The sequence below is a fragment of the Salvia splendens genome, chromosome 11 (genome assembly GCF_004379255.2).
Source record: "Salvia splendens isolate huo1 chromosome 11, SspV2, whole genome shotgun sequence".
Taxonomy (NCBI): Eukaryota; Viridiplantae; Streptophyta; class Magnoliopsida; order Lamiales; family Lamiaceae; genus Salvia; species Salvia splendens.
In genome coordinates this window covers 27,479,128-27,621,863 of record NC_056042.1, presented here as the reverse complement: position 1 = coordinate 27,621,863, position 142,736 = coordinate 27,479,128, and the positions used below count along the sequence as shown (strand labels likewise).

General features: G+C 38.5%; 11 protein-coding genes and 3 long non-coding RNA genes across 22 annotated transcripts in view; 7 read left to right on the top strand and 7 right to left on the bottom strand.

Annotated features, from left to right (window-relative positions):
• LOC121754176 overlaps positions 1-1,291 on the top strand; it is a 1,403-nt gene extending 112 nt beyond the window's left edge. Inside the window, exons 1-3 of one of the 2 annotated variants that reach the window (XM_042149527.1) lie at positions 1-323; positions 604-789; positions 882-1,291. The exon at positions 1-323 is cut by the window's left edge and continues 112 nt beyond it. In XM_042149527.1, coding sequence (XP_042005461.1) covers positions 1-323; positions 604-789; positions 882-1,175 — 803 coding nt within the window. In that variant the 3' untranslated portion in view covers positions 1,176-1,291. Of the gene's footprint in view, positions 324-603; positions 790-875 lie in introns of both variants that reach the window. The other variant, XM_042149525.1, reaches the window with a different exon arrangement.
• A 10,432-nt stretch (positions 1,292-11,723) lies between these two features.
• LOC121754285 (protein DETOXIFICATION 43-like) lies at positions 11,724-15,294 on the top strand. Of its 2 annotated transcripts, none has more exons than XM_042149659.1 (12): positions 11,724-11,991; positions 12,070-12,410; positions 12,503-12,636; positions 12,706-12,841; positions 12,932-13,028; positions 13,249-13,349; positions 13,431-13,594; positions 13,696-13,767; positions 13,851-13,967; positions 14,059-14,154; positions 14,237-14,358; positions 15,151-15,294. In XM_042149659.1, exons 1-12 carry the CDS (start codon positions 11,852-11,854, stop codon positions 15,203-15,205), a joined length of 1,575 nt encoding a protein of 524 aa, XP_042005593.1. In that variant the 5' UTR covers positions 11,724-11,851; the 3' UTR covers positions 15,206-15,294. The 2 variants fall into 2 exon arrangements, with proteins under 2 accessions (XP_042005593.1, XP_042005592.1); XM_042149658.1 differs by having other exon boundaries at positions 12,479-12,636.
• A 702-nt stretch (positions 15,295-15,996) lies between these two features.
• Positions 15,997-19,823, bottom strand: LOC121755633 (zinc finger CCCH domain-containing protein 30-like). Of its 2 annotated transcripts, XM_042150955.1 has the most exons (3): positions 19,698-19,823; positions 19,506-19,565; positions 15,997-18,585 (listed from the first exon to the last, which is right to left on the bottom strand). In XM_042150955.1, the coding sequence occupies exon 3, from the start codon at positions 18,499-18,501 to the stop codon at positions 16,387-16,389; it is 2,115 nt and encodes a 704-aa protein (XP_042006889.1). In that variant the 5' UTR covers positions 18,502-18,585; positions 19,506-19,565; positions 19,698-19,823; the 3' UTR covers positions 15,997-16,386. The 2 variants fall into 2 exon arrangements, with proteins under 2 accessions (XP_042006889.1, XP_042006888.1); XM_042150954.1 differs by having other exon boundaries at positions 19,506-19,815.
• Positions 19,824-24,490: 4,667 nt separating this feature from the next.
• On the top strand, positions 24,491-24,864 carry LOC121755213 (auxin-responsive protein SAUR32-like). Its single transcript, XM_042150495.1, has one exon. It carries the CDS (start codon positions 24,535-24,537, stop codon positions 24,862-24,864), a length of 330 nt encoding a protein of 109 aa, XP_042006429.1. The 5' UTR covers positions 24,491-24,534.
• Positions 24,865-25,711: 847 nt separating this feature from the next.
• On the bottom strand, positions 25,712-32,820 carry LOC121756238 (carotenoid 9,10(9',10')-cleavage dioxygenase 1-like). 2 transcript variants are annotated; one of them, XM_042151732.1, is made up of 14 exons: positions 32,544-32,820; positions 32,077-32,147; positions 31,913-31,927; positions 31,140-31,251; positions 29,710-29,809; positions 29,401-29,463; positions 29,139-29,249; positions 28,116-28,300; positions 27,479-27,617; positions 27,012-27,129; positions 26,840-26,941; positions 26,203-26,454; positions 25,981-26,092; positions 25,712-25,824 (listed from the first exon to the last, which is right to left on the bottom strand). In XM_042151732.1, exons 1-14 carry the CDS (start codon positions 32,769-32,771, stop codon positions 25,795-25,797), a joined length of 1,638 nt encoding a protein of 545 aa, XP_042007666.1. In that variant the 5' UTR covers positions 32,772-32,820; the 3' UTR covers positions 25,712-25,794. The 2 variants fall into 2 exon arrangements, with proteins under 2 accessions (XP_042007666.1, XP_042007667.1); XM_042151733.1 differs by lacking the exons at positions 32,077-32,147; positions 32,544-32,820 and having other exon boundaries at positions 31,852-31,927.
• Positions 32,821-34,775: 1,955 nt separating this feature from the next.
• LOC121753862 lies at positions 34,776-37,899 on the top strand. Its single transcript, XR_006040511.1, has 3 exons — positions 34,776-34,933; positions 37,007-37,067; positions 37,440-37,899. It is a non-coding gene; the product is annotated as an uncharacterized LOC121753862 (long non-coding RNA).
• Positions 37,900-39,132: 1,233 nt separating this feature from the next.
• On the top strand, positions 39,133-44,564 carry LOC121754300. 2 transcript variants are annotated; one of them, XR_006040572.1, is made up of 7 exons: positions 39,134-39,578; positions 39,672-39,831; positions 39,916-41,723; positions 42,549-42,638; positions 43,026-43,531; positions 43,620-43,751; positions 44,438-44,564. It is a non-coding gene; the product is annotated as an uncharacterized LOC121754300 (long non-coding RNA). The 2 variants fall into 2 exon arrangements; XR_006040571.1 differs by having other exon boundaries at positions 39,133-39,578; positions 43,026-43,751.
• Positions 44,565-44,707: 143 nt separating this feature from the next.
• Positions 44,708-48,368, bottom strand: LOC121754301. Of its 2 annotated transcripts, XR_006040574.1 has the most exons (4): positions 48,357-48,368; positions 45,878-46,541; positions 44,927-45,013; positions 44,708-44,848 (listed from the first exon to the last, which is right to left on the bottom strand). It is a non-coding gene; the product is annotated as an uncharacterized LOC121754301 (long non-coding RNA). The 2 variants fall into 2 exon arrangements; XR_006040573.1 differs by lacking the exon at positions 48,357-48,368 and having other exon boundaries at positions 45,878-46,869.
• An 8,677-nt stretch (positions 48,369-57,045) lies between these two features.
• Positions 57,046-59,058, bottom strand: LOC121754299. 2 transcript variants are annotated; one of them, XM_042149678.1, is made up of 3 exons: positions 58,897-59,058; positions 57,863-57,946; positions 57,046-57,583 (listed from the first exon to the last, which is right to left on the bottom strand). In XM_042149678.1, the coding sequence occupies exons 2-3, from the start codon at positions 57,917-57,919 to the stop codon at positions 57,179-57,181; spliced, it is 462 nt and encodes a 153-aa protein (XP_042005612.1). In that variant the 5' UTR covers positions 57,920-57,946; positions 58,897-59,058; the 3' UTR covers positions 57,046-57,178. The 2 variants fall into 2 exon arrangements, with proteins under 2 accessions (XP_042005612.1, XP_042005611.1); XM_042149677.1 differs by having other exon boundaries at positions 57,863-57,923; positions 58,897-59,056.
• A 4,859-nt stretch (positions 59,059-63,917) lies between these two features.
• Positions 63,918-68,809, bottom strand: LOC121753591 (tRNA-dihydrouridine(20/20a) synthase-like). 2 transcript variants are annotated; one of them, XM_042148805.1, is made up of 13 exons: positions 68,543-68,809; positions 67,648-67,886; positions 67,428-67,554; positions 66,265-66,392; positions 66,112-66,181; positions 65,915-66,017; positions 65,554-65,671; positions 65,379-65,460; positions 65,052-65,113; positions 64,850-64,922; positions 64,689-64,769; positions 64,496-64,576; positions 63,918-64,296 (listed from the first exon to the last, which is right to left on the bottom strand). In XM_042148805.1, exons 2-13 carry the CDS (start codon positions 67,848-67,850, stop codon positions 64,129-64,131), a joined length of 1,296 nt encoding a protein of 431 aa, XP_042004739.1. In that variant the 5' UTR covers positions 67,851-67,886; positions 68,543-68,809; the 3' UTR covers positions 63,918-64,128. The 2 variants fall into 2 exon arrangements, with proteins under 2 accessions (XP_042004739.1, XP_042004740.1); XM_042148806.1 differs by having other exon boundaries at positions 67,648-67,773; positions 68,543-68,790.
• Positions 68,810-74,496: 5,687 nt separating this feature from the next.
• On the bottom strand, positions 74,497-75,009 carry LOC121754719. The gene has a single exon (XM_042150034.1). The coding sequence runs from the start codon at positions 75,007-75,009 to the stop codon at positions 74,497-74,499; it is 513 nt and encodes a 170-aa protein (XP_042005968.1).
• An 18,612-nt stretch (positions 75,010-93,621) lies between these two features.
• On the top strand, positions 93,622-104,574 carry LOC121756245 (protein SEMI-ROLLED LEAF 2-like). Its single transcript, XM_042151739.1, has 19 exons — positions 93,622-94,083; positions 94,691-94,765; positions 95,002-95,117; positions 96,035-96,149; positions 96,226-96,354; positions 96,850-96,897; positions 98,824-98,981; positions 99,082-99,278; positions 99,390-99,682; positions 99,889-100,035; positions 100,133-100,513; positions 100,598-100,747; positions 101,386-101,458; positions 102,060-102,187; positions 102,309-102,515; positions 102,597-102,728; positions 102,815-102,943; positions 103,454-103,687; positions 104,086-104,574. The coding sequence occupies exons 1-19, from the start codon at positions 93,949-93,951 to the stop codon at positions 104,203-104,205; spliced, it is 2,967 nt and encodes a 988-aa protein (XP_042007673.1). The 5' UTR covers positions 93,622-93,948; the 3' UTR covers positions 104,206-104,574.
• A 6,460-nt stretch (positions 104,575-111,034) lies between these two features.
• LOC121755739 (peptidyl-prolyl cis-trans isomerase FKBP42-like) lies at positions 111,035-114,299 on the top strand. The gene is made up of 8 exons (XM_042151108.1): positions 111,035-111,191; positions 111,336-111,440; positions 111,527-111,709; positions 112,032-112,121; positions 112,274-112,458; positions 112,554-112,676; positions 112,760-112,912; positions 113,735-114,299. The coding sequence occupies exons 2-8, from the start codon at positions 111,404-111,406 to the stop codon at positions 114,059-114,061; spliced, it is 1,098 nt and encodes a 365-aa protein (XP_042007042.1). The 5' UTR covers positions 111,035-111,191; positions 111,336-111,403; the 3' UTR covers positions 114,062-114,299.
• Positions 114,036-135,391, bottom strand: LOC121755740 (sugar transporter ERD6-like 5). The gene is made up of 13 exons (XM_042151109.1): positions 135,275-135,391; positions 135,103-135,162; positions 134,834-134,899; positions 134,692-134,738; positions 127,925-127,988; positions 127,747-127,839; positions 127,583-127,663; positions 115,343-115,427; positions 115,209-115,252; positions 115,069-115,131; positions 114,934-114,993; positions 114,648-114,837; positions 114,036-114,569 (listed from the first exon to the last, which is right to left on the bottom strand). The coding sequence occupies exons 2-12, from the start codon at positions 135,157-135,159 to the stop codon at positions 114,727-114,729; spliced, it is 771 nt and encodes a 256-aa protein (XP_042007043.1). The 5' UTR covers positions 135,160-135,162; positions 135,275-135,391; the 3' UTR covers positions 114,036-114,569; positions 114,648-114,726.
• Between the last annotated feature and the right edge of the window lie 7,345 nt (positions 135,392-142,736).

Genomic DNA, 142,736 nt, shown 5'->3' with positions numbered 1-142,736 from the left:
ATGGCTATGACTATGGTATTGGTATTGGTAGCTCTCTCTACTTGGTTCACAGCCCTTCAACCATTTCCCATGCACCAAATACCAATCATCTAACCCACTCTTCTTCTCAATCTCAACCCTCCAACAAATATTCACAAAAAATTGATGTGGACATCCATGAAATTGAAAGCACCAACTGGACTAAGTATTTATCCTTGTCTTATTCCAATTCGGGGGCTTGGATTTTGATGCAGTTGGCCTGGAGATTTTTGGTCAGTTTCGTCGTTGCTCTGCTCGTTTTCTACGTTGCTGCTAAGCCGCCACACCCCCACCTTTCCCTTCAGGTACTAAATTCATTTCTCCTTCACATTCAGATTCTTCCTTTTTGTTATAAAAAATATATGAAATCACAAATTAATATGGTCTACTTAAATCAAAAGTTTTATAAATGGAATAGTAAATTAATTTTGTGACTATAACTCTACTTATAGTATTATGCAAATTGGGCCCTTCATAAATATCTGCAGCCCAAGAATACATAACTCTTAGCTTAATTTTAGCTCAGTTTTTACTGTGATTAGATGTAGTAGTAACTTATATAGTTGATGTAATTAATTGGTGCAGGTTGCAGGAATCCGACAATTCAGATTAGGAGAGGGAGTAGATGCCTCTGGTGTCACAACCAAGTTACTAAGCTGCAATTTTTCAATCAATCTAATAGTAGACAACCACTCCAATCTCTTTGCTCTTCACATCCACCCACCTATCATCAAATTAATCTTTGGCCGTCTCACTTTTGCAATCTCACAGGTAAATTATTTAATTACACATTTCAACTCCCAACAATTTAATCAATATTAGTTTATTTTAATAATACTTACTAATTGTGGGAGCAGATACAGGGGACAGAAATGAATGCTGGGAGTGATGATTTGACAGTGCTGAGGTTTAACATTGGGACCAAAAATAAGGCCATGTATGGTGCAGGGAGAAGCATGCAAGATTTCTTAGAATCTGAAAAGGGGCTTCCATTGGTAATTAGAGTGAGCTTGAGATCAAAATTCAATGTGATTTGGGGGATTTTGGAAACCAAATATCATCATGCAGCACAATGTTTGGTGGTCCTAGATGATAGTTATGATAAGAAACATAGGACCCAAGTCTACAATAGCACATGTCATGTAATTAGTTCCTAGTATTAATTATGCCTTCTTTCTCAATTTGTTTTGTTTGCTACAACAAAACTGGATCTAGATGCATTGTGTAACTGTAATAATTCAGTGTGTAAAATGTTGAGTTTTTTGCCCTCGAATTGTGCAACCAGAATATTCATAATCAGCTATAAATTGGAAAAGCTCTTTGTAGAGTGAAATTAATACAAAAAAAGTTCAAATCAATTTCGTCATGTATATCAGATCATAGAGTAATATCTATGAATATACATAAAAAAAGTTTCCCTCCTATTAAAATTCAAACATGTTCCATTCATTCATTAAAGAAATGTACAGCAATTATCGATCTTTGTGATCAAATACCAGATACCTGAATATGATTCTCATGATCTTTGTGAGAATCTCATGCTTTAATTCACCCTAGCTCCTTTTCATTTAATTCGGTTACACATACTTACATTAAATTATTCTCCAACATGTAACAATTAGTTACCTTCTATTTTATCACCATTGACTGCTGATATAATTGTCTGTTGCTGGTAGTTCTAAATTTATATTTCGGACTTTTCTATGTATACGGGAAATAAAATCATGCTGTCGTCCATTTCTTATCTTCGTCGGTCCCGTTTGATAAGAAAGGTGGGATATGAGAAGATATGTAAAATAAGATAAGAAATACGGGCTTCATGTCAAGATATGCAGAGATAAGATTTTTTTTCGTTTTGTTTGATAGAAAAGAAATTATCTAAATTTGTATAGTAATATTAAATAACAATGGCTTAACTTGACAAATTTGTCACGACCACAACTCCCTAGTACTAGTGAGTGTAGCTATTTCACAACTAAAATAATCTCATCAATCATGAACTCATCATAAAAGAAATAATTAACTCGAGGGAATAGTCTCGAAGGCGAATGAGTACAAAGTCAAGTCATAATCAGAGTATCGAAACCAAATTCATAGTTTTCCAATAACAACATTTAAATGCAGCGGAAGGTTCTAAGACAAAATAGTATGTATGAAGACATACTACTTTGGGCTACCTAACTACTTATTAACGGCCTCTTCCCAACACCTTCGTCGCCTCAATCACGTTCAACCTGCACGTTAGAAAAGAAACATGCAGGGCTGAGTATTTGATATACTCAGTGAGCACAGTGCCAAAAATAAGTTCCATTTAATTGTCAGCCATAGTTGAGTGAACACAGGGTTTTTAGTTAAAAAGGCCCGAGTAACTGAATTCATTTTCATTTCATAAAATTGATTGCGCAATCACATAAATACATAAATACCATATCTGAACGTATGTGAACCGGGAATGTGGCCACATTCCACGACGATCACTGGACCGGCCAACTCGAAAGCTAGCTCACGATCCCTATATGTGTACACTAGTCCAAGTAGGGTTTGCGGCCCTACTGGGACCCGAATTCAATTTAACATGATTGACATAGCCAAGCAGATAGGTAATCGTAAAAGCAAAACATGGCATGACAAACATGTTTAGAAAAGATTCACATTTTCTTACTAAAATCACGTTTTGAAAAAAATGCCCACCTCAGAGCTTAATTCCTCAATTGAAAGTTCCTCGACTTGGTCTTACTTGACGTGCGACGACGTCCCTTTAGAAAAAAAAAAAGGTATACTTAAATTAGGCTTAAGAAGCCAAATAAACTTGAAGTGAATGCATCCTAAGTGCGTGATCATTTTATTCTTTCTTCTTATTTCATGGGAAAGTCCTTAAGCATAAATTAAATCGAGGTATTTAATTTATTTGGAAGCTTATGAAAATTATTCGGTTTACACGAGAGCGTTACCTCCTATGCAAATTATTCAAGCACATCATTGTGGAATTAATTAACGTACCATTTCCTACATCAATTATTCGAGCACTAAGCTAAAGTCCGGTAATTAAATTCATCACCGCGGTTAATTAGCGGATCATCAATTAATTTGTCGGGTAAACATTGTATGAGGGCCCGCGAATTTAATTTCCGCAGCAGGCCCAAAATGAAGGAATTAACTCTTTCTATATTTAACATTTTCAGGTCCAAACTCCCACTTAATTTAAATCCTTATCAAGAGTTAGCCCATCATCAATTTAATTCGTTTGGCCCAAAATATACTATGGCCCAAATGAAAAGAGAAAAAAAAGAAGACTCCTCCCCAAAAACCGTCGGTCTCTCTCCCATTCCTCTCTCACAAAATTAATTCCCATATTGAAAATTGAACTGACTCTAGCCTCTTCTCCCTCTTTCTCCTCGGCGAAGACGCCGATCCACCGCCAGCCGCCAGACCCTTGACCGAGGTCGGCTGGTGCCGCCGTTGTCACAGAGACCTCGTCGTCTTCATCGCTGGACTCCAGCAGTCTCCTCCGTCAATCCCGCCATCGCCGTCTCCGAGTGCTTCTCGGTGTCAACGCTACTCACACTCCGGCACATAGCACCGTCGCCGTCAGCTCTCCTCCGGGTCTCGGCTGCGCGTGGTGCGAAACGGCCATAGTCGCCGCTGTCACAGAGACCTCGCCGTCTTCATCGCTGGACTCCAGCCACCGCCTCCGTCAATCCCCAGCGCCGCCGTCGCCCTCTCTCTTTCTCCATCCATCCGTCTCTCTTCTCTCTCTCTCTTCCCTCACTCCCTCTTTCTCTCTCGGATCTGCCGCCGTCGCCACTGTGCATGCACAGGCAGCGGCTTTGTGTTGCATGTGATCTTTTAAGCTTGCAGTGACGTGGCAGGGAGTTAGTTGAGTTAGTTAATAAAACTTGATCGACCAATGAGAGGGGAGGAACGTGTGATCAACCAATAGGAGCAGAGCTATGACGTGTACAACAATCCGACGTGGAAGAACCGAGGCGAGCTAAGATGAGCTAGGATGCGAAGTATAAATAGCCATAGTTACTCTTCCTTTTGTTCTGTTGTTGAAGTTGCTTAGTTGAGAGTTAATCAGCTCAGATCGTGGATCTGGAGCTCCTCTATGCTTGTTCATTGCGATTGTGGACATTTTATCAATTCGTTATCAATTCAATCATTTTTCATTGATCATTCAAGTGTTGTGATTGCGTATTATCGCGGAATCTCGGTGGATCTGAGCTAAGATAGGGAGGTTGCGAAGTAAAATCGTAACAATTGGTATTCAGAGCAATCGATCTCCGGACGTGGGGACGGTGACTCGAGGTGCGGAAATGGAGAAAAAAATGATGGAGATGATGGAGCAAAAGATGCAAGAGATGAGAGAAGAACACGCGAGCCAGATTAGGGAGCTGACACAATCAATTGCTGCGATTAATCTGCAGAATCAAAAAAATAAATCAATGGAGAATAGCGAAGGTAGTAGCAGAGGATATCAAGGTGATGGAGAATGGGGAAGATCGACGCGTTATGAATTCCCCAAGTTTGATGGCGATGGATTCGAAGGCTGGATGATGAGAGCTGAATACTTCTTTCAAGTAGCTAAAGTACCTGAAGAGGAGAAAATCAGAGTAGCTGCAATCCATCTGGAAGGGAAAGCATTGCAGTGGCATAGAGGTTTTGAGAGTCTGCATGGAGATATGGCTTATGCCGACTGGACGTGCTATAGTTCATCGTTGGCCGCACGTTTTGGTGCTCATGCTTATGAAGATCCGCTAGCTGATCTCAGAAATCTCAAACAAAAAGGTACGGTACGCTACAAGATTATATGGACACTTTTGATGAATTATATCCTAGAGCTGGAATTAGAGAAGATCAAGCTCTAAGTTTCTTTTTATCGGGATTGATTGATGAATTGCAAATGCCTATGCGTATGTTTCGACCTAAGACTTTAGCTGAAGCTTACTCCCTAGCTAAGCTGCAAGAACTTACTGTTAGAGCCTTAGGAGTTAAGGCCAAAGGAAATCAGAACACTATGCAAGCTAATAGTGGCTATTATTCGAGTAGCAGACCAATGTCAGTAACTGCTACTAATAAAGTGGGAACTATGAATAACTGGAATGGAGGAAACAAGGAGAATAACAGAATTGGAGGGGTTAGAGCTAGTACCAATTTAACTCCTAAAGAAATAGATGAAAAAAGAGCAAGGAAGGAATGTTTTTGGTGCACTGAAAAGTTCACTCCAAATCATCAGTGTAGCAAAAAGAAATCATATGTTGTGCAGCTATTAGATGTGGGTGAAGTAGAATGTAATGAAGAACAAGGGGAGACGGATGAAGAAATTGAGGAGGAGAAGTCTGAACTACAGCTTTCATTACATGCGGTTTGGGGTAAGGATGGGCCTCAAATAATGAGGATTAGAGGAAAATGTCAGAAGAGGATCTTAAGAATTCTGATAGATACTGGCAGTACTCATAATTTTCTGAGTGCTAAAGTGGCTAAAAGAATTAGCTGTAAGTTACTTCCTGTTAACTCAAAGGCTGTGGAAGTAGCCAATGGACAGATTTTGCAATGCACTCAAAAGTGTAGTAAATTAGAATGGGAGATGCAGGGGTCCAGATTTCATGCAGAAGTTTATCTTATTCCTCTGGAAACTTATGATCTTATCTTGGGTGGAGAATGGTTGTCTACTTTGGGTGAAATCAAATGGAACTTTAATAATCTCAGTAGAGGAAGTGAAATTACAAGGAGAGAGGTGGGTACCAAAGGCTGAGCAGTTGAATTTTCTACACATAATGAATCCAGAAGAAGAGGATGTAAATCAAAGAAAATTGAATCAGTGCATACCTGCTGTGGAATTTGAAACAGACTACTGCTATGAAATCAGTGTTGAGGAAATTTGGCCAAATCTCAAATTGATTCTGGAAGAATTTGCTGAAGTATTTGAGGAGCCAAAAACACTACCACCACAAAGAGAGCAAGATCACAAGATTATACTGAAGGATGGAGCTGAAGCAGTGAATATGAGGCCCTATAAATATGCAGCACATCAGAAAAATGTCATTGAGACAATGATTGAGGATATGCTTAAGGCTGGGGTTATTAGGCGTAGTGAGAGTTCTTTTGCAAGCTCAATTGTGTTGGTAAAGAAAAAAGACTCTACTTGGAGAATGTGTGTGGATTATAGAGCCTTGAATGCCATAACTGTCAAAGATAAATACCCCATACCTGTGATTGAAGAGCTGCTGGATGAGCTAGGAAAAGCAGCTTGGTTTTCTAAAATCGATTTGAGGTCTGGCTATTGGCAAGTGAGGATGAAGCCGGAGGATATCCACAAGACTGCTTTTAAGACTCATTCAGGGCATTATGATTTCCTAGTTATGCCATTTGGCTTAACAAATGCTCCTGCAACATTTCAGAATCTGATGAACACTATTTTCAGGAATTATTTGAGGAAATTTATATTGGTATTCTTTGATGACATTCTAGTATATAGCAGTAGCCAAGCAGCTCATGAACAACATTTGAGAGTTGTCATGGAATTGATGAGAGAACACTGCTTGTTAGCAAAAAGAAGTAAGTGTACTTTTGGGTGTAAAAAAGTAGAATATCTTGGCCATGTTATCTCTGAAGATGGAGTCTCAACTGATGAGGGAAAAATAGAGGCAGTGAGAAATTGGCCTCAGCCTAAATCTGTGAAACAAGTGAGAAGTTTCTTAGGTTTGACTGGTTATTACAGGAGGTTTATGCAAAATTATGGGGTGATAGCTAGGCCTCTGATAGAAGTGATTAAGGGCAATGTGTTCAAATGGACTGGAGAAGCACAAGAAGCTTTTGATAAACTTAAAGTAGCTATGACTACAGCTCCTGTGTTGGCTCTACCAGATTTTGGCAAAGAGTTTGTAGTAGAAACTGATGCTTCAGGGTTTGGGATTGGAGCTGTGCTAATGCAAGATAAGCACCCCATAGCCTTTATTAGTAAATCCCTATCTCCTAAATATCAGACTCTATCAGTATATGAAAAAGAACTGCTAGCTATTTTGATGGCTGTGAAGAAATGGTATCACTATTTGTAGAGTAAAAAGTTTATCATCTTGACTGATCACCAGAGTTTGAAGTACCTGATGGATCAGAAATTAACTACTCCTACTCAGCAAGCTTGGATGACTAAGCTAATGCACTTTGACTATGAAATCAGATATAAGAAGGGCTGTGATAATTCAGTGGCAGGTGCTCTCTCCAGAGTTCCAGAAGTGATGACTTATACCTTGACTTCTTTTGTGATTCCTCTTGAGTTGATTGCAAAAATCAAGGAGTCATGGAAGCAAGATCCTTTGATACAAAAGATTCTACAAGCAAAACAGCAAGACAAGGATTCTCACCCAAAGTTCAGTTGGAATAAAGATGAACTGAGAAGAAAAGGCAGGTTAGTGGTGGGAAATGATAAGATTTTAAAAGCTCAAATCTTGTCTACTTTTCATGGAACTGCTCTGGCTGGTCACTCAGGAGTCTTAGGCACTTACAAGAGGATATCTGCTCTCTTATATTGGCCAAAATTAAGAAAGGATGTCAGGGAATTTGTTCGATTATGTGTTACTTGCCAGAGATATAAGCCAAGTAATTCCTCTCCATCTGGATTATTACAACCTCTTCCAGTTCCCACTGCACTTTTTACAGATCTCTCTATGGATTTCATTGAAGCACTGCCAAGTTCACAAGGTTTTGACACTATATTTGTGGTAGTGGATAGATTGAGTAAATATGCACATTTTATGGCTCTCTCACACCCTTTTACAGCAAAGAAGGTGGCTGAGGTATTTCTTGTCTCTGTTTTTAAATTACATGGGATGCCAATTAAAATTGTAAGTGACAGGGGAGCCATCTTTGTGGGAAATTTCTGGAAGGAATTCATGAGTTTACTAGGAGTGGAGTTGTTATATTCCACTGCTTACCATCCAGAGACTGATGGACAGACTGAGATAGTTAATAGGAGTCTACAATGCTATTTGAGATGTGCTATGGGTGAGAAACCACACACTTGGGTCCATTGGTTAGGATTGGCCGAGTATTGGTACAATACTACATATCATTCTAGTATTCAAATGACTCCTTTTGAAGCTCTATATGGTTTTGAACCTCCTTTACATGTTCCTTATCTACCGGGTGATTCTAATGTTGAAGCAGTAGATCTGGCATTAAGGGACAGAGAAGAAATGCTGAGCATACTTAAAAGAAATGTACAAAAGGCTGCTGATAGAATGAAAAAACAAGCTGATCAGCACCGAATTGATAGAGAGTTTGATGTGGGGGAATGGGTTTGGTTGAAGTTGAGAGAGTATAGACAAAGATCAGTACGAGGGAAACATCATAAGTTCGAGCCTAAATACTTCGGTCCTTATCAAATTACAGACAAGATTGGAGCAGTAGCTTATAAGCTTAATCTGCCAGCTTCAGCTACGATCCACAATGTGTTTCATGTGTCCTTGTTGAAGCCCGCCTCTCCACCAGCGGGTCCTATTATTGATCTACCTACTGCTTCTCATATAAATGATGCTATTCCACAGGCTGTACTCGATAGGAAGATGGTAAAACGGCAGAACCAAGCGGCTACTAAGTGGCTTATTCATTGGGAAGGAAGATCACCAGCTGATGCTTCTTGGGAGTTCGCGGATGTCATTAAGGCAAGATTTCCTTGGTTCCTTGTGGACAAGGAACCTTAAGGGGGGAGTATTGTTGCATGTGATCTTTTAAGCTTGCAGTGACGTGGCAGGGAGTTAGTTGAGTTAGTTAATAAAACTTGATCGACCAATGAGAGGGGAGGAACGTGTGATCAACCAATAGGAGCAGAGCTATGACGTGTACAACAATCCGACGTGGAAGAACCGAGGCGAGCTAAGATGAGCTAGGATGCGAAGTATAAATAGCCATAGTTACTCTTCCTTTTGTTCTGTTGTTGAAGTTGCTTAGTTGAGAGTTAATCAGCTCAGATCGTGGATCTGGAGCTCCTCTATGCTTGTTCATTGCGATTGTGGACATTTTATCAATTCGTTATCAATTCAATCATTTTTCATTGATCATTCAAGTGTTGTGATTGCGTATTATCGCGGAATCTCGGTGGATCTGAGCTAAGATAGGGAGGTTGCGAAGTAAAATCGTAACACTTTGGCCTCCTCCGTGCTTCCCGGCCGCTGCCTCCTCACCAACTCCCGAGAGGTAAGTTGGGGAAATTCTATTCTACTTCCTTTTTGGTTTTATTTCTAAAGATTTAGTCTTTGATTTAAAAGTTTTGGTGTTTCAAACTTGTAGATTTGTGATGGTGGTGAAATCAGTGATGAATCGGGGTGTAGGGCTGCCACCGCCGGCAACGGCGTGCCAAATTCAGTCACCGGAATTCCGGCAGATTCCTATTTTGGAGATAAGTTTCTTGACTTGTGTTTACTATGGTTGTAAGACTTGGATTGACTATTATATGGATTTGGTGATTCTTGAATAATGTGTTGCTACTTGGAAGACTCATGTGTAACATGTTAATCTCACTGTGTTGTTAACATTGGGAAGATTCTATGTTTGCCTGTATGTGATGTGTCAATATGTGGGAAGAGTGAGGTGGAGGTTACCTTCTTGAAGAGTAGTTGCTGTTCTTGAGTTTCTTGTCTCTAGAATTTGAAATTCTCTTACTTCCTCCCTGATTCCTTGTTGAAAAAGATGAGCTTGAGTTTTAACATAGAGGGTTTGTGAAGAGGGGAAGAATGGTGTTACCTATGGGGAGTAGGAATTGCCTGCAGGGACTCTTCTCCCAAACACTCACTCTCAAACTTGCTACTTGGCTGAAGATTTCGAGCAAGAGGGAGGGGTTTTGGAGGTGGTGTGGGGGTTCTTATAGGAAAAGAGTGTGTACTTGTGAGGGAATTAAATGGGCTATTGTATTCCTTGTTCTCTTCCTGCAGCAAATCCCCTTTTTATATGATTCTGCAGCAAACTTTAACTAGAAATTGTTGTTTTTACTAGGAGGTAAGGACTCTTGTATTTATGTTATTTGTTGGTATTGACAAGCAGAGGCTGCAGGGATTTGTTGGGAGCTGCAGGCTGCCCCTTTTTGCTTCGGTTGTGGGAGGAGGAGTGCAGGAGTTGCTGCAATCTGACCTTGCCCCTTTTGGCAAGTCCTTTGATCTTCATTGAAAAGGTAGTGTTGTCTCCTTCCTCACTTCTCCCTTACTTGGCAGATTTCTGTTTGTTTGCACTCTAGGATTTAATAAGTTTTGATTTCTTCTTACAGGTTCTTGTATTCAAAGGAGGAAGAGAAGATTGGGCTACCTATGGGCTGCTGATAGCTCTCGGCCAGCAGGCTGTACTCACGGGCCTCGAAAAGAGGGTGGCTTGGGTTCGTAAAGAATAGACTCAAGGCATTCCCATTTTGACATTCATATGTATTGTTCTTGTAAGCTAAGACATAGCTTGGAATGTAACAACATAGTATTTTGTTTCCTAAAGGAATAAACGAACGCGTATTCATTCTTAATTCGAAACTTGCTCATTTCCTTCCTTTCTAGATCGATATTAGTCACTAATCGAGCAAGCCGAACATAAGGGTTGTGTATTCTCGAAATTAAAGTAACTAGAAAGTGGCATTCACTCCGTTGTTCGATAAATAACTTAAAAGTTAATATAATTAAATTGTGGCCATTACAAAATTGGTGGGTTACATAAACATGGTTAAAGTTATAATTATGGCAAGATTGAGGAGCCCTTGTCTTATGTTGGTCTTTGAGTTAAGCCTAAATGTGACAATTATAAATGTTCATATATAATTCTCTATTTTGATATTATTATCTTAGCACTATAAACGTTCTCACATTTTCGTAGACCAGTCCATTTCACAAAAAAGATTGGATAAGTTTTCGTAGACCAGTCCATTTCAGAAAAAAGATTGGATCATCAATCAATTTATAAAATACTCTTTTAATTACGTACGTATATGTGTGTGTTGTATATCAATAATCACCTTTACTCAATGTCTTAATAGATTCTAAATTTGCTTGAATTCTTCTTAATTTTAACCAGTGTTTTAAGATATTCGCTAAATTAGTGAATGAAAGCTATTTCAAACTCGAGCTTGTTTATTTTGATAACATTAATTTCATGAATGAATATATAAATCAGTTGTGGATGTGCAGTTGGAGAGTTACTGAATAGTCTGAATTGCTATATACATTAATTATGTATATTCTCATACATGCAGGACTAAATTCATTGATGATGATGATGATAATAATAATAATAATAATAATAATAATAATAATAATAATAATAATAATAATAATAATAATAATAATAATAATAATAATAATAATAATAATAATAATAATAATAATAATAATAATAATAATAATAATAATAATAATAATAATAATAATAATAATAATAATAATAATAATAATAATAATAATAATAATTAAAATATGGTGTTGATAACAAGTACTACTATTTAATTATACTGAAGTTAGAAAACCTCAGATAATACCTGGTTGAATAAGCTGGTTTGATTAAAGCCGAATGCATTTGACTAAACAAGAGTATAAAAGAATAATATCAGACACTCGTTTTACTCTTTCGTTTGTCGGCATCTTGTTGCTGATGAAATGTGGGAATTTATAATATTTAATATACTCTGATAATTAGTTTCATATAGGTTTTCATTATTCAGGGGAGTGATAACCCAGGAAGGCTCTTGCTACGCTTTCTCTACAATCGAAATATACAATTATGAAATTAATTCAAGAGAAACTTCGTAGTTATGCCTGCTTACTACATTCCAAGATAAGCAGTCACACACACACAAATTAATCCAGTGATGTCTCTATATAGTTACCATGTAGGATACTTGATGTCAATGATTCAACACAGCTGGAGATATCATCTCATGGCTGATCACAGTGCTCGTGACGCCGGAATATGGAAGTTTCCGGTCTTTGTCTTCTTCCAAGACGCTAGGTTTGTTTGTTTGTTAGGGGTTTCATGATACATATATAACTATAGTATAACATGATTAAATTTGTCATGTTTTTTTAGGAATGTGTTCAAGAGGGATGAGCTAGGGTTGGAGATAATGCGGATGGCGTTACCGGCTGCCCTTGCATTGGCCGCGGATCCAATAGCGTCTTTGATTGACACGGCCTTCATCGGGCATTTAGGACCGGTGGAGATGGCATCGGTGGGAGTTTCCATTGCCATTTTCAACCAAGCCTCCAAAGTCACCATATTCCCACTTGTGAGCATCACCACCTCATTCGTCGCTGAGGAGGACACCGTCAACACTGAGCACCACCACCTCGACTTGGAGAAGGCGTCCGACACCACCAGCATTAATGCCATCATTGATGACAATTCCAACAAGATCAAGGCTGATGAAGGTATGCATAATGCATGTGTATATATGCAATCTTCTTCATCTATACTAATTGATTAATTTGTTGAGAAGAAGCTAAAACATGTGTGTCGAAAGTGGAGAGCAAGGAGCGGCGCCACATCTCTTCTGCATCGACAGCTCTGGTTCTTGGATTAGTGTTGGGGATCATCCAGACCATATTCCTTGCATTCCTTGCAAAACCACTCTTGAGATTGATGGGCATCAAGCTGGTTAGTTAGTTAGTCAGTATTGTCCTATTTTATGAACATATTTTTACCTACAAAGTTGTAAATGTTTAGGGATCTCCAATGCTGGAACCTGCTGAGAGATACCTAACCATAAGGTCTATAGGTGCTCCAGCAGTTCTCCTCTCTCTAGCCATGCAAGGCATCTTTCGCGGATTTAAGGATACTAAAACTCCTCTTTATGCCATTGGTATTCTATCTATATGTGTGTTTTATATGTCCAATTTTGTTGGTGAATAGTATCATGTCTGTAATTCTTGGTCTTCTTTTGTATCAACAGTTATAGGTGATCTAACAAACATAATCTTGGACCCCATCCTCATATTTGTGTGTCGTTGGGGTGTCTCCGGTGCTGCTATTGCTCATGTCCTTTCACAGTAAGTTCTGTTTCACTCACTCTAGCTATATATAATACACACTATTCCCAAACATGGATTTTACTTAAACATGAAACTTGTTTTTAATTTGGTCAGGTATTGACATATGCAAAATTGTGATATGCGAAAAATAAGCCCATAAATAATGTAAAGACTTCATTACATTAGGACATGAAACTCTTCATTGATTCTTGCATTGATCTTGTCTTCATTGCAACAGGTACTTGATCACTCTAATTCTGTTTAGCAAGTTAGCAACACAGATTGTGATATTACCTCCAAGCCTCAAACATCTGCAGTTGAGAAAATTCCTCAAGAATGGCAAGAACTAGTATTAGTACATATTCTTCTATACTCTTTTTGTAGAAACGCGCGTCTTGACAGAAGCTCGTCCAACTGCAGGTTCCTTCCTACTAACAAGAGTGATAGCTGTGACAATCTGCGTGACTTTGGCTGCTTCGTTGGCTGCAAGGTTCGGCCCCACTCCCATGGCTGCATTCCAGATAAGCCTTCAGGTCTGGCTCACTTCTTCACTCCTTGCTGATGGCTTGGCAGTTGCTGGACAGGTCAGCTACAAGCCTACAACACTAACCATTTTAAAAAGAAAAAGAAAAAGAAAAACAGTTGAAATTAACAGAATATAATCAAACCACTAATTGATATCTAGGCAATCCTTGCTTGTGCATTTGCTGAGAAGGATTATAAGAAAGCAACAGCTGCTGCAACTCGAGTGCTGCAGGTAACTTTCACTATATAAATCTCAAACAAAGTAACAACACATTGTGATCCAAATCATACCAATAAAATGAGTTTTCTTTGCAGATGGGATTTGTGCTTGGGATTGGCCTTGCTGTGTTGGTTGGAGTCGGGCTGCAGTTCGGATCAGGAATATTTACCAAGGACAAAAGTGTTATTCATATGATCGCCATAGGCATCCCGGTAACTCAAACCTGAACCTTACCATAACCTAAATCAAAATTGTATTTTAGGTTTAGCGTTATGAGTGGTGTTTGGATGAATCCACCTGCAGTTTGTAGCAGCAACGCAGCCTATAAACTCGCTAGCATTCGTTTTCGATGGTGTCAATTTTGGAGCGTCTGACTTTGCATACTCAGCATACTCCATGGTAAGTGCATGTAAGTTACACCTAAGATGAAGATGAGCAACATTCTTTTTAATATCATATTTTTATTTTATTAACTTTTCAGGTGCTAGTATCCATAGTAAGCATTGGGTCATTGTTTCTACTCTCAAAAGCAAAGGGTTTCATTGGGATATGGTTGGCTTTAACTATCTACATGGGACTAAGAACATTTGCTGGCTTTTGGAGGTAAAAAGGATCTCTAAGTTGTTCACCATATATATATATAGGGATGTATTCATTTCCTTTTTGCATATTTCCTCCTTTTTCCTTCTTGATCTCAGCCCCACGATTTTGTCATCCGACGGTTAGATTGATGCCACGTGTCATTTAATAATGCAGATTTTCAGTTGAATAATGCACACCGACTAATAATGCACCATTATAGCGTAATAATGCAGATTTTCAGTTAAATAATGCACACCGACTAATAATGCACCATTATAGTATAATAATGCAGATCATCTGTACCGTTGATGAATGAGATCTAACGGCCCATATTAAGAAGAATAAAGGATATATATATATATATATATATATATAATCCTATATATATATATATTCTCCCCTTAGATTTAAGTTCCTTCATAATCTGGACCGTTAGATCTCATTCATCAACGGTCCAGATGATTTGCATTATTACACTATAATGGTGCATTATTAGTCGGTGTGCATTATTCAACTGAAAATCTGCATTATTACACTATAACGGTGCATTATTAGTCGGTGTGCATTATTTAACTGAAAATCTGCATTATTAAATGACACGTGGCATCAATCTAACCGTCGAATGACAAAATCGTGGGGCTGAGAAAATATGGAAATAGGAGAAAATATGGAAAAAGGATTTGAATACAATCCTATATATATATATATATATATATATACAATCCTATATATATATATATATATATATATATATATATATCATACCATTTTCTTTTTGTTGAATGATATCCCAAGTTTCCGATATGGATGCAGGATGGGAACGGGAACAGGACCTTGGGGCTTTCTCAAGGGTAGATCGTCGTCATAGAAAATAAATGTGATCCTAGTATGTACTAATAGTAATAAACTTCATCCACACATTTTGCTGTATTTTTTAGTTTATCATTGTTTTCTTCATTCAAGATCCTCCTCCACTTATGCGTATAGTTTCCTCTCCAATTTTGTCCACATAATTGTTGCACTTTAATTATGAAATAAATTATGTTGAGAATTAAAATTTTTGGCATATGATGCTAAAAAATTTAATTGCTTGCAAGTTGTAGATACGTGAAATATTTGTTAATTTTAATTTGAAACTAATTCTATCATTTTGGTCAAAAAATAATTTTTATATTTTTAATATTAGAAATTGACATAGTCCAAATTATATTGACTAACAAGTCGATTTTTCGTTGGGTAGAATGTTTGGCCCCTCAAGCATAAAATAAAATGTCTTACTCCATCACTATACATGGAACGTATGGGAAAGAACACTGGACCACTATCCTTGCAGATGCCAAGACAAACAACTTCCTTGTTTATTAGAGAAAAAAAAAAGAGATGGTATTTCAATTTCAATAATAATTCATTGTAGAACACATATGTTGATGGTGATTGGCTGCATAAGATTATTTTAGGATAGAAGTGGAGAGGGACGTATTGTGCACTGATTTTCTTGTGTTAGAAAAATGGGATAGTGGTGTGGTGGGGGATCAGTTGTTGATGCCAAGACAAACAACTTCCTTGTTTATTAAAATAATCTTATGCAGCCAATCACCATCAACATATGTGGCATTCATTCCTACTTGTCGCAATACAATTATGTATACACATTCTCTATTTATGTAACAATAATAATATTCATGAATTGATAATATTCGCTTAAAGAATCATGGATGCATGATACTCCACTTCAGCAAAATAGTACAAAGGAACAGTTGTCCAAACTAGGCTGGGTTTTCTTAATACAGCCCCCGATGACAAATGAAAACTCAGGTTGTTATAATCAATAAATGAGGTAAGGTTTTTAATACATCTTTTTCAATGAAAAAAAATTGAATTTCAGTTTACCAATTAGAACTCACGAAGCCCATCATTGCTGCTGCTGCTGCTGCCGCCGCCTTCGACATGCACTTCATTTCCGCGAGCCAAAAAAAGAGCACAAAAACTTTTATATACTCCCTACACTTTTTTCTTATCTAAGTAAGAACGAATTCATTCTCTGTTTCGCTAGACTACGAGCTTATCAAGACGCATTTGATCAAGCCAAGCCCCTAAAACAGTGTGATCGGTTGAGTCAGTTTGAAGATTTGGTTTCAAACACTCACCGGATGGTGCAGCGCTAGTGGCTGCGGCTTTGTCCATCATCTCAGGTGGTGATTCTTTGACAAGTGATTGCACCCACGATAAGTCTGGGTCTTCCCCATCAGCTCTGCGATCAAACGAGGACGGCCTCTTCACACCACAACCTTCATGTTCTGCGCTAACTGACCAGTCAACTTTCCCATTGACAGGTCCCCACTTAGACCATGCACTTGTAGGAGATCCTACAACAGGGGCATGGTTGGACCCAAGTTCCCGGGAGCTGAGGCTACGCATCTGCATCTGCCTCTCACGCTGAGCAAAAGCTGAGAGACGGGCACTCATGGGAGATCCTGGCTCTAAGCTTCTTGGTGACATCCTTGGAGATGACACACCAAAAGAAGCCTGCAACAGAGGATGTTCAACATTTCTTGGAGAAAAAACATTAGTATTTATGGGTGATAAAATGTTTTGCTGTGGTTGGAACTGATTAAGAACAGCTGACTTATGTGAGGGAGAAAAAACACCAAAAGTCGCTGCCTGATCAGAAAGTCTTGGACATGAAGTGATCTCAGCAGAAAAAAGATCTTCAAGATTAGGAGTCAATGTTGTCTGGGAGCGGCCAGAACCTAACATAGCAGAATTAGGGCGTGGCTGTGAAAAACAAGCCATGTCATTTAAAATGAGTTGCTGGGAATCATAATCCTGCAACATGTTCAGATCCTCAGGTGGAATATCACGAGCACTTAGGGAAGATCTCAGGCGACTGGACTGCAGATTGCTACCGGGTAGACTGAGAGTGGGGACATTTGGTTGAGTCCAAGCTCCAGAAGATGAATGAGACATTACATTGGCTGTAGGGGACATGTTTTGATTGAATGCAGAAGGAGACATCACTGACTGTGATGTTGGGGAGCCAGGCAAAAGGCTCAAGGCTGCAGCCATGTCCATGAAGCTTGCAGTAGAGGCCACAGATCTCGGAGAAGGCACACCAGATCCAGTAGAGACGTACAGAGGACGAAGCTCTTCCTGGGTGTGCGCAAAAAAGCACACCTGTCTAGCACAGCTTGTGCCATCTTTGCACAGCCTTGTCCGATACTGAGCAGGGTGCAACCAGCATTCAAACACACCATGAGCATACTCACACATATCTCCACGCCTGCATGCACCCTTTCGAAAATCAGGGCAAGGGACACAGCTGTAGTGGTACTTCCGCGGGTCTCTTCTGCGAGCATTTTCTCCAGGGTGAACAAAAGGGCATTCAGTCCAATCATGAGAATATGCCCGTGAACACGGCCTGACCTTGAATGAGAACATGCGAAATTCATCAGTTGCGTAGATACTATTTCTAATGTCCGGTAGAGATGGATCCACAGGATACTGTTTCTTCTCTGACACAGAATTAGCAGCAGGATCAACAAACTTCGGAGCTGTCGGAGAAGATACATAATCAGACAGCGAACACGCAGACCTGCTTTCTGGTGATGATGACAGTACAGGGGAAGATGCATTTGAACCAGTTATGGTGACCCTTAGATTGCACTCACCAACAGACGCATCAGAAATGTTGTTCACAAGCAAGTCTTCTAGAGCAGCTTTAGCTCCAGGGAGTTTGGGATGAGCTACAATTACGTCAACTGGACGCAAGCCACGGGCATCCTCAATATGGGGATCAGCACCAGCAGATAGCAGCAACTTTACAACATCAAGTGCATGGACAGAACCTCCAAAAGCCGCACAATGGAGAGCAGTCCACTTGTTGACACCACATGATTTATTCAAATCAACTTCAGGCAACGCAACTATTAGCTTTAGCACATCCACACTACCAAAAGTAGCGGCTACCATCAGTGGTGTTCTTTCTTCCAGGTTGATTTGCTTTGAACCTTTATTGCGAACATACCAAAGTCCAGCCGCATCAACCACAGAAAAATTCACCTCTATCAATCTTCTGAAAGATTCTAAGTCATTGTTGGCCACAAATTCAAGCAAACTGGAGAGAGAATCATCAGTTTCAACAGATACGTTGTTCGAATCCTTCATGCTAGATTGGTTAATAGCTGCCCCCTTGGGTTGTACAAGAATTGTGATTTGATTGCTCAGGCCCACTGCACATACTACGATCAACTGCAAGTCCACCAATATCATTAACCATATGAAAAGTATAACATATAAACTATACCAAAAACCTAACAGAAAACCAGTCAAAATGAAATAAGGGTCGAACAAAATTAATATGTGCAACTACCAGATAGCACTGAAGTTCAACAAAAATTATTCAAAAGAATGCTTGTAGTCATACTACAAAAGCGAAAAAAATAAATACACTACCGAAGCAAAGTAGACCATGTAAAATTATCTTTTCAAAATTGACGGGCAACCAATTTCATATCTATGTGCGTTCAGTTACAAGTCTGTAATACTTCAATTAGTTAGAGAGATGGAGCAATTAATTTAAACGCAAGTTGTGACATAAGATCCAGAGAGTTCTATATATAACAAAAGGTGAAAAAACAGGATCCTCGGGGGCAATTCCTAAAGAAAGAAGTGTACGTATTAAGCTAAACATCCAAATAATATCCCCGAAGTAAATACTTATTAAAGTAGTACTAGTCCGGAATAGAATCCACTTTTGCACTCAAAAAAACAAATTATTCCTGTGTGTTCACAAATTATACCTATACCTCGTGAAAAACGAATCTTTATCCCAAAATGACATATATATTCAACAGATACATAAACCTACATCCACAATTACTATCCACGTATACAAGAAGCATTTGAAATTGTAAGCACAGAAAGATCGCAGAAAATTACTAAAACCACGCAGGAGTATACGCATAATGACCTAAAATACACAAATTTGGTGTGATAACAAAGCAATCGCGAATCAATTACATAATCTCATAAATTTCACTTCGAAAACAAACACATAACCTAATCAAAACAACAAATTATCACTTAACAGAAACGCAGATCAGTTGGGAGAATGAAGTCAACGACTACTGAGTCCAGTCGCACAACATTTTAAGAAAGAATCAACTCACCTACGATCGAGAAAAAAATCAGATCTGCAAATAGATCATCTCACTCGCTCAGTAATCAATCTAACGATCGGAAAGAAACAACAAACAGAAACAAGTGAAAATGTGAAGCAGAAAAGGCGATCTTCATCGCGTAGATCAACTAGTGAAACAAAATCGAAGAATAGAGAGGAGATTTTGTGAATGTATACATACAGATGAGTGTGTATATGTATGAGTTGAGACGGAGAGAAGAAAAATCGAGAGAAAGCGAAATGAAAGGAAAGCTTGTATTGTTGTGCGCGGTTTAGAGAGAGTGTGTGTTTTAGGTGTGTGTCCCTGTCTACTGACAAAAGCGGTTTTGAAATTGAAATGAAGATGAAATTCAAATTCAAATGCCGATCAAATGTTCATGAAATTACTTTGAAATACACGCGAAATTATGTGGATTTGGAATTTCGGTGCAAGTCATGAGAAGGAGGGATTTTTTGTGAGAGAGTTTGTTCCGCTATTAATTTTTTGTACGAACAATTCTGTTCTCCATAATACTACTACTGTTTTAGTTATTTTTAATTATTTTAAATCCTTAACCGACATTTCTACATTTACTAGTATGGGCCTGTCAAATTGGGTATCCGCGGATACTCGATTCGAAATTTTCTGGTACCCGATACTCGACCCGAATTCAATTTCGGGTACCCGGATACCCGACTCGGGTATCCAGTCCCGAAAAATCGGGTACCCAGACCCAATTGTGATTTTAATTTTTTTTATTTTTTTTATTTTTAGAAATTAACTACAAACTTTTATAATTTATTTAATATTATTTAATTTAAATTTAATAAAATGTTGAAGTAGTATTCAAGATAAAAATAACTATAAACTTTTAGAAATATAAAATTCTTGTAGTAGTTCGAATTTAAGAGAATAACTAGAAACTTTTAGGAATACAAAAATTTTGTAGTAGTTCGAAATTAAAAGAAAATAGCTACAAACTTGTAAATATACAATATTTATAAGTTATACATATTAATATCATTCAACCATTCACAATAAATCAATAACCATCAAAATTCATAAGTTCAAACATTCATCTCTTATAAACATCACAATTCAATAATTCATAAAAATCAAGATCTAACAATAACATCATCAAAGATTCAAAATTCAAAATATCACAAGTCAATGAAATCAAAATGCAATTAAAAAATTAAATTACATCTTACACGCTAACTATTAAGTACTGTATTAAATAAAATGTAGTTAAGAAATTAAACTACATTTAATTATAATAAAAATACTACTCCCTCTGTCCCATTAAATATGCAACATTTGCTTTTCGGCACATGATTTTATGTAGTGTTGTTTTGTGAGTTAATGAAGAGAGAGTGAAGTAAGAGAGAAGAAAAAGTAGAGAGAATATTGTTTCCATTTTTAGAAACGTTTCATTTTTAATGGGACAAACTAAAAAGGAAAACGTTTCATTTCTAATGGAACAGAGGGAGTATAATTTTTAATTTTAAAAAACAAATCGGATAGGTATACCTGATCGGATATCGGGTAACCCGATACCTGATAATCCAAAATTCTCACTACCCGATTCCGATCCGATACCCAAAAAATCGGGTTTCGGGTATCCAATATCCGATATCCATTTTGACAGGCCTATTTACTACTCTCTCCGTCCGCGAACAGGAGTCCCGTTTTTCCATTTTAGTCCGTCTGTGAATAAGAGTCTCGGTTCACTTTTACCATAAATAGTAATAAGCTCCCACCTTCCACTAACTCATTTCTCTCATATTTCATAACTAATACTCCCTTCGTCTCAGTTTAAGAATAAATTTTAGTTATGACACGGGTTTTAAAAAATTAGTGGAATGTGTAATAAATGGAGTGGGGTAGTGATTGTTGGAGTATGTAATAATTAAAGTGAGGTAGTGGAAAGTGGGACTCTTTTGCCTTTTGGATCTTTAGAATTTTGTTTTGTTTTATTTTTATGAAAGTAATAACATTAAAGTGTAAATTTGATGAATAATGAAATTAAATTTTATGTCCAAATATGATAGATTCTAAATGTGACTTTTAAACTGGGACGGACTTAAATAGCAAAATGTGACTCTTAAACTGGGACGGAGGGAGTATATTCAAGTGGGACCTCTATTTCACTAATTTTTTCCAACCACTTTTCTTAACGTTACTTAAAACACATGCCACCAAGAAATGAAGCTCCTAACGACGGACAAAGGGACAAAGGGAGTACTAAATATTAAAAGTTATGGATGATGAGGATGATTGCATCATCCCAAACGAGAACATGTAATTATTATTTTGATTTTGATGATGATTGATTTGATTATTGTATTGCATCTGCTGATGTTGACCTACATATGCAGAGTGATAATGCTCGTTATTGTTGACCTTGTTTGAAGCCATGAGAAAAAGAGCACTCTTAGAGCATTAATAACCCCATCCCCAGTTCCGGCCCCAAGTTCCCTCCACGTTATCATTCCTTTACAGTTGCGGTCCGGCCCCAAAAGCCTCTAACCCTGCAGGCCGTAACTTGGGCCGCAACTAATAAATGACACTATTCACAACTTCAACATATTTAACTCGTAACCGCAATTCGTTGAACAATTAAAACCGGGAAAATGCATTGTTCATTAGAAATTAACATTACATTACTAGACGAAGCAAATTTAAAATACAAGAAACCCGGGCCACGACTACTACTTCTTCATTTGGGCGCGAAGGTAGGCGATCATCTCACGGTGCAACTCGAGCTCCTCGTCCGACAAATTCGATGTATCCCTCGATGTCAACTCCGTCAGCTGGCTCATCCGCCATGTAATATTCATCTCCGCCAAAGTGTCGGACATCTTATCCAGAGACGGATTGGTCGGCGCCATAGCGGAGTTGCTCGCAGTTGCCTTCCCCTTTGCTTTCCTCTTGGCCGCCTTTGTTCCCATCGGGCGGCTCTGAATGCTAGGAGATGAGAAGAAGACGTCGTCGTCTGTCACGTTGAGGTCGATTGCCGGACCTCCTTCGCTCGAAGAGGCGGAAACTTTGGTTCTCTTCGCCGCCCCAGTTGCCGCCGGCTCGGCACCGTTGGTGAACTTCGGGCTCTTCTCGACAAGCTTCCAAACCTCGTAGTACTTGAAGGCCTTCTTCCCTTCAGTGAAGAACGCATCCTTCGCCTTCTCGACGAGGTCCGCCTCGCTGTGCCCGCTCGGCCACATCCGAACTACGTTGGCCCACTTTCCGTTCCCCTTGCTCATATCCACCTGGACCCGGCCCCAATGCTTGCGCAGCTTCACGTAGCGTAGCTACGCTCGATCGACCCTTTAGGACGGCCAGCGTTATACTTCTGAGCAATCCCCTCCCAGATAGCCTTGCCAGTCTGCTGGTTGCCGATGATAGGATCCTCGGCCACGTCGATGTAGTTCCTCGCAAGCCACATTGTCTCATGCGGAGTGTACTTCTTCGGCCCATCCTCATCGCCGACCTTCTCCTTGCCCCGCTCTTGAGCAGGCTCCATCTCACTGAATTCGAACTCTTCCGTGTTGACCGGCGAGGTTATGTCGACGTTGCTACCGACTCCCGGACTAGGCGTCGGCTGCGATGGTTGCGACTCCGGTATGTACCAATTGTTCGAGTTAATGAACTCATCCATCTCACGTTCTTCGCTGTTGAACCAATCTATTGATGTCGATTCAAAGTGTATAATAGAGATTGAAATGGAATGCACGTAAGATTGATGCACAAATGGAATGCTCGTATTGCGGCCCGGCCCGAGACCCGTGTAACGCTGGGCCGGGACTCGCCGGTGCAGCACGGCGCGCGATTAACGCCGTCCCAGGACGGGCCGCGGGACGGGCTCCAGGCCGGGAATGCGGCCCCGGGACCGGCCTGAGCCGCGGCTTGCCTCCGTCTAACGCGCGGGACGGGCCGGGACTCGCGAATTGCGGCCCGGCCAGCCGCGTTATTTATGCTCTTAAAACCTGGAATCTTGGTCTCATTTTCAAGTGATTTTATAGATAAATTTAAGGTCAACATAATATTAATAGAGACAAATTGTGAAATTAATCCAGAGAGAATGAATGGGTGAGGCTGTTATGATACAAAGAAAAAATGGAGAGAATGAATTGAATGCAAAAGATTGAAAAGACCAACCCTATTTTAAACTTTCTCGATCTTCAAAAGGCATGTTTTCGTTTTGAAATTGCATATTATAACCATAATAAAATTGCATGTTTTAACCATAATAATTATTCCATTCAACCCCTCTTTAATTTATCATAAAAACACAAAACATAGATATTCAATTATGTCATATAATCAAGAGGCATAGTTTCACTAAAGTTGCATCAAAGATGTAACAATCTAATTTGTCTCAAAAATCCATTTCAATTGCTCGTTGACCAAATGTTCTAACTTCAAAAGCAATTTTCGTTTCATTTAATAAAGCACATTGCACTATACAACAAAGAAATTGCATCATAACAAATTTTGGCATTGAAAAGTTGAATTTATCGAAGTTAAACATGCATATACTGAAAAGTGAAAAGTGAAAAGTTGTAGTGAAGTTAAGATTCAATTATGCATCTAAGATTGAGAAAACATGCAATATGTGCATGAATTTTGCAACATAACAATGTCCAAACTGCATTTTAGTCACTATCTAAATCACATAAAGAGGAATGAATCAGATATCATAGTAATGCACTAAAATGAGTAAAATATTGTTATTATTCGATTTAGACTAAAGTCTCAAAATGGTCCTTAACATATGACGTTTTTTTTTGTCCAAAACATTATCTTTTGAATTATTCGGTCTCTCACATTTGAAATTGGACCACATTTGGTCCATTTTGGACGGAACCGTCAAATTTTTGACGGTTTTAATTATCGGGTCACAAATCCGTCATTAATTGGGAGAAATTGATCCGTCACTAATCCGTTCGTCTCTGCATCTAATTTTGCGCATCAATTTCACATCGATTTGATTAGATTGAATCAATTTCACATCGATTTGGTTAAATTGAATCTCGAAAACATGCCGCACATTCACTTCCACCACCACCACGGGCGGCGGAGCATTCCGAAGGGGTATCTAGCGGTGATGGTGGGGCAGGGCAGCGAGCAGCATCGATTTGTGATTCCGGTGATGTACCCGATGTTCATGCAGCTGCTCAAGGCGTCAGAGGAGGAGTACGGTTTTGATCAGAAAGGTCCGATCAGCATCCCCTGCCATGTGGAGGAGTTCCGCCACGTCCGCTGCCTGATCGACAAGGAGACGGCAGAGCACCACAGCCACCACCTCCACGGCCACCACCACAACCACCACCACCACCACCACCACCAGTTTTTGTGCTTCAAGGCGTGATGAAATTAATGGCGGTTGGAGTTATTGTTAGGTGATTTTTAAATTTGATGTTTTTGTAAAATCAAAACTCGTTTTATTTGGCTCCTGGTTTGAATTTGACTTGAATTTGCATGATCTTTTGATTGTTTTATGTTTTGATCTATCAATCAAAAAATATTACGGAGTTTCTAGCGAATCTACCAATAATTTGTAATAATGAGTTCGAACTTCATAAATATCTATTAAATTCAAATTAGTGACGGATTTGTGACGGATTAGTTTCTCCCAATTAGTGACGGATTAGTGACGGATTTGTGACCAGGTAATTAAAACCGTCAAAGATTTGACGGTTCCGTCCAAAATGGACCAAATGTGGTCCGATTTCAAATGTGAAGGACTGAATAATTCAAAAGATAATGTTTTGTATCAAAATAAAAAAAAATCCATATGTTAATGACTATTTTAGGACTTTAGTCTTCGATTTAAAATAACAATGTAAACTATCCACCCACAGAGATTAAACCTCATACATACGCACCACAGCTCGGAAAAAATGCAATCGTGTCAATAAAAATTGCAATACATTAATTTCCGAATTGTTTTGCTGACACTTTCTCAATCACAGAATGGAATCTTTAATCAATTGTCAAATTGCTGAATTGTTTAAGATATGCCTTATCCTTGTTTCTAAAAAAATTGTTTGTAATATTGAGCTACTGACGCATGGTTCATTTTCTGCCATTTATTTCTCTTAATCTTTGCAAAAGCGTAGGTCCACATGTTTTTATTTTATAAGTTCTCGTAAAACACTTTCGTTTCATTAATAATAATAATAATAATAATAATAATAATAAATACTCCATAAAACTGTAGTAAGTAATAAAACTGTATTAATAAGAATTATTGGTCTTTACATAAATATGCACTCCCACATCTGTCGTTCCAATCTCATCAAATCTTTGCCTGTTCTTGAAGTTGTTCCTGTTCAAAGGATTCCCAACTTCAGTTGATGGGTTGATGCAATGGATAATCAAAATCACAGGAAGAAAAACAGATAGCATGCGTTTGAACTCGGCTCATATCGACATTCTTATGTCAACATTTTACTCCTGCTTTTTGAAGAAAGGATGCACCAACCTCGTTCACAAAGAAGGCATGGAAACCGTATGGAACCCTTTTCGGAAGTTCAACTACAGCAACAGGATCAGATGACATTGTTTTTGCATCAATTACATTCACTGCTGATTTCCTGAGGATCATAAACCAACACAAGGTGATGACAATTTAAAAATACTAATCTTAAAACAGTAATCTGAAACATGGCAACTTCTTCTGATCATGAAGTGGAAGAGAGCGTACCCAGTGTTTTCATCATGCACAAAGAAAATCAAGTAGCCATCATCTTCTTCGGATGCAGTCCCGGGCTCCCGAGGGACAAACACAGCTTCTGATCCAAATCTTCCAGGTCCGAGATCAAAGCGACCACTAACATTCCCTCCAACTTCAATCTTTTCCTTTCCAGTCTCCGGTTCAGCATGTAAATCAAACTTCACAATTCCAGTTACCTTAGCAATACTGTCCAGTACTGTCCCATACACATATCGTTGTTTCCTGCATCCATAAAAAACTTTTCATTCCCCTCACAGAATAGAATGAAAACCTTTTGACAAGCACCTAAACTAGGACTGATTTACATAACCGGAGAATATCCAATGGTAAGTGTGACACACATAAAACCAACGGATTTCATAGCATTACATATTAATAAAAAGGAGGAATCTTATCAGTGTAGATAAGAAAGATTCTTATCTTATACATCAAATAAAAAAAAAACTAGATATACTAAACAAACCTTAATAAACTTAAATAAGGAACCGATATTATAGGTACATCCAAATTAGTAAGGATACATATTACTAGTAAAAGAATTGATTTAATTACAATTTTATCTTCCAAAATCCAAAGTAGTTTTATTTAAGTTTATAAACATTTTTACCTGCCAGTATAGCTTTCGTTTATCCTGGGAAAATCAACGGCTGACTCAGATAGCTTTTTTTGAGTAGCCAGACCATTTTTAAGATTGAATCTCATCTCGTACCTGAAAGAAATATAGTATCACCTATTTATAAAGTGAGATAAGAGTATACATGTATCAGTATGGATCTTACAGTTCATTTGTGAAATTCTCAAGCTTTTCTTTTACAGCGCCATTGACCATGTCAAGATCAGGATTTTGAAGTCGGCAAGTGATCAGAACAACTTCATCACCTTCCTCCCAAGCATTTGCTGACAAAAAATTTACACAAATTATTTGTCTAAAATTTGAAGTCTGTAAACTCCAACAAGAACATAAGTCTCCCACTAGTTAGTGAGGAAGTTTAGAAAGTGAATCTTGCTCCAACAAGAAAAGTAAAAGCAGCTTCAAGTAAATCTGAGGCTCTATTAGAGGTTCATGATAAGTCATCAAGAGATCAGCAGAATTTATAATAGATTATGACTAAGCTTACTTTCATTTCTTTGACTCTGTCTCAAAATATGAAGATAAGTGTTCAACATTTGTGGAACTTTCTGCTAGAAATAACTGAGGTACAGCCAAACTTGCAAATCTAAGGCATATAAGGGTTGAGTTGCTCACCATTATGAAATATGAAGCAATTTGGAAGCTCAAACCACCTGATTAGCATCTCATTTGTTGCATATCGCGGAAGAACTCCAAAACGGGCTTTCTTAGTAGGATCAAAAGAATAAACGAACTTCTTGTCCTTCACCATCTCCTGCAAGCATGATAATTAAGAGTTTAAGTAGTTAGTATACAAAAGTTCAGGTCAGAAATATAATTATACTAATAAACTTCTTTTCTCTTTTGAGTTGGGGGAAGGGGTTGTTGAGGATTGAACCCTAGGCCTGTCTCTTTAGTCTTTACAGAGAAGAGGTTCACCACTTGGGTGTCCCCAGAGGAATATTACTACTTCATATAACAATGATGGAATGCTTAGAGCTTCCATTTTGCAATAGGACGGCTAATGCAGATTTTAGTTCTTATCAAGGAAAATTTGAAAGAGCAAGTGTCTGATGTAGGGTTATATACATCTTATATTCACATAAACAGTTCAATTAAGCTTCTGTTTGTCGCGTGAAAAGTGAAATAACAGAGAGAAAGCTCAGGGCCCATATGTAACATGTACAAGCACATTATGCCAGACTAGAAAATGGTACATGTAAAAAAATGTAAGCAGTAGCAGTGAACACACATTGTTGAGTAACCACTATACCTTTGGTCTGAAACACAGTGGCAGATCCATAAAAATCGCATAGTTTTCAGTAATGGCAAAATCATGCATCATAACTGACTCTGGAATAGTTATTGGCACTGGATCATGCATCAGACCTTCCTTGGAAACAACTCTGTATGTGACATATGGTGGCTTTTGAGAATAGCCGAAGGTAAACATTTCTCCTGGAAGAAAATACTGAATCAGGATATCGTTCATTGAACACAAAAGAAAGTTCCCATACGTTCTTTTTGAGGTGAGACTCACTGATCTGAAGCATGAACCTTCACATGGTCTCATCCTTATTTGTATTTCGATTAATTGGTTCAGAATAGGTACCACTAATTTTTAAGTTAATGTTTTCACAACCAACACAATATCCTAATAAGGGTTTTAAATACTCATCCTTGGATTTTATTAGCATGTTCTGTTTCTTTTTGGTGGAGGTACTTGTTTCGTATATTAAATAAAAGAAATTTTCTTTTAATGGACATGTTTGAGGATCAGAGAACATGTTCTACAACCATTAAGACTTTATGTCCTTACAAATTGATTTCCTAACCAACCAAGTTCATATTAGGCTCAATTGTAACTTGAACTCAAGCTGAATATTGATGGCTCAATCTCGAAAACCGGCTCAAGGTTGGGTCACTACGACTCAAAAATCCGAAGCTAAAAGAGTAAATACGAAAGCAATAAGGGCAAAATGGATGTAACACGTTCTTGGGGAAAACAGAAATTCATTTTGTATTTTTAATGGCTATACAAGTTAGTCCCCTTTGTTTCAGCCATCGTTTTTATACTACATGGAAATAACTTTGGTATTCGTTTCTTCTAAATCAGATTTACTGTAGAGAAATTTGTGCAGCAAGATGGAAAATAATAGACAAATTATGGCAGTGGACAGAGATAATTGTGTTGTCAAATTACGGAGGGAGGCTTTGTGGGAGCAGAGAAACTTAAATAAACCAGGTGATTGATTACTTCTACTGCAGTATGCAACTGGATATCAATTAACCTTACCTGTAAATGGGTCAACTTTAGGATGAGCAGTAAAAGAATGTGACAGTTTTTTGTCGTAATCCAGCAAGCCAATTGTTTCCAGATCCCCATCTTCCAAAACTTTGATGGCATCTGAATTATGAATAGTAAAAAACTATTTTAAGGAGGTCCGCATGCTTTAAGTAGAATGGACAGTAACGGAGGCTTAGAACAAATAAAATTGAAGCCTTCAGAAAGGTGCATTCTTCTCGAACTAAGACAGGAGAAAGAAAGAAAAGCTTACAAGGTTTATCTCCCTCACTAAGCGCCAAAAGCTTCCCATGATGATATACCAGAGCTGTATTAGCTGAAAGAGAACCCCCACAATTGTCAACCACAACCATGCATACATGAAAGGCAGATCAGCATTTCTGATGCTAAGGAAAATATTATGTTACCAAGAAATATAGAAACAATCTCAATGCAAGAGATGTATAAAATAGTTGTGTATTTCACCGACATAAGCAGTGATAAAGCTGTCATGTACTCTATATAAAGAAAAGAAAACACAGAGAGAGCTAGAGACAGTTAGATAAACAGCAGTGCAACCCACCTGTACTATTTCCATAGGTAAGATCCAGTACTTTGAGTTTTGTTCTTAGCATTAGCAAGTTAACCGAGAGAAGTCCGAAAAATCCTTTCAGGTCACCAATCTGCAGATCAAGTTTGAAATTGTTAGGCAGCAAAAAATAAAGCATGTAGCAGATTAGGGAGGAAAACACCCATGTTTCCTCATCTAAAATCAGAAGAACAGAACGAATAGCAGAAGATGTTGGTTAAACATCCCAAATACTTTTAGCTGTGTGCCGTTTCTCTCGAGAATTCCCCTTCATGATTGTCTCTTACACATTCATGCGGTTTAATGGATGGTATTTTAAGATTTTCACAAGTAAAACAACTCAGTGCTGCCCCACCCATGTCCATATTAAAAGAAGGCATCTTTTAAGTCCTCAGATGTGCAAGTATGGCTCAAGTTTTTCAAAGATGAATTGCTATGATGTACTACCTCAGCCGACAAAAAATAGACTAATTTTACCATTTTGGGGTGTCACCAAAATTAGACTAATTCTAAACATGGGACCTTACAATCCACTAACACTACCTCCACCACCTTTTCCTTCCCTCTCCCTTACTTTATCAATTACGTATTAAAACCTGTGTCATTTACAACTTTGTCTATTTTTTGTGGCCGGAGGTAGTATAACTTTGTGAAGGACTCAGCTCCATTTTAACTTGTGTGAATGGACATAAGGCAGTTCAGCTTTATAGTCCTTAGACACAGAAGAGAAACTGTTGTGATTATTATGCAGGTGTTTACTACCAGTAGATCAAACATAAACTCCTGTTTATAAGGATGTATCTCAATTCTAAAACCCTAATAAAATCCATTATTTTATCAAAAAAATGGGTCCAGATAGTATTTAAATCTGGAATCCACATTCTCGTATGATTTTCCCATATAGCAATCATCCAATTATCTTCAGGCAGTGTACGAAAATGTAAATGTGTAAAAAATAATCTCTTCTGCAAAGTGCAAACAAGTTATTAGACTTTAACATTGTATAAAATATAACACATACTATATTCAACGTATTTGAGCATTTACATGAAATAATGATTTCCTTTTACTAACCGATGCATATGGAGGCGATACCATATTTATGATTATGTCCTGGGGAACAGTTTTAGTACTCTAGTTTTTTTGAGTTGTCTACTAACTGCAATGACTCTGCTCCAAAGTCTCATTATAACAAGAGTTGGTTTAACTAGAAGAATTGGACAGAAATTGGTTAGCAGAATTGATACTTTATAGAAAGGCAAACAGGTTGGTTTGCAGAAGATATAGATCACACAGAGTTAAATCTATTAAATAGCTAATTAGTCTCATGGCCTTCACCTAACAAGTTTAAATTCCACTGCAGGGAAGAAAGAGGAGACAGAAATTGGTTAAAAAATTGGACATTATATTACAACTGAACATACCTTCATGAATTTTGATCCACCAAAAAATTCTTCTTGTTTAAGTCGCGATGTCTTCACAAAGCGGGAGACATAGGTTGCTTTCCCATTTTTGATGCGCATACCATGAATCATTCTGCAAAAAGTATGATTCATATAAACCATAGTCGAAAAGAGTTTCAATCATGAGACGTAGAATATGCTATAAAGAATTAGAGAATTGGATCTTTCACAAAGCATACATGGATATCTCATAAGATGCAAATGCATGAAACCAAACGCAAGCAATGCAAAACATAATAGGTATAAGTATTCACCATTGAATAGAGATCAAACGTTTTGGGGAAAGAGATGGTAATACCACTCATGTGGTAAGTTTTTACCCCATAAAAGACCTGATTAAAAATTGTTCCATTAAAGGGAACTTATGCTCCAAGATACCTCTCGTGGACTAAATGCATATTTATCTCTCGAAAACAATTATTAAGCTCCACTTTTGCAATTTTCATCTACAAAGAAGTAAACCAAACCAAATTTCCCTAAGTCAAATGACTATAAACATCTAGCCCAACACAATCACTCCACACTGCAAAAGAAAAGAAAAAATATAAACGATAACTTTGCCATAATTAGTCAACCAAAATGAATTACCATCTCATGTTCTATACTAATAAAAATGAATGCTCTATTTGAAAAGATGAAAGAAGCACGAGAGCATAGTAGATAGTCATCCTACGATAAAAGCATAGAGAAAGAGCTAGGCATCCTAAATTCGAATGAGGATTTGAAAGACGCACCCATCTCCATCAAACCTGCAAAAAGGAAGGAGAGGAGGATAAAGATAGTGCTTAATACCAAACTAACTGGAATGGTACATACATCACAGTTCACTACTTCAAATACAAAATACATTCCAGTTATAAATCATAAACATATGTCTTTGACAGAGAAAAGTTATTACCAATGGTATCCAGCAACTGGAGCAAACCTCGGATTGGGGCCAACCCTCACAAACTCACCATTGAGGCATTCCTGCAATAGGCAAAATTATGATTATTAAACTATATTGTACAGGAACTTTAGTGAAAAAGTATTACTTTATGTAAATAAATTGACACAAAACGTTATGATATCACACAGCAGAGGCACAAATCTTGTGCCTGTGGTCTCTGAATGGGAACCACCCAAACAAAAAAAAAGTATGCATAGTTAAAGCCTAACATCGAACAGAACAAATGAACCAATTTTAATATCTTTGTCATCAAACCAAACCAAACCAAACCGAATTATATTTTCAATCACATAGTGATCTTTGACTAGTTACATAGTTGCTTAATTCAGTTGTTAACAGCTTGTCATTTAATAATTTGGTTCATTTGGGTTGCCACAAAAGAAGATAATAACAGAAAAACAATTGAAGGTACTGACCGGCAGATGGCCCTGGACTGGGAGGTCGGTGAGCGGCGGCGTCTCGTCGACGGGGCCAAAGTTTCCGGCGAGATAGTGAAGAGGCTGCTTGGAGTCATGCATCATCTTGACGAAGGCCCATTCGAGCCAATCGATGGCCTTGGAGGCTAGGCCCTTGGTGGGCTTGGGCTTGACCACCACAACGCCGGCGCCAGTCCTCTCTAAGTCGTCGCTTTCCTGTGCGCCCATTTCGGCCTATGAATCACAGCGTGATGAGGGTGTGGGGATTAGATATAGAGGAACAAGAGTGCGTGGGGAGTAAATGTGGTGAGTGTGAATTGATGCGTCGCAATGCTGCCATTGCCACGTGTCCGCTTCTGCTTCTACCAATGATTCTCATTTTTCCTTTTTTCTATTTTCTGGCCACCTAACGATTTGTTTTCATCTCTTCAATTTTAAGAGTGTCCACGTGTCCACTAGGGCGTGGACACTCCAATAGCCCCGCCCCAAAAGTTGTTCATAGCCCCAAATTTATCATCTATAGCCCTAAAATTTTGTTTCCGCCACTACAGTGGATACCTCCAATAGCCTCAATTATTTTTCCATTTATGTTAATTCAATTATAATTAAATTTATCGGACTATATGAAAACGGCTATAGGTGTAGAAATTAAAATTAAACACAAAATTTTCGTCGTATTAATGGTATGGGAAAATTATACAACGAAAATTTAATATAGTACAAATCACAATGGTAATCACACTGCGCCGCCTCCCCTACATGCCCAAACTTCTTCAATCAAATCGGCCTGGAGTGTGGTATGTGAGGTGGCCTTGCGCATGTTAGCGAAACGTTGGATCAAATATTCATTGCTACGTGGTACGCCCATCTGGATCGGCGCGGAGGTAACACCGTGACTTGTACTTGCCCCCTCCTCCGGTGCCCAACGCTCCGCCGCAAATCCTTCATCTTCTATTATCATATTATGCAAAATGATACATGCTAACATAATGAATGGAATGAGGTGTATTTATAGGTGAATTAAATTTAATAAATTAAAAAATGGAAAAGCGCCGGACACCGCCCCCACTATGGGAGGCGCGGCTATTCGCCGCGTCCGCCCCGGACCGCAGTGTCCTCGCCCCACTTTCGCCGATTGGGTGTCCGCCCCGCCTATTTCGTCCGCCTTCAGGCGGACGTCCTTCCCACTACGGACAGCCGTGTCCTCGCCCCGAGCCGAGGCTAACCATTGTGGACACTCTAACAAACGAAACGTTTTTGTCTCTTTGTGATTATTTTACATTCTCTCCATTCGTGGTTAACGGATGCAATTTTTTTGGCAGAAAGTTTAAAAATAGTTTGTTAGATGAATGGAGAATAGAGTAAAAAAAATTAATATTTGCCAAAAACAAAACAACTCAATTATCTTGGAACTTCTCAAATAGAAAAATGGGGCTCTATTAATAGAACGTAGGTAAGATAAATTTCATATTAATCCATCAACAGTAACTACTACTATGACATATTAATCCCTCCGTAGATGACCTCTTCCTTGGGAAGTACTGAGTTTCATGCAGTTTTATTTTGTGTATTAGGTGGAGAAAGTAAAGTAAGAGATGAATAAAATAGAGATAAAAGTGTTTTCATTTATAGTTAATTGGTCATCTTGGATGAGACAAATAAAAAAGGAAAGTGAATCATCTTTAGTGAGATGGAGGGAGTATTATGTTTTCATAAACACGTGCGGAAAGGAAAGGGGTCGTGGTTATTGGGATGGAAGGAATATATGCTAGGGTTGGTATACTATCTAAAAGCAAGTTCTAAGAGTGCATAGTTATTGCATAAGTTTCGAACTCGTGTCTACTTTTTAATCGGTATAAGAAGAAGTAATTTTATCACAATGTGTTTGTCATGTCCGGAAAAATATAAACTTCGAACTACAAGAAAACAAAAATTTGGGCAATAAACAGTAAGGTGTAACTCTTAGAATAAGTAAAAAAATTAAGCAAATAGAGAATTTAATAATATATTTGAGCAATTACATAATACTACTAGTACTTGGTATTTTATTTAGACGGGGGGACTGCTATGTGTGCGAAAGTAGCAAATTAATAATAGCAAAAGTGGATCATAGTATAATTTTTTAATAATAAAAATAACAATAATAATAATGTTGTGCAATTAAAAATTGCTTAAATTACATGCGTAATCCATGCTGTCTTATTTATTCTGCCATATATAAATATTTTATCACTATTAGGCTCGACCTTTTATATTTATTTCTCTCGCCGTTGAAAATTGAAGAAGAAAGCAGAATCAGTATTTTTATTTTCCGACGCCGGCGAACGCCCCCGCTCCTCATTCTTTCGTCTCTCTCAAAAGCAAACCCTCTCCAACATTCATCAGTTGAGGTAGGAATTCTATTATTTCTCGTCTATTTTACTTTCTGCCCTATGAATTGCCAGTAAAATAGTGAAAACTATTTCAAGTTTATACTATGAATTGACAGTAAAATAGTGAAAACTATTTCAAGTTTATACTATGAATTGACAGTAAAATAGAAACTTTTTTCAAGTTTAGACTCTGAATCGGCAGTAAAATAGAAACTACTGTATTTCAAGTTTAGACAAAGGTCGTTTTTTTCTGTAATTCAAAAATCAGATCTTGAATTGGTTATATATGGTCCATAATTAGGACGTGAATTGTATTTATAAGAAAACACAAGATGTATATGCTTCAAAATTAGGGTAGGAGTTTGTTCAAGAAAAACACACATGTCTTTTTTTTTTGGGTTCCATAGGGCTTTTTCTTTTTTTGTTCTAGAATAGAACTTAGATTCCGTGTTTGTTCTAGACTTTTTTTTTGTTCCGGATTTGGGAGAGACGCATGACCCTCATGCGTCACCTTTTAATGAGACGCATGACGATTATGCGTCTTTTATAGAGACGCATGAGGGACATGCGTCTCTCAATTTTTTCGAATTTTAATTGAAAGACGCATGAGGGTCATGCGTCTTAGGGTAAAACGCATGACACTCATGCGTCTCTCCATAAAACATCAAATGGCTTTGTAGTTCAGTGGTAAGAATACCATATTGTGGCTGTGGAGACTTGGGTTCGAATCCCAGCAGCCACACCACAATTTTTAGGTTATCCTTACTCCAATATTTATTGAAATTTATTAATAATTAATTAATGCATATAACTATTACTAGTACTTTTAGTTTTTGTGGGCAATCCAAATGAGGAAACAAGACTATTGCATGTGGAAAAACAAGACGATCCAAGATCAATGCGCATCATAGCTATTTGATATTTATAGTACTCAACATCCAGATTAAAAAACTATCTACAAAATCTGCTATTACTAAGTGAAAATTAATTAATGACTTGGGAATGAGTAAAACCATAAAATGCTAAAACTTAACCTAGTGTGGCTGCTGGGATTCGAACCCAAGTCTCCACAGCCACAATATGGTATTCTTACCACTGAACTACAAGGCCATTTGATGTTTTATGGAGAGACGCATGAGTGTCATGCGTTTTACCCTAAGACGCATGACCCTCATGCGTCTTTCAATTAAAATTCGAAAAAATTGAGAGACGCATGTCCCTCATGCGTCTCTATAAAAGACGCATAATCGTCATACGTCTCATTAAAAGGTGACGCATGAGAGTCATGCGTCTCTCCCAAATCCGGAACAAAAAAAAGTCTAGAACAAACAAGGAATCTAAGTTCTATTCTAGAACAAAAAAAGAAAAAACCCGGGTTCCATAACTAAAAATCAGATCTTGAATTGGTTGTATTAGTAAGCGAAAACCAGATGTTGAATTGGATGTATATGATCCAAAATCAGGGTAGAAATTTGTTCACTTGAATTGGTTGTATTAGTAAGCGAAAACCAGATGTTGAATTGGATGTATATGATCCAAAATCAGGGTAGAAATTTGTTCAAGAAAAACACAAACTGGGAGGGATACATGTATGAAGATTATCTTTGTTTCAACTTTGCAAAGTCATACCTTGGGTCTTGAAGTTATTCTAAACTCAATATATGTGAAGTAGGAGTCCCTCCTGAGTCAACTATCAACTCTTTACTAGAAAACTTTAATATAGGCCTATTTGTTTTTCATTATAAAAATGTTTACATAGGTCCTGATGTTACCTTTATCGCCAAACATTCATGTTCCAAGTAATGGCCTAGCTCTTGTGATTTGCGAAGGTCTAAACTCACTCAATACTTTTAGCTTCTTCAATGGAATTCACTAAATCTCAAATTGCCATGTTTTTAATCGATGAAATGACGGACCTTTTTTAGCTCCAATTCTAACAGTACATAGCTTTAGGTGTCTTGTTCTTTGTCATCATAATTCAGCTTCAACTGGATTTGGCGAATGAATTTACTTATCGTGCTCATTACACATAATTTATGGAGCATTCGTTTCCTTTGTTACTCAACTTAGCCCTGATTTCGTCTTCTATAGGCTAATGGTGGTGGTTGGTGAGGCCTCTTTCAGGGCTCGTTTCAATGCTCCAGACTCACAGGTTAGATGTCTGGCCCCAAACATTCATGCATAACATCGCATATCATTATGTTCATTTTACACTTTCTCACCATATGTATTATTATATATTACCTTTTGTATAATTCACCCAAGACATGTATGCACTATGCAATGAATTCGTCATAGATAGAACCACATAATATACTAAATTTTCTATAATTCACCCAAGGCCTGCAATCCCCTTCTTGAAGCACTGCGAATAATTGGCCTAGTAAGATAATATAAGATCGATAAAAAGAAACAACTGAATGAGAGCATACTGTAATTACAAGAATAGTTTTTCCTTCATCCTCTACTTTCTCCATTATGATAATTGTTTTGTCAACCACTACTGCTGCATGTTTTGATGAAGATCGCTGACTTATTGGAAGGAGGAACTGATTTGTTTAGAAAGCTACCGCCTGACATCATGAGAGATATCCTGAGCAGACTCCCGCTTGAAAACACTATGAGGTGCAAATGTGTTTGCAGATCATGGCACGATCTAATAGAAAGAGGTGTGTATCCGATGAATGATGAGCTTTATGTGAAGATTCAAGCCTGGCGCTTCATAATTAATAAAATGGAAACGGAGATTTTTGAAAGACGAAAGTACGATAGCCTTGTGGCCAGAGGATCGACTATTGTTGTCATTGCTATTGCAGTCGGGTGCTTCATCTTTGGCACAAGGAAGCACTGTGTGTAAGTTTTAGGTGGTGTTTTTTTGTATGAAGCTTTAAGAATGAAATATTGCTTCATTTTAGAAAAATATTGCACTTTACTCACCATTGTAAGAGTATGTTTTTTTGTTTCATGTTGTTTTTGGTGGATCATTTAGTTGCTTCTAAGTAGTGAGAAAAAGTCCAATGTTTTAAAAACCGGACCGACAAGCGAACCGGCGTCATTACTGGTTCAACCGGTTCACTGGTCGAACCATTGGTTGAACCGGAATACTGTTTATATATATATATATATATTTATTTAGTAGTAAATAATAAAATTTAATTAAATTTTTTATCAATAAATATTATAGTATTATACATTTAATAGTATTATTATAGAAAACAAGTCTTGTACTAGTATATTAGAATATTTAATGACGTTAAGTTTAAAAACAATAATAAATTATAATACACAATATTAAAAACTAGTATTAAACTCTATGTATAATTATAAACTTCTATATTTTAAACATTAGTGATTGTAAAAGTATAATTAAAATATAAGAAATATATTATAATTAACAATTTCTTAAAAGAATATATAAAATTAAAATGAATTATCTTAAAAGAATATAAAATTAAAAAGAATATATTTTTAGTGAATGATATAATTTTATTAATTTTTTATCAACAAATATGATTAAATATATAAATTATACTAGTAGTAAGTTATTGTAAATAAAAAATTTAATATTTATGTATAAAAATAAATAAGATCATAGTATTATTTTCAAAAAGTAATGCGGCAAAATAATATTATACACAAAGATATATAAATAAACATAAATTAAAAACATATATTTAGTAAATACTCCTAGTATATAATCAAATAGTAGTAAACTTTTAATATAATTAATCACATATTCTTAATATACATATATACGTATTAAACACGAATTATTAGTTTATATAGATAAAATATTTCGCGTTTAACATATGAAAAAAAAACTTATGTTCGTATTTACTATCAAGAAGTCCTTGTGGTGTAGTTGTAGAATTGTTGGAAAGTTCACCGGGAGGTCTTGAGTTCGACCCCTATCAAGGCCAAAATTTTAGAATAAAATTTTGAAAAGCATTTGAACCGGTTTCCGGTTCCCGGCCAGACCAGTCCGGCCGGAAGGTTTCGGCGGTTCATGGCGGTTGAACATGCCACTGGTTATATAGTGCTAACCGGACCGGACCACCTACCGGTTCGCGGTTGAACCGGTCGAACTGGCCGGTCCGGTCCGGTTTTTAAAATATTGTGAGAAACCATATGGTTATTAAGTATAGTTTTTGATACTCCTACTTACTGTGGTTCTTTCATAGTTTTCGTTCTTTGCTTGTTTAGGTGCATTGATTTTAATGCTCCCTCCACGCATAACAATGTGTTTTCATAAAGGATTTCTACGGATCTACATATTTATAGAAGAATTCTATCTCTATGAATTTGTAGATTAAAAAATCCTCTTATTTATTAGGGGAAAAATTAGAAAAATTCTTGATGCATCTATAAACACCTTTTCTATCATTTCAGATCATGTTACACACTAAAATTAAACTTACTATATACAAATTAATTTAGTTTGTGCATATAAAGATGATTCGGTAGTTGGTTTTGGCAAAGTCAATTTTGTAAAATGTTGAATTTTGGGGGCTTCTGGCAATTATTTGAGAAAATAGGGGCTATAAGTATAGGCTACTGCACTTATTTGTTATCAGCGTTTGAGAAATACTTCAAAGAAAATTTCTCGTCGGTCAAAATGGCGGACAAAGAAACCCCACTGCCGTCTCCGTCGTCCGAAATCACGGTATATTCTCTTTTCTACTGTTCCAGTTATTTCTTTCACTTATATTACATCATAGTGAATTTCCTATTCAAATTTCACGTTTCTATTTTGCAGCCGTCGCCGTCGTCCGAAATCTCGTCCAAGCAGATTCTTCTACTGTTCCAGTTGTTTCTTTTCCTTATATTACATCATAGTGAAAATTTCCCTCATTCAACTTCACGTTTCTATTTTGCAGCCGTCGCCGTCGGCCGAAATCTCGTTCACTGCTATGACGGTAGATTATTCATTTTCTTTTCCAGTTGTTTTTGCTTCACTTATATCCCTCGTTCACTCTACCATCTACCATTCTATTTTGCAGAGGTTTAAGGAATCCATGCCATCTAAAGACAAGATAATTCTTGATCAACCACTACCAAATGCTCTTGGTGAACAGAAGCTGAAGGGGCATTGAGAAATCGTTTCGCCCGCTCAATGGAGACGCAGATTGAACAGGGCATAAGTGCGCGCTAGAGAAGATAAAACCCGATGCTCTTGTTGCCGTTGCTGCCATGAAAATTTGTCCCGGTGATGTTGCTGCCAATCTTAATGGTCAGAGCTCAACTGCTGCAGCCAAGAAAGAAGGTCCGACGACAGAAGGTCCGACCTCAACCATTGTCGATTGCACCAAAAATGATGAGGTGACTGATGAGGAGAAGGACGAGGAGGGTGATCGGGTGGCTAGGGAGTTAATTGCATCTAAGGAAGAGGCGGTAAATGCACTGTTCGACCTGGTGGAGAAATGGGTGGCTTTTCACCTCCACAAGACCACTCCGGCTATGGGAATGGCCTACCGTGCTGCAGGACTCGTCCTCATCACAATTCTGGCGATGCTTGTGCTTACCCACAAGAATAATGGGTAAGCTGGCTTGGGAGTGAGTGGTAGGCTACATAATTAACACTAGATTTGTTGATTGTAGTTCTCATTCAAACAACAATTTTCAGTGAACTTTGTCACTTGTAAGTAAGTGTTACATACTTCATCTACACTTTTACAAGAATGGTCTTTCCCAATGACTTTCTCCATTATTATTACATAGCCAAGTTTTTTATCACAAGAATCAAAATTTCAAAAACAACCCAAAAATAAATGAACATTACTAAATGCTAAGTTCTCCCCATCAGGCGTCACCTTGATTCTAGAAGTCGAGGTTTCAAACCTCAAATCCACCCTCTACAAATAATCTGAAATTCAATCAGTATGCTCTGTTTTATAGATTTATGTTTATTTTGCTTTTTCCTTATTTTGTCTTTCAACAAATCTGACTCACCTATCCAGGATTTTCAGATGAATTTATTCTTGTGTCACTGATGCAAAAGTAGTTAATTTTCCAGAAAATGAAGATTGTGTTTCTTTTAAAGGGACAGTTATGGCAGAACTTAGCATTTAGTAATGTTCATTTATTTTTGGGTTGTTTTTGAAATTTTGATTCTTGTGATAAAAAACTTGGCTATGTAATAATAATGGAGAAAGTCATTGGGAAAGACCATTCTTGTAAAAGTGTAGATGAAGTATGTAACACTTACTTACAAGTGACAAAGTTCACTGAAAATTGTTGTTTGAATGAGAACTACAATCAGCAAATCTAGTGTTAATTATGTAGCCTACCACTCACTCCCAAGCCAGCTTACCCATTATTCTTGTGGGTACGCACAAGCATCGCCAGAATTGTGATGAGGACGAGTCCTGCAGCACGGTAGGCCATTCCCATAGCCGGAGTGGTCTTGTGGAGGTGAAAAGCCACCCATTTCTCCGCCTGGTTGAACAGTGCCTTTACCGCCTCTTCCTTAGATGCAATTAACTCCCTAGCCACCCGATCACCCTCCTCGTCCTTCTCCTCATCAGTCACCTCATCATTTTTGGTGCAATCGACAATGGTTGAGGTCGGACCTTCTTTCTTGGCTGCAGCAGTTGAGCTCTGACCATTAAGATTGGCAGCAATAGCACCGGGACAAATTTTCATGGCAGCAACGGCAACAAGAGCATCAGGTTTTATCTTCTCTAGCGCGCACTTATCCCCTGTTTAATCTGCGTCTCCCTTTAAAAGAAACACAATCTTCATTTTCTGGAAAATTAACTACTTTTGCATCAGTGACACAAGAATAAATTCATCTGAAAATCCTGGATAGGTGAGTCAGATTTGTTGATAGACAAAATAAGGAAAAAGCAAAATAAACATAAATCTATAAAACAGAGCATACTGATTGAATTTCAGATTATTTGTAGAGGGTGGATTTGAGGTTTGAAACCTCGACTTAACTCTTATACAAGAGGACTTTGTTATCATATTCTGGTTTTTGTTGGTTTTGTCGTCTTAACTCTTACGTGCTAAGACACTTTATTAGTATCTGGGAAATGATATTAAACTGATACAATTGCAAACTGCTGATTCAGATTAGGTAGCGGTGTTCCAGAAAATGGGTTGTCACAAAAATGAAATTCCTATATATGATATGGAGTAGTATCATTAACTATCATGCATGTGTCTTTTTTATGCATGAGAGGACAGCACACAAATATCGTCTTGCTTCATCCCAGCACTTGTGTTCTTATTTGGAGAGTTTTACAGTACGGATATCTTATGTTATTGGCCGCCGTAGAGAAGATGTTACACTTTCTTGATTTTAATTAATTATACTTTGTGGTTTCAAAGGAAGAGCTTGAGGAGGGTGTACAAACAACCATATATGATGATTACAAATTTTTGACAAAAGAGGACTTCACTAAACTGAATCTGACAAATTTGATTGGGACCAATCTTATGCATGGTTACTTTGTACGTTATCGATTGTATAAAAAGGTTAAAACTCATAACTTGGGAACAGCCAGATATGAGCATCAAGTTCTTTGCCTCCAAATGTTACTCACTGCTTTAGTCTGCCAATTGTTTACAATATGAACCTCCCACTGTGGCATATGTTAGCTGTGCTAATTAATTGACTATCTTAATGCAGGCACAAAGCTTGGCTGAACCGTTTGCTTATGAGTCTAACATAGAAAAGCAAAAGCAGGAAAAATCAGTCTGATGCGAGAATAGAATTACGGTATGTTTTACTTCACTTGCATTTTGTGTTTAATTGTATCTTTGCTATTTCACTTACATTGTGCAAGCAACTCTATGGGAAGGATTGATGTAAAATGAAACAAGTAATTTTTTATCCTATGGTTGGAGGTGAGTCAGGTGCCATTTGTTCGTAGCAGCCAAAAGTAATGAATGGCCTCTGATTGCCGAAAAAGTGCAATTTTATCCTAAATCAGTTAAAATGATAGAATTAAATTTATGACAACCATGGCAGTCTTAGCTTTGTTTGCTTGGAGATTCAGGGGGAGGAGTTACTATTTTGATATTATCTGCTTTATAACATGAATCATTCTTTAAAGTTGTTGATATATAATTTGTAGGAGTATTTACCTTGCGTTCCTGTTAATAGGACTTTGGCAGCCCGACTTGTTGAAGCAGAGGAGAGCAAAATGATGAGAAGGTTGCTGAAGGTGCTAAGAAGGGACCAAAGAGGAAGAGAGGTCTCACCACTGAAGTTGTTAAGGATGAGCTGTGTACTTTATATATGTTTGAAGATAACTTCAAATTTTTGTAGAGTAAATGATGATTGCTTGTGAAATTAACTAGTAACCATAATAGAACTTATGTCCCTACTCAAGTATGTTGTGTCTTACTGTATATAATTACATAAAACATGAAAACAGGGATAAAAGGCATAGAGAGGTTGGGTATCATATGCTTTTGAGGCACTAGCTGACATGAGTTCATCAATTCAGTTATGTTTGTCCTCTTATTTTAGGTAGTTGGCTGGTTTTTATGGTAGTTTATGGTACTACAAGAGGAGAAATGGACAGTTTTGGCAGTGGAGAGATTTCTTACATAATGTCACGGGTGTGTAAAATCTGTTCAGTGGGTGTTGTAGGTTTAATTTTTGTGGTATATTCTCTCTTCTCCAATGTTATCAGCACCCACCCTTTCTGTAGCAGTCACTCTTATTGCTTCTCTGGTTTTCTTCCACGACAAGATGAATGCTGCGAAGATAATTGCTATGTTGTTGGCGTTTTGCGGCTTTGCTTCTTACACATATATCAGAACTGTCTTGATGATCTTGAGGCGAGGAAGAATCAAAATGAATCTTGTGATGCCATCAACACAGGTGATCCTTGTTAACTGATTCTCCACTTCAAAAACTCGACATTTAGGGGTTCAAATTATTACTCATTTTCTCATTGCAAGAATATTACCAGTACTTGTTAATGCTGCTGACGATTTTGAGACTGCACATGTTAATAGTTTATAGTAGTAATAGAAGATTGGAGGCAGATTTTGCTGATCAAGAAATCTGTGCAATAATAGTTTATAGTTTATATCAGACCAAATATTTCTTATACAGAAGTGTAGAGATATTGCTGATCAAGAAATCTGTGCAATAATAAAAATCCGAATTGAGGTTTCAAATTTTATGTGGGATGGTTTGGTATTTATATATTATGTGAGGGGAATAATAAGAAAAAGAAGAGAGAGAAAAGAGATAAAGCCAAAAGCACTTATTCTGAAAAATTTGCATTACTCGACTTCACATTCTAATAGGTCAACAAATTTAATCCCAAATTTTAAAAGGGGAACAAACCATATTTTGAAATTTCTCAAAGAATTCTCTGCACAATGAATTTTTTTATAATCAAAAGGATAATCCTACATCACCCGATTTAGCCATTAATCCATCTTTGTAAAGCTTTACCCAATACAGTTATTGTTTGCTTTCATCTTACCATATCATTTTCTGTCTATTGCTATCAGTTAAATATTTTAATAACAATAATAATTCTTATACAAAACCAGATATTGCACAAGATGAAATATGCCTCAAATGAAAATGAACCCACCAACCCAGACAGAATAGAAGACAATGGAATTAGCCTCAGATTATGGAGGCGGACAGAGGAGCCAGGAAAGGAGCCGGTGGCATCAAAGAGCCTTAAACCAGCTCTCATGTCGGCCTTAAGCCATCCACATGTTTGCATACAATGCAGGAAGGAATACGCTACGCTACAAGCCTTCATAAATACAAATAGCAGACTTGCATAGATGTCGTCATGTCATGTACATAATCTCTAACAGCGGCAGTAGTGATTATTCATGAGAGATGGCAGCTACTGGTTTTGCACATCAGACTTCTACTAGTACCACTTTGTACAATATGTTACAGCTCAAACAAGCAGTGGAAACTAGCATCGAGCATCGAGCAAAAATCTACGTTCATAAGGGCATCAAATTAGAATCATTATGTAAAGCAATAGCTACAGAAGGTGGGGTTTTTGGAAATTATACCATAACTTTGTATCTTCACTGTACAATGTCCAATCCAATTGTTCAATCATTTGTTGAGCATCTGTATTTCTTTTGATGCTCTAGATCCTGCCACACACAGAATACTTTTTAGAAATGGATGAACTGACAACAAGGAACACGACACAAGAAATCAGAAATAGCTAAAGAAGAAATCAAGTTCTAAACAGCAAGCACGCCAGCATGTGCTTCAAAGATTTGTGAAGTAGACTAAAGTCCAGTTCAAAACTAATTGCAAGATCAATTTATGTAGTGCAATCAAGTGTACAATAATGGATCATAATCTCTTAAACTGGGATGCCATACATTTCCACATATAACCTCGCTCAACAACCAAAGTCCCTGTATTTGAGTTGGATGGGGAAGGGCCGCCTTCCATGATCTTTTATAAAGTGATGTATACATGCATGCCTTAGTTACTTTGCTTGAGAATTTTGGCTACTTAAAATGGTGCTTCAAAGTTACTGGTCAGCCTGAACCATTGTAGCACTCAAGAGAAGACGAGAATACAAGTACTCCAGCATAAGTGAAACACTAACAAGTTAAAATTGTTTGCACTAACGCTCACCACGCAAATGGGATTCAAGATAAACCATGTAAAGAAGAAACGTGATTTTCCTTCTAGTGATATTAGAGCTATTACCATGTTAGAAAATGTACACATGTTTCACAGTCAACCATACAGATCTTCACCAGGCTGATAATGGACATGGAAAAAAGAATGTGGCCTAGGGAAAAGTTTCCAGATCATCACCTAGTAACCACATTTTTTTCTACTTTTTTATATTTCTCAGGGGTAAGGGACAAAAACACAAAACGAGGTAGTTGCATGCATTGAGATCAAACAACTAGATCAAGTAGGAATGAAGAAAATCCTGAATTATTGACAAAATGATTGATCAACCCTAAACTGTATGATGGGAAATGAACAACCTGGATCTCTATCTGCAGGTTTGACATAAGCTACGGCTTCTTCTAACATGTCTGCAGTGTTCGTTTGCTGCAAACAGTAAAATCAAAAGACAGCATCATAACAGTTTTAAACTCTTGAGAATTTGGAAACCAGTTTGTAAAAGGAATGGAGTTAAATCATTTAGGCAGTTGCTCATTTAAAAAGCGAAAGGATTAGTTCTACAGCACTCCAATACGAATGCTGAAAGATATCCAATTTTGACTTGAATAAAGTTCACCAGTTATATAGTAAGACATCAATTCACATCATAAGTCCCCACATCAAAATATCTACGTCTACTTCTTAGTGTAAAGCAGAAAGAAGACACATCATGTAGTAAAGCCATGGGTTCTCATCTCACTTATCCAACGTGGAAAGGGTGCTTGGTCAAAGGGTCTTGATAAGCTTGTGCACCCTACCTGCATCTTGTACATCCGAGAGTTAATGAGGAGCATGAATCAGTTATGCATTATTGTATGTTGTTGGACTTGTCTTGTAGTTGAACTAGGGTTTAGCTAGTCTTCTAGTACCCTTTCAGCAATGCTGCGAGGATGAGTAGCACATAACTGAGTCTTCCAAAAGATTCTCCATCTCAAGATCCAATGACCCACAGGAACCTTGCAGTTGCCTAGGCTTCTCTCGTTTCTTCAGCAATGAAAACAAACATTTACGAGGGATGTCATCAGCATGAAGCACGAAACTTAAAGCTATTTATTGCTGAGAAGAACCTAATCTATTTTTTCCAGTAAGCCACATACACTCCCAATGGAAAAAGATTAGGTCATTCAGTACAGTAAAGACATACTAGATTTAGACCATCCACTACGCGTCCCGGAGGGACGGGTCCTCCGCGGGACCCGTTGCAACGATCATCCCGTCCCGAGCCCGCGCCCGTCTCGTCCCGTAGCCCGTAGACGCGAGACACGGGACGCGCCGTCCCGCCACGCGCCCGATGCTTGCGTGACGCCCACTCGCTGGCCCGCGAGTGGGCGTCGTCACGGATGACGCAATAATTTGTTTTTTTTTAATTCGAATTTTAATAATTAAAAAAAATAATTTTCAAACGGTAATATTACCGTTAATTTTTTATTTTCCTTTTTTTAATTGTTTTTTACTCTATAAATAATCCTATTTCATACTTATTTCAAACACAAACACACATCTATTCCTCTCAAATCCTCTCTATCACTCCAATTTCCATCTTAAATCAACTCAAACAAATGGATCATTTTGAGCAAATGCGTCAATTAATGGAACAATCACTTGAAGAAGATCGACGACGAGAGGCGGAGGAAGCCGCGCCACCCCCACGAGCTCCCGGAAGTACATCAATCGGAACCGGGAGGAAGCCGCCGCACGGTTAGTACGCGACTACTTCTGCGATAACCCGATTTGGGGAGATACCTACTTCCGTCGCCGTTTCCGCATGAGTAAACCGCTATTTCTCCACATAGCGAATGTTAATTATGTAAACCGCTACTTCCGTCGCCGGAATTTTAATTATGTCTTTTTTTTTAAAGTTTAAGTTGTAATGTTGTTTTAATTTTAATGAATTGTGTTTGTTTAAATTGAATTGGGTTAAAAGAAAATAAAAAATGAAATTGAATGAATAGTAATTAAGGGACGGAGCGTTGCAGGTTCCGTCTCTTAGTTAAGGGATGGAGGAAAAAAGGACAGTGGGGCCCTCAAATAGTGGTCAAATAGTAGTTAAGAGACTGTATAGAGTCAGCGTAGTGGATGACCTTAGTGGTGCGTCAAATATGTCGAGTTTCCTATTTAAATATAAATAAACAACAGTGACTCAAAGTTGCTATTACCATACAACCAAAGCGCACAAGATTATAGTCTCCACTATCAAATACGAATACATGGGAAGTTCAATATGAAGTAAGAACTATCATCACAGCAATTCTCCATATCAATGGGCACAAAATACTACTAGTAAATCATATCACCAAAGAATTTTCACTATGCTTCACATGCGTTGTAACTAAAATGCTTTCTTGCTATCCTTTAAATTTTTGACCTATTGGAAATATGAGCTTACGTACTTCAAATTTAAAGTCCATACTTTAAAATACAGAACTCCACATTCAGAAATCAGAATAATAGTAGTATTTTCCATAAAATTCACTTCACAAAAGTTAATTTGAGGCTATATTTCCCAACTCAACGAGCACATACGTAATTCCAAGAAACCAGTCATCCGTAGTCTTTTCTGAAAAACAGATAGTAATTCATAAATTTCCTTAAATTTCACGGTCAAATGTTCCTATTATCATATGCTTCAACAAGATTCCACCTTTTACTAAAATTATCGTACGAGTTTTGTTCTCACTAAAACCTAGTCTAACCAAAAGCACATATAGAAGCAAAAAATAACGTTGATGATTACTTGCTGAAGCCCTGAACCATTGATCATAATTCATAGCAATCGAGTAGAAGAAGACGACGACTCACGACGAGACTTTTTCGGCGAAATCCTATCCAAGTCCTCCGCCTCGCGTGCCCGCTTAGCCGAAATTCCTAAATTCGAAAGAAACTGTAGAATTTGTAAAAACAAACTTATATCAAATCAATTCTCAATATAGAGAAGATAGAAAAGATAGAAAGATATTTTTATTGATTGAAAATATATGAAAGTTACAGAGAAAGAAAGCTAGCTACTTATTTATACTAGGGCTCATTGAGCTAAGTTCTAGCTACGGTGCTTGTAGGTGCATGAGGGTGATCACATGCGATCATCTCTCGTTTAACTAACTATCAACTAACTATCAACTAACTAACTAACTGCCAGCTCACAACTGAATTCCTTCTTCTTATTTCTTCGGATCTTCTTCACTTCATTGTCTTCATGCAACGACTCTTTTCTTCTCTTCACTTTCAACACCCCCTTCAAGATGGACAATACAAACTTTTAAAGTTCATCTTGTCCAATACTCCTTGAAAAGCAGCAATTCCCAAAGGTTTGGTAAATATATCAGCAAGCTGCAAAGTATTCCGAATATGCATAGGCTTGATAATTCCATCCAAGTACTTCTCTCTTACTGTATGACAATCTATTTCAATGTGTTTCGTACGCTCATGGAAGACCGGATTAGAACAAATATGAACTGCAGCCTGGTTATCACAATATAAAGGAATAGCCTTTTCTGGTTTTGTTCCAAAATCTGCCAAATTACAACTTCACAACATGCTTGAGCCATTGCCCTATATTCAGCCTCGGCTGAAGATCTTGATATAGTGTGTTGTTTCTTGGCTCTCCATGATATCAAAGAAGTTCTCAGAAATAAACAATATCATGTCATTGATCTTCTAGTGTCTGGGCAAGCTGCCCAATCAGCATCCGAGAATATGCTCAAGGAAGGCTCTGATTTTCTGGAGTAAAACAAACCGTGTCCTGGTGTTCCTTTCACATATCTCAGTATTTTCTCAGCTGCTATCCAATGTTCTTCACAAGGTTTAGAGACATATTGACTAAGTTTATGGACAACAAATGTTATATCTGGTCTTGTGATGCACAAATATAGAAGTCTCCCAATTAATCTTCTATATTTTGAAGACTCTTTCATTACTTCTCCTGCATCTTGTCCCAGCTGCTTTGAGGGATCCATAGGGACTGAAGATGGCTTGCAGCCTAGCAAACCAGCATCTCTCAATAGATCCATAGCGTATTTCCTCTGAGATACAAGAATGCCATCTTTGCTTCTAGCAATTTCCAATCCCATAAAATATTTAGGGATGCCTAAGTCTTTGAACTTAAAATGTTGAGCCAAAAATTTCTTGAAACTTTCAATCTTCTTTCTGTCATTTGTGGCTACTAAAATATCATCTACATAGACCACTATGCCAAAGAAACCTGCATTATCTTTCTTAAAGAAGAATGAATGGTCTGAGGCTGACCGTTGAAGCCCAAATCCACTCAAAACTTCAGACAGCTTTAGGTACCATTGTCTCGAGGCTTGTTTGAGACCATATAAAGATTTCTCAAGTCTACAAACAAGTTTGGTCCCTGGTTCACAGTCGACCCCCTCAACAGACAGCCCAGGAGGTATGTTCATGTAAATCTCCTTTTCTAAGTCTCCATATAGAAAAGCATTGTTTATATCAAGATGGCAGAGTTCCCAATTATTTATAGCTGCTAGTGCAAGCATAAACTTCACAGTAGTGAGTTTAGCTACAGGGGGAAAAGTGTCCAAAAAGTCTACACATTCCAATTGTGTATAACCTTTGGCAACTAGCCTTGCCTTATATCTTTCTACTGTTCCACCAGCATGGAATTTCACCTTGAAAACCCATTTACAATTGATGGGTTCTTTCCCAGGTGGAAGAGTTGTGATATACCAAGTGCCTATCTTATTTAGAGCACTCAACTCATATTGAATAGCTATATGCCATTCTGGAATTGGAGCTGCCTAGAATAGTTGGCTGGCTCAAATACTGCAGTCATCAGAATGACATATCGAAGGTATGTTGGGGATAGTTTTGATAAGGTGAAGTAAGAAAAAATTGGGTAGGGAGTAGTTGAAGAAACTGAGTTACATAAGTAATCAATTAGATGAGCTGGTGGTGTTGTTAGTCTGCCAGCTCTGGTAGTGGTGGAAGAAGGAGGCTGCTGGTGAGATTCTGAAGAAGATGTGAAGGGAGTATTTGATGAAGAAGGATCTTTATTTTGTGCGGCTGAAATATCTAGTGAGGTTGAGTTTGGAGAGTTTGGAAAACTGGATACAGTGAGGTGAGAAAAAGGAAAGATGTTCTCATGAAAAGCAACATTGCGAGTGATAATCTCTTGCATGCTGTCAATTTCAAGAAGTTTGTACCCTTTACATCCAGATGGATACCCCAGAAATATACACTTTGAGGCTCTTGGTGAAAACTTGGTTCTATCTCTATTAAGAGTTGATGCATAACACAAGCATCCAAAAACTTTCAAATGAGAATATGAGGGTTCTTTATTGTATAGGATATGGAAAGGAGTGGTGTTATGAGGGAGAACAGATGATGGGGTTCTATTTATCAAGTATGCTGCAGTAAGAATGCAATCTCCCCAGAAAGTATTAGGTAAATGAGATTGAAAAAGGAGACTTCTTGCAACATTTAGAAGGTGTTGGTGTTTCCTTTCCACTCGAGCATTTTGTTGTGGAGTTTCCACACAAGAATGTTGGTGAATTGTTCCAAAAGGGTGTATATGGAGGGTATAAGGAATTCTGGGGCATTATCAGTTCTGAGCATTTTAATCTTCTTATTGAACTGAGTATGAATGTATATGGAGGGTATAAGGAATTCTGGGGCATTATCAGTTCTGAGCATTTTAATCTTCTTATTGAACTGAGTATGAACTGTGTTAAAGAATTGGAGAAGAATATCTTTAACATCAGATTTGTGTTTCATGAGAAAGGTCCAAACAAATCTAGAGGCATCATCAACAATGGTGAGAAAATAGGTATAACCTTGTGATGTGCAAGGATTTAAAGGACCCCAAACATCACAATGTATCAAATCAAAGGGTGTATCTGCTATAGAATTAGATGATGTGAAACTGATTTGTTTTTGTTTGGCCATGGGACAGATATCACAAACAGATAGGTTTTTATTAGGCAAATGCAAAGTATCAGAAATACATTTGAGTTTATTTATGGAAGGATGGCCTAGTCTCATATGCCAAGTATCAACAGAGACAACTGCATTAACAGCAGATACAGAAACAGAAGGAATAGTACCCAGCATCAACAATGAGAGTGTAAAGATTTCCAACTCGTTTACCCTTCCTGGATTGTGAGTGAATCATGAATAAAATTCACCACACAAGGCAAAGAAGATGTTAAGGAGCTGACTGAGATAAGATTGAAAGTGAAGGAAGGTACACAAAGGACAGAGGAAAGAGTTATTGAAGAAGTGAGATGAAATGTGCCTATGTGTGTCACAGTGGCTGTTTTACCATTAGGCAGATTCACAAAGGTCTCACTAACAGGTGAAGATGAATCAAACATAGATAGATTGCAACACACATGGTGTGTAGCACCAGTATCAATTAGCCAAGAATTAGGAACAGTAATATTAGCAACAAAAGGAGTAAATGAGAATGTACCAGCAAAGCGAGATGGTTGTGGAGAAGGAATTTGAGGTGAGGAGATAGGTGCGGCAGAGATATTATCTGGTGGAGCCGAAATGGTTTGAGGAGAGGAAGATGTGCCAAGCTGAGACTGCAGTAAAGCCATGAGTTGTTGGCATTGCTCCATAGTTGAATGTATAGAACCTGCTGTAACAGATGAATTTGCAGCAGTGTTAGTAAACTGTTTTTCACTATAATCAGTGATGTCCTCCACCAAATTCACTGATTTAGGTTGCATAGAGTCTCTGAACGTAGGCTTTCCTCTGCCTCTTCCAAAACTTGGTGGAAAACCATGTAGAACAAAACAACGATCAATAGTGTGATTGGTTTTACCACAATGAGTGCATAATCTGCCTCTGCCATAGGAGGAAGAAGCCGCATTTGCAGCAAACAACTGTTCACTTGAAGAATGAGAAGGAGAAATATAGGCTTGATCAATATTCCTTTGCCTCTCCTCCTGCACAACCATAGAAAACACCTTCGACAGAGATGGCAAAGGCACCATAGAGAGGATAGCCGATCTAATTTGAGAGAATGATGAATTGAGACCAATGAGGAATTGCATTGTGCAATCTTCCTCTTGAGCAGTTTGCCATCGCCGAGCACTATTGCATCGGCAAGTCGAGCATGTACACCAAGCGATCAGTTGAAAATGCTTAAATTCATCCCAAACTATTCTTAGATTGGTAAAATATGAGCTAACATCATTCTGACCTTGAGTGAGGTTCATGATCTGCTGTCGAAGTTGATAGGATCTAGCTGAATCAGATTGAGAGAATCAATCATGTAGATCTAGCCAGATTTCATAAGCATTCTCCATATACATTATGCTTGAGCAGATCTGTGGTGAAATAGAGTTTCGAAGCCATGAAACTATCATGTTGTTACATCGAATCCAAGCCGGAACAAGAAGGTGATCATCATCCGGTCGGAGAAGAGTACCGTTGACAAAAGGCAGTTTATTCTTAGCTAGAAGAGCTGTAGTCACCGATCTACTCCAGTTGATGTAGTTTGATCCGGTTAAAACTTGAGATACCAGTTGCAAATTAGGATTGTCGCTTGGATGTAGATAGTATGGACTTGAACTGTCCTCCAAAGTAGAGTGGTTGGATGATCCACTGCTTCCGGCATTGCCGGAGTTACCGGTGTTGCCGCCATTGCCGCGAGCCATCACAGAAAACCAGAGATAAAATGCGGAAGCTAAAAAGTATTCACTGATACCATGTAGAATTTGTAAAAACAAACTTATATCAAATCAATTCTCAATATAGAGAAGATAGAAAGATATTTTTATTGATTGAAAATATATTAAAGTTATTGAGAAAGAAAGCTAGCTACTTATTTATACTATGGCTCATTGAGCTAAGTTCTAGCTACGGTGCATGTAGGTGCATGAGGGTGATCACATGCGATCATCTCTCGTTTAACTAACTATCAACTAACTAACTAACTGCCAGCTCACAACTGAATTCCTTGTTCTTATTTCTTCGGATCTTCTTCCCTTCATTGTCTTCATGCAACGGCTCTTTTCTTCTCTTCACTTTCAACCGAAACCCTTTTGAGCCATTTTAGCAGAGACACAAACTCCCATGGGCGGATCCAGTTTGCAAGGTGCTGGGGCAATTGCCCCTCCTCACCCCTACCTCACTCTTATACATTTACATATAAATTTCCAATTATATACTCTAAGAGCATCTCCAATGGCGGACGTCCGGTCGGACATCCAGTCGGACGTCGCGACGGGCGACCGGGACGTTCGCCATTGTGGCGTTTAGGTCGGATACGGACGTCCCGTGAGGACGTCGGGTGTCCTCGGACGTCCCGGCGACGGGCGGGCGGACGTCCGCCACTGTGGCAAGGGTCGGACGTCCCGGTCGGACGTCCGGAAATTATTATTTTAAAAAAAAACTCTATATATACGGCTCGTTGAACTTTATTTCAACGCGGAGTGAGCCGGGGATGTTGGATTATGTAGAGGTTTAGGATGAAACGTTGCATCCCTTCATTTCACAACCGAAAATAACTGATTGTTGGCGGGTTATAAAATTGCAATTTGGTCCTTCAATTATCGAAAATTCCATTTCCGGATGAAGATTCCATTCCAGTTCGACCCCAGCCAGGGGCTGCCGCCCCTTGGACCCCGCTCTCGGGGGCGCTGCCCCCGAACTCCCGTCTAATCATAACGAATTCAAATAAGTGTGCACTCCGCACTTCCAACTTATTTGATGTCTCGTTATAATTATATGATCAATCAAGTTAATCCAATTACACTAAAATATCCAACAGATTATGTATTTTTCTTTTTTCGAATGACTATGTATTTTGCTTTTTTCTAACTATGTTTTTTTTATGTTTTATGAATATGTTTTTTTGCCCGTATTTTGCTTTCCCGTATTCCGTGTCAAAATTATATTTCCATTTTTACGTAATTAAATTATTGTGATTTTTTTTATTGCCGGATGTCCTAGTGGGAAGGGCGATGGGAATGGCGGATTGTGCAGGGGATGTCCTAGTGACGTGGCAGTGGGATGGAAAGTCCTAGTGACGTGGCAGGAGGTGTTTTTGGGATGTCCTAGTGGGATGTCCGCCCACTGGAGATGCTCTAATTATACTAATTGCCCCTTCTTAAATACATAAATTTTTCCTATATACAAAATTTTGCCCCGTGAAATCCTAGCTACGCCCCTGCAAACTCCGCAGGCGAGCTGTTCATTCTCCAGGAAATTACTAAACCCACCGCGATCGACGTCGGAGGCGGTCTAGGTATATCCAAAACGACTTCGGGCAAAACCTGCTCATCGTCCGATTCGAGTAACGCTTCCAACCAAGTTGCCGGAGCTGACTGTATTTAGCGAGGCCACCGCCGTCGCTCCGATTCAGCTCGGCGCTTCCGCTGCCGCGCGACGTTTGCATAATTGCATCTGCCGAATCAATTCAATTTAGGAGTAGTTTTTAGGAGTATTATAATTTTTGCATCGCCTCAAGTTCGATTTCGTACAGTTCATTGCAGTCCAGTTCTTTTATATCCAAAATCGCGAGTCTCTAACATTTTTGTGTAAGATTGTTGCTTCTTGTAATAATCATACACTAAAGTACTTTGCAACTTCTTAATCATATGTGGTAATGGTGAACGATTCTTGAATCCAAATCCCTCCAAACACTAAATAGCTAATTTTGGGATAATAAAATGTCTGCATAGGATGAAAATAGAGAGAGGTCACATTTTATTGTATTTTCTTAATCATATTTTAACTAGGTTAGCTATCTTGTTATGCATCTTTTTATTTAGATTAGATTGAGTATTTTTTTTTAATCTTTTTAATCATATTTTAGATTTTTAGTTTTTGCTTTTTCACTTAATTTTTATATATAAAAAAAACGTTCATATATATGGGCCAGCCCATTAATCAATAATTAACATAATATTAATAGAATTATTTAGGTTTTTATTTGTTATTTCTTCTCCAACCTGCCGTGTGCGTCTGTTCTTCCTAATAGAATTATTTAGGTTTCTTCTCTTCCTTCCATTATTCTATTTTGATAAACATAATATTTGGACTTGAATGCAATAAATCAAACTCTGAGTATTTTTCATAAAAAACCTTTAAAAGGATTGGTTTTGCAGTACTGAAGGTATTTTCCTACTGCATTTTAAGTTTTGAAGCACCGTTGGAAATGCTCTTAAGTTTTTACAAGCTACACAGATTTTGATGTAATGGGAGAAACCAAACGGAGTTTAGAAATCAACAGTCCAAATTAATTAATTAATTTCATCACTACAAAAAGGATGCTGCAGGGTGCAGAGCTTGTCCATTCCAATATATCTTCCTATTGGGTCCCGGTGGTGCACACCCGAACTCCACATTAGTATGATATTGTCCGCTTTGGGCAAAGCCCTCACGGTTTTGCTCTTGGGGTACTCCCCAAAAGGCCTCATACTAATGGAGTTGGGGTAGCCCATTTATATGCTTGCAACTCTTGTTCATTCTCCGATGTGGGATGTGGTTTGCTTCACCACAATCCTCCCCTCAAACCAAGACCACCAGACCAAGACCACATGTATGTGCCCCCATGTTACAGGTCACCAGGTCACCACAAGTCTTGGTCGAGCTCACGCAGAGACATCGGAGAACTTGCAAGCGCAACCCACCGAACCCCGAGCCACACAGGCCCAGCCCCTGAACCAGGGCTCTGATACCACTGTTGGGTCCTGGTGGTGCACACCCGAACTCTACATTAGTATGATATTGTCCGCTTTGGGCAAAGCCCTCACGGTTTTGCTCTTGGGGTACTCCCCAAAAGGCCTCATACTAATGGAGTTGGGGTAGCCCATTTATATGCTTGCAACTCTTGTCTATTCTCCGATGTGGGATATGGTTTGCTTCACCACAATCCCCCCTCAAACCAAGACCACCAGACCAAGACCACATGCCTACCCCATGTTACAGGTCCACAGGTCACCACAGGTCTTAGTCGAGCTCACGCAGAGAGACATCGGAGAACTTGCAAGCGCAACCCACCGAACCCCAAGCCACACAGGCCCAGCCCCTGAACCAGGGCTCTGATACCACTGTTGGGTTCCGGTGGTGCACACCCGAACTTCACATTAGTATGATATTGTCCGCTTTAGGCAAAGCCCTCACGGTTTTGCTCTTAGGGTACTCCCCAAAAGGCCTCACACTAATGGAGTTGGGGTAGCCCATTTATATGCTTGCAACTCTTGTCCATTCTCCGATGTGGGATATGGTTTGCTTCACCACACTTCCCATTCGCGTTTAACTTATCATGGCATCAATAACAAACTCTATATAATCTAGAATAAATTTGATATTCCTGTAAATTCTCCTCACAAACAAGTTGGAGCCCAGATATCCAACGGCACCTGAAATTCGAGCAAATTGTGTTATTTTTGCTGGTTTCTCATTTATGCTGAGTTTAAAGACATGCAAACTTACCACAGAGGACTCCCAGACCGAGACAGAACATCAGAATGTATCCGGAAAAAAAAATGACTCAATTATGAGGGAATAGAGGGAGTAGAAAGTTAAGTGACTAATTTGAAACAAATCAAAGTTTAGTAATTTGATACAAAGCTCATAGTTTAGTAACCCATTTATAAAATTAACCCATATTTTCAAAACTTCATACACAAAAAAACTCCACCTAAAACTTAAACAGAGCGCTTCCTTACGCCAAAGATGAAGCACCCGACCGCAATAGCAATGACAACAATAGTTGATCCCCCGACCACAAGCATTGGTCCCCTAACCATAGGCTTGTCCTTGATTTTTTCTTCGAGTACCCAAAGCTTGCTTTCTCCTACGGCCACATTCTTTTTCCTTTCAGCCTTTATCTTGCCAATTACAGCATTTATGATGATGAACCTCCGAATCTTCATGATCCAAATCTCCTCCTCCGGATAAAAAAAACCTATTTCTATTAGATTGCGCCATGATTTGCAAACACATTTGCACCTTATAATGCATTCAAGCTGGAGTTTTCTCATGATATATCTAAAGATGTCAGGTGGTAGCTTTCTAAACAAATCAGTTTCCCCTTCCAAAAAGTCGGCGATCTTCATCAACACATGAAAAAACAATTATCACAGAGGATGAAGGAAAAACTATTCTTGTAATTACAGTATGCTCTAATTCAGTTGTTTCTTTTTATCAATCTTACTATGGGTGAATTATGGAAAATTTAGTGCTGCAATAAAATTTCTGACTTTAATAACCTATATTTTGTGCTTCTATCTATGACAAATTCATTGCATACATGTCGTGGGTGAATTATATAAAACGGCTACAGATAATACACATGGTGAGAAAGTGCTAAATGAACATGAACATCTAACCTGTGAGTCTGGGGCATTGAAACGAGCCTTGAAAGAGGCCTCACCAACAACAACCATTAGCCTATAGGGGCAGAAATTGAGTAACTAAGGAAACGAATGTTCCATAAGCAGGATAAGTTAATTCATTTTCTTGATTTGAAGCTGAATTATGATGACAAAGAACAAGACACCTAAAGCTATGTACTGTTAGAATTGGAGCTAAAAAAGGTCCGTCATTTCATCGATTAAAAACATGGCAATTTGAGATTTTGTGAATTCCATTGAAGAAGCTAAAAGTATTGAGTGAGTTTAGACCTTCGCAAATCACAAGAGCTGTTCCATTACTTGGAACATGAATGTTTGGCGATAAAGGTAACTTCAGGACCTATGCAAACATTTTTATAATGAAAAACAAATAGCCCTATATTAAAGTTTTCTAGTAAAGAGTTGATAGTTGACTCAGGAGGGACTCCTACTTCACATATATTGAGTTTAGAATAACTTCAAGACCCAAGATATGACTTTGCAAAATTGAAACAAAGATAATCTTCACACATGTATCCCTCCCAGTTTGTGTTTTTCTTGAACAAATTTCTACCCTGATTTTGGATCATATACATCCAATTCAACATCTGGTTTTCGCTTACTAATACAACCAATTCAAGATCTGATTTTTAGTTACGGAACCCAAAAAAAAAAAGACATGTGTGTTTTTCTTGAACAAACTCCTACCCTAATTTTGAAGCATATACATCTTGTGTTTGCTTATAAATACAATTCACGTCCTAATTATGGACCATATACAACCAATTCAAGATCTGATTTTTGAATTACGGAAAAAAACGACTGAAATACAGTAGTTTCTATTTTACTGCCGATTCATAGTCTAAACTTGAAAAAAGTTTCTATTTTACTGTCAATTCATAGTATAAACTTGAAATAGTTTTCACTATTTTACTGGCAATTCATAGTATAAACTTGAAATAGTTTTCACTATTTTACTGGAAATTCATAGGGCAGAAAGTAAAATAGACGAGAAATAATAGAATTCCTACCTCAACTGATGAATGTTGGAGAGGGTTTGCTTTTGAGAGAGACGAAAGAATGAGGAGCGGGGGCGTTCGCCGGCGTCGGAAAATAAAAATACTGCTTCTGCTTTCTTCTTCAATTTTCAACGGCGAGAGACAAATAAATATACAAGGTCGAGCCTAATAGTGATAAAATATTTATATATGGCAGAATAAATAAGACAGCATGGATTACGCATATAATTTAAGCAATTTTTAATTGCACAACATTATTATTATTGTTATTTTTATTATTAAAAAATTATACTATGATCCACTTTTGCTATTATTAATTTGCTACTTTCGCACACATAGCAGTCCCCCCCTTCTAAATAAAATACCAAGTACTAGTAGTATATTATGTAATTGCTCAAATATATTATTAAATTCTCTATTTGCTTAATTTTTTTACTTATTCTAAGAGTTACACCTTACTGTTTATTGCACAAATTTTTGTTTTCTTGTAGTTCGAAGTTTATATTTTTCCGGACATGACAAACACATTGTGATAAAATTACTTCTTCTTACACCGGTCGAAAAGTAGATACGAGTTCGAAACTTATGCAATAACTATGCATTCTCAGAACTTGCTTTTGGACAGTATACCAACCCTAGCATATACTTCTCCCGTCCCAATAAACACGATCCCGTTCCTTTTCCCACGTGTTTTGGAAAATATGATACTCCCTCCGTCCCACTAGAGATGACCCACGTTCCTTTTTGATTTGTCTCATCTCATCTAAGATGTCTCATTGCTATAAAGAGAAACAATTTTATCTCTATTTTATTCATTTTCCCTTACTCTATTCTCTCCACCTATCATATAAAATAAAAATGCATGAAACTTCGTGCTACCTAAGGAATGGGTCATCTTCTTTGGGACGAGGGATTAATACGTCATAGTAGTAGTTATTGTTGATGGATTAATACATCGTAGTAGTAGTTACTGTTGACGGATTAATACTAAATTTATCTTGCCTCCATTTTGATTAATAGAGCCCTATTTTTCTATTTCGAGAAGTTCCAAGATAATTGAGTCGTTTTGTTTTTGGCAAAAATTAATTCTCTTTTTTAATCTATTCTCCATTCATTTAATAAACTATTTTTAAAAAGATGTCACATTTCTTTTTTTAAAAAAAAGTTCACTCTCAAATCAATATAAATATACTATTTTCTCTCTCCACTTAACACACAAAACAACATCTCCTAAAATTCCGTGTCATTTCCCAAGTGTGACATCTATCTTGGGACGAAGGGAGTACCAAATAGTAGTATTATGTAATTGCTCAAATATATTATTAAATTCTCTATTTTCTTAAATATGTACTTTTTCTAAGAGCATCTCCAATGAGACGGATGTCCCATTGGACTTCCACTCGGACTTCCCAAAACACATCCGTCACGTCATAAGGACTTCCCACTACATTGACACGTCATAAGGACTTCTTATTGCACAATGGCGAACTTCCCCAAGGACTTCTCGCAATAAAAAAAAATTCACAAATATGCAATTTACGTTTTTTTTTAAAACACCATCACGGTAGGGGGTTTAGGCTGACCCCCAACCTGTATATATCAAAACGTCAAAGAAACATATATCAACCAAGTCCAAAAGTGACTCGGTCCGCACGAGAGATACAAATCACAAGAGCTAACAAATCTACTATGGTATCCCCACAGACCGGGTACTACCCATTTAACAATCGAGAGATTTAAAGAGAAAAGGAACATAAAAACATGATAATCACAAGGATGGTGGCCAAGGGTTGGCCAAATCTAAAGGGAAAACAAAAAACCACGAACCATGTGTAGAAGTCATCCATCTCGATATCTGAATCTAAAGTTCAGATAACCTAACTGGTCCATCCTCACTAGCGACTTCAAATACCGAGGATATGAAACCGCATCATAGAAAGTGATGGCAGGGGTCTGGACCCCCCATACTTGCCAGAAAATCGGCTGCCTGGTTGCCCTCTCTATAGATGTGAGAGAACCTAACCTGCAGCTGTGAGAGCAAGGTGCGAATGCGAGCCATGTGATGCCTCACATCCGCTGCTCCCCCGTGTCTTGAAGTGAACACCGCGACCACTGCTGCTGCATCCATCTCGACCCAAACCTGTGATGAGAACACCATAGCCATTGTCAACCCGTGAAGAAGAGCTAGAAGCTCCGCCTCAAAGGCTGACACAGCTACGAGAGACGTGCAAAAGGCCCCCAAGAGAGAACCGTCTGAACCACGAACCACTCCCCCACCGCCAGCTTGTCACGTCGAGGTGATAAAGGCCCCATCGGTGTTCAGCTTCACCTAAGGATCGTCGGGTGGATGCCAAAGCACACTCAAGGACCTCAGAACTCGCGGGTGAGGAGGGACCAAAGGCATGAAGTCGACAGCCGTAGTGCAACCGCACCAATGAGGGGTTAGGAGCACACCTGCCGCCACCAAGATCCGCAGATGCCGAATAACCTGCCAAATAACATGAGAAGAACGAAAAGAAATGCCGCGGTGCTTGCAGCTATTCCTCTCCGTCCAAATAAACCAGTATACTAAACAAGAAATAATGAAGCTGATGTGCAAGGCAGTGGCCCTATGAGAGGACCTCCACCAAAAGCCTAATCTATGTGCAATATCAGTGCACGTGTGAATGTGTGTGCTAATGTAAGGGAACCATCCATTGAAGAAATCCCAAACCGATCTCGCCAGAGGACTCGACACAAACAAATGCTGAAAAGACTCGACCGAAAAAGAAGAGACACAACACAGACACTTGGATGCGAGAGAGATACCACGGGTCTGAACATAACACTCAACAGGGACCCTCTGGAGGAGGAGGCGCCCGATGAAGACTGAGATAGTCGGGGTCAGCCCAGCATTCCAAACCATGCGAAGTCCGAAATGTCTAGGGGACCGTGTTCGGATGAGCTCCCAAGCTGAGGCCGTCGAGAACTCGCCATCGCCAATCAGGCTCCATCGCATCACATCCCGTCTACCCACCTCAATCGGAACAACCCTGATAAGATCCAACACATACAAAGACACACCATACAAAGTCAAATAATCATGCAGTTTTTCAATATGCCAAGTATGATCATGCCAAATTCTAGAGACCTCAGCGGCAGGAAGATTAGTCCCGGGCGGACAATAGGTCCTAAGGGGGCGATCCCCGACCCACACGTCGTCCCAAAAACTAATCCGGCCTTCGCCGAGAGACCACCTAATAAAATCATGAACCTGACCCCTAATGCCCGTGAGCCGACGCCAGATAGGACTATCATGCACATAGTAAGGAGAAATAAAAGCACGACCAGCATGGAAACAGTACTTGCGCATGGTGAACTGCGCCCACAAAGAATCCTGCGCGAGTAATCTCCACCAGAGCTTGATGTTGAAAGCTTTGACGAGCTCAGGAAAACGACGAATGCGTAAATATGCAATTTACGTAACGGAATTAAAATTTCGACACGAATACGAATGGGGAAAATGCAATAACTTCATTAAAAAATAAAAAAACATACATAATTATATTAAAAAAATTACTCCATCCGTCCTACAAAAGATGTCACACTTTCCTTTTTAGTTTGTTCCATAAAAGATGTCACATTTCCATTTTTGGAAAAAGTTCTCTCTCACATTAATATAAAAATTATATTTTTTTTCTCCATTTAACACACAAAACAAAACCTCCTAAAATCCCGTGTGATCCCACAAGTGTGACATCTTTTGTGGGACGGATGGAATACAATGCAAACAAAAGAAAATAAAATATCAACGTCCACCCCTCCGCGTCCATAGCTCTTCACTTATATCATTCTGAAGTCGTACATGGGCTTCTGTTTGGCGCATGTTGGCAAATGTGCGGACGCGATCAGCCTCTTCATGGGGTATCCCCATATGTACATTGGCGGTGGCCACGTTGTGGCTTGGACCGGCACCCATAGCATCTTTATTGGTCCACTGAGTTAGTTCACGACCTTCACTTTCGACAATCATGTTGTGCATAATAATACATGCATACATGACATCAGCGATGTTGTCAATATACCACAACCATGAAGGACCCTTCACTGTCGCCCATCGACTCTGGAGCACACAAAATATCCGCTCCACATCCTTGCGCGCTGCCTCCTGACGGCTCGCAAAGTAGATCTTCTTTTCTTCGAGCGAACATCTGATCGTGTTCACAAAGACGGGTCAGTTTGGGTATATCTCATCCGCCAAATAGTAGCCCATATTGTGCTGGTTGCCGTTCACGACGAAACTGATGGTCGGACCAACGCCCATGCATTGCTCGTTGAACATAGGCGACGACTGGAGGACATTGATGTCGTTGTTCGACCCGGCTACTCCAAAATACGCATGTCATATCCACAGTTGGTAGTCAGCTACAGCTTCAATGATCATCGTGGGATGCTTGCCTTTGAAGCCGGTATTGTATATTCCTTTTCAGGCGGCAGGGCAATTCTTCCACTCCCAATGCATACAATCTATGCTGCCCAACATCCCGGGAAACCCGTGTACCGACCCGTGCATATCTATCAGCTGCTGGCAGTCTTCGGGGCTTGGCTTACGAAGATACTGATCCCCGAATATCTCTCTAACGCCCTCGCAAAAAAACTGCGGACACTCGCGGGTTGTCGACTCGCCAATGTGGAGGTACTCGTCGAACATATCGGCTGCGCCTCCGTACGCCAGCTGCCTGATTGCGGCAGTGCACTTCTGTATGGGCGTGTGACCGGGTTTACCAACCGCATCTTCCCTGAACCTGAAATACTCGTACCGATGTTCTAAAACACTCACGATATGCATAAATAGCGGACGATGCATCCTAAAACGTCGCCGGAATAAGTTATCCCCAAAACGCGGCTCGAGAGCGAAGAAGTCCGCAAACAACCGATGATGTGCAGCGATGTGTTCCCGGGGTACTATAGCTCGACGATGAAAAACCATGATTTTAGTCAAAAATTTATTTCCATTTTTTATAATCAAATTAGAGTGAAAGCATGATTAAGCATAAACTAAAATATATAAAAAGAAAAATTAGCATTCGGTATGTTTTCAATGTATGTCAACAAGTATCAATATTGAGGAGACATGTTAATGTGATATGTGAACAAATTCTCTGATAACAAATTGTCTCATCTGCTCTCTTTCTCTTCTTAATCTTTGTAGTGTGTGACAGAAAAATTGTGTGCATTTAGACATAAGGACGGACTGCAAGCGGACTAGGCATACGAGAAGAGCTCTTCCTCTGTAACTGAATAGGGTGGTGGCAGCACCTTCTTGGCAGCAGAGAAAACATCTGGAAAACCGATAGGGGCTTCAGTAATCGGTGAATCCAATACTGCATCCGGAATGGCATCCAGCGTCTCCTCCAACAATGATTTTATTGTCTGCAAGTTTAGACAATGTATGTCAAGATTGCAATACTTTATGAATATTCACCTAAATTTCTTTCATATTATTATCAACATTGACAAGCATTCTTGTTTTAATTTTTCTGCCAAATTATCTCTGCACTATGAGCACAAATTTCCTCTCATTTAGTTATGAGAAACGCATCATGTAGCATTTGAAAAGATAGTAGCCTACCGGGCAGGTGTGTAAAGCAGCATCAACTTTGCGCTTCCACAAACCATTTCCGGAGGATGAATGGAAAAAACCAAGCAAAGGCTGCACGTACAAATCGGCTTAAATGTCAAATCAAAATAGCATATATCTTCTCTAGCTTACTTTAAAAATAGTAAGAAATGATGATGAAATTAAAATTAGGATGCATCCATACTTTTGTAATCTCGCGAAGATTTGGTCTAGGTTCCTGATGTTCCAAGACTGAATCTCCATAAACCTGGAACTTTTCAAGTACCTGCATGGCAGAATGCAGATGGTACTGAGAAAATAAGGATCTCCACAACCACAATAAAATCAGAGAGATAGGTGACCAACCTGTCGCCTTGTTATAGTGCTAAGAGGTGCCCTGTATACTGCACTATCAACATGTCCCAAAACATTCCATGGACTGGAAGAAGGTCATTTTAGTTTTCAGTCAGCATGGATAAGCAAATAAAACGTGAATAAAAACTCATAAGTGTCTACTATTGAAACAGCACGTAGATATGACAAAATGTAGAGATAAATAAGTACATACTTATGATAAGCTGCACGTCCAACCATAACTCCATGGGCTCCTTCTCTCAGAGCTTCATTTACCTAGTTTTTGAAATACAAAATACGTGTGAGTGAGTTATTGTCTTGGTTAATGAAGACTGTGAAGAGAAATTTTACTACTAGTTAAAACCAAGAGGCTCTGAAGAGATATCCTTTCATAAAGCTCATTGCAAACAATTTAAAAGAAAAAAAATAGCCCATATGATTCTGAAGAAATTGAGTGTAAACCTAGATACTGATTTAAAGAAAAAGAATAATGCAGGTGCATCGTGAACATATTTACAAGACATGTTATACTTGAAATTACCTCATCAATAGTGTTTATGCCACCATTGATGGTGAACCGCAAATCAGGAAAATCGCGCAGGAGAGCATAGAAGAACTCATATCTGGAAAGAGTTGAGAGAAGTATAGCAATGAGATAAGAAACTAACTGAGGCAATGTAACACGTGACAATGGATAAGATTCAAACAATTTGTACTTTAAGGGTGGAATTGATCTATTTTCTCTGGGGCTGATTCCATTAAGTAGTGCCTTCCTGGAGTGTATTATGAAATGCCTCGTTGGTGATTGAGATGAGACCTTATATATGAAATCACCTGCAGAGAAACAAAAATGGAAGCTCATTATAGAGGAAAAGACTCAATCAGAACATATCCATATGCAGCCAACAATCACAGTAATTGGTACAAACAACTTTACATGCATGTAGTGAGTCACCAAACAATTGCAAGGCAAGAAATATAAAGAGAAACTCATATCTTATATTGGATGTGTAAGCAAAATACCTTCAAAAGGAAGAAAACTATACAACACTAGTCTAGGAAGATGGAAGCACTTACAAAGTTCATTATATGAATCGTGGTCATCGACGCCAATTCTGCATTTGACACTAACAGGAACATTTGTATTTGCAGCAATTACTGTCATGGCATCAGCAACAAACTTCCCTTGTAAAAGACAATATGATTAGGTTAGATAGCTTGCTGTAATAACTATTAAAAAATACCTTAAATTAGTAAGGCACCACTGCACACACCTTTGGATCAAGCATTAAACGCACCCCGAAACAGCCTTTTCCAGCAACCTTTGGACTTGGACAACCACAGCTGCCAACAATGTGTTGAGTATTAAAAATAGCAAAAGTTAGAGAATGGAATAAAAGGTGTATGCCTGTAATAAGAGAACAAACTTGAAATTGATTTCATCATAGCCATAAGGATTTGCAAGTTGAGTTGCTTTAGCAATGTTTTCCAAATCGTTTCCCCCAATTTGAAGTACTATAGGATGTTGCTCTGGACCAAATGCCAAGAATCTATCCTGGTAACCATAAAGATAAATGACATTAGACAAATAACAAAGGGAAAGCCCATGAAATCAGTTATGTTCCAGACTAAATAATACAGATTCACCACTTACCGTAAGGGTGGGAAAATATATCGAAATACTGATATATCGCATTAATCATACTGAAACAATATCTAGAATATCGAAATTTCATTATACAGTGATTTTCAGTTTGATATGATATCATACCAAATATATATACGTGACACAGTGGGTCAACTTGGGGGGACGATGAAGAAGAAAGGGGATGGCGGGAGCTATTCCAGCGGCGAAGCAGTGGTGATTTTAGACGAAGCAGGGGGGAGAGGAAACAGAAACAGAGACAAGAGGACTTTAAACGCAGATGCAACGGTGCAAACCCGGCGGCTGAGGTGAGGTTAGATGGGAAGAGGGTTTAGGATTGAGTGTGTGTTCGAGCATGAATGTGTGAAAGGAAGGTAGGGCGGCAGCTTTCTTAAAAATTAGGATTTCAGTAGTAGTATTACTTTTGGCGAGACCTATATTGACTGTATAAATGATTGAATGTATTGTTAAAGTTAGGGTTTCACACATTAAAAAGAAAGGCACAGGTGACAGTTTTATTAAAAATTAGTGTTCCACTTATTTTGGTGTGATTCGTGGGGCACATCTTCTGTGCCCCGCACTTCTGACAACACTAAGAGCAAAGCAGCACATCTTCTATTTGATATAAATCTCACCATGATCTAATCTTGTTCGAAAACATCCACAATGAAGCATTTCCTAAGATCTAGCAAGAGAACTGCCTCATCAATCTTAATTATTCCAATTTTTGGTCTACATAATGTTAGCTTCCATCTTTATTACCGAACCCAGGTTAGTTGATCTTTGATTCTTTTACACATTAATCTTGTAAAATCAAGTCCAACTCGAAGAATTATGTCATAATAAACTTGGATTGGTTTGCCAAAAATGTGCAATATTTGGATCATATCAGTGCATCTTTTCGTTAGGATAACAGAATAGAAAAACAGTGCAAGAAGCAACTACCAAATTCCCCTTCTGAAAAACAATTGTTTCTGCAGCAATCATTTCTGAATACAGCCAAGCTTTTTTGGATATGATACGTGCCAAAGTTCTATAGTGGTTGTCCGTCAAGTCCATCATTGGAGCAATACTGCATATCAGAGTATAGAATTAAAAGATAATCAAGCCAATTGACCACCATATTCAAAAAAAGATCTCAATATCTTGAAATCAGATGTATCACCTGAACCATGGTGGAGGGTAGCGGGTGGCCACCATAGTGCTCTCCTTGTGAAACTGGCACTTCTGATTGTAGCGATGCAATTTCCTTGATTTGGTAGGATTTGTATAATATAAGTTGGAGAACAATCTGCCATGGTTTTTCAGGACAACAGAATGAACAGGAGTTAAACAAGTAGACAAAATATGTCCGGTACACTTGATCATCCCTCTAAATGGACCGTGGCCTGCTCTTTCATGTACCTATCCATCGGATAGAGAGTGAAATCACAAAGGGGATGGTACTGAAAAGATGAAACCAAATAGTTGAATCCCACAACTAAATGATTCAAAGATACTCCAGACTAAATGAAGTAACCAACTTCAGCCAAACACATCCTAAAAATCTTAGCTTGGCATTGTTCTACATATACATAACAAAGATCTAAAACCAAAGGTCAATTGCTCATAACCCACTTTCTATAACACCCAAACATGAGAATAAATCAAATTAAACAATACAGATTATAAGATCTCAGACAAATATGCAACCAACTGTGTTAAGCAATTAACAGCTACATCAAAATCACCACTTCACAAAGCCAAACCGTGAATTATCACAACTTGAATCCTTAAACCCCATCCCATTAGTTTCCACATTTGCAAGTTCCAAGAACAGTCACAATTACCTTCCCATCTAAGAACAAAATAGAAATTTTATCCCCCCAGGGAAGACAAAAGAAATCGAAATCGACACACCGTTGCCAGATGTTCCTATGGTTAAAAATTAGTTTTTGACAAGATAAACAATGGGAACCTTTGGAATTAGCTCCATGTTGCAGAAGAGGGATTTTTTGAGAGACGAATAAATACAAATTTAGCACAAAGAAAGAAGAAGTTAAGAGAGAAGAAAAACTTACGAGTTAGTAGAAGAGATGGCCTAGGTCTTCTTCAGAGCAAAACGAAGTGAATGTAATGTGCGAGTTCAGGGAATTTGGGCCTTTTCTAATTCTAGATTTGGAATCATAGGCACCACAAAATATTTGTAGTATCATCCAAATCTAATTTTTCTGCCAAGCATAAAAAGGTTCAAATGCCAATCACTCCTTTTTCCTTTTCTGGCTTCTAAGTTCTACTCTACATGTTGTCACTAATTGTTTGATTTTCAGTTTTGGGAGACTAATTGATCGATTTATTATAATTACTTCAAATCGCATATTTTTTTAATTAATTTATTCTAAAATAATAAAATTGGAATATTACTTTTTATCCAAAACATTAGACATGTTATGATTATGATCTAGAGGTTCAAAAATCGGCAATTCTGGCTTAGAGAAACTAGGAACAGTAAGAGCATCCACATTGGTCGGCGGACAAGCAATAGCCCAGTCATAGCCCAGTCATGCCACATCAGCAGCACTAAATTCCTCCTGCCACATCAGCTGGACAAGCAACTGGACCAGCCACAGCCTTGCCACATCATCAGCACTAAAAATAAATAATTAACAATCACACAAGATACAGAATTAAATTCACGCCACATATACGGGAAAATTCGATAATTTCATTTAAATTTAAAAAAGGTACATAGTTTAACAAAATTAAATAATAAAAAAAAGAGGGAACATCATTTTTGGTCCACGAACTTTGTCAAAGTATCATTTTAGGTCCGTGAACTTTGAGTTAGTATCATTTGAGGTACTTTTTACTATTTCTAAGTTTTTTTTGGACGAAAATACCCTCAATACTGTCACGACCCAATTCTCGTTAAGGATAACAAGATTGAGTAATTCGCGACTAATGGGGGATTAAAGAAGCGGGGATAGAAATGGGGTTGAATCTGAAGGACTTGCCGAATGCCAAATGTGATATTTCAAAATAACAGTCAAGTATTTGATACAATCTCAGAATAGAATAATTTGACATGTCAACTGAATCAGAGTTCAATGATGAGACATTACTACTCTCGTTTAACAAAACACAGCGGAATAGGTCCCTACTGAACGACTTCGTGTATGAGGACACGAATCATCGAGAAATCCACACGATTATTTAATAGCATCAACTCCGATCAAATCTTCTCCATCTTGACGTTCAACCTGCACATTTATAAATACATGCAGGGCTGAGTATAGGAGTACTCAGTGGACACGTGCCGAAAACAAAACATATAAATATAAGTTGTCATCCATCAACAGTATCACACAAGGGTTTTCTTAAAAGGCCCGAGCATACTAAATTCTTTTGTGATCTTAAAATTCCGACTGATCAGTCTAAGTTCTTCAACTTTCCTACCATGTCTGAGAAACTCGTGTCGTGAAGGTGGCCACCTTCAACGAACACCCTCGCCGGCCAACCTCTCTCTAGGATGGCTCACAGCGCTCGCGCACAAAATTCCGAATAGGATTTGCGGTCCTATTGGGAACCGAATTCTTTATCAAATTTTTTGCATCGCCAAACTTTCGGTATATAGCCCTCACAGACAGGTCTCGAAAACAAACATTTTATGGCATGACAACAACTTTAAAATAATTCACATCTCCATTTTTGAGAAAAGATGATATTTCATAACTTCAAAATATTTGCTTTATATTCACACTATAGTGCTGGATATTTAAAAGAAAGCCCACCTCGTATGCTTATCTCCAATTAAATTCCTCGTTAAGCCTCACTTGCCCTTGAATATTTTCTCCCTTGAAAATAAATAGCGTAACACGCTAATTAGTACTTGAACTATTTTTCTGAAAAAGAATGCATGCATCCTATATGATAGCATCTATCTCTTAGTTTCGGCTCATTGGATTTTTCTTAAATCCTAACTCGGCTTTACTGCTCTGCATCACTTAATTATTCTCTTTACTTCTCTTGGAGAAATTCTATTTCTCTTAATAAAATATGGATTCTTAAAATCCCTCCTTAAATTCCTTCTTCTTCGAATTTTTCTTAAGGCCGCCCATGGCGTCGCGGGGCGACGCCGGTCGGCCCTTCGCGTCTCCGCTTAACATTCCCCGTTTTCGGAAAACTCAAATTATTCGGAAATTTGTTTAATTAGGCTCCAAGCTTAATTCCTTGAATTAATTCCTTCCAATCATATTTAAATTTCCAAGTCCACTAGATTTAATTAAGTGACCCAACCAACAAAACTCTCGGCCCAATTCATCTAATTAATTATAAGCCCAAGCCACAATTAATTTGAAGGCCCAATCAACAATTAACTCCAATTGGGTCAAGTACCCATTCTCTCTCTCCAATCGTGATTCACCATCTCCCTCACCCAAACTCCCATCTTCAACACAAGAAGGCATCGGCTCCTTCCTCAATCTCCGCCTCCACCTTCCGTTTCCTTTCTCCTTCTCGCATCTCCGGCGAGAATCGCGCCTCCTCTGCGTTGCCGCTCCAGAGTCGGCCTCTGCCTCTTCTCCCCAAATCCCCAATTCTCCTTCTCAAACTAAATCTTAGGGATTTCCCCCAAATCAATCGAGCACAGTGGCGTCGACTCTCCTTCGTCCACTCGGAGAAATCGCCGCTGTCTCGACAGACTCCGGAGTCCTTCGGCGCATGCTCCCCTTTCCACCGCATTTTCTCTCTCTCCGTCGGTATCACCGCATTTTCCACTAGACAAAATTGTATTTCCATTTCCATGTAAAACTTGGTGTTTTGTAACTTGTAATATTCTTACTTAGCATCATGATGTAACAATTGGGATGTACTCACTTTTCTTCTAATAAAAGCACTTCATTTATTCATTATTCTTGCAAAAGATTTCCTTGCACTTTAATTCCTCCAATTTCAAACTTAATTCATTTCAACGTTGGAGTTACAACGAAAATTATGCGTCCTTAAAAAGAGTATTAGGCTAATAAATTCGGCTTATCCAAATAAAAAAAGAAATCAAAATTCCGGGGTGTCACATTCCACCCTCCTTAAACGAAATTTCGTCCCGAAATTTGTATGGCTTTACTTGAACAGCTCGGGATAGCGCTCCCCTCATTTTATCTTCCAACTCCCACGTGGCCTCTTCCTGCCCGTGGTGCTCCCAAAGTACTTTTACTGAAGGAATACATTTGTTTCTTAACTGCTGCACCTTCCTGTCCAGAATTGCCTTCGGTTTTTCCTCATAGCTCAAATCCGGGTTTAATATCATCTCTTCCTGATGAATCACGTGCTTCGGATCAAACACATATTTCCTAAGCTGGGATACATGGAATACGTTGTGAATGTTTCCAAAGCTCGGAGGTAACGCCAATCGATAAGCCACTGGTCCCACTGCCTCTAGGATCTCGTACGGTCCTATATATCGGGGTCGGAGTTTTCCTTTGGCTCCAAATCTAGCTATCCCCTTCGAGGGTGACACTTTCAAGAAAACTTTACCTCTCACCTCAAACTGCAAATCAGTCCGTCGGACATCCGCATAGGACTTCTGTCTGTCCTGAGCCTCCTTGATCCTCTCTCGGATCTTTCTGAATTTCTATCATTTTCTCGATTATATCCGGGCCCAAAACCTTCCTCTCATCGACCTCGTCCCAATAGAGGGGTGATCTACACTTTTTCCCGTACAACGCCTCGTACGGAGCCATATCAATCATGGCCTGGTAGCTGTTGTTATAAGCAAATTCTATCAATGGCAGCACTTGCTCCCAATTGCTCCCTCTATCGAGCACTACTGCTCTCAGCATGTCCTCGAGCGTCTGAATTGTTCTCTCCGATTGTCCATCGGTTTGTGGGTGAAATGTCGTGGTAAAATTCAGTCGCGTCCCCAGCTCTTTCTGTAGGCTCTTCCAAAATCTGGACGTGAATTTGGCATCTCTATCCGACGTGATCGTCGCTGGTATGCCATGCAGGCGAATGATTTCCTTTACGTACAACTGGGCTAGTTTTTCTGATCCGTACGTGATAGGGATCGGTATAAAATGAGCGCTCTTAGTGAGACGATCGACTATTACCCAATTCGCGGTGTTTCCTCTTTGGGATCTAGGTAATCCTGTGATAAAATCCATGGCTATGTGTTTCCATTTCCACTCGGGAATCTCTAACGGCTGTAACTTTCCATAGGGTCGCTGGTGTAGTGCCTTCACTTGTTGACAGGCAAGACACCTCTCGACGTAGGAAGCTATATCTCTCTTCATGCCATCCCACCAGAACTTCTTCTTTAAGTCCTGATACATCTTTGTACTCCCTGGGTGGGCGGTGTATGAGGTATCGTGCGCTTCGCTCATTATCTCATTTCTGAGCTCCTCTTGGTTGGGTACACACAACCTCCCCTCAAACAGGAGCGCATTGTCTGCCTCTTCCTGGAAATTCTCTTGTTTGCCTATTCTCAATTTCAAACGCCACTTCTCTAGAGTTTCGTCCCGTCTCTGGGCCTCCTTGATCCTGGCCCTTAAATCGGGAACAACTACTAGAGCCGAAATTATGCTATCCACCGTCTCAGGTGCTCGCACCATCTCCAAACTCATTCTGTCGAGTTCTCTAAGCAGTTCTTCCTCCTGGGTGAACAGGACTGCCAGTTGGTGCTGACTCTTATGGCTCAACGCGTCTGCCACAATGTTGGCCTTCCTTGGATGGTAGTTTATGCCACAGTCGTAATCTTTCACTAGCTCGAGCCATCTTCTCCGTCTCATGTTCAAGTCCTTCTGCTCGAAGAAGTACTTGAGGCTCTTGTGGTCCATGAAAATCTCGCACCTAACTCCATATAGGTGGTGTCTCTAAATTTTCAACGCGTGAACCACTGCAGCTAGTTCTAGGTCGTGTGTTAGGTAGTTGAGCTCATGTGGTCTGAGCTTCCATGATGCATAGGCAATCACCTTTCCATTCTACATCAACACACACCCAAGTCCGCTCTTGGAAGCATCCGTATAGACAACGAAATCCATCCCTGATTCTGGGACTGCTAATACGGGTGCACTGGTCAATTCTCCTTTAGTAGCTGGAAGCTTGCCTCGCACTCGGGAGACCATGAGACTTTGGTTCCCTTCTTGAGTTGCTGAGTCATCGGCCTTGCGATCTTTGAAAATCCCTCAATAAACCTTCTGTAGTAGCCAGCTAGTCCGAGGAAACTTCGGATCTCGTTGGGCGTTGTCGGCGCCTTCCAATTCCTTACTGTCTCTACCTTGGCAGGATCCACTCGGATCCCTTCTGCGGTCACAATATGTCTCAGAAAATTCACCTCCTTGAGCCAGAATTCGCACTTGCTGAATTTGGCGTACAATTTCTCTGCCCGTAGCGTCTCTAGGGCAAGCCGCAGGTGTTCCTCGTGTTCCTTTTTGTTTTTAGAGTATAACAGCACGTCGTCGATGAAGACTAGGACAAACTTGTCGAGATATGGATGGAAAACGCGGTTCATCAGATCCATGAACACCGTCGGTGCATTCGTTAGTCCAAACGGCACCACCGTAAACTCATAGTGACCGTACCTAGTTCGAAAGGCCGTCTTGGGCACATCCTCTGGCTTAATCTTCAATTGGTGATAACCTGACTTCAGGTCCATTTTGGAGAACACACTGGCTCCCTTGAGCTGGTCAAACAGATCGTCGATCCTGGGTAACGGGTACTTGTTCTTGAGGGTTGTCTTGTTAAGCTCTCGGTAGTCCACACACATTCTCATGGTTCCGTCTTTCTTCTTGACGAACATCACAGGTGCTCCCCACGGCGAGACGCTGGGTCTGATAAATCCCTGGTCCAGGAGTTCTTGCAACTGTACCTTTAGTTCATCCAGTTCCTTTGGAGCCATTCGATATGGTGCCTTTGATACCGGGGCAGATCCTGGTTCTAGATCTATGGTGAACTCTACTTGTCGGTCTGGCGGTAGACTCGGTAGTGTGTCAGGAAACACATCTGGGAAGTCGCGAGCGACTTCGACTTCTTCTAATTTTCTCTATTCTTTCTCTTCTTTGTTCAAGTAGACAAGGTACGCTGGGGATCCCTTCTTCATCAACTTGCTGGCTTGCAGCATTGATATTACGGACTTCCGGGTTCCTATGGAGATTCCGTGAAAGCGAGTAGCTTCACCTTCGGGGGTTTTAAAGGAAATTTGCCTTTCTTTGCATAAGATGGTGGTATGGTTTTTAGCCAGCCAGTCCATTCCTAGGATTATGTCTACGTCCCACATAATTATAACACTGAGATTGTTCGCTACAACCTTAAGTTCGCCCAGAGTGATTTCTAAGTTCGAGCAAGTACGAGATATTTCTATCCGTCCTCCTACTGGGGAAACTACTTCCATCCTATGTTCAGATTCTTTCGTATCAAGTTTCAGAGTAGTCACGCAATGAGCAGATATAAAAGAATGCGAAGCACCAGTATCAAACAGAAGCATAACGGGTGCGTTGAAAAGCTTACCCATGCCTGCCAAATTTCCCTGGTTCACCTCGGGCTGCTTCTGCCTCATTGCATAAGCCTAAGCCTGTGTCGGGAGTTTCGGCCTCTGCTGCTGATTCCTTAGTGTCTGCTGTGAATTTGATCCAGGTCGAACATTCATTGCGCGCAGTTGTGGGCGCTGAGCTGACGGGTGAGGTTTTGCTCCCGTCCCTGGATTCTTGTTTGGGCAGTTCTTAGCAAAGTGGCCAGCTCTTCCGCAGTTGAAGCAAGTATCAGCCCATGCCTTGCAGATGCCGCGATGCAGCCGGTTGCATGTGGGACACGGACTAGGTCCTGACGTGTTCCCCTTGAATGATCCGGGGGTAGCTTGGTATCCACCATATTGTGGCCTGCTTGGTCCATATCCTCCCTTCTTAGGATCAGGCTGAGCTCGTGGTCCCTCCCACTTTCTCTTGTCCCTAGGTGCTTGGGACTGAGTCGGGGATAGAGTAGGGTTCACAGTTGGGGCAGTCTTTTCCCCTGGCATGGCTACCTCGATGTTCAGTGCTCGTCCCAGAGCCTCAGTGTAGGACAGTCCTCCGTGGCTAGCCAGCGTCATGCGTATCTCGTGCCTCAGACCAGTACAGAACTTTTCAGCCATCTTGGCGTCGGTATCTACCTGATCTGGGGCGTACCGAGCCATCTCACAGAACATCCGGTCGTAGTCTGTTACCGACATTCGTCCTTGCTTCAGATGATAGAATTCAGCTTCCTTTTTCTTCCTGTAGCTCTTGGGAATATACTTCTCATAGACCTCAGTTTTAAATTCATCCCAAGTCATTTCTCCCAGTTGCATCGGAGCCATAGTCTTTTTCCTCGCCTCCCACCAAAAGTCCGCGGGTCCAGTTAGTTGAAAAGTCACACAGGACAATCACTCCTGGTCGGTGCAGTGTAAGAAGTCAAATATGCGCTCCAGTGTGCGGATCCATGTTTCTGCCACCGTTGGGTCTCCTAACCTGTTAAACGTTGGTGGGTTCTGTCTCTGAAACATCTCTTCGACCCGACGGTCCTGTGGTTGGGGTGGTGGCAGGGGTGGTGACGGTGGTGGAACTGGCGATGGAGGTGGTGTTACCTCATTCCACTCCTATTGCACTTCCCCTTCAAAGATTGGAAGGTCGTTTCGGGCTTGACCTCGGCCCCTTCCACGACCTCGGCCTCGTGGCCTGCCAGCCCTTCGTGGTGGCATCCTGTTGGTTTATGTAACTTCTTAATAAGTATACAACACACACGATAGCTAAACAAAAAACGTGGATCTTCAAGATATAAATGAACACCGCTTTTCAAGATATCGAGATTTCATATATAATCGCAAATCCAGTACATCATAAGAGGTTGCCTCGAAAGGTCTTTTTACCAAAAGGAACGCACATCCAAGTACGCATCATGAAGTCCCGGTACTGCAGAACATCACCAAAAGTACTTAGCCACTGCCCGTCTAACAGCTCGGGTCTGACGTGCTAATCCAAAAGAAATCTACTAAAACCTCAAAAGAAAACACTACATCGGAACGCCATCATACTAAGACGTTTCTGTTAGAGTTTTGTATACTAGAAATCACCTTTCGAGTGATTGCATATTGTAAAACTCTAATGGTTATTTTCCATTAAATGCAACAGATTATTTTTGTCCTAATGTTGTTATGTTTTACATTTAATGGTTGTTTATTGCATATTTAAATGTATAAGCAAACGTAACAAAGTCTAAATCTTTGTTTTAGTAGACCGGTTGAAAGAAGGAATAAGACCTTGTTAAACATGGTCCGTTCGATGATGAGCTTTGCACGGTTACCTATTTCGTTTTGGGGACATGGCTTGCTTTCTGCAAGTCATATTTTAGAAAATTTACCATCAAAATCCGTACCTAAAACTCCATATGAGTTGTGGACTGGGCGTAAGCCCAATCTAGCACATCTCAAGGTTTGGGGTTGCCCGGCTCATGTATTGGAAAATGATCCAACTAAGCTAGGATCAAGGACGGAGGTATGTTTGTTTATAGGGTACCCTAGAGGGACGAAAGGCTATGAATTCTTTAGCCTCCGAGACAAGAAAGTCATTGTGAGTACTCACGCGACATTCTTAGAGGAAGACTATGTAATGAATCATAAACCCAGCAGTGAAGTGGCTCTTGATGAGCTAACTTCTGTCACAAGTTCCATTAACCAAGAACAAGTACCAAGTGTACAAACAATTCCCGAAACTTCAACTTCTACTCAAAATATTGTAGTGCCGCGCCGCAGTGGGAGGGTCTCGCAAGAGCCCGACAGATACATTGGTTTGGGAGAATCTATGGATCACTCCTCGGACAACAATGTATTAGATCCCTGGAACTTTGCGGAGGCGCAGGCAGATGTCGATCATTGCGAATGGGTGAAAGCAATGGATTCGGAACTACAATCTATGATAGACAAAGACGTCTACGATTTGTCCATCCTACCCGAAGGCTGTACTGCCATTGGGAGCAAGTGGATATATAAACGTAAACGTGGACCCGATGGACGAGTTAAAGTCTTCAAAGCAAGACTAGTGGCCAAGGGGTATACCCAAAAGGAAGGCATCGATTATGATGAGACCTTCTCCCCAGTGGCCATGCTCAAATCGATCCGGATATTGTTGTCTATTGCAGCTTATACGGATTGGGATGTATGGCAGATGGACGTTAAGACTGCGTTTCTAAACGGCAGTCTTGAGGAGACCATCTAAATGGAACAACCCGAAGGATATGCCATAAAGGGCAAAGAACACATGGTTTGGAAGCTTAAGAAGGCCATTTATGGCCTCAAGCAAGCATCTAGATCGTGGAACCAATGTTTCGATCAAACTGTTTGCAAGTTTGGATTCGAAAAGTGCCCAAGTGAAAGCTGCGTGTATAAGAAAGTTGATAAGGGGAATGTAGTGTTCTTAGTTTTATATGTAGATGGCATTCTTCTAATTGGAAACAATAAAAAGATGTTGTCATCAGTTCGAACATGGTTATCAAACCAGTTCGAGATGAAGGATATGGGAGACGCGGGACACATCCTCGGGATTAAGGTTCTTCGGAATCGAGAGAAGAAGATGTTGTGCTTATCTCAAGAATCTTACATCGAAACAGTACTTATTCGCTTTAGCATGCAGGATGCCAAGAAAGGTTTCTTACCTTTTAGACATGACATTCATTTATCTCAAGAGATGTGCCCTAAAACGCCGTCTGAGATACAGGAAATGAGAAGGATTCCATATGCTTCGGCAGTTAGAAGTCTCATGTATGCTATGCTTTGTACTAGACCTGATATTTGATTTGTTGTTGGCATGGTGGCAAGATATCAGTCGAATCCGGGCCGAGGACATTGGACTGCCGTAAAGAACATACTCAAGTACCTTAAACGGACTAAGGGCTATGCTCTAGTTTACAATGCAGCCGAGCTCTGTCCTTTGGGATATACTGACTCAGACTTTCAAGCTGATCAGGACTCGAGAAAATCTACTTCAGGATATGTGTTCACCTTAGGAGGTGGAGCCGTAATTTGGAAGAGTGTGAAGCAGAAATGCATCGCGGACTCGACCATGGAAGCCGAGTATGTGGCCGCTTCAGAGGCTGCAAAAGAGGCTGTATGGTTCAAGAACTTCCTTATGGATTTAGGTGTGGTTTCGAATCTGCCCAAGAGCATCACCATTTATTGTGACAATTCTGGTGCTGTGGCAAACTCGAAAGAACCAAGAGCTCACAAAGCGAGCAAACACATAAAGCGGAAGTATCATATCATTAGAGATATAGTGTAGAGAGGAGACATAAAAGTGGTCAAGATTGCGTCAGAGAACAACCTGGCAGATCCTTTTACAAAGGCTTTGGCGGTGAAACCATTCGACTGCCACGTTGAAGGGATGGAAGTTCGACTCATTCAAGACCTCAACTCGCTTTCAGTATAAGTGGGAGAAATTTAGACGTGTGCACTACCATTTTGTATACTCGAAAGCTGTTTTGAGTATAAGTGGGAGATTGTTAGGGTTTTGTATACTAGAAATCACCTTTCGAGTGATTGCATACTGTAAAACTCTAATGGTTACTTTCCAATAGATGCAACAGATTATTTTTGTCATAATGTTGTTATATTTTACATTTAATGGTTGTTTATTGCATATTTAAATGTATAAGCAAGCGTAACAAAGTCTAAGTCTTTGTTTTAGTAGACCGGTTGTGGACATCGTCCAATTTAAGGTAACACGGTCAGTTCTAAACAAAGAAAAATAAGAATTTCACAACCTATATAGGCCTAGACTACCTATCGCGAAAGGTTGCAATGTCAGTCCGATTATTTCTAAGTCTTATTGAAATAAGATGACGTTGGTGTGGTATAGCACTGAATGGATCTAACAGCAAGACGAGTCTTTATGCTATCTACTGAAAGACGAGGTCTTGATAATTAATTTCTTAATCAATGTACGTTAGCATTGAGCATACGATATTGAGTATCCACTACTTTGACTTACCAAGGGTGCGGGTTTTTCGTAACCCAACGATCCAGGTATATTGGGTAGTGGTGATCATTATCTAGAGGTGCTAGGATTGCTATTATGTTGAAACGTGCGCGAGGAGAGTCTCGTTTGATAACATCCACAAGAGGAGCTCGAAACAAGGTTTTATTATTCGAAACCTAGCTAGTTGGAGTTTAATTACTCTATGAATAATAAATAAGAGTTTCTTGCTAAGTCCACTCTTAGAGAATAAAATATGTTAATTAATTAAGTCCATAGCAGACAATAATTAATTAATGGATGTTTCTATCTTAAGCACGGGAAATAAATTGAACGCGAATAAAGGAAACCCGGAATACTTGTAATTTCGGATTTGGAAAGGCAGTGCAATATTACTTCTGTAGTGGCTGCTTGTAATATTCCAATATAAGCTTATATTAAATTGTGGGTTCAATTTAATTAGTAAAAAGCTAATTGGGTGAGGCCTGATCCAAATTCTTCCTTAGATCTCTGACTGGGCCCAATATGTGACTTATATAAATAGGAGAATAAAGGAGACAGAAAACACACCTTTTTCCACTCACAAATTTTCATCCACTCCTTTGAGAGAGAGAAATCGAAAATTACCTTCCTCCGTGAGCTGAGTTCTGTCTTCGTTATTCAAGTCCTAATACGTTGGTGAGATTTGCCCACACAAATATCGGCGTATAGTCCGGGACACCAGTCAGAAGATCTGAGGTCTTGTATTGAAGATCTTCACGTGGAGACGGAGCGAGCCATCATCGATTCTTGATTGAATCAACGAGGTAAATTGGCTAATTCCGTAGTAAGCATGTTTTAGGGATTTTATATGCTAAAGCATGTTTTAATTCAAGTTATGAGCATGATACATGTGAAAATTGCGCGAATAGAATTTGTCTAAATAATCTGGTAAATAGATCAAATTCATGTGATCGGATATTGAACGCACGCTTCCGCTGCCAACCCCTTCAGTTTCTGATGGTACAAGCCACCTACTGCTCATCAGTACCAAACCCACTTCCCAGAAGAGGTGTAGTAGCTGCAGTCCCGGACGTCCTCACAGTCGCTGTTCTGCGAGCGCTCCCTCTTTGACCACCCGCTCCTCTTCAGTGTCAACGAGTATGGGGTTGTTCTCCGCCTCCCCGCAAGCCCAGTCCCACCTGAGGTGCGGGTCTTCCAAGCTCTCCTCGGTGGGGACTCGGGGTGCGGCATCATCCCCGACCTCCCGGAGGTGTGGCCATATAGCATCCACGCGCACCATAAGCCTCCCCATGTCTGGGTGGTCGGTCTCAGTAGTCGAGTGGGAGTGCGGGAAATTGCTCGGGACCGTCAGGGCCTGCAACCGAGAGCTTCCGACTGGAGCGGCCACTGGCGGGCCCTCCTCCTCGTCCTTCTCTGAAACAGCGATAGGGGCCTTTCCCTTTCGGGCAGCCTCATGTGCCTCACGCCCTGCCTCTGCAAGGATAGTGGGGTCTCGAGTGAAAGGTGAGTTCGGCGGTCCCCTGGGTAGAGTCGGAGTCCTACTCCCTGCTGTTGGCCGAGATGGCCCTGCTTCGGACTCCTACTGACTGGGATATCCTGGCGCCACTGGTGCCAGAGGGTCCTGTACCTCAGGCACTGGCGAGTCGGTCAGCAAGGGTGGAACCGATCCGTAGCACACAAAGCGAGTGAACACTGCTGACAGAAATCTAGGGAAGTCTCCCACCAAGTCGTAAGCAGGGTAGGCGGTGACTATGTACTCATCGGCCACCATGGTGGCCCATTCTCTCCATCCATCAGGGAGCAAGCTTAGTAGGTGAACTATGCCGCATCCCACCATAGGCGCTGAAAGTGCGCCAAGAACTCCCCCAGTGAGTCACCATAGCACCTCTGATAGGTTTGGTAGGCCTTCACATACTCTTCGGGGCTAGCACCCCTCTTAACCCGCTTCCGTGCGGTAAAACGACGACGAGCCATCTACACAAGGATATGACTTTTAGTCAGAGAAGGCAACGCAAGAAAACAGAACGCGAAAAACACAACGTAAGCGATGCATGCGAGTGTAAGGGATCATCCTCTAGAGCCACTATACTGCGTGATCTATCATCAAATGACTAAGTTCTCATCTCAAAACTATCATTCTACAAGGTCTTGGTGAAAACATCAAATCTTTCTCAGTCTAAACGAGTGGTTCGGTTACAGTGAGGATTTATCTTGTGCTATTCCCTTATAGCATCGTTCCTCGCCCTTTTGTCTCAAGAGTTGCCCCTCTTGTGCTCTTATGCACTGGGCGTCGGCTTCCTTTGTGAAAAGTCGTTTCTCTTGGGTTCACGCTTTTGTGCTTAGCTTCGTGATACATTATCTATCTCACAAATCGATTGCTCGGGAAAGCAATCATAGGATTTATAGTTCAATCTTTGTAGTTCCAGTTTGAACTACATTCTCTAGGAAAGTTCTTATTTCTTTTCGATTCTTCTTTATTTTCTTTATCAGGTGGGCATTCTCGTCGCACTTGGTTCTAGCGACCTCAAAATCTCGCTTCTTTAACTTTCACCTCGGTTGAACGTCCAGGAGTATTGATCGAGTCGATTACTTGGGAGGATCTAGCGAACAAGTCTAGATCTTAACTGAAGAAATGTGTGGGTAGCAGAGCCGTAAAGAAACTAGGGCACTGATACCACTCTGTCACGACCCAATTCTCGTTAAGGATAACAAGATTGAGTAATTCGCGGCTAATGGGGGATTAAAGAAGCGGGGATAGAAATGGGGTAGAATCTAAAGGACTTGCCGAAGGCCAAATGTGATATTTCAAAATAACAGTCACGTATTTGATACAATCTCATAATAGAATAATTTGACATGTCAACTGAATCAGAGTTCAATGATAAGACATTACTATTCTCGTTTAACAAAACACAGCGAAATAGGTCCCTACTGAACGACTTCGTGTATGAGGACACGAATCGTCGAGAAATCCACACGATTATTTAATAGCATCGACTCCGATCAAATCTTCTCCATCTTGACGTTCAACCTGCACATTTATAAATACATGCAGGGCTGAGTACATGAGTACTCAGTGGACACGTGCCGAAAATAAAACATACAAATATAAGTTGTCATCCATCAGCAGTATCACACGAGGGTTTTCTTAAAAGGCCCGAGCATACTAAATTCTTTTGTGATCTTAAAAGTCCGACTGATCAGTCTAAGTTCTTCAACTTTCCTACCATGTCTGAGAAACTCGTGTCGTGAAAGTGGCCACCTTCAACGAACACCCTCGCCGGCCAACCTCTCTTTAGGATGGCTCACAGCGCTCGCGCACGAAATTCCGAATAGGATTTGCGGTGCTATTGGGAACCGAATTCTTTATCAAATTTTTGGCATCGCCAAACTTTCGGCATATAGCCCTCATAGACAGGTCTCGAAAACAAACATTTTATGGCATGACAACAACTTTAAAATAATTCACATCTCCATTTTTGAGAAAAAAGATGATATTTCATAACTTCAAAATATTTGCTTTATATCCACACTATAGTGCTGGATATTTAAAAGAAATCCCACCTCGTATGCTTATCTCCAATTAAATTCCTCGTTAGGCCTCACTTGCCCTTGAATATTTTCTCCCTTGAAAATAAATAGCGTAACACGCTAATTAGTACTTGAACTATTTTTCTGAAAAAAGAATGCATGCATCCTATAGGATAGCATCTATCTCTTAGTTTCGGCTCATTGGATTTTTCTTAAATCCTAACTCGGCTTTACTGCTCTGCAGCACTTAATTATTCTCTTTACTTCTCTTGGAGAAATTCTATTTCTCTTAATAAAATATGGATTCTTAAAATCCCTCCTTAAATTCCTTCTTCTTCGGAATTTTCTTAAAGCCGCCCATGGCGTCGCAGGGCGACGCCGGTCTGCCCTTCGCGTCACCGCTTAACATTCCCCGTTTTCAGAAAACTCAAATTATTCGGAAATTTATTTAATTAAGCTCCAAGCTTAATTCATTGAATTAATTCCTTTCCAACCATATTTAAATTTCCAAGTCCACTAGATTTAATTAAGTGACCCAACCAACAAAACTCTCGGCCCAATTAATCTAATTAATTATAAGCCCAAGCCACAATTAATTTGAAGGCCCAATCAACAATTAACTCCAATTGGGTCAAGTACCCATTCTCTCTCTCCCATCGTGATTCACCATCTCCCTCACCCAAACTCCCATCTTCAACACAAGAAGGCATCGGCTCCTTCCTCAAGCTCCGCCTCCACCTTCCGTTTCCTTTCTCCTTCTCGCATCTCCGGCGAGAATCGCGCCTCCTCTGCGTTGCCGCTCCAGAGTCGGCCTCTGCCTCTTCTCCCCAAATCCCCAATTCTCCTTCTCAAACTAAATCTTAGGGATTTCCCCCAAATCAATCGAGCACAGTGGCGTCGACTCTCCTTCGTCCTTCTCGGCGAAATCGCCGCTGTCTCGACAGGCTCCGGAGTCCGTCGGCGCATGCTCCCCTTTCCACCGCATTTTCTCTCTCTCCGTCGGTATCGGGGAGCCCTCGGCCACCCGACGGCAGGGCTGCCGCCTGCTGCGTCGCCGTCTAGCGTCCTCGGCTCGCCTCGCCGGCCTAAGCTAAGTCCTCTCCCCCCCTTTCCCTTTTTAATACCGTTAATTAAGCAGTGGCTACGCACTCTTCGTTCATTAACTAACTGATCTCGCGGGGTCGTTTAAGAAAGCTCGGGAGAAGCTTGCTATCTATCCTCATGTTTAATGATTTATCGAGAGGCATCTAGTTGTTACGTTGAGATTCTAGTTTCATCGTTGATGAGCTCTATCGATTTGGGTTGCTTTTTTTACTGTGGTGTATCCTATTGAGTTGCTATGTTCTTTAACTCCTAATTGTTCTATATGATGCAAGCTGTTGGTTTTGTGAGGATACCTTGCTTGGTGATTCTCGATTGTAGCGGGTTTTCTCCGTGCGGCCGTAGACTCCCTCGTCTGTTTCCTCCTCCCTGACCTTTGCTGCAAATTTCTATATGTGTTGTGAAGCTTGTAGTGACTAAGGGTGGAGGGAATGGAGGTGGTGAGGCTGCTTATATAGCTCACACAATCTGGCATTTTGTGCCAGATCCTTGGGAGATTGCATTGTCTATTTTGGGGCTGCAGTGTTGGCCTCCTTTTGAGGTTGATGAATGTGTTCTTCATGCTAGATTGGTGATAAACTTGGCTGCCTCCCTTGGCTGCCAGATTGACCTCGGTTGAGGGGATGGGGAATCTGACCCATGATCCCTTTTAAGCATATACCAAGCTCATTTCACTAGGTCCATTTGTCTTGGTTCCTACTTTGGTGTAACTGAATGGGTGACAGAAGGGAGCTGATCTTGGCTCTATTTTGCAGCCTACAGGCTGACCTATACAGCTCTATTTCTCCTCATTTCCTTATTGAGCTTGTGCCTCCCTCTTCCCTTACTTGTGTCTAACATCTAACACCCCTTTTTGTGTAAACTTTGCAGGTGTAGGCTGCCCTTCTTGGAGTCATGTGGAGGGGATTTTCGAGAGGAAGGATAAGAGAAGGGGATTGGTTCACATGATAATCTTATCTTAATTCCCTCCTTGGTTAAACCCTTATCCTAGGTTGGAGATAGACAAAATTGTATTTCCATCTCCATGTAAAACTTGGTGTTTTGTAACTTGTAATATTCTTACTTAGAGTCATGATGTAACAATTGGGATGTACTCACTTTTCTTCTAATAAAAGCACTTCATATATTCATTATTCTTGCAAAAGATTTCCTAGCACTTTAATTCCTTCAATTTCAAACTTAATTCATTTCAACGTTGGAGTTACAACAAAAATTCTACGTCCTTACCAAGAGGATTAGGCTAATAAATTTGGCTTATCCAAATAAAAAAAGAAATCGAAATTCCGGGGCGTCACAAATACCTTAAAGCGTATATATTTTTAATAAATTTATCATATACTCATATTTTTTTATAAATATCTTTACAATATATTTTTGACAAATTTTCTAAATATAATTTGACCTTAAATATTATCACTTAATTTTGTGACATGCAAGTAAAATTGCTTCTTCGATTTTTTATATTAATTTTTTTAAAAAAATTGAATAAAGAACTTTCTTTAATAATAAAAAAATTAAATAAAGATCTTTTTATAAATATCTTTATAATATATTTTTGACAAATTTTCTAAATATAATTTGACCTTCAATATTATCATTTAATTTTGTGACATGCAAGAAAAGATCTTTATTCAATTTTTTATTATTAAAGAAAAGTTCTTTATTCAATTTTAAAAAAAATTAATATAAAAATTTGAAGAAGCAATTTTACTTGCATGTCACAAAATTAAGTGATAATATTTAAGGTCAAATTATATTTAGAAAATTTGTCAAAAATATATTGTAAAGATATTTATAAAAAATTATGAGTATATGATAAATTTATTAAAAATATATACACTTTAAGGTATTGAGGGTATTTCTGTCCAAAAAAACTTGGAAATAGTAAAAAGTACCTCAAATGATACTAACTCAAAGTTCACGGACCTAAAATGATACTTTGTCAAAGTTCGTGGACCAAAAATGATGTTCCCTCTAAAAAAAATTACATAATTTAACAAAATTACATAATTAAAAAAAAAACATATCGTCATGCAGTCCTCCGCGCCCACAACTCTTCAATTAAATCCTTTTGGAGTCGAATATGAGCATCCACTTGGCGCATGTCGGCATGTGCCTGTAGGCGGCCGGCTTCATCGTGAGGTACCCCGCTTCGTACGTTGGGGGCGGCCGCGCCGTGGCTTGGACCGGCTTCATTATGGTCGTTGGCCCAACTAGTCAGTTGTACACCTTCATCTTCGACAATCATGTTGTGCATGATAATACAGGCATACATTATATCAGCAATGTAGTCGACATGCCACAAACGCGTTGGACCCCTAACTGCCGCTCATTGAGACTGGAGCACACCAAATGCGCACTCCACGTCCTTGCGCGCCGACTCCTGTCGTGCCGCAAAGCAGGCCTTCCTCTTATCTGATGCGCATCGGATCGTCTTCACAAAGACTGGCCACCTAGGGTATATCTCATCCGCCAAGTAGTAGCCCATATCATGTTGGTTGCCGTTGGCGACAAAACTGATGGCCGGACCGACGCCCTGGCACTGCTCGTTGAAAAGGGGCGACGAGTTGAGGACGTTGGGGTCGTTGTTCGAACCGGCTACCCCAAAATACGCATGCCAAATCCACAGCCGGTAATCAGCTACGGCCTCGAGGATCATCGTGAGATTCTTTCCCTTGTAGCCGGTCGTGTAGAACCCCTTCTAGGCAGCAGGGCAGTTCTTCCACTCCCAATGCATACAATCTATGCTGCCTAACATACCCGGGAACCCATGCTTCTCCCCGTGCATCTGCATCAGCTCCTGGCAGTCTTCGGGGGTTGGGCTTCGAAGGTACTGCTCACCGAATATTTCAACCACGCCCTGACAAAAATACTTCATACATTCAAGGGCAGTCGTCTCGCCGATGTGGAGGTACTCGTCCCACATGTCTGCCGCGCCTCCGTAGGCCAGCTGCCTGATTGCCGCAGTGCACTTTTGAATAGGTGTGTGGCCGGGTCTGCCAGCCGCATCGTGCCTGAAGCGGAAACACAGATATCGACGTTCCAAAGCGTCGACAATACGCATAAACATGGCTCTGCTCATCCTAAAACGCCGCCTGAAAAGGTTGGCGTTAAACCGCGGCTCCGGTGTGAAGTAGTCTTCGTATAGCCGCTGATGTGCAGCTACGTGATCCCGGTCAATCACTGCTCGGCGGTGGACAACGGGTCGAGGTTGAGGTACCGCCAGCTGCGAGGCTCGTTGTAGCAGCCGGTCTATCTCTCGGGAAGTATTGGCATCCAAATGTTCGTTCAAACGCCGTTCGTACTCCTCAGCATCCCCACCACTACCACTACTACTACCACCCGCATTACTCATTTCGCGTTGTTGTTGATCTTGTACAGAAATTAAGATAGAGAGAGTACTCGTTAAAACAAGTGGTGCGAATGAAAATGCCGTGCAAATCACGTATATATAGTGTTTCGAAAATTTAAAAAAAAATTCGCTCGCCGGTTCCTCGCCGATCGGGAGGCTGCAATAGAGGCGAGCCGATCGGCGAGAGAATCGGCGAGCGCCCGGGAATCGGCGTACCCTCGCCGATTTGGCGCTCGCCGGCTGCAATAGTTCGGCGAGCGCCAAAAATCGGCGAGTCGCTCGCTCGCTCGCCGACCACCGGAGATGCTCTAACAACACCGCCAAAGGTTGTGTCAGTTTACCTATTTCTTTTAATTATTTTATGGGTTTTAAATCTATAAGAATTTATAAAATAAATTTGAATAAGATAATATGGGAAAATTAAATTTTAAACTTGTTAATAATTAATAAATATTTGCAATTTTATTGAGTTGACGTTGTACCATGCACATATTACACTTACAAGTGAAAACGTAGCCAGCGTAGCAGACTAGATAGACTGTCGACATTGTATTTGTAGTCCGAACAAATAAGGAATAGTGGATAAAGAGAAAAAAAAAAAAAAAAAAATTAAGCTTAGTTTGAATCTTTGAAGTTAGACTTGCCCACAAGTCAATTGAGGGATCTAAGACCGCGTAGTTCTCTTGTCCAGCTTACCTATGACTATTCAGCTCATTGTGTTGGGACAAGTCCTCTCTCGTTGTCACTCTCTACAAATGTTCCAATCTGGCTCTTGACATCTGAAGTCTGTATGTGCTCAATCATCGAGTAACATAGTGACTTTCATGTTTCTCGCAAAAGTCAACTCTTTTTGTCATTTAAAAGCTTACTCAACGACGACGGTGGAAGCTAGAATGACAAAAATGTTAGAGTTTTATTTACGTTGTTGCGAATCAAATATACAATATTTGATCCTTTGACTTTGAGTGGTTTCTACATGTTTCGGGCTTACAATAGTGCGCTATTCCCATTGTATGAGGTGAAACGAGACGTGAAATAAAGCTCAGATTGAGACTAAGCTCATAAGAAAAAACATGAAAAGTGTCAAATTCGACAGACTGCCCAGTTTACGCCGCTGACTCCATAACCATTCTAGCGAGTCGTTGGGTCCGTACCTTGCGACCAGCTAGAATGATGCACACTCAAGAGAGATATCTGTAAAAATCATGGATTAAATATGCCCGGTCAATGGATTTTGACCAAATAATAAATGTGACGAGACATTTAATTTTGTGAAATTAAATGACATAGCGTCGATCTACATTTTACGTAGATAAATGTAGTATATTCACTTTCTCAAATCCGATTTCCGGTGAGTGAGAAATAGTGGATTAAAGTTGGGCATAATTAGCTTTTAATTAAAGCTTGGAGTTGGAGCTTAGGGAATAATTAACTAGTGTTAATTATCCCACATTGGAGGATTAACACATCTTTTAATGTGTATAAATTAAGTGACTTTATGTTACTTAATAATTATAGTGGACCAAGATGGGTGAAAGAGCCCACACGCGCGCACACGCGCGCGCCGCTGCCGCCGCCGCTCGCCCGTGCCCGTGCTCGCGGCCTCGGGCACGGGCCCGGGCCCGATCTTGATCTTGGACTTGGACTTGGTGGACTTGGACTTGGCAATTGGTCTTTGGGTGGTCTTTGGGCTTGGGGCTTGGCCCAAACTATTCTTTTTGGACCACCGCCGAGTCAGCAATCCAAGTGGCTTGACACGTCGTCAAGCGAGGCACAGTCACGGCTGCCACGTGAGAAATCCACACGCTCCACACACGGGTGGCACACTCCAGCCACACGCCTGTAACCGACGTCGGTTACGAATTGCCATGATGAGCCTTCAATGGCTGGTTGACCCTGCATGGTGGCTTGGCCTATAAATAGGCTAGCCATACCACTGCATTAGGAGGACACACATACAAGCATTCTGCATCATAAGCTCTCTCCCTCTCTCTGCATTGTTTTCTGTCGAAGCTTTGCCCTCTCCTCCATCCCGTTCGCCGGAGCTCTACTGATTGCAGTGCTGCATCAATAGAGACGTAGCCGTTTTACCTTTGGGGACGACACGCCAAACCGAAGAGCACTACCGGGGCGTATCTCGTCTTGCGGGAAGAGGCCTCCTCGACTCGGCTAATCATACTGGTTTAGTAGTTTCGATTCTACGTTGTAATTTCTAAAGTTCAGTTCCTTCTTTTCCTTTCTTTTGGGTTGTATTACGCCCGGTTTTGTTATCTCTTGTAATCCCCAGAAACCAACAATATCAACGAGTCACTGGGCAGTGACCTGCTTGCAACGACGCTAGCCCACGACTGCCAATTTGTGAGTTGTTTTAGGTGTTTTTGAAGGTAGAATATGGATCATTATTATAGACACATGAAGATTGAGAGAAAACATCATGGAACAAGGGAGGAAACAAGGGAAAGAGATCCAATTCAATTATGAGTGGCTAACTTTCTTCACTGCTGTTGACATGTAGTAGGTTAAAATCATTACATATGTTGATGAATGATTTGCTTTAAGCTTTGCTTTAATTGTGGTTATTTCATTCCACATGTAGTTGGTTAAAATCATTACATTTGTTGATGAATGATTTGGTTTAAGCTTTGCTTTAATCGTGGTTATTTCATTCCACAAAATTTACCTTTGTAGCCCAATTAAATAATCGTACACCTCCACATGGTTTGACACCTTTAATACGACAATTAGTTTTGTATTATTGCGGCAGTTGTAATATTATAGACATTTAATTAAACTCAATTGCTATTCATTCATTAATATAAAAGCTTTAAAATTAGACATCAACTGTAAAGTATCTTTTGAGTGCTGCTTGCATATTGTAAAAATCTTTGTTTATATTTGAATCAATGAAAAGAATTATTTCCTCACAATGTGTTCTTTTTGTACATATAAGATGTGTTTTGATGCATTTAAATGTATAAGAAACAAGTATGTAGAATTCATTTGCTGAAGTAGACTAGTTGGTATCGCTCACATTAAGTAACACAGTCGGTTCTTTGCATACCTATTACGTGAATTATTTCAAGTTCTTTGCATGCAACTTGTGATGCTGCACAAATAGATTTAGTCTGAATAGTCACCTAAATAAATCATATGTTTTGATTTATTTAAACCGCAATATATTCCGCTTCAAACCTCAACAAAAAATACCTTAATCAATGATACGAGTATGAGAAACTCTTTCTCATGCGTTGACCATCAATGAAGGACATCAATTTGTTTATGAAGGCCTACATCATTGAAAATAGAGTGTGATTCCAAGTACATGTCTAATTCACTAGTAGTTCTAGTCCATGTGTATCGCACAGAGAAGATAGACGTATCTACTTTAATCGATGGAGTGAGAGAGTGGTGGAGGTAAGTGTGCCTGCGACATGGTGAGGGTGGTCGCACGCCGACGACCACTACCACGAACAGTTGCTCAGTCACCGCTGGCCGAAGCATCGTGCTAAAAGTGACAACTTTAATTGACGAAGAGAGTGTGTATGTGAATGAGAGGGGTCAGGGGCGGACACACGTACAAAGAGGGTAGGGCTGGAGCCCTTACCCAATTTTTTTTAATTTTATTTTCTACTTTCAAAATTTTTAAAATTTTAAAAAATTCTGTTAAGCCCTTATCAAAATAGTGCTACTGAAGAACAAATTATTTTGGATGCATAATTGTATGGGGCTGAAAATTAAAGAAAGGAAAAGTTAAAATTTGCGGAGGAAATATAACAATGGCGTGGAGAAGCCTAAGGAAGAAGAAGAAGAGGATTTTTATACATAAATTAATAAAAGTAAAAGTCAGATGGGCCCACTTTAAATGCTTTGACAGGGCGTAGATTATAAAAAAGATGTACTCAAAAGGTGTGGTTACTTTTTAAACTTGAACACGTTTTTATTATTAAATTATAGTAAAATGAGTTTACATTTTACTTGGCCAACACCCCCACACGTTTTTAAGATTTTAAAAATTAAAAAGGAGAACAGAAGGGTTTCATTTTGAAGGTTACAGAGCGGCGATACAGAAACAATAGCATTTCGTGAAATTGGGGTTCAAGTCTTTTAAACTTTAGAGAAATTAATATTCAAATTCTTTACAAATTGTGAGGTAAGGAGTTTATTAAAGTTGTTAATTTTATATTCTATTTCTTGTTTTTGTAAAATTTTGATAGAATAGTTGCAAGCTAAAAAAGTTATAACAATGGTTAGTTGCAAGCTAATATTTGTGATTGTCGTATAGAATACGGTTTATATTAGTGAGTGTTGATAGCATCTTTATATCTTATGGAGTTATGTATATAAACTAATATTGTACTTCTCTCGTTATTGCTTAGATTGACCGTAGAGGATGGAACGCTTCTTTAAAAAAAAGTTTGGTAAGGCCTGAAGATACTCGTTGGGGCTCACATTACTTTACATTGCTTCGTCTATGCTCTATGTGGTCTTCGGTTGAGAAAGTGTTGGAAGTTGTACGTGACGATGCTACTCTCCGTGATAACAGAAGTACCACTGAAGGATTGATTGAAAGGATGGATAACTATGAGTTTGTTTTCACTTTGCATTTGATGAAACATTTATTGGGAATAACCAATGAATTATCCATTGCCTTGCAAAAGAAAGATCAAAATATTATTCAAGCCATATCATTGATCCAAAGTGTGAAACATCAGTTGCAAAGTTTTAGAGAGAATGGATGGGAAGACATACATGATCAAGCAACAAAGTTTTGTGAATTGCATAATATTTCACAAGTTGATATGGATGAAATTATACCACGCCGTGGTTATAAGAAGTATGGAGCAGAGTTGATCACGAATTTGCATCATTATCGTGTAGAGATTTTTAATCAGGTATTATAATATTCCTATTCATGTCTTCTATACATATATATATATATATATATATATTTATTTATCATAATTTATGTTATTGTGGTTGCAATGTCAAGGTGGTTGATTTAACTATACAAGAGATGGATAATCGATTTTCTGAAGCTAGCACCGAGTTGCTTGGATGCATATCATGTCAATATCATGTCTTGATCCAAGAAATTCTTTCTCTCGATTCAATGATGATCAAGTAATTCGTCTTGTACTTTATATCATGAGGACTTCTCTGCAAATGATTGTTCACGTCTTCTACTTCAACTTAGTAATTTTATTGCTAATGTACGATGTGATCCTCAATTTGCTGCCTTAAGCAACTTAGGAGACGTTGCTACGGAAATGGTCAAAAGTGGTAAACATTTGGTTTTTCCGTTGGTTTATCGGATTATTGAGTTGGCATTGGTTTTACCTATTACTACTGCTTCTGTTGAGAGAGCATTTTCTGCAATGAAGACCATCAAGACTGACTTGCGAAATCGGATGGGAGATGAGTGGATGAATGATAGTTTGATTGTGTACATTGAGAAGGACCTGTTTTCAACGATTGATAATGAAAAAATCTTGCAACGTTTTCAATCGATGAGAACACGTAGAATTCAGTTGCCATCGCTTTAGACGTAAAACCGCAACTATGACATGTTGTTTTTATTAGATATATTTTGGACTACTTCGTATTAAATATATATGCATTTTATAGTTTTTGCGGTTTTTATATTATATTATATATATATATATATATATATATATATATATATATATATGTTATGTTTACGTGAAGTCCAGCCCTTACAGTCAATTTTTTCTGCGTCCGCCCCTGAGAGGGGTAGAAGATGGAGATCCATCTCAAATAGTGTATAAAGTTTAAACCCAAACGGCCAAACATTTGTATGGATAATAGTATAGGCCCAACAGTGCAAAATGGTAATGTAGAAGCGGGTTTGGACAGGCTTTCGAAATTTTTGTCCAACGTACAAAACAAATGGAATGAATATATAGGTTTAAATCCAAAACCTACAAAACAATATCATACCAAAATTATTAAATATTAGTATATTGTTAATTTATTGAATTACGCTACCATATTTTCAATATGGAAGATTTTCAATAAAACAAACAAAATGCGGTGCATTATTTCGCAATTAATGTAACATCCATATCCTTTTAGTGATACCATAGCTGTGATTTTGAGTGTTGTCTATTTAATTTCCTTCGCACAGCCAAAGCAAGGCTGGATCGACAGTAATTACAAAATTATTTGACAACACTCATCTAACTTGTTTTTTTATGAACAAGAGAGTGAAATTGAAAGAAGAAAGTTACGACTATGAGCCGTCGTCAACCTTGGGCATGCAATGATACTATAAAATACTTACCAACAATTTGTGAATCTCCAGTCCCACCTTTTACCGTTTGAAGGTCGTTGAAAAACCTCCCCCCATTTCCTCAATTCAGTCCCTAATCTAAAATTCCCCTCAAATCCACACACCTTTTATAATTATTTCCCCATCTACCATCCTCATTCTCAATTTCTATCTCATCAACTGCCCCAATCTGTTATGTGGAGTTGGAATCGAGGGCTATAGTTTTGCTGCTGACAACAGGAAATGGGTGGGATATCGAAGCGGATCATGCCGGTCTGCGACACCCTCTGCGTCTGTTGCCCGGCAATGCGTCCCCGATCGCGCCACCCCGTCAAGCGCTACAAGAACCTTCTCGCAGATATATTTCCTAAAAATTTGGTGAGCGCAATCTTATAAATTCACACACTGGATCACCGATCTACTTATTGTAAGCGGTCGATTACATTTTCAATTCACATAGGACGATCGTTAATTTTGGATCATCGCACTATATGATGGAAGTCAGTTTCGTTCCTAATCTGATTAAGACTCGGATTAGGGCCCTGGAGGTTTCTGATGACCAGAGTTGGAGTCAAAATTTCACTCTGTGCATACAACGATGTAGGATGAAGTTGTATTAGTTCATACTCATAACTTTTGTTTTAACTTCTGTTACTTCTAAAATGTCTTCAAGTTTTTCAATGGATCACTGTCCTTACACTATTTAGTGGGCGAAAGTGTAAATGCTCTCTCTCAGTTGAGTTTGTAACACTCAAAAGAGAATGTGACATGAGACCATTTAAGCACATGTATGGAGGTTTAGTTAGAATAACAAATATGTTTGATTTGATTGGCTTCAGAATAACTTCTGAAGTAAATTTCTCAAAGATCTAGAGAGCAGGAGTTTGGCAGAACTATCTAAACTCTTAAGAATCTCACGCTCCATTTGAAGATATCTATATTTCTCCCCTCATAATATTTTCTCATTCTGGCCCTCTTTTTTCAGGATGAAGAACCAAATGACCGAAAAATCAGTAAATTGTGTGAATATTGTTCAAAAAACCCTCTACGAGTACCCAAGGTTAGGTCTCTCAGTCACATTCTGTGTGCATGATTACTAGTTTTCTATACTCATACTTATCATTATCTCTTCAGTATCATGCTCCATGCATTTCTCTTATCATCATCTGCACTGTATGAGTTTATTTTCCTTATTGTCATGGAACTATTCACCTTTTTCATTTAATAGTTGTAATGCTTTATATTTTTTTTGGCTCTAAGAGACTAGTATTGACTGTTCATGGCTTATCAAACCAGATTACAAGTTTACTTGAGGAAAGATGCTACCGGGAACTGAGAAATGAAAACATCAAGTGTGTTAAAGTTGTCATATGTATCTACCGGAAGTTGATTATATCTTGCCAGCAGCAGATGTGAGTTCAATTATATTCCTCTTCTAGTTGAGTTGTTATTATCCAATTTCTAGGTTTCTGTCCATAAAAGATTCTTACATTTGCTAATTGCGTTCAAGAGTGAGGTTCTTACTTTTCTCAGTAGTAACTAGTAAATATGAATCTATCATCATATTCCCTGTTGAACAAGTTATACAGAACACAAATCTGGATGGATCCAATCTAACAGGGCCTCGGCTTCTCTGTTGTTCCTTCTTGAATATTTGAATGTCAGGGATCACTTTCTCCCAAGTCCCAACCATTTGTCAGCTTCCGAGTTCCAAAAGTAGAGTGAATAAAATGCAATACAGCATTTTCCGCCTCTATGATATTTCTTTTTTCTGTTGTAAGAGATTATGCTTTGGAAATAATTGACAAATACAGTGAAAAAATAATTCCATTGTTCTATTAGCCTAAAATAAGTTATAGATACTGTAGAAAAGTATCGAAACATATTAGAGAAAAGTAGTAGTTCTTTATTATCACTTTACATAGCTCCTATATCTATTACAAGAGACTACGCCTGACTAGAATACATAGCTGATGTGGGATACTTATTCTACAAATATGCAGATGTGATCATATGAGTACCTTGGCCTTCAGCCAGGCCTGAAATAATAATTTCTGCCATGTTACTCATAAGTTTGTCATCAGGTGTTGTGTTGCATTTCATCAAGTAAGAAATATTTGATCTAATTTTGCAGGGAGAAATACTAATATTCACAACCTAAATGAAACTATCTCAAATGGATGTTATAATTGAAGTGTCTCTAGTTCTTGGCTGTAATTTAGAGTGGATATCTACCATGTTCAAACATTTTAAGCATTTATGTTGTGCGTTTCTATCATTTTATAGAGGCCATTTGGCATGACTAATAGTGCCATGTATTTTCTTTCAGGCCTTTGTTCGCTGGTAGTTTCCTCAGTATCATTCACATCTTGCTTGAGCAGACTAGGCAGGATGAAATACGAATCATTGGTTGCCAAGCTCTTTTTGACTTTGTAAATAACCAGGTGGTATTCTCATCCCTTTTCATCGATATCTGCATTTGAATGACTTAACTGACAAGATAAAAAATTCTTTTTTTAGAAGGATGGTACCTATATGTCAAACTTTGAAGGTCTGATTCCAAAACTCTGCCTTCTAGCTCAAGAAATGGGAAATGATGAAAGGATATCACAACTACGATGTGCTGGGCTTCAAGCACTCTCTTCTATGGTAAGTTCATTATCATACATCACCAATTTCAAAGAAACGCAAGCCAGCAGAGAGTGATTTTTCTTGCAATAGTTTTGTGTTGACTAAGTTATAATCTGCCGCATTCATGCTTTCTACAGATCATTCTTCTCGCTAGGGTCATTTCTTGTCAAAGAGCTTTCAAATTTCATACATGTGGCAGCATGAGTCGAAAAATCTGTTGCACTTCCACCCCCATTTTTGAAATAGCTTGTTTTAATTGGGTAGAATAATTCCCTATTAGAGTAGCTGTTAGCCTGTTACAAATCAATGTCTTCGGCAATGAATCTTTGAAAATTAAAATTCTCTATTGAGAAATCACATGTTCTGGGAGATCCGAAACATGAAATAGATAAGGGAATTTGAAACTTAAAACTTCTACTCATTTTAGTCAATTCTATGATGCATAAAGTTCCCCCCCCCCCGCCAAATAAATTTTGATCATATTGATAATTTTGACCAAGTATTTGATGGCAGATTTGGTTCACGGGTGAATTTAGTCACAAGTCAACGGAACTTGACAATGTAAGTCTTTTTCGAGTTTTCCGTTATATTTTACTTATTTATGAAGTTCTTAACTGTCCAAGTCCTTGCAATCAACGTCAACTTCATATCTGAATCATTCTGTACACTTACATTCTCACCTCACATTTATTGGAACCCGGGCCGAAAAAGTGTGAGCACACTTATATTACCATTTTAGCCCGTTCATCAAAAGTGTGCACTTTCCACTTTTGAAACTACCACACCACTAACTTCTTACATTTTACCCTCACTAAATCAACTTATGTACATAAAAAATTAAAAACCAAGCATGACTCACAAACTTACTAACATTTACGATTAAATACAATATCCTTAACAAATGTGGGTCTCATCATTTCCACTCATCTACATACTTGCACTTACCTAAATTTTTTAGAACCCGTACCAAAAAAAAGTGTAAGCACACTTATAACGGACATGAGGGAGTATATGTTCTATGAGCCTATTTAGGTAAGAATCTGACAGCAGTTAACTCCATCCTATGCAAAACTTATGGAGAAGTAACCTTACATTGAAACTCTTGATATACGTTAGATGTACCTGGGCCCCCACCTATTGCCCCACTGAAATCCCTTTGCCTGACCAGAACTCAACGAGAGAGTCCAGCTTACGGAACCCTATTCTACTAAATTATAGTGCTAATGTCACTTAGGGAATCCACTATGGGGAGCCCGCGGCTATAGCCGCGGGTTGGGGCGGAGGGCGGGCGGCTATAGTGGAGAAGTTGTCCGCCAGCGGGGCGGACACCGAAATGGGGGCGGTAGGGGGCGGACGGGCTTCAGCCGACTCCGAGTCGAGGACGCGGCGAAATGGGGGCGGACGTGGCTATAGGCGCGGCGCCTATAGTGGCGGCACCGACCGACGCGGCTATAGCCGATTTTAATTTTTTTTTTTACATTTCAATTTTAAATTTAATTTTAATTTTAATTTTAATTCTACTTCGTATAGTCGTGTTCTTCTAATTACGTATAACCCGGTAAATTTGTTCATAATTACTTGAAACATTATAAAATGAAAGTTGATTATAAAATTTGGGGGCTATTGGAGGTGTCCACTATAGTGGCGGACACAAAATTTTGGGGCTATGGACAACAAAACTGGGGCTATGGACAAAAACTGGGGCGGGGCTATTGGGCGTGTCCGCCTTATAGTGGACACTCTTAGGTGTCTATTTGAGCTAAAAAACAACTCAATCATTGATGTGGGACTGATGCTATAAATTATCAAGATTGGGCATGTTTGCATCTTATTTCTAAAAGAAAAATTTGCAAATGAGAGTTTTATAATGTAACAAAATTAGGGAATCCTTGTTTATAGGAAACTGAATAAAATTCTTCACTATAAAGTATAAAGAGAAGGGACTATTGGATGCACAGTAGGATTCATTTGCAAATAAAGCAATTCTCCATGTAGAGAATATCATTCCTTCATCTAGAGAAAAAGTCATTCCCTCACATAAATGCTGTACTATTCACTAAGTATGATACTCTCTCTTGCTTGGTTGGTTCTCTATGGAGATTCAGATTTCACCTAGAACATCAGCATTCTACATTAGTTTTATATGCTTGGCATGTATTGACCATAAGGTTAATAATATATGTTCTTCGGGCAGAAGCTTTTTCTTAATCTAAAAATAACTTTATTTGCTTGTTATTTTGAGGTGCCTTACCTCCCAAATTGTGCACACTCAGTGATATTGCTAGATAATGGAGGGATATAGAAGAAGGGATGGGTTTGTGCACTGCTTGCCCATTTATGCTCATTCTTTCCTCAATAAGTTCTTTGCATATATTAAAGAACTTACATTAACGTTAAAACTATCATGCCTACTTCTCTATCTCCTGATAAGGTGTGTTATTTCTACTTTGCTGCTGATTAATTATATCTTCTTTATCAAAAGATCAGGTTGTTTCTGCTGTCCTGGAAAATTATCAAGACACTGATAAGGAGACCAATTTTTTAAATAATAGTATCCAGGGAAAACAAATGCCTTTGTCATCAGATATCCTGAAAAGAGATATTTCTTGGAGAAGGATTGTTAACGATAAAGACTATTATACCACGTACTATCTCATTCTGGAACTTTAGTACACCATTTTTTTTAATTTTCTCTGAATGCTTTGATTTGTTGTCACTCTCTTAGCAATAGCTTCCTGTAAACAGATCAGATAGAGGTTGCCCTAAATTCTGGTCAAGAGTCTGCTTGCTTAACATGGCAAAGTTGGCAAGAGAGGCTACAACAGTGCGGCGTGTTCTTGAAGCTTTGTTCTGTCACTTTGATCGCAACAATCTTTGGTGTCCTGATCATGGGCTTGTCCTTCCAGTGCTTCTGGATATGCAATCTATAATGGAGAACACTGGTCTTCATCTGTTCAATCGTCTTAATTTGTTTTGATAATATATCAGTAAAGCCATCCTTTTGTATTGTGTTGCCTTCTGAGTTCAGCGTTTCTGATTCTAATGACTTGCAGGGCATAACACTCATTTCTTGCTGTGTGCCGTGATCAAGCATCTCGATAATAAGAATGTTCTGAAAAACCCAAATATGCAGATAGATATTGTTCAAGTTGCTATCTCCCTGGCTCGAGTAACAAAGGTCCAGCCGTCTGTGCAGATTATTGGAGCGTTTAGTGACATGATGAGACACTTGAGAAAAAGCTTACAGTACACTCTTGATGACTCAGAATTGGGAGATGAAGTTATTCGATGGAATAAAAAGTTTTATGCTGTTATCGATGAGTGCCTTGTTCAATTGTCTTATAAGGTAACTATTTATTATCAACATATTTAATAGATACCACCAGTAGCTTGACAGTAAATTATTGTTCAAATGAGCACGCTGTAGCGAAAATGTTTTTGTGGCTGTAATCTACAAATCAGTTTCCAAAAAACACCAACTCTTTCTCATGAGGACAATAATTTAATTAGCTGTCAAAGAGGACTTAAAATAACATCGATTTTTTATGGCAGTTAGGAGATGCAGTGCATATCTTGGATGCTATGGCTGTGATGATGGAGAGCATTAGCATGACAGTTATGGCTAGAAACACCATTTCCGCTGTCTACCGTGTCGCACAAATTGTAGCATCCAAACCAAATATATCGTATCAAAACAAGGCATGGCTCTTCCAAATTCAGAAATATGATTACGTCTCATTTCGAGTTCAACCTTATGCATGTAAAGTCGTCTTACATAGTTTTTACTTTGGCATAGGCTTTTCCTGAAGCATTACTCCATCAAATACTTTTGGCCATGGTCAGTTCAGACCATGAGACAAGGCTGGGAGCTCATCGCATATTTTCAGTTGTACTTGTCCCTTCAGCTGTCTGCCCACAAAGACATGTTGAGTTAGAGAGGACACTTTCCAGATCTGCTTCTGCTTTTTCTTCTTCTGCTGCTTTATTCGAGAAAATAACAAAAGAAAATGGTTTGCCCCTAAATATTATTGACCAAGCTGATGACATTTTAAATTCTACTGAAGAAAATCCCAAAGACCAATCCTTGCTTACTCGACTTACATCCAGCTATATTAGAAAGCCTACTTTCAAGAGACATTCTCTACCTCCAATTTTGAGTAATGTGGAGAAGGAACTGGTAACTTAGTGGAAATTCATTTTTAATATTTATTCAAATGAACATTAAGGTTATTGTTTGGTGACACTGTATGAATTTTCGCAGAAAGGAATATCTCTGAAGTTAAAAAGCCGGCAAATCAGTCTCTTGCTTTCTTCGATCTGGGTACAGGCGACCTCTCATTTGAACACTCCTGCAAACTATGAAGCAATTGCTCATACATACAGCTTGGTAGTGATATTTTCACAAAACAAGGTAATAGTTTATGTGGTGAATGCTTCTTCACTAAGTAACAAAAGTAATAGACTACTTCTTATCAAAAGTCCCCATTACTCAATGAGCTAATAAAATAATTCAAATAATTTGTTGCACATGTTTTATAAAGACTGATAAGTTGGAGAATTATTGCAATAATGCCTACATAAATACTAAAGCTTCTAGGGAAATACTCCCTCTGTCCCAAGGTAGTTGGGGTATTTCTTTTGCGCACGGGATTTAAGAAATGGATGGGGTAAAGGTTAAAATGGAGAGAGTCTAGTAAGAGAGAGGATAAAGTGAGAGGGATGAAGAGAGAGTAAATTATAAGGAAATATGGACTTTTTGCCAAAAAAGGAAATGACTCAAGTACCTTGGGAACATGTTCACAGCCATAGCCTACTTTTCTTAACAAATAAAAGATGTGCGATTAATCCATACCCTTTAATAATGCTTATTGTTACAGTCAATATCTTATAAGATCAAAACAATACTATTGTCTCGTTTCCATATGCTTTTCATGGATGATTTCCCTGTTGGAAAAGTTTTTCTCCATCATGTTGTTACATGCAAGGGTTTTCACCTGAATAAGTTTTACAGCTTTGTTGACACCTATTCTTTTGATGGTTGGGTATCAGAAAACAAGTATTGACATTCTCATTCAAAGTTTCCAGCTAGCAATTTCCTTAAGGAGCATATCTCTTCAAGGAGGTCAGTTCCAATTATTGAACTTGAATTGCAGATATTTGTGAATCTATATCAGTGTATTTATCTTGAGACGAATGGTGGCGGGTATATCAATCACCAAAAATGCTCAAAAGCGTACCATTGGACCTCTAATTTCAAGAGTATTCTAGTCTTGTTTTGTACTTTTAGCTTGGGGATGGGGGTTGCGAATGTTTGCTATATTGCAGTTTTACCCACTCCTTGCCCTTCTTTGTATGATACATAATTCAGCAATGGCTTGAGAGCTTCGCTCCATTATGTACTAATGCAAACTTTCTTCCATACAAGATGTGATTCAAATTCTGTATTCAGAGTTACAACGGCATGTGGGATTTTGATGATATTGTCGCTTAAATTGTACCACTATTGCTAATATAGCTTTCCTTGAAGAAGAAAAATATACTGGGAAAGATGCATAATGGAGATACATTTTGGATTTTATGCTGGATATAGATTATATATATATTCCTGGTGAAATATTAATTGTAAAGTGATACAAAAGATTACGATGATAACTATCAGATTTATCGATGCATAATTTTATTGCTAATGCAAAGTTAATAACCTATCTCACTCATTTTTCTAGGCTCACTTCAACCATCTCAGCGAAGATCACTTTTCACCTTGGCTACATCGATGGTCATTTTCTTATCAAAAGCCTACAATTTTCTTTCTCTTGCCACCCATGCCAAGTCTGCCTTAAGGGATGAAATAGTAAGTTCAAAATCTGTTCATTTTTTACATGCCCCTAGATTAATTAAGCCTTGATATTTTTTATGATCTGAATGAGCACATGAAGTATTGCAGCTATTCTCTATTTTATGATTTTGAACAGATTGATCCTTTTCTCCGCTTGGTAGACGACAGCAAGTTACAAGCTCTAGATAAAAGAATAGTAGTTGGTGACATGGTAAAAGACTATGGGTCAAAGGAAGATAATGAAGATGCATTAAAGTTGCTATCCATGATAAATATCAGTGATGAACAGTCTCCAGAATTTTTCGCTTCCATGATTTTGAACGCTATGGGGAAGCTATCTGATGTAATGTTTTTACCTGGTTGGATTCTAAACCATTCATCTTGGCTGGTTAATGATACTCTATAAATCTTGTAATATGTGCAGGATGATTTATTCAACATAAAGGAGCAGTTGCTTAAAGATTTTATTCCTGATGATATTTACCCACTGAGAGTGCAGCTAAATGCAGAAACTCCTGGGCAAACCTACCAACTGGGTTCAAAAGAACTTGCTGAGGTTCTTCTCAGACTTTAATGCTTTCTGTTTGCTTTAATCATTCAAAGTTACATCTCGTTGCCCATACCTGTTAATTTTTTGTTCAGGTGGAGCATTCGATATTCTCAACAAGTGATGACTGCCCAACTGAGTCATTTGTTAGCCGAACGGATTCATGCTCCCAGTTGACACTGGGAAGTCCCAATCTACTGGGTGTCGATCAATTTATGAATATGGTATGCTGGCATGTTTTCTTGTATTATACGTAGTGTCCATTAGGGTGGTATGCCTAGACGTCTCACAATATCATGCCCTAGGTTAAAAGTAATGGGTCAGGATGAGGATCACTTTGAAAATGTGTTTGAAGTTACTTTAAAGAACATTAAAAAATAAGTTTATGCAAAATCTGTTATGTAAAAATTTTTGTATTTAGTTTTATCTTCAATTCCTCCTCGAGTATAAATCCGGAAACAGAATGAGTTCAAATAGAATTATTAAAACTCAATATGGTTAGAATGTTTTAGGGCATTTGTGAAAGGATACCTGCCTGAACCCAAGGATTTTATTGTGTTGTGTATTGAACAATGCCATTTTAAATAAAGCTTATAAGATAACTTCAGTTTTACTCCCCCCGCCCCATAAAAATAAGGACATTTTCCATTTTGGATGTTCCATAAAAATATCCCTTCTATCCTTGATAACTTCTTTCTCCTACTGTAAATTGACTCGAGGTGAAACTGATCCAGGTCTCAGAGACGACAAAAGAGGTTGCACAACTTTCATTCAAAGCCCCCTCTGACATGCCATTCAAGGACATGGCAAGCCACTGTGAGGCTCTTCAGATTGGAAAGCAGCAAATCATGTCCAACTTCCTGGGTAACCCGTTGACTGAAGACAGATTGAGCTCCTGTAGTCAGGACAGCGCCCAGACACCTGATATGTCGCCTCATTCATGTCTTGAGCCAGGAGATGATATAACAGTAAGTTTTTCTACAAAATAGATCCTTGCCTAATTTTTCAATCATTGAAATGGTGGAGCTGTTTCTTAAAGAGGGTAGCATACAAAACATTTGCATTGCTAAAGAACATAGATTTATCATCCGTTAAGGGTATGCCAGATATTTTCCATGCAACGTTGAGAAAATGCAATCTAGGATTCTGGTATTTTTTTCCCAAGCAGTGAGACTGCATAATTTTTTTTACTATCAGGAAGAAATTTCTTGTTTTCTATCAGGAAGAAATTTCTTGTTTTCTATCAGGAAGAAATTTCTCTATTCGGTTTCAGCAGTAGATACAAAACAACTTGTTTGAGAAGTGGTGTATTTGTATGTGAAATGTTAAGCTTAAGACTTGGTTTGTTGTGGAATTATCATGGCAGATGCCACTGCCCAGTGCTGTTCTGGGGAGTTGCGTAGCTGAATCTCAAGAGGTTTCTGAGCTCCTTCATTTGCCAGTTTCAAGTCCGTACGACACTTTCTTGAAGGCTGCCAGTGGTTGACACGCCGCTTTGTGTAGTGGAGGTGCAAAATCTTGATTATTATGCAAAGCATACATATAGAGGAAGGATATATATATATATGTACAGATATCCGTGGCATGGCGATTTAATTTATTATAAGGGTCTTTCATTTCATCGAAAAGATTTGATTCAATGGCTGCCGGAAGGATTGCGGCTGCGGGGTGAAGGGTACCTCAAATTTCTCAAACACTACAATGGCGAATGGTTGTTGATTGTATATTTCTTTTACTGTGTTTTGGCGTGAGAAATTTGTAAAACTGTAAAATGTGTGCCCAACGTATTTGTTGGGATTGGATTTGGGAGTATTCATCAATTAATATCATTTAGTTATTATTTTTCTTTTTTAAATACTACTGTATTACTTTTTATTTGAATATGGATTTCTCTTCTTTTTCAGGACTGCATGAATGAAAATGGACAAATTAATTTAATGCGTAGTAAAAGGTTGCGTTTACATAAGAAATTTCATGGTCGTTATTTTCTTATAACAATCGCTGTTTTCTCAAATTAAAACAATTAATTTTGTACAATAAGTAACATTTCAACAATAATTTACTTACAAAATACTTAACTGATAATTAAGTCATACTTCGTTGTTCGGTTTGCAAGACTGGTATTAACACTCGTGCTATGCACGGGGCATAAGAGTTCAAATAATGAATAGTACAAAATATAATAAATATATAGAAAATAAGAATCTAAAGCAATGTGTAAATTTTAAAAAATAGAAATGTACTTATCTTGTCCCACTTTAAATGAAAATTTTACTACTCCCTAATGAACATAACATTTGCAAATATAAAAGTGTCAGTAACATGGGACGGGGGGGGGGAGTACAGTTTTAATTTATGATTTAAGTGGAGTAAAAACAACAAAATTAATGACAAAGAGAAGATTTGTGAGTAGTGATTAGTGGACATAAGTTAATTAGAATAAGATATACAAATAAAGAAAATATGTGTGAGTAAAGATGAAAATAGTACAAACAGATAATTCAAATAAGAAATGTACAACAACAATATACTCCTATATAAATAAAAATATTTTAATCAATTAAATGTACTTTTTAGAAAAAAATATTAATTGGAACATTATAAAATATCTAATACTCCCTCCGTCCCACAATAATTATCACTCTTTTCTATTTCGGTCCATCCCACAATAATTGTCACACTTCATTTTTACCATAAATGGTAAGTAGGTCTCACATTCCGCTAACTCACTTCACTCACATTTTTATTATAAAACCAATATAAAAAAGTGGGTCTCACATTCCACCAACTTTTCTAACCAACTTTTCTTTGCATTTCTTAAAACCCGTGTCTACAATAAGAGTGACAATTATTGTGGGACGGAGAGAGTACAAATTAGCTATCACACTTCAATGACATACTACAAAACTATCAATACTAATTGATAAAAATAAGAAACATTATCATTGCAAAAACTTTTAAGAAATTGTGTTAACTGAATTAAATAAAACTAAAATAGTTATGATAAAAAGAGTAAAAAAAATAGAAGAGATAAAAAGAGTAAAATAAGTGATAGAATAAAGTAAAAGTGATTAGACCTTTTTTTTACGAAAAAAGGACTCAATTTAGTTGTAACATCCCCAAAACGGAATACGACTCAACTTAGTTGGGACATATGTAAGTATTTTTCGCAAGTGTTCGCTGTGTACTTCACTCGGCCTTTTATAAGAAGGGGTGTTGGATGTAGTTTTGGAAATCATTTCCTTATTTAACCTAAATAAATTGAAGGCAAACTAAACTCTCTAACACAATTCCAATTTTAACCCAAATATAAGGCAAATTAATATATACAAATTTAATATCTTAATTAAATAACAATATTTTAAAAAATATATATGAAGTATTATTTTATTTCATGTTTTAGGATATGGAATTTTAAACTAATATTTAGTTATTATTCAAACTTTCAGATAAATTGAAAGATTTTATACATTTTTTTTTGCTAATTTGATATGTTTGTCCTTTCGCCGGATTCTAAGCAGAACCACCCCCTATGCTACAATAAGAAAATTAGAAAATTTGTCCACAATACCTAATGGTAGTGCACTATTTAAAAGTGTTTCAAAACTTGTTCAAGAAGCCAGCATTTTATTGGACCATTATTTGTCCAATTGATTTTTTCTTCAAAAATTAATTTTGTAAATATTTGAAAGACTCAAAATAAAGTAAGGAAATACTCCCTCCGTCCCATGTTACTTGAGGCGTTTCTTTTCGGCACGGGATTTAAGAAAGTTGTGTTTAGTGAGTTAAATAAAGTAGATGCGGGAATAAAGTAAGAGAAAGAAGAGAGAGTAAAGTAAAAGAAAGAATAAAGTAGGTGTGATTAGATGTTTTGTTTTTAGCCAAAAAGAGAAATGACTCAAGTAACTCGGGACAACCCAAAAAGGAATATGACTCAAGTAACTTGGGACGGAGGGAGTAAAAGACGCTACATCTTTCCATTTTCCCTCTAAAAAAGGCATCAAGGTCTTTTCACAACTAGCCCTTTATATAGAGTAGTATAGATTAAGAGTGATGTGGCAGTTGGCCATGCACCACCGATGAACATGGCCTAAGAGAAGAAGGTAAATTATCTAATGTGTGAAGAAGAGGTAAAATTATCCTTTCAATATTGATAAAAGTATAATTATACCATTCTAACATAAGAACAATCTTTTAAAGAGATAAATATGGCAGTGTTCACTACATCCAGCGGCGGATGGAGGTGGGGTCGAGTGGGGTCGGCCGACCCCACCGCCATCCCTGGTGAACTGCCGGAATACTCCTCCCAACGGCCCCCGACCCCACGGCGTTCGGAACTCTTCCCCATGATTCATCTTCAAGCTGCGCGTAGCTTTTGCACCTTCATTGTTATTTCCTCTACTGCTAAATCTTTTATGTGTGGGTTCATTTATTTTAATTAAAACATGCAGGGAATACTTTCTTCATAAATAATTTATCTCTATTATAATGGTTAATACTTTCTTTACAAATTACAACTAAGATTGCTCGGTATCTAAATTAATTTTAATTCAAATTAAGGGTTTGAGGCGTAGAGCATAGGCTGTGCAAAAAAAAGATTCGGTGCATTATATTATAGGAGTATAGTTTATTGAACATCTTGTAGTCATGTTTTATTAATTAATTTACTTTATTATCGTAGTAACCGATAAATTTTAACCTAATTTTAATAGATATTCCCTCCGTCCGATAAAAATATGAATATTTGGAATAAAACAGAAATTAATGTACAATTGTTAAAATAAGAGAGAAATGGAAAGAAAAAGTAATTATAGTATTGTTAGTGAAGAATGTGGCTAATCTACTAGAAAAGGAAGTTACCAAATACTATAAAAGGAGATAATTTTATGTGACATTCCAAAATGAAAATGTATTTATTTTTATGGGACGGATGGAGTAATATCTATCTTTTACTTTTAATTATTGATTTTAGTTACCTTCTATTTTAGATTAATAGATACTCCATTCGTCCCACAATAAAAGTAATATTTTATCATTTCGGTCCGTCCTATAATAAGAGTCACATTTCACTTTTATCATAAATGGTAAATAGGTCTCACATTCCACTAACTCACTTCACTCACATTTTATTATAAAAAATCAATATAAAAAAGTGGGCTTCATGTTCCACTCACTTTTCCTACCCACTATTCTTTACATTTCTTAAAACGCATGTCTACATCAAATGTGACTCATATTATGGGACGGATAGAGTATTCATTTTTGAAAAAATCTCAAGTTTCCATCAACTCTTCTAATGCTAATGGCGAACAAAAACAACAGCAACTAGAAGATATTTTCGCAACTAATTTTGACAGTTTCATAATATCGTAGAAGTACATATAAAATAGAGATATTTCATTTATAATGTATCTTTATAAGTATATATATTAGTATATTCTATTATTTCTTTCGACCCCACGGCATTTTATTCCTGGATCCGCCATTGACTACATCCACCAAGATAGAATAATAATATCATGAACCTAAATTGTAGATAAGTAAACAACATAATGATCAGAAACAAAAGTAACGTTTACCTCGTTATTATGCACATATTCTTTCATCTAATATAATAAATCAACATGAGCAAGCGAATACCTTAAGCAAGCAAATAACGATAAAACTTTCTCAATCAATATATAAGTAAAAGTCTTGAACAACAATATATATCTAATACTAATAAATCAAAGTCTAAATTAGAACTTTAAGTTTAAGGTATAATAATGGTTAAGCTTAGGCATGACTTGGGCCCCTGATAAATTAGGCCTATAATTCTCACAAAATAAATCATACTAATATTAAACATTTAAACTATAACAATCAACAATGGTAAAGTGCGCCCTTTTAATATAGAGGGAGTATACTCAAATTTCACTTTTTCATATAAAAATGATTATAAATTATTTATTACTTATTACTAATTCATAATGTTAAACTAATGTTAAATTATTTAATATTTTTATTAAATTGATAATTAACTTATTACTATTTTAGAGCTAAGAGAAAATTTGTACTCTATTAACCAGCATAAGAGAGTGTACTAATTCTGTAGTGATTGCAAATGATAGCGTTTGGTTTGTATTGTAGGACATCATACGTTTTGAACATATTCATATTGTTAATGCGTTACAATATAAAAAATATTTTGCAATATATATTTTATAATTTAAATCCATGAATCCATGACGAATCTTTGAAAATTTTTATGATAGATGATGTGTATTTTTCGAGCTTTTATATCAATGAATTAATGACACACAAGCTTAATAAATTAGCTCTAAAATTACAACCTTTATGCAAGAGTACAGATGTAGTTGTAGTAAAAGAGTGCCGAACCACAGGGAGGCGTGTGATATCTAATTTGAGAATGACAAGATTAATAAACAATTTTAAAACTAAAGAATGAAAATAGGAAAACTCAAGAGAAAAAGAACATTGCTCCTAACAACATTCGGATGAATCACTATTGTATTGATTCTATATTCACATTCATAAGCTATTGTGAACGATGATCAATTTTACACTCTAAAAGTACTGAACATACTTAAAGAATTATAGTACTAGTGCTAGCAGAACACATAGCCAAAAGTACATACTCATTAGACTAATATTCCTGCGGAAGCGCGGTAAATACTAGACTAACTTCTCAAAGCCAACAAGTATTATGGTTAGTTGAACACTTAACACATAAACATCTTCTCATCAAACTAAACGCCTACATATGTATAGTAAGTATTAATTCAACGTTGAAGACTTTTTTACATCAATATTCACTTGTACATTTATCTCTGAACAAGATAAAATTAACAAGTTTTCCATCTAAGTTTTCATCCAATTTCCAAGTTAAAGAGACATTAGAAACAGGCACATAATATACTACATTTGATGCATCAAAACATAGCATATATAAAATCCGAACCATAGACGAAAACCAAAGCAAATGATTAAATATATAATCTCTACAATAAATTCTTCCTACTAGTGTTAGGAGCAATGGAGAAAAACTAGTCACACATGCTAAAGAAGAAAAACCGTAGAGTTAATGGTGTTCTTCGATGGTCGGCGATAGTCCTTCTCCGAGGTGATGAAGATTGGATGTGGAATCCTCCTTTCTTCCTTCTTTCTTCCTCTCCAATTTCGTCCCCCTTCTTTCGTCTGCCTTTTCCCTTTTAATTCCCCAAACCACCACAACAAAACTGACAAGAAAACTGCCCATTTGCAGTTGGAGGGCCAAACGCCCGACCTGGCGAAATAAAAACACAAAATCGCCCGACCGGGCAAAGAATCTGGAGTCACTGCGCATTACGAAAATCGCCCGACCGAGCGAAAATAGAGGAGCACATCGCCCGACCGGGCGAAGAATCTGGATGCTCGCGGATTTCACCCGGCCGGGTGTTTTGCTAGCGGAGAATCACCCGACCGGGTGATTGTTCTAGACTCTTCATGCTTTACACATTTCATCCGGCTATTCGCAACCTAAACTCCGATGAACACACGAATTAATGAGTTATATTTTACATAAAAAGGTATAGTCTAAGGGGAAAAATATAGGAAATATGCTTCGCATCAATAGATAAAGTATAGTACACGAGAAAGTATAGAACTCTACATTCATATTTAAATTCTACTCCATTTAACTAAAAAAAATATCAATTATAAAATTCTATAGTACTCTACTGTATAAAATCTGTAAAATCTAAATTATAAAATCCATTAAAAGCCCATTATATAAAATCTACTTTAAAAGCTCAATACTACAAAATGTAAAGGTTTACCTTATATAGATATTGTTAGTCCTATATAATGATGTACCTATGTACTTATATGCTTTTGAATAAGAAATACAGTAGAAACCATTTCCCCAATCTTTCATCAATAACGATAATATTTCGGTGCGTCTTGTTTGTTTTGAATAATGTGACAATATACGCTACTCTTTGTATTATAAGAAGATATACAAATTTTATGAGTTTAGATTTAATTAATTGAAGACTAACAAAAATATATTAAATACTTTAGTTAAGTAAATATAGGATGAAAATTGAAAAAGATTACATATTCACATTATAATTTAACTTGATAATTAATGCATTGTAATAATAAATAAAATATCAATTTTCATGGAAATAGAAGCCACCATCTCATTAAATAGCAGAATTCCAATTTTGATTGAAGTAGGAAGGCTAAATAAAGCCCAAATGCATATTCTCCAAAAAATGGACCTATCAAAGTTTGCATTTGATAGTGCACCCGACCCGACCCGACTCATGATGATGTGATCCTGACCCGAGGGATAACTCCAGAATCTTCTTAGATCACTACGCAAAGTCGCTGTATTGCGTTGAACCAGAATCAACGGAACAATTCCCTACTCATCGCTTCTCTTTGTTTATTAAGATCTTAACTGCCATTTCCACGATTGCTTTCCTAGTAATTTCCTCACTCCTCAATCGTTCATTTCTCAACCCGCTGTTTATGGCAAACACATTTATTGAAATCAACGATTGAGCCAGGAACCATTGAATTTTGCTGTGTATGCTAATTAATTGTTTAATTTCCCGTTTTTTTGAATAGAATTTTGAGGATTCGTACAAGTGTGTAGTAGCTAGCTGATATTTGAGATATCGTTGAAGATTGGAGCGATGGTGGAAGTGGAGGAGCACCAGAGAGCACATTCAGGTGATTTGTCTTGTTTCAATTTCAAGCTGCGTGTGATTTTTAAGATGATAAACTTTTTGAAGTGATAAATCATGCTTCTTTTGCAGATCAAGACGGGGAAGATGATATAGTGGCTGAAGGCGCCTCTGTTGTTCGTGGAGAACCTCCTCAAGATGAAACCGGTCCTCCTAAAGTAGATTCGGAAGTGGAAGTTCTTCATGAGAAAGTGAGGAAGCAAATTATCAAGGATGGCCATGGCCAGAAGCCATCAAAATATTCGACTTGCTTCGGTGAGTCCATTCTGAAACTTGTGTTTGGTGTTTGAGTTGTTTGGTGGTTATAGAATTAACATATTCAACAAAGAAGTTACATTCTTTCAACTTAAACAGATGCAGTGCTCTAGTTAACGTTCATTTTCAAATCTTTATCTACCCAATCATTTGTACCAATGCTGCTGCAAGACTAATGTCTTCTCCTCATTTTACAACCAAACATTAATTTTAGTTTTATTGAATTAGCAAGAGAATTTTGTGAATGTAAGTTCTGTCACATTTGATTTCATTGAGGTGTCTCAGGTTGTTAATCCTCTTCTTCATTGTTTTGTCCCGGCAGTGCATTACAGAGCATGGACTAAAAGCACACTACACAAGTTTGAAGACACATGGCATGAACAACAACCCCTTGAGCTTGTCATTGGAAAAGGTGCTAAGGGTTTTGCTATAGTCTTTTCCATTTGGCATATCTAGATAACCTCTGAAGTACACTTTGTTGCTTTTAATGATGATTTGCTCTGATGCATATATCTCTTGTTTCTTGGAACTGCATTATATATTTTTGATTGCTCTTGATTCCAGAGAAAACTGAAATGACTGGGCTAGCTGTTGGCATTTCATGCATGAAAGCTGGTGAGCGTGCCTTGTTACATGTTGGCTGGGAATTAGGGTACGGAAAAGAAGGAAACTTTTCGTTTCCAAATGTAGCTCCAATGGCAGATATTGTCTATGAAGTGGAATTGATTGGTTTTGACGAAACCAAAGAAGTGAGTGCTGTTTATCTGGGCTCATTAATGCATAAGATTTTTAATACATTACATTCGTGGAAAGAAATTAACATTGTGGTTGTAATTATATGAAGGGGAAAGCTCGTGGTGACATGACAGTAGAGGAGAGAATTAGTTCTGCAGATAGAAGAAAAATGGACGGTAATGCATTATTCACTGAGGAAAAGCTGGAGGCAGCAATGCAACAGTATGAAATGGTAGCGGTCTCTTGTTCCGCAAACTAGTTTTTTAATTAGCCTCTATCACTCATTCATTAATCAATTATTGATTGATCTTCTAGGCCATAGCATATCTGGGAGATGACTTCATGTTCCAATTGTTCGGGAAGTACCGTGATATGGCGTTGGCAGTAAAGAACCCTTGTCATCTTAACATGGCAGCATGCCTGATAAGACTCAAGCGCTATGATGAAGCCATTGCTCAGTGTGGCATTGTACGTGATGGTGTCATATTTCTGTTTCACTCTGTTATTATAGAATGTCATTGCACCTTCATTTCAAGCTTCATCGGAAAGTCCCAAGCAAAGAAATATTTCAACTCTACTTAGCATACATTCTTTCAAGATGATAGTAAGAATGTCGAGAACTAACTTCTTTCGAAAAATGTTAGTAAACCAAAGAACCACTCTATCCTTATAACACACAAATTAGACATCTAAGTTAGAACATAAGTTGCATCTTCTGAATAAATTATGATGGCATTTAGTAGGGAAAGATGAAATAGAAAAAGCAATGGTTGTATATTGTAACTAATAGGTTGTGTCTGTATGGTTGCGTATTCTTTCATGAGAAGGTATGGGACTTAACTAAAATATTGGTGGAGGATGAAAGCAATGTTGGTTGTGTCTGTATGGTTGCGTATTCTTTCATGAGAAGGTTTGTTTTCTAAAATATTGACGGGTTTAACTAAATGTGCTTTTCATTTACACGACTCGTTGAAAAGCTGCTTGATGCTTGCATTTGTTCTTCTTGATTAAATTGTTTCCTCCTGTACTTCCTTAATTACCATGATGGCTTCTACGCACCTGCACTAATGATTCTGTCAGTAGACAGTAACCATTGCCTGCAATGATTTTAGTCTATTGACTGTTTAAGGCAGGTATTCTGCAGGCAGAAATGGTTGTGAACAACTGTTGTGAGCTGGTTTTGCATACTGCTATAACGAAAAGTTGATGCACTTTTCTGCCCAATTTTTTAAAACATGTGAATGCCTGAGAAGTCTTGGAATAAGCTACTAACTGGATGATTCTTTACAGGTCTTGGTGGAGGATGAAAACAATGTGAAAGCACTGTTTCGGCGTGGCAAAGCTAGGGCTGAGCTTGGGCAGGTGGATGCTGCTCGTGAAGATTTCCTCAAGGCACGAAAATATGCCCCAGAAGACAAAGCAATAGCAAAAGAGCTGCGTCTGCTAGCAGAGCACGATAAAGCTGTTTATCAGAAACAGAAAGAGCTTTACAAGGGATTATTTGGAAAAAGTCCAGATCCCAAGCCAAAACCCAAAAATTGGCTGATATTAATCTGGCAGTGGTTGCTCTCAATATTTTATAGCCTTTTCAAGCAGAAAAGGCAGAAAGATGACTGATGAGTGGTGAGCAATATACATATCAAGTTTGTTGCTCTCTAATGAGATGCTGTTGCCGATTGCTCAACTCTGTAAGCGTGCTCTCAGAATTTTATTTAACAGCCCATTTCAGATTGCGCTTTTGTATGCCTTTAATTCCTCTGTTTCAGAGCTGTTTAAGGTGAAGTTTCTCCTCAATTTCTTAGAACTTGATGACTTGTGTTCAATGATTTCTTCTATCATATTGTTACAAAAGTAATCTAGGTGCAAAATATATAGGAATCACATGGATATACATATATCACAGCATAAAATACATGATTGATTGATCTAGAATATTCTTCTATTGTCACCAAGGTAGTCCAGCAATCAGCATCTATGCACACTGATGGCATACAGTCTTCTGTGGCATATAGATATACACAACAAACGATAGGCTCATCGGAGTTATATCTTTCCAATCCCCCTTTCTTTCCATTTCCACTGTCACCATGCTTCCTGCTACTCCCTTCACATTTATCGGAAATATCTGAAACAACGCAGCAATGCAATCGGATTTTGTGAGTTTACTTCAGTTCAAACACATGCGTGGAAGCAGAACTTGTACCTCGGACATCAGGACCCACGGGATGCCTCCCATTCCCAAGGAGAACGAACCTCCAAATATCTGATCAAAGCACAAGAAATTACTCAGTGGTAGACTGTGTTCCTCCTTTCAACTTTTGAGACGTGCTTCGTATGATTACCAAGACACCAACAAATGCAAGAAAGGGGCTTGAATCCCATAGCTTAAGGTCCTGTATAGACAGATGAACAGAAATCGAAAATCAGATTCGAGAATCAACATATTGAGTGTGAAACACACTTGTATTATTGTACTACATGATCATAACCTGTAACAGGAATGATAATGCAATAGTCAAGCAACCCAAGAATGTTCCTGCTACAGAGACCTACAGCAGCACGAGACCACGTCATCATTCCCATAGGGCTAAAGAAATACAAAAAAGTAGTGTACAAGTGATCACCAGGAGTAGTGGGCGCCGTCCAGACTTATGCATCAAGAGTGTCCCTAAAACAGTAAGCGGGACCTGGAAAATAGGGCGTGTGAGAAAATTGAGGAGTTGAGACTGCTAACAATCAACGAGACAAAAAAAAAATCTGGGACCTGAACAATGACCATTGATGTTGTTCCTACTTTATCCGAAAAGCCTGTAAAAAGCCACTGGTTGATGAATAACAAGATATTGCCAACCAGTGAGATGAACGGTCATCTGAATGACGCAGGAAGAACTGGTTTACCTGCTGAGGAAAATATAGCATTTGCATAGTAGGCGATTGCGTTGACTCCTCCAAATTGTTGCAGAACCATTAGCCCTACTCCAACCTAGATGCATATGGAAATTGGTCATTTTTCTAAGTTGTCTGAAGATCATTAATAAGAAGGAGCATTACTGTAACGCCCCGTTTTTCCAAACCTAATTTGTGAACCCTAAAGTACTTGTTTTTAATGCTTTTAATGTTGCGAAGTCCGTGGATTAATGATCAAGTGGAATTGTTGTTGGATATTTTACGTGACCTAATTTTGAATTTGAATTTTTGACTGAGTCAACTTTGTTGAATATGTGACGCGACTGCTTTGAATAATTAATGAGGGGTGAAATTAAATGCTTGTGAATAATTGATAATTTATTATTATAGCTAGAAATTGTGAAGTAAATCACAATGTGAATTTATATAATTCCTGTCCATGAGGAATATTTATTGGACTCAATTCTGTGTGTGTTCCGGTGAATTAAATTGAGTAAATAATATAAAAATGCAGTCCGTGATAAATAAATTGTGGGCTGCATAATTTAAATAAAATACAAAGAAAATTAAACCAATCTAATTAATTTCAAATTTTAATTAAATATCCGGTAAAGATTTTCCTCCTCCGTGATAAGATTTTCCTCCTCCGTGATCTGCAAATAAAATTGCAAAGAAATAAAATTAGTCAATCCCACGTTTAAAAAAAAACGTATCCCACTCCTTTCCCACGTTTAAAAAAAATCGTATCCCACTCCGTGAATCTCTTCCGAATCTAAACAATCAACCAGCCTATAATTCCAATTATTTTTAGAATCAGTTACCACAATTTCCTCTGCAACTGCAAGACACGGTATTTCTATACCCCATTCTGCTCCTCCAGCCGTCTTCTCTCAATTCTCAGCCGAAGGCAGAGTGTTGAAGCAAGAGTTTTGATTCCTCGTCTGCAGAGAAACCAGCAACCCAAATACAGAGAGGACGAAACAGAAGTCACTAAAAGCAAATCCATAGACCATCTATTGTTGAAGGTATACCACATCCACCCAATTCCTATTCCATTCTTGTGCATCTCATGAAACCAGTAACCGAAGAAAATCGATAATTCGAACAAATCTAAACCAAATAATTGAACTTTAATTCTTGAAATCAAATTAAGAGCTTATCTTCGAGGCGTCTGAGCGATGATGGCGGGCTGCTCAGCTGATTGAACGGCGACGGCAGGGTCGTACCCGGCGGCAGAGAACCGGACAACGATGCATCTCCGGTCAGCGGCTATTCGTTTCGGACCACAGCTGAATGGCGACGCGCGAACAGCAGCGGAGGTCGACGAGAGCTACTCTTTTTTTTTTTTTTGGTCCAATTTGTGAGAGAAATTGAGAGACAGAGATGAGATTTGGGGAAGAAAGGTGAGAGGGAGAGAGAAAGTAGAATACGCAGATATGAACGGGGTATATTTGATTTCTTATTTTATTCGTATTAATTATATTCTTTATAATTGATGATTGATGATTGATGATTGATAAAGTGGAGTGGGAGGGTGTACTGTTAAGAAGTGGGAATATAAACATATTTACTATTATTAATTCCTCATTGTTATTAAATAAAGAATTAAGGGAGTATACGTGTGGTATGATTAAAATTGAGAGTATAATTTGTTTTATTATGAAATTCCTTTTAATATCTTTGGAATTTGACTAGGAATTTGATCTTCCGCCCTATTAGAGTGGGTGTTATGTTAATCGGGAGTCATGCTCTTTACTAATTTAAATTAGTTGTGGGCTGGTGGATGTTTTAGTTTGGGTTATGGAGATAATTAAATCATCATGGATTGAGACATCTTTCTGCCAAATTGTTGGGGACATGAACAGCCGGAATTAATCAAATTACCTAAGCTGATAATTGGAAAGAATTTGTAATCTTGATCGAGAAAAATAATCGAAGCCTTAGGACGCATGCATCTTATTCATTACTTGATTCATTGTGTTGATTTATGTGTTATTTAAATGCTAAAGGTGAATCCTCGCAAGCGAAACGTGATACCAAGGGGAAGAAAATACTTGTGAATTAAACCGTCGAGGTGGGCTTTCTTTTAAATAAGGACAACGTCCTAAATATTTTATCGATGGAAATGAAACTGTATTTATCATGCCGTGATTTGATTTTTAACGTGCCTATCTGATGTGGCTATGTGCCATTGTTATATAAATCGAATTCGGGTCCTCGTAGGGCCGCAAACCCTACTTGGACTAGTGTACACCTATGGTAGATCGTGTGCTAGCGTACGGGCTGGCCGGTCTAGTGGCTTGGTTTGTGGCCACATTCCAAGTCATGTATTGGCAGATATGGCTAACGTCTATGGGAAAATGACTGATCAGTCGACTTTTACTATGGGAAATGATTTTAGTGCCTCGGGCCTTTCAAAAGCTAAACCCCGATGGTTACTTAAGTATGGCATGATAAAATACCAAATTTTTTATTTAAAATGTTTTCGGCATGAGCCCATTGAGTATTTTTATAGTACTCAGCCCTGCATGTGTTTTCCCTATGTGCAGGTTGAGCGGCGACGAGCAATTGGTGGTGTTGAGCAAATTTAAAATTGAAGCATGGTTTGGTTAGTTGTGATCTACGAGTGTCGTTGTGTCTTCACACATGACGTCACTCTTTCTCTTGAACGCTTCCGCTGAGACATTGTTTTTACTCATCAATCTTTTAGCTTTGAACCTAATTTATTTGGATAATGTCAACCGCTTGGCCCATTTTTATTAAATATTAATTATTGGTCAAACTCATTATTGAAACCCTAGTTTCCTTCGTCTGTTTACTAAGTTCTTTTAATCACGATCGCCCGTATTTATTAACCCCAAAGGGCGGTCGTGACAGTTTGGTATCAGAGCCTCAGTTTCTTTCCGCTCTGGACCCAAGAGTCTTTTGGAGTCAAAATCTATCCTTATATTAATTGGCTAAAGTGTTAAACATCGTAGGCTCAACACCACAACTCGTCACGCCCAACCACGAAGGATGAGGTGAGAACATTTTGGTGACTTTTGAAATAAATTACTGAAATTTTTGAAATTTGATGGAAAAATGGTTCCTTGTGAAAATGACAATTTTGGGCCTATTGGAAATTTAAAGTAAATGTTATGGATTTTGGAAAATAATGTGGTCATAGGAGACGTGAGACACTATGGGAGTATGTGATTGAAGGTGTTGAATGTTATGGATATTGAAGTGTGAATATGAATCGCATGCTTGAGGCGGAGACTTGTTATTACACGTTTGAACTGCGAATTTAATTTGAAGAACATATATGTTGATTACTTGAACGGAGAAAATTCTAATGCATATTTTGTTGTAATTGTATGATTTTGGAACTGTGAAACGCAAAGTATGACGCGTGTGTAGTTGCAATTATGTGATTGTGATATAGATGGACATGGATTGTATGATTTATGAAATGTGATTCCATGGGATAAGGATTGATTGAGTTACTATTTTAAATAGTAATATATGCTGGATGAAATGCTATGGAATGCCAAATGGTTTATATGGATAAACATGTTTGACTGCGCAATATATAAATGACGTTTTATGTGATAGTTCATGATTGATGAAGTACGAGGTATCGTATAGAATCATTATGAAAGTGAAATGTGAAATTTTAAACTTTGTTGCAAATGTAGAATCCATATGAAGCTTGAATTAAGCAACAATCGAATATAGGTTGAAGTACGATACTATGAACTATGTCTGGAAAACATAGAGTGCCTAAGAAGTATGCTAGGCTTAACATGCTTGAACATAGTTGTAAAATGATGACTACAATATCACTTTCCTGAGTGATGGGACAAACGAAAACATATACTTCGAACTAGACGGATTATTGTAATTGTCTATTGTCTTCCATGGATGATAAGAACAAAACGAAATGAAGTTTCTAACGAGATCAAGACAAGAAGAAATGTTAGGTGATGTATCCTTACAACGATAAGAATTTGTGCCTGCAACCAAATAAAGTGAATGCAATCGTTTATAACATGTTACGCGTTACAAGTATGACAACACTTATGACACGTTAATGCAGAGAGGATTATTACCATGTTTTGATGAGAATGACCGCGAGGGCGTGCCAAAAACAATATGAAGATATGACCTTCAAGGACAATTAATTGTTGTAACGACACCAAGAGTCTTGACTTAGAATCTAGAGTTTTCGAGAACGCTTCTATTATCTTCGGGAAATGACGGAGTGCCACCTTTGTAGCTAGAATGGATGAATTTAATTGACGGTACTTACTTGGATTATCAGAAATTTCTTTCTATGAAGCTCCTTGACGATGGTATTCTTTTCGTGCATTTAGAACTTTTGATTGACCTGCAATTTGCAAGTGATGCATCACTGTTTCCTTTTAATGAAAGTAGTGACTCATTCTTGTTCCTCTTGAGTCATTTTCGGAGCCATTTCAAATCAAGGGCAATTTCAATAGTGCTCCTCATGTTGAAACTCATTCTGATCCAAGTAAGACTGTTAAGTAGATTTCCAAATTCTTGATACAAGACTCTCAAGAAAGACAATGGCTCGATCTCTACAAACACATATGAGGAATAAGTTTCAAGAGACACATACAAAAAGATGATACACCAACAACACGAGGAGTTGAATATTTTTGCATCTATGCTTAGTTGTAGCAAGCGGCCGAAGAATCAAACGTAATGCCATACCTAGATATGAGGTCTTGAGAAATAGAAAGTTGAGAGAAGCCGTGTACACCAAATTATCACGTTTTGCGGCTCAGAATTTATGTGAGTGGTTTGATCAAGGGAATTACAGATAACAACAGAAAGTTGTGAGTCAGTGTATTTTAAGATCGTCGCATAAGATCATCGTTGTACGATAGTATTGGAATAAAAATACGAGCACCCTGATAGATTATGATATATGAACGGAGGTCGTAGACGAGAGGAAATCGTCCAGCAAGTGGCGAAATTGAATCAACTAAAATGTGAAACAATCGAAAGGAGAAACGCGTGCAAGCACCATCACCATCACCTCCTCCACCTAAGCCAGAATGGCATATTGAATAGTTTTTGCTAAAGCAAAATCCTCCTATATTCGATGGGATAGGAGAGCCAGCAAAGGCCGGGACTTGGATACGCGTATTGGAGAGCATCTTCGAATTTTTGAAGTGCACCGAGGAAGAGCAATTGATTTACGTAACCTACCAACTCACGGATTCGGCCGACTTTAGGTGGGACCAAGCAAGGGACCTGACCCCTAAGAAAGTGGGTAGAATGACTTGGGAGAACTTTAATGAGACGATATATAGCAAGTACATACCAAAGAGCTACTAAAAGGCAAAGGCGGCTGAGTTTTACAACTTAACCCATGGGCGTATGTCGGTGACTGAATATGACCGCACACTCTGCGATATGACTCGGCATGCACCTGAACAAGTTAACACTGATGAGGAACTGGCCGAAAAGTTCTGTGAGGGTCTAAGGCATGAGATCAAGATGACATTAGCCAGTCATGGGAGGCTTACATATGCGGAGGCGTTGGCCCTTGCGCTAGATGTTGAGGTAGCTATGCCCAAGGAGAGGGTGACGGAGAACACTACACTGGCACTGCCTCCACCACATTATTCTCGAGAGAAGAGAAAGTGGGATAGGAATAGGACCCACTAAGAAAACAAGAGGTATCAGCCCAAATCAAAACCGACCACCGCATGGGGGTAGACAAAATTTCTCTAACCAGAGGGGTGACTTTCGACCCAGATCACCACAATGCAATGTGTGCTCCGAGTACTATTTCGGAGAATGTAGAATGCAGAACACTACCAAGTGCTTTAACTGTGAGGGAAATGGCCACTTCTCTAGAGAGTGTCCGAGCAAGAATGGGGTCAAGGCAGAACAATCAAGGATTCTGTCAGCAGTCGAGGGCACCACCGGCTGAACCAATGATGAATTGTGATCAACCTCCGCGACAACCACAGCCTCACCGCCCAAGACTTCCCTCCCAGGCTAGAGCATATGAGCTGAGTTTAGGACAACCCAAGACTGAACAAGGGAGTCACGAGAACGGGAATTTGGAAGGTATGGGCAAACTCCTCGATACGGGCGCATCGCATTCTTTCATATCAGAACTATGTGTGGACACATTAAGTTGCCAGCAAATAAGTCTGAACATAAGATGATGGTGACCTCACCAGTGGGAGGGGTAATAGAGATTTCTCGAACATGCTCGAACATAGAAATTGTTATGGGAGGACTTAGGTTAGTCGCGCACGACTTACAAGTTATGGCCATGAAGGATGTCGATGTAATCTTGGGAATGGATTGGTTGACTGCAAATTTTGCTACGATTCGATGTAAGGAGAGACGAATATCATTACAAGCCCCCGGAAAGGAACCAATCGTGTATCATGGAATCACGATGAACAGAAAAACGTCTATCATCTCCGCACTCCAAGCCACAACGATGTTGAGAAAAGGGCGTCCTGCCTATCTGGTCTATCTACAAGGAGATGAGAAGGAAGAAAGGAAAGTGGAGGATGTCGATGTGGTACGAGAATTTGCAGACGTTTTTCCTGAAGCTTTACCTGGCCCACCGCCAGATCGACAATTGGAGTTCACAATCGACCTAGAGCTAGGGTCAGCACAGGTGTCTAAGGCCCCATATCGAATGGCGGCTAAAGAGTTGGAAGAACTCAAGATACAACTTCAAGAGCTTATAGACTTGGGTTTCATTAGACCCAGTGTTTCACCGTGGGGCGCACATGTGCTTTTTGTGAAGAAGGAGGATGGATCGATGAGAATGTGTATCGATTATAGAGAGTTGAACAAGATGACTCTCAAGAACAAATATCCACTGCCGAGAATAGATGACTTATTCGATCAACTTCGGGGAGCCGGTGTGTTCTCAAAGATGGACTTGAGGTCCGGATACCATCAATTGAGGGTCCGAAGAGAGGACATACCGAAGACTGCTTTTCGCACAAGATATGGTCACTATGAGTTCGTGGTAATGCCATTTGGATTGACGAATGCACCTGCCGTATTCATGGATTTGATGAACCGAGTATTCCACTCATACTTGGATAAATTCGTTTTGGTATTCATAGATGATGTACTCGTTTACTCGAGGAATGAGAAGGAACACGAAGAGCACCTGCGAATTACCTTGGAGACGTTGAGGAGTGAGAAATTGTATGCTAAATTCAGCAAGTGTGAATTTTGGCTTAAGGAAGTAAATTTCCTTGGACATATCGTGACGGCAGAAGGAATTCGAGTGGATCCTGCTAAGGTTGAGGCGGTACAACGGTGGAAAGCACCTACAACACCAAACGAGATTCGGAGTTTCCTAGGCTTGGCAGGATACTACCGAAGGTTTATTGAAGGGTTCTCCAAGATAGCGAGACCCATGACTCAACAACTCAAGAAGGGGGTGAAAGTCAATTGGACCCCCGAGTGTGAGGCAAGTTTTTAACTATTGAAGGAAAAGCTAACTAGTGCACCGATTCTAGCTGTGCCAGAGCCTGGAGTGAACTACATAGTGTACACGGATGCTTCAAAGGTGGGACTCGGATGTGTATTGATGCAAAACAACAAGGTGATTGCTTATGCATCCCGACAATTGAAGCCACACGAGTTGAACTATCCAACCCACGACTTGGAGTTAGCAGCGGTAGTTCACGCCTTAAAGATTTGGAGACATCATCTCTATGGAGTTCGATGTGAGATCTTTACAGACCACAAAAGCCTGAAGTATTTCTTCGAGCAGAAAGATTTGAATATGCGGCAAAGAAGATGGCTTGAGTTGGTGAAAGACTACGATTGTGGCATCAATTATCACCCCGGCAAAGCGAATGTAGTAGCAGATGCTCTAAGCCGGAAGGACCATTCCCAGCTGGCTACTTTTATCACCAAAGAAGAAAGCTTGATTCGCGAATTCAGCAAGATGCGTTTGGAAGTAGTGAGGGCACCTGAAGCAGTGGATGCACGAATCGCCACCCTAACTGTTGAACCTGATCTAAGGTCGAGGATTATTGAAGCACAACGGATGGATGCGAAGTTGGAGGAAATTCGTATTGAAGTGCGAACTGGCGAGTCTGGGAACTTTAGTGAAGAAGGTGACAATGCCCTTACTTTCGAAGGAAGACTATGCATGCCGGATAATGAGGGACTAGAAAATGAGGTTATGAGTGAAGCGCATGAGACTCCTCACCGCCCACCCAGGAAGTACGGAAATGTATCAAGACCTGAAGAAGTCCTTTTGGTGGAATGGTATGAAGAGGGACATAGCGTCATTCGTCGAGAGATGTTTAGCTTGTCAGCAAGTGAAGGCTTTACATCAACGACCGTACGGAAAGTTGCGACCACTAGAATTCCCCGAGTGGAATGGGAGCACATCGCCATGGATTTTTGTGATGGCATTACCAAATACGCAAAAAGGGAATACTGCCATTTGGGTAACTAAAGATCGACTTACCAATAGTGCGCATTTTCATACCGATTCTTATAAGCTATGGATCCCACAAGCTATCTCAAATTTACATAAGGGAGATAGTCCGATTGCATGGAGTCCCAGTAACTATCACGTCCGATCGTGACCCAAAATTCACCTCTAGATTTTGGATGAGTCTACAGAAAGAGCTTGGAACCAAATTGAAACTTCAGCACAGCGTTTCACCCACAAACCGATGGACAATTCGAGAGAACGATCCAAACTCTTGAGGATATGTTGAGAGTTGTGGTACTCGACCGAGGAGAAAGTTGGGAGGCAGCACTACCACTGATCGAGTTCGCCTACAACAATAGCTTCCAGGCAACGATAAACATTGCGCCGTATGAGGCATTATACGGAAGGAAGTGCAGATCGCCGCTCTACTGGGACGAAGTTGGCGAGAGAAGAATACTTGGACCCGATGCAGTTGAAGAAATGGTGGGAATCGTGCGGCAAATACGTGAAAGGATAAAAGAAGCTCAAGACAGACAAAAATCATACTCGGATGTCCGATGAACTGATTTACAATTCCAAGCTGGCAACAAAGTTTTCCTGAAAGTATCTCCGTCAAAAGGGATAACACGATTTGGCGTCAAGGGCAAATTGAAACCGCGATTTATCGGGCCTTATGAAATTCTTGAAGGAGTGGGCCCCGTTGCATACCGTTGGCCGCTACCACCAAACCTTGGAAATGTTCACAACGTTTTTCATGTGTCACAGTTATGAAAATACGTGTTCGACCCGAAGCACGTGATCCATTTTGAGGAAGTCGCGTTGAACCCGGATTTGAGCTACGAAGAGAAACCCCAATCTATTTTGGACCGAAAGATCCAAATTGTGATAAATAAACCTGCTGCTTATGTGGAAGTGCTATGGAAAAATCATGGGCATGAAGAAGCCACCTGGGAGAATGCGGATAAGATGATGGAATTGTACCCAGAACCCTTTACTTGAGGGTAATAAATTTCGGGACGAAATTTCTGTAAAGGTTGGTAGGATGTAACGCCCCGTTTTTCCAAACCTAATTTGTGAACCCTAAAGTACTTGTTTTTAATGCTTTTAATGTTGCGAAGTCCGTGGATTAATGATCAAGTGGAATTGTTGTTGGATATTTTACGTGACCTAATTTTGAATTTGAATTTTTGACTGAGTCAACTTTGTTGAATATGTGACGCGACTGCTTTGAATAATTAATGAGGGGTGAAATTAAATGCTTGTGAATAATTGATAATTTATTATTATAGCTAGAAATTGTGAAGTAAATCACAATGTGAATTTATATAATTCCTGTCCATGAGGAATATTTATTGGACTCAATTCTGTGTGTGTTCCGGTGAATTAAATTGAGTAAATAATATAAAAATGCAGTCCGTGATAAATAAATTGTGGGCTGCATAATTTAAATAAAATACAAAGAAAATTAAACCAATCTAATTAATTTCAAATTTTAATTAAATATCCGGTAAAGATTTTCCTCCTCCGTGATAAGATTTTCCTCCTCCGTGATCTGCAAATAAAATTGCAAAGAAATAAAATTAGTCAATCCCACGTTTAAAAAAAAACGTATCCCACTCCTTTCCCACGTTTAAAAAAAATCGTATCCCACTCCGTGAATCTCTTCCGAATCTAAACAATCAACCAGCCTATAATTCCAATTATTTTTAGAATCAGTTACCACAATTTCCTCTGCAACTGCAAGACACGGTATTTCTATACCCCATTCTGCTCCTCCAGCCGTCTTCTCTCAATTCTCAGCCGAAGGCAGAGTGTTGAAGCAAGAGTTTTGATTCCTCGTCTGCAGAGAAACCAGCAACCCAAATACAGAGAGGACGAAACAGAAGTCACTAAAAGCAAATCCATAGACCATCTATTGTTGAAGGTATACCACATCCACCCAATTCCTATTCCATTCTTGTGCATCTCATGAAACCAGTAACCGAAGAAAATCGATAATTCGAACAAATCTAAACCAAATAATTGAACTTTAATTCTTGAAATCAAATTAAGAGCTTATCTTCGAGGCGTCTGAGCGATGATGGCGGGCTGCTCAGCTGATTGAACGGCGACGGCAGGGTCGTACCCGGCGGCAGAGAACCGGACAACGATGCATCTCCGGTCAGCGGCTATTCGTTTCGGACCACAGCTGAATGGCGACGCGCGAACAGCAGCGGAGGTCGACGAGAGCTACTCTTTTTTTTTTTTTTTGGTCCAATTTGTGAGAGAAATTGAGAGACAGAGATGAGATTTGGGGAAGAAAGGTGAGAGGGAGAGAGAAAGTAGAATACGCAGATATGAACGGGGTATATTTGATTTCTTATTTTATTCGTATTAATTATATTCTTTATAATTGATGATTGATGATTGATGATTGATAAAGTGGAGTGGGAGGGTGTACTGTTAAGAAGTGGGAATATAAACATATTTACTATTATTAATTCCTCATTGTTATTAAATAAAGAATTAAGGGAGTATACGTGTGGTATGATTAAAATTGAGAGTATAATTTGTTTTATTATGAAATTCCTTTTAATATCTTTGGAATTTGACTAGGAATTTGATCTTCCGCCCTATTAGAGTGGGTGTTATGTTAATCGGGAGTCATGCTCTTTACTAATTTAAATTAGTTGTGGGCTGGTGGATGTTTTAGTTTGGGTTATGGAGATAATTAAATCATCATGGATTGAGACATCTTTCTGCCAAATTGTTGGGGACATGAACAGCCGGAATTAATCAAATTACCTAAGCTGATAATTGGAAAGAATTTGTAATCTTGATCGAGAAAAATAATCGAAGCCTTAGGACGCATGCATCTTATTCATTACTTGATTCATTGTGTTGATTTATGTGTTATTTAAATGCTAAAGGTGAATCCTCGCAAGCGAAACGTGATACCAAGGGGAAGAAAATACTTGTGAATTAAACCGTCGAGGTGGGCTTTCTTTTAAATAAGGACAACGTCCTAAATATTTTATCGATGGAAATGAAACTGTATTTATCATGCCGTGATTTGATTTTTAACGTGCCTATCTGATGTGGCTATGTGCCATTGTTATATAAATCGAATTCGGGTCCTCGTAGGGCCGCAAACCCTACTTGGACTAGTGTACACCTATGGTAGATCGTGTGCTAGCGTACGGGCTGGCCGGTCTAGTGGCTTGGTTTGTGGCCACATTCCAAGTCATGTATTGGCAGATATGGCTAACGTCTATGGGAAAATGACTGATCAGTCGACTTTTACTATGGGAAATGATTTTAGTGCCTCGGGCCTTTCAAAAGCTAAACCCCGATGGTTACTTAAGTATGGCATGATAAAATACCAAATTTTTTATTTAAAATGTTTTCGGCATGAGCCCATTGAGTATTTTTATAGTACTCAGCCCTGCATGTGTTTTCCCTATGTGCAGGTTGAGCGGCGACGAGCAAGTTGTGGTGTTGAGCTTTTAAAATTGAAGCATGGTTTGGTTAGTTGTGATCTACGAGTGTCGTTGTGTCTTCACACATGACGCCACTCTTTCTCTTGAACGCTTCCGCTGAGACATTGTTTTTACTCATCAATCTTTTAGCTTTGAACCTAATTTATTTGGATAATGTCAACCGCTTGGCCCATTTTTATTAAATATTAATTATTGGTCAAACTCATTATTGAAACCCTAGTTTCCTTCGTCTGTTTACTAAGTTCTTTTAATCACGATCGCCCGTATTTATTAACCCCAAAGGGCGGTCGTGACAATTACTATAAGCGAGTGGGCATATTTTCGTTGAAACAAGTCCATTAGGCCGGATTCCTTCAGTTGCTCGAGGGATCTAGTATAATCCTGCAAATGAGTTGCATTCATTATTATATACATAGAGAGATGTCTATATGAATTCATGAACATGGATAAACTCAAACACATACTCTGATTTCAGCTGCTTCTTCGAAAATATCAGCCTTCTTTCCTCTAAGGCGTAGCAAAGATGCTTCACTGGCTTCCCACTTGTCAACCTTAGCCTGGGTAGAAGACGAGCGGATCTGATCAAGAGCACTCTTGAACCTTTCTTCTTCACAACCTCAAGAAAACTGTAAACGAGCTTACCAGCCATCGAGGAGACTCTGGCACGAAAAAAGGCCCACGAGCTGTACAAGGCACGGAATAGTCCCTGAAATGAAGTTACAGCCTTTCTATTCAATCCACACGTGAATATAACAAAGACTGTGTCTGTGGAAACAAGATTACCTGTTAAAGCCAAGAGGCGCCAGTGTAAGAATATTTATATTCTTATGTGACCTATGTATCTATTGGTTTAAAATTAAAGTTCAAGTTCATAATATTAAAAGCTAAAAGGGATTCTAATATTAAAGACGACACCGTGATGGATCGGTTTCGATTAAAGAATTAGAATTTGGGTGTATTGATAACCCTCCTCTCTTACCTCTAATTATAATAATAATATACATGCATATGTATATATATGTGCGCAAGATTCATAATGTATATGAAGGGCTGTTTGTACATATATGTGCATGCATATATATACATATAATAATATGCATGTACTGTGAGCATTTTTAGTATATGTATTTGCATAATTAATATGTAAGTGCCGTAAGAGGTTATAAGGAAAAGGTAGTTAATAGTTAGTTATATTATTAACTACCTTAATTAAAGGGCACATCTCTTGATTCCTATGTAATATGAATAGATGTGTCTGTTGCGAAGAGTCACGTTAATTCTATATAAACGTGAATATGGTAATGCAAAAAAAAAATAGACAATACTTATATTACATATGTCCTTACGGCAAATATGTAAATATACACTCACGAAATTTGGGTGTGTATACATAGATATACCCAATAAAGATCTTGATTCTTTATCCATCAAAAGAATCATTAAAGGCTAAAGGTCAAAGAGGGGATAACATCAATTAGAGATTTCAGTCGAAAGACAGAATAAACATCAAATGGTGGATTCAACCTCTACATCAAAAGAAGAAAGCATGGATGGAGGTTGGTGTTTTTATCTCCACTTTATAGTATAAATGTTGTGGTTGAATTAATTCAAATCTAGAACTAGATTTCATTATCGAAATCATTAAAGCATTGAGATATGGCTTATAGTTGGTATCAGAGCCAATCTAGATTTGGTTAATTCACCAATTATGTGATTTCAAAATCGAAATTTGAATGGTCTTGGATTATTCGATTTTGGTTAATATGCTTCCGCTTGTGTGTTGGGTAATTGTTTTATGAAATGTTAAAACAACATTAAAAGATTTCAATATTTAAATAAAATATAACTTGTTTATCACCAAAGTGGTCTTGTTATATTGCATTTATTTATTGAAAATGATAAATGTTAATTAATTGATCATGATTATAGAGATGCTATAAATGACATACGAGTTTGATTGATCAATTATTTTATTATCTATATAATGGGAGATCACCCAAAGGTGGATCATTGTATATAGTTAATAAATACGAAGTGGATTAATCATTTATTCATGTGTCATTTAGTATGTATACCCAAAGGCAACATGCTTATTTGATATATGTTTAGTTTGATTAATTGTTAAAGTATATACATAGCATCGCTGAAAGTACATGTGCTTAAGTATTACCCAAAGGTTACTTGAATGCATGTTATTTAAAGTTTTATTACCATTTATGAATCTGTGTTAAAGAACTCAAGCACGTATAGATAAGCATGTATAAATGTTGCAGCTTTATAAAATTTGTATGCATATGCTAACTCTGTCATTAAATTAATGGGCAAAATTATGGAGAATGGTCTGAATAGATCCGGCTAACGCTGGGTGTAAAGATATTAGACCATGTCATACTAACAGAAGAGGAATCCTCAACCATTATAGATGTCACTCTGTAAATAAAAATCTCAATGCGAGACTTGAGAGTGATCAAACAGGACCCTTATAAGGATGATGATGGCAGATAATTTAAAATCATCTTTGCCCATGACAGAAATGCAAAGGGAATTCATTAAGAAAATTAAAGAGTGTTTTCAATCGGGTTTGGCTGATAAGTCAATTGTAGGAAGTATAAAGCATGAGCTGACTACAAAGAAGTTTGACTGGTCTCAGCTAATTACGATCATGTGACAAACATGTTTTACTTGGGAGTAAAGTTAACGACCTTGAGAATGGAGGTTCTTGAGCAATTCTCGGCCCAATTTATCATGAACTCCCTACATGTTGAATTTAGCCAGTTCCAGGTGATTTGTTACACCATTAAAGATAAATGGGACGTTTAAAGAATCAAAGGCTATGTTAGTTTAAAAGGAAGGGAGATTAAAGAAGATAAATTATAAAATTGCGAATCTCATAGTTCTTGGAGGTATTGACACCAGTAAAGAAAACCAAGTAAGAAAGACAAAAAGGAAGGATTAACCTTTTCTGAAAGGTACGGAAAAGTAAATCCATAAGGAAAAGAAGTGTTTCATTTGCAAGTAAATAGAACACTTCTAGAAAGTTTTCTGAAAAGAAAGGCTTGGTTCGATAAGAAAGTTAAACATAACGGTTTTGTTTACTTTGAATTAAATCTTATCGAAAAGCCTAGTAATACTTGGTGGTTAAGCTTTGGTGCTACAATTCATATGTCTGATATTAAACATGGATTCAGTTCAATCCAATTTATAAAAGGAGTTGAACAATATTTGTTCATGGAAAACATGACTAAAGCATTGAATAGAGGCATTGAGACTTACAGATTGATCTTAGACATCGAATGTCATTTAGATCTTAAAGATTATCTCTATGAGCCTGAATATGCTATAACTCTTGTTTTCGTAAGTAGATTGGATAACTTAAGTTTTAATAACAAGATTGGATATGGTGTATCTACATCGTACCGAAATGATTACTATGATGGTAATGGTACATTATTTGATTCACTTAATAGATACAGTCTTGATGCAAAGTTTTCTGAATCCTTATTTAATATTAAAAGTCGAGGCGTTAAATGTTTTTCGTCAAGTAAAAGTTTGGCGTTCTTGTGGCTAAAGATTAGGTTCTATTTCCAAATAACGGATTATGAGGTTGGTACAGTATGAAAGTTTTCCTCAAAATTGGAATTTAGCATCCTAAGATATGTGTATAGATTGCATTAAAGGGAAGCAAACTAAACACATTATAAGGAAATCAGCCACGAGAAGCACTCAGCTTATTATTTTAATACATACTATAAATGTGGTCTTTTGATACTTCTTCTTGGTTGGTAAGAAATACTTCTATCATCTTTATTGACGATTACTCATATTATAGAATAAATGTCTACTGCATGAAAGATCCAAGTCAGTGAATATCCTAAAGGTATTCGTTGACAAGATGGATGGCAGTTAGATGGAAAAGTTAAAGTTGTGAGATCGGATAAAGTTGTAGAGTTTATGTATTTGTAAAGTTACTCGAAGTAGAGGCGTTTGTGCATGATATACAATGCCTGATACTCTAAGACGGAAAGGTGGAATCGTGCTTTAAGGAAAATGGTTAGATTTATGTTAAGTTGTTGTATTTTACCCTGTTTTTTGTGGATTTATGCTTTAAAGACTACTTATATGCTTAATCATGTTCCTAGTAAGACAGTTCCTAAAACTAATTTTGAACTGTGGATGGAAAGGGAACTTAGCTTAAGACATATTCCTATTTGAGATTGTCGAGCATAAGTAATGTTATATATGATCCACATGAAAAGATTCTTGGTCCAAGGATTGTCAGTAAATTATTTATTGGCTATCCGGGAAAATCGAAGGGGTACACATTTATTATTCTAACCATAGTACGAGAATGGTTTAAACGGGAAATGCTAGGTTCATTGAAAATGTTGAAAACTAGTGGGAGTGGTGAAACCAGAAAGGTGGATATTCAAAAGTCCATAACAAGTTTCATCCACATGTCATTGCACCTAAGGTTGTTGTTCTTATTGTATCACAGTCAATATCCACAATAGAACAACATGATGATGTGTAAAATCCACTAACCAAAAATGAAGTAAATGAACTTGTCACGATTCAAGAAAAGAATAGTGATCCACAATAAATATTGAGGCGATTAGTAAGGAAAATATATCGTTTCAAATGATTATGGTTTACACTATTAAAAGTGAATGTGACATAAGCCGTGGTAAATATTCACTCATTCTAACAAGCCATGAAAAGTGACAATTCTTTAAGAATTAATTTGGCTAGGTAAGCTCATCATGATCTCGAGCTTAAACAAAATGGATGAGCAAATCACCTTTATGAATGGAGGAAATTATAGAGAAAATAGATACGAACCAACCTGAAGGATTCTTGATCACTTGAAAAGGAAAATTAGTGTGTAAGCTGAGTAAGTCAATATATGGACTAAAAATAAGCTTCCTGGAAATGGTATTTGAAAGTTTAATTATACCATTGCGTCATATGATTTGTAGAGACCATTATTGATCGATGTATCTATGTAAAAATCAGTGGGAGCAAGTTTATAAGTATGTCTTTTATGTTGATAATATTTTGCTTGTTGCAAGTGACATGGGTATGTTACATGATCTTAACAAATAATATCTCTCTATAAGGATTGCTCCAATTCAGAAGGGAGACAAGTTCGGTAAAATGAAATGTCTTAAAAGTGAATTGGAGCATAAGGATTTTGAAATGAAGATATGAGTGAGACATCTTATGTGATCGAAATAGAAATATTTTAAGTTAGATCGCAAGGATTGTTGAATTTGTCTCATAAATGATATATCAATAAAATTTGGAGAGATATAGAATGAAAAATTGCTCTATAAAGAAAACTCAAATTCAGAAAGGAGACAATGTCTTAAAATAGAATTGGAGCGTAAAGAAATGGAAAGAATTCCATATGCATCAATGGTTGGGAGTTTGAACTATGTTCAAACATGTAGGCGACCGAATATTACATTATTGTTGATATGTTGGGTCGATATCAAAGTAATCCCGAAAGGATCACTGGAAAGCTGCAATGAAAGTCCTCAGGTACTTGCAAGGCACCAAAGAGCACATGCCTATATAAAGGGGATCCGATGACTTAGGAATCATTGGATATTCAGATTCAGCCGGATGCGCCAATGGTAGAAATTGACGCTTGGCTATTTGTTCCTTTAAGTCGTGGGAGCAATATTATGGAAAAGTGGAAAATAGTTTGTCATTGCTATTTCCACTATGAAAGTTGAATTTTGACATGCTTTGAGGTCAAGGTTCGTGAAAAGTTATTGCGAAACTTAATCTCGGGACTTGGGATTGTTAACATTATAGCCAAGCCGCTGAGAATTTATGGAATAATTTCGCAGTTATCTTCTTCACAAAGAAAGATAAGTACATCAAAGGTAATAAACATATGGAGTTTAAGTACTTGTCTGTAAAGGAAGAAGTACAGAAACATAAAGTGTCCATGGAGCATATTAGGACAAATATAATTAGAGCGGATCCGTTAAATAAAGGATTATCACCTAAATGTTTATTGGCCATGAAAAACATATGGGTATTATAGAGAAAGTCTTGCTATGCAATTATATTGTGCTCATAAGGTATAAGACACTTGGAATTCAATTAAAGTTGTGTTTCTGTTTATTAAATATGTTATCATTATAGTATGTATACATTATGGTTTTGGATAACATATGATAAATTGAGAATAAATGTTCATCTCAATGAAAGGACAATGTGAAGTTGGAATTGGTGTGTGATGCATGGAAGGGATCATGTCGCTTAATGATATGTGACCGCCATGATTCGACTTATTCTAATTTTGTCATGGTATTTAAAGTATATTTTGAACTTGATATAAAAGTGCGCATTATGGTTATTAAATCATCAAGACAATACAAAGGTCAAGTGGGAGAATGTAAGAATATTTATATTCTTATGTGACCTATGTATCTATTGGTTTAAAATTAAAGTTCAAGTTCATAATATTAAAAGCTAAAAGGGATTCTAATATTAAAGACGACACCGTGATGGATCGGTTTCGATTAAAGAATTAGAATTTGGGTGTATTGATAACCCTCCTCTCTTACCTCTAATTATAATAATAATATACATGCATATGTATATATATGTGCGCAAGATTCATAATGTATATGAAGGGCTGTTTGTACATATATGTGCATGCATATATATACATATAATAATATGCATGTACTGTGAGCATTTTTAGTATATGTATTTGCATAATTAATATGTAAGTGCCGTAAGAGGTTATAAGGAAAAGGTAGTTAATAGTTAGTTATATTATTAACTACCTTAATTAAAGGGCACATCTCTTGATTCCTATGTAATATGAATAGATGTGTCTGTTGCGAAGAGTCACGTTAATTCTATATAAACGTGAATATGGTAATGCAAAAAAAAAAATAGACAATACTTATATTACATATGTCCTTACGGCAAATATGTAAATATACACTCACGAAATTTGGGTGTGTATACATAGATATACCCAATAAAGATCTTGATTCTTTATCCATCAAAAGAATCATTAAAGGCTAAAGGTCAAAGAGGGGATAACATCAATTAGAGATTTCAGTCGAAAGACAGAATAAACATCAAATGGTGGATTCAACCTCTACATCAAAAGAAGAAAGCATGGATGGAGGTTGGTGTTTTTATCTCCACTTTATAGTATAAATGTTGTGGTTGAATTAATTCAAATCTAGAAATAGATTTCATTATTGAAATCATTAAAGCATTGAGATATGGCTAACAACCAGTTGATGATATTACCAACAAGAAACATTACGGAGACACCACAACATATCATCAACTAAAGAATTGGAAGAAGCACTTTCATCTCAGTATCTATATCACAAAATCCTGTTGAGAGCAAAGAGAGATTTTTCAGTTACCTGATTAACAGCTGTAAATGCTCCTCGGAGATTCTTAGGCGTGATTTCTGCTATATATACAGGTACCTATTCATTTTCTACAGCTGAAAGCGTTTCAAAGATAACAATGTGCAAAGAAAAATGGAGAAGAGATAGCACGCACCACATATGAAAGAAGTCCGATCCCAAATCCCGTTGACAGCCTCCCGATATCAAGCCACCAAGCATTCTGTTGCAGCCAGTAAGAGAATGTTGATATGATAATGATATTGAGATCTCAGAAACCTCTATTTGTGACATCATATACATATAAATGAGATTTAACTAAAATTCTATTTTTCCCTACCATGAAATATATTGTACTAGAACACAATAAAAGTCATACTAACAAACAAAGCCACACACAAATATTGAAGAATCAGAGGTTGATACCTTAGAGAAGGCTATCGCAAGCCAACCGACAAGATTGAACAACTCAGCAAACCACATTGCCTGCATTAGTTGAAAATTGATAGAAGAGACTTTTAAGATTTTCCAGATTAATGGTGCCATAATTTTGTAAAATTATTCAATCAAAAAGTGCAAAGAGAAGGTTTAGCCTTTCCTGCCGAGGAGATAGGCTATCTTCCCACTCAAAACCGCTCCTAACATAGCTCCAATGGCTGATATTGACCCAAACAACGAATACTATCAAGTGGCAGAAACAAATTTTTATTGTGTGACAAAAGTATCAATATATAGATGCATAATAGTAGCACACATAATTTTCAATTGTCTGTAGACTAGAACAGAATAGAATTTTCAGATTTTTTCCCACTTTTATTTTCAGATTCTTGAATCATGTTTGAAATAGGCCTTAACTCAGAGATTTGTTCTTAAGTTACATGCTTCAAAACATTATCTTTTCTACTTTGCTTCTCCACCATTGAGTGTCTATGACTCTATATCTAAGTTAATTCCAAGATAAAATTACTGTTTGGACAAGAGAAATAACAGAGAAGTCATCAATCTCTGCTTTGGCCAATTTTCCAAAACATTAAAGAACAATGCAAGGGTGAATAATTAGTAGATCTTTGTTTCTTTAGGTTATTCAAAAGGGCCAATAGAAAATTAGAAGAAAGAAAATGCAAAGGCAACACTTTCCAACAACAAAAAGCTTGATAAAAAGAAGACATAACAAAAAAAACACATCTCAACATCAATCATATAAAGGTTAAAACAACACAACCTTAAATCCCAGCAGTCGTACTAGTTTATTATATAGAAAAAAGTCCTTTTTGAAAAAGAAAAAAGAAGAAAGTATTGAGAGATTGTAGTAATTTTGGATGTATTGATTCATCAATAGGTATGCCTTAATATAGGCCATATTACATTTATGTAAGGTAAGGAATAATCTATTTCTAGACAATGTAATTGTGTATCATTGTACCTATTAATTGATATCAATCACCTATCAATTACATATTTCTTGCCTTCTTCTTCTATGGTAAGTCTTCTTGACACTCCCCATCAAGTTGAGCAACGGCATCTCCGATGCTTAACTTGCTTAAGACTTCATTGAACACTTTCGGATTTACCGCCTTGGTAAGAATGTCTGCGAGTTGGTCTTCCGATCTGACGAAAGGAAACTCAATAATCCCTCCTTCAATCTTTTCTTTGATAAAGTGACGATCCACTTCCACGTGTTTCGTCCTGTCGTGCTGAACTGGATTCTCAGAAATGCTGATAGCGGCCTTGTTGTCGCAGAATAATTGACTTCTTCTCTTGGGAGGAAGGCCGATCTCGGTGAGTAGCCGTCTTAGCCACATAATCTCTGTTAGACCACTCTTGATCCCTCGGAATTCAGCTTCGGCACTTGACAATGCTACTACCTTCTGTTTCTTGCTCTTCCAAGTGACCAAATTCCCTCCAACGAAGGTAAAGTATCCTCCAGTAGACTTTCGGTTTATCGGGTTGCTTGCCCAATCAGCGTCGGTGTATCCATCCACTTCAAGATCAGTATTCTTTCTTAGCAGTACTCCGTAACACGCAGTCCCTTTCAAGTAACGCACCACCCTCAGCGCTGCATCCATTCTCCTGAGGTTTGTGCATGAACTGGCTTATGACTCCCACTGCATAGGATATGTCAGGCCTCGTATGGGCGAGATATATTAGCTTACCGACCAGACGCTGATACTCTTCTCGATTGGCGAGCTTCGCTCCATCTTCAAATTTCAAGCCGTGGTTCACCATAAGTGGTATATCTGCCGGCTTGCAGTCAAGAAGCCCGGTTTCTGCGAGGAGATCCAACACATATTTCTTCTGTCGCAGGAATATCCCTTCTCTGGATCGAAGCACCTCAATCCCCAAGAAATATTTGAGAGCCCCCAGATCTTTCATCTCAAATTCTTGAAATAAGTGTTTCTTCAAGTCCTCTATTTCTTCTTCGTCATCCCCGGTTATGATCATATCATCTACATAGATGATTAGACAGGCCACCCGGTCACCCCTTCTTTTAATGAACAAGGTGTGGTCTGATTGGCTTTGGGAGTATCCGTACTTGTTCATGGCTTGTGAGAATCTCCCAAACCATACCCTGGGTGACTGTTTCAATCCGTAGAGGGTCTTCTTTAGTCTGCATACCTGTCCTTCTCCAAATTCACTCGAGTATCCTGGTGGGGCTTCCATGTATACTTCCTCATCTTTCTTCAACTCTCCATGCAGGAAGGCATTCGTCACATCAAACTGGTGTAGCTTCCGATCCTTGCAGGCTGCCACTGAAAGCAACGTTCTGACTGTATTCATCTTTGCCACAGGGGAGAATGTTTCCCCATAGTCGATCCCATAGGTTTGAGTGTACCCTTTTGCTACCAGCCGTGCCTTGTACCTCTCGATGGATCCGTCTGCCCGCCGTTTGATGGTGAACACGTCAGCCGGCTTTTATCCTCGTCGGAGCGCCTGTTCCAAGGTCGATTGGCGGTGGTTGGTGGCTGAGTTGGGCGTCCTCGGTCGATGGCTGCGAGGCCGGAGCCTATTCCGTCTTTCCCGGTTCCTCCAGATCCGACTCCGAGTATGGCATCGTTGTTTGATTCTCGGCGAACGATTCCGTAAGCTTCGCGCACCGTTGGTAAAGGGTCACGCCTAATTATCTCCTTCTTGATTGCATCATATTTATCGTCTAATGCGGTGAGAAATTGATAGAGGCGTAGTGTCTGCTTGTCCATCGGCTTCAATTCTCGTCGATCGATCGATATCCATAGCCCTTGGAACTTATTCCATATGGCTTCGAGCGATGCTCCTTCCTGTCTGTCTGTGTTTGTTTGTCGGTGTAGGTCATAAATCTGGAGTGGGTCGCCCCCGCTGCCATACGTAATGGCGAGACCTTCCCACAGGTCGTACGCCGTCTGATATTGCGATACTTCATTGATCAGGTCTGTCTCTATATTGTTGATTATCCAATTGAATACGCAGTGATCGCGTTGTTGCCATTTCGGAAAGAATGGATCGGTTCGGGCGGGGGGGTTTGTAACTCCATCTATGTGAGACGACAACCCCTTTCCCCCGATTCCTCGATCCATCAGATTTGACCAGAGAGGATAGTTCTCTCCGTTTAGTTTCGGCTTGACTGTGATCTCACCCAATGATTCTGGGTGATGAGGGTGGTATGGTGGTGGGTTTTCCTTGGTTGGCTCAGCGGTTGATTTGAGGCTGGATTGTTTTAGGAACTCCGCGAATTGTGCGGCTAGTTCCGGTGGAAACACCATCATATTTTGGGTGGATATTTCCGTGGCTTGGGTTTTGACGTCGCCGGAGTTGAATTCCTCCGTGTTCGACATGCTGCTGATTTTGCCAAAGGGTTGGGAAAGGTTTAGGGATGATGATGATAATTTTCTGAATCCTTACCCGCTCGTGATACCATATTGAGAGATTGTAGTAATTTTCGATGTATTGATTCATCAATAGGTATGCCTTAATATAGGCCATATTACATTTATGTAAGGTAAGGAATAATCTATTTCTAGACAATGTAATTGTGTATCATTGTACCTATTAATTGATATCAATCACCTATCCATTACATATTTCTTGCCTTCTTCTTCTATGGTAAGTCTTCTTGACAGAAAGAGAAGGAAGTACCTGTGATAATGAGAGGCCAAGATGGCGGAGAATGCCAGATTGAGCAGGAGATGAAAATCCCACCCGCATCATAATATCATATCATGATCTTAGACTCTTATATAAAGTATGTTGATTTACTTTGTGAAGGCTTATTACTTACAGCACAACCGAAGACGGCTCTTCCCATCTCCGCCAACCAAGGGACTGCGGTTACTCACTAATTAATTCATCACCAGATTGCGAGTCCATTGACTTGGGAAGTAAATAGTAGATTATCGAAATCAGCAAAGATGTGGTGTGGAGTAAGACTACTAGTAGACTAGTACAACTCACCAATTACCAATGAGAATGTCCTCCGATGCTCACATATCACATTTTTTTTATTTACTTTTCATTTTATTTTATATATAACTAGTGTATTACAAAATTATTAAGTGATTTTTTTCGCATATATTTATACACCAAATATCAACGTGGCAATGCTGAAAAATAAGTACTCTATATTTCTAATTTACAATAATACAATACTCTCGACTAAAGAAGGATGAAAATGAATTTAAAACATATTTTCTCTATCATAAGAAATATTCAAGACAGGGATTTCAAACATCCACTAGATCAATCTTAGAAGATCTGCAGCTGAGACATAGATAATAGTTTTAGTTCTAGTATTTTTTTATTATGAAACACAGGGAGTATTATATGGGGTTCGGATCTCCTGCCGTGCTCAAAGGCTTAGCCACAGTGGGGGATGTAGTTTCATACACACCATTATTTTATACTCTCTCCGTCTCCAAATAGTATGAACCTTGGGTTCGGCACGAGTTTTAATACATTATTGGTAAAGTAAGAGAGAGAGAGATAGGGAAAGTTTTTTAAGTATTATTAGTGAAGAATGAGTCACCAAAATTGAAAGTTCATACTCTTTGCGGACAGATGAAAAATGAAATAGTGCATACTCTTTAGGGATGGAGGGAGTATAAAAATATTAATATTTTACTTTTTCTAAATATAATATATGTATATTTGAGCAAAGCATGACTTTGAGCATAATAGGGGATCCAAGGTCGTATTAAGTTTTTTTTTTAATAAAGAATGATCGACGATGGTTCCTCATCTACCCCCGAAATGACTCGGACCCCGACCGAACGATTAGAGGTGAAGCGTTTTACCACCAGCTGCGCTTCGTTGTCAAGGTTGAGCTTAGACGACCAACAAGCCACCCAGAACTGGTACCAGCTCGTTTACCAACCACGGGGACCGACGGTCAACTTGACACCGAGAACTGGTACCAGCTAGTCAACCATCACCCCAAGGGAAATTAATCCCCAAGTTGGGCCATCCAGGGGTCGAACACGTGACCTCCAGGATGGCGCGGTATCCGCCCTCATGGCCGCTAGACCAATGGGCTTGGATCCAAGGTCGTATTAAGTTATGTTCCATATCATCAATTAAATGTCAACTCGTCTTCCATGTCTTTTTTAATAAGTTGGAATCTTGTCATTTGGAAACTAACACTCCTATCAAAATTCGTGATATTATTTGCCAAATTTGAACTCCATGAAAAAATTTAAAATTAACGAAAGATATGAGATGTTACACGCCAATAACCATACTATTAGTATTAATTAAGACATGACGCATATGAGTATATATTTTTCAAATTAGTAACGTCTCATTTGGTTGATAAAAGGTTGTTCCAAATCAAGCCGGTCGAATCAGATCGAAGTATCCAACCCAATTAGGGGTGGGAATACGGATATTAGGTATTGGGTTTACCTGTACCCGATCCGATATCTACCGAGTATTGGATACCCAATATCTAATTTTATGGGATTGGGTATTGAAATTTAAGATAAATCGGGTATTGGGTAACCCGAATGAGTATCGGGTATTACCCGAATATCCAACTTACATTATTTAAAGCATTTTTTAAATTAGGTTTAGCCGTTATGGGCTTCAAAGAGCTGGGCTAATTTATTTACTAATTACTACTTACTAGATTAACTTTCTTGAAAACTTATAGTATAAATAAGTTAATCTCTCTTACTCTAGGTCACGGCTTCTCCAAACTCTCACATGCATTCATCTAGATGTCACCATGGTTCGGGAACCGGCGGTTCACGGTTCGGAACCACCGGTTCCGGTTCAAGATTAACATGAACCTGAACCGGCCCGTCCTAGCTTGGGCGGTTCCGGTTCCTGAACCGTGAACCGACGGTTCATGTGAAGGTCCGGAACCGCCGGTTCCTGTCCGGTTCTGGGCCGGTTCAGCCGGTTCGGCGGTTAATTTTTTTTTATTTTTTTAATTGTAATTCAAGTAAAAAATGTAAATATACTTGCATGAATAAAATTAGAATAATGCGATGTACAAATGCAATTTTATTGATACAAATTTCAACTATATTACAAATTACAACTTTAAAATTACAAATTACAACTTAAAAATTATAAATTACAATAGACTTAAAAACTTGATTACAATTTACAGATTACATATTCGAAACAAATGGGAGAAAAAAGAAATAAAGGAAAAGGACTTGAGCTCAACTTAAATTTAAATTTTAAGTTGAGATGCCTACGTATCCCCAATGCTCAATTGCATTTTGGAATCAAAGTCCACGTAGTTCTCTTACCTTGCTTACCTATTTGGTTTGATCGGAGGAATTGGCCTACTCTTCGTCGGGGAAGTAGTCTTGGTCGGGTTGTACTACTTGATTGTCCCAATCCGGTTCTTGGTCTCTAATTTCGGCAGAGCACCAACACATAGACACATAGATGTTAAAAAATAAAATTATGAATTTAATAAAAATGAATTTAAAAAACACAAAAACATATTAGAACTTACTTGCGCTCGAAGAGCGGCTCGCCTTCCCACCTCCTCCGTAACTTGTGCTCTAGACTAGTAGGGGCACGTCGACAATGAGTATCACTTTGATCTTGGGCAATTCCCTTGTCCGGATCACCACCACGACGAGATGAAGACATGATATTTATGGAAATTGAAAGTGGAGAATATAGAGTAGTGTGAATGTGATTGTGTGAATATGATAACGTAAACAACGTGAGTAAATTATGAGCGCAAAAATAACGTAAACAACTTGAGCAATTAGAGAGAATGTGGATAGAGAATAGAGAAATTGAGATTGAGAAGAGAAAGACTTGTTAACACAAGAATGGGTGAGTAGAAATGAAGAGGAAGGGGGTATTTATAGGGAGAAAATGTGATTAAATTAAAAAAAATCAAATTTTTGAAAAACCGCCGGAACCGCCGGCTTCGTCCACGGTTTCTGACGAAAACCGGCAGTTCCGCTGAAGGTTTCTGAAAAGGCTAGTGTGTAGGTCGGAAATAGGCCTGAAAAGCTGCCGGAACCGCCGAACCGCCGGTTACGGTTTGCAAATATTTGGAACCTGAACCGGCCCGGGGAACCGCCGGTGACGGTTCCGAGCCGGTTCAGCCGGTTCGGTTCGGTTTGGGGACCTCTACATTCATCCTTTGGAATAATTATTTTGACTTTTGAATTATATTATTGGTTGCTTCTACAGTTTAATTTAATGTGTAATTTTAATTTTTTACTTACATATTGCGCAATCAATCCTCATAAATATAATCGTATAATTTTAAAATAAGTGACTTGGATTTTTTAATTTTATACTACAAAATAAATGCAACATTAAAGATACTAGTCAATTTAAACATTTCTATATTTATATTAATATATAAAATTTGAATTTTTGTTATTAGTTATTAACACATATTAAAAGTCGGATATTTGGGTACCCGATATGTCGGGTATGGATACCCGGGGCGGGTACTGGATTATCCGAAAATATATCAGGTTGTGTTATGGGTAGACATTTTAGATGATTTTCGGGTTTGGATCCCGGTTTTTTTGAGTCGGGGTATACATGGGTACTTGTATTCCCACCCCTAAACACAATGTTCTCATTTCATGTGACCGTTCATA

Bases quoted from the DNA above. Each gene is read 5' to 3' on its own strand.
- LOC121754285 (XM_042149658.1), top strand. From the start codon at position 11,852: ATGTCTCTATATAGTTACCATGTAGGATACTTGATGTCAATGATTCAA. The intron at 13,029-13,248 runs GTAAGTTCTGTT...TCATTGCAACAG, and splicing joins ATTGCTCATGTCCTTTCACA to GTACTTGATCACTCTAATTC. The intron at 13,768-13,850 runs GTAACTTTCACT...TTTTCTTTGCAG, and splicing joins CTGCAACTCGAGTGCTGCAG to ATGGGATTTGTGCTTGGGAT.
- LOC121755633 (XM_042150955.1), bottom strand. From the start codon at position 18,501: ATGAAGGATTCGAACAACGTATCTGTTGAAACTGATGATTCTCTCTCC.
- LOC121755213 (XM_042150495.1), top strand. From the start codon at position 24,535: ATGCCGCACATTCACTTCCACCACCACCACGGGCGGCGGAGCATTCCG.
- LOC121756238 (XM_042151732.1), bottom strand. From the start codon at position 32,771: ATGGGCGCACAGGAAAGCGACGACTTAGAGAGGACTGGCGCCGGCGTT. The intron at 32,148-32,543 runs GTCAGTACCTTC...TGCCTATTGCAG, and splicing joins CAGTCCAGGGCCATCTGCCG to GAATGCCTCAATGGTGAGTT. The intron at 28,301-29,138 runs GTAAGGTTAATT...ATTTTCTTCCAG, and splicing joins TAAAGTTGACCCATTTACAG to GAGAAATGTTTACCTTCGGC.
- LOC121754299 (XM_042149678.1), bottom strand. From the start codon at position 57,919: ATGGTTGTTGTTGGTGAGGCCTCTTTCAAGGCTCGTTTCAATGCCCCA. The intron at 57,584-57,862 runs GTTAGATGTTCA...GTGTTGATGAAG, and splicing joins TCAATGCCCCAGACTCACAG to ATCGCCGACTTTTTGGAAGG.
- LOC121753591 (XM_042148805.1), bottom strand. From the start codon at position 67,850: ATGATCAAGTGTACCGGACATATTTTGTCTACTTGTTTAACTCCTGTT. The intron at 66,182-66,264 runs GTTTGTTCTCTT...CATTGTTGGCAG, and splicing joins TATGATGAAATCAATTTCAA to CTGTGGTTGTCCAAGTCCAA. The intron at 64,297-64,495 runs GTAGGCTACTAT...CTAAACTTGCAG, and splicing joins CTGCTTTACACACCTGCCCG to ACAATAAAATCATTGTTGGA.
- LOC121754719 (XM_042150034.1), bottom strand. From the start codon at position 75,009: ATGAGGCAGAAGCAGCCCGAGGTGAACCAGGGAAATTTGGCAGGCATG.
- LOC121756245 (XM_042151739.1), top strand. From the start codon at position 93,949: ATGGGTGGGATATCGAAGCGGATCATGCCGGTCTGCGACACCCTCTGC. The intron at 99,683-99,888 runs GTAACTATTTAT...TTTTTATGGCAG, and splicing joins TTGTTCAATTGTCTTATAAG to TTAGGAGATGCAGTGCATAT. The intron at 100,036-100,132 runs GCATGGCTCTTC...ACTTTGGCATAG, and splicing joins ATATATCGTATCAAAACAAG to GCTTTTCCTGAAGCATTACT.
- LOC121755739 (XM_042151108.1), top strand. From the start codon at position 111,404: ATGGTGGAAGTGGAGGAGCACCAGAGAGCACATTCAG. The intron at 112,459-112,553 runs GTGAGTGCTGTT...AATTATATGAAG, and splicing joins GTTTTGACGAAACCAAAGAA to GGGAAAGCTCGTGGTGACAT. The intron at 112,677-112,759 runs GTAGCGGTCTCT...TTGATCTTCTAG, and splicing joins CAATGCAACAGTATGAAATG to GCCATAGCATATCTGGGAGA.
- LOC121755740 (XM_042151109.1), bottom strand. From the start codon at position 135,159: ATGTGGTTTGCTGAGTTGTTCAATCTTGTCGGTTGGCTTGCGATAGCC. The intron at 134,739-134,833 runs GTGCGTGCTATC...TATATATAGCAG, and splicing joins TCGGACTTCTTTCATATGTG to AAATCACGCCTAAGAATCTC. The intron at 127,664-127,746 runs GTATGTGTTTGA...ACTCATTTGCAG, and splicing joins AAGAAGCAGCTGAAATCAGA to GATTATACTAGATCCCTCGA.